At 32.1% G+C, this 144,179-nt stretch overlaps 9 protein-coding genes across 20 annotated transcripts; 6 read left to right on the forward strand and 3 right to left on the reverse strand.

The window, feature by feature from the left end:
- Positions 1–51,341: 51,341 nt before the first annotated feature.
- LOC107945096 (lysM domain-containing GPI-anchored protein 2) lies at positions 51,342–53,651 on the forward strand. Of its 2 annotated transcripts, none has more exons than XM_016878943.2 (4): positions 51,342–52,220; positions 52,827–52,947; positions 53,044–53,237; positions 53,357–53,651. In XM_016878943.2, the coding sequence occupies exons 1-4, from the start codon at positions 51,578–51,580 to the stop codon at positions 53,452–53,454; spliced, it is 1,056 nt and encodes a 351-aa protein (XP_016734432.1). In that variant the 5' UTR covers positions 51,342–51,577; the 3' UTR covers positions 53,455–53,651. The 2 variants fall into 2 exon arrangements, with proteins under 2 accessions (XP_016734432.1, XP_016734433.1); XM_016878944.2 differs by having other exon boundaries at positions 51,433–52,220; positions 53,363–53,651.
- A 2,259-nt stretch (positions 53,652–55,910) lies between these two features.
- LOC107945098 (protein LAZ1) lies at positions 55,911–60,722 on the forward strand. Of its 4 annotated transcripts, none has more exons than XM_041108299.1 (8): positions 55,911–56,347; positions 56,437–56,493; positions 57,190–57,298; positions 58,197–58,381; positions 58,471–58,559; positions 58,889–59,150; positions 59,338–59,589; positions 59,923–60,722. In XM_041108299.1, the coding sequence occupies exons 1-8, from the start codon at positions 56,210–56,212 to the stop codon at positions 60,271–60,273; spliced, it is 1,443 nt and encodes a 480-aa protein (XP_040964233.1). In that variant the 5' UTR covers positions 55,911–56,209; the 3' UTR covers positions 60,274–60,722. The 4 variants fall into 4 exon arrangements, with proteins under 4 accessions (XP_040964233.1, XP_040964235.1, XP_040964236.1 ...); XM_041108300.1 differs by having other exon boundaries at positions 55,944–56,347; positions 56,437–56,457; XM_041108301.1 differs by lacking the exon at positions 59,923–60,722 and having other exon boundaries at positions 55,936–56,347; positions 59,322–59,583.
- Positions 60,723–60,857: 135 nt separating this feature from the next.
- On the reverse strand, positions 60,858–63,656 carry LOC107945097 (metal-independent phosphoserine phosphatase). The gene is made up of 6 exons (XM_016878945.2): positions 63,457–63,656; positions 62,635–62,715; positions 62,257–62,385; positions 61,963–62,025; positions 61,644–61,768; positions 60,858–61,208 (listed from the first exon to the last, which is right to left on the reverse strand). The coding sequence occupies exons 1-6, from the start codon at positions 63,547–63,549 to the stop codon at positions 61,016–61,018; spliced, it is 684 nt and encodes a 227-aa protein (XP_016734434.2). The 5' UTR covers positions 63,550–63,656; the 3' UTR covers positions 60,858–61,015.
- Positions 63,657–87,573: 23,917 nt separating this feature from the next.
- LOC107945099 (SEC1 family transport protein SLY1) lies at positions 87,574–90,457 on the forward strand. The gene is made up of 2 exons (XM_016878949.2): positions 87,574–87,890; positions 88,193–90,457. Exons 1-2 carry the CDS (start codon positions 87,860–87,862, stop codon positions 90,028–90,030), a joined length of 1,869 nt encoding a protein of 622 aa, XP_016734438.2. The 5' UTR covers positions 87,574–87,859; the 3' UTR covers positions 90,031–90,457.
- A 1,527-nt stretch (positions 90,458–91,984) lies between these two features.
- On the reverse strand, positions 91,985–94,093 carry LOC107945100 (uncharacterized). 3 transcript variants are annotated; one of them, XM_016878950.2, is made up of 5 exons: positions 93,753–94,072; positions 93,578–93,637; positions 92,865–93,323; positions 92,474–92,600; positions 91,985–92,358 (listed from the first exon to the last, which is right to left on the reverse strand). In XM_016878950.2, the coding sequence occupies exons 3-5, from the start codon at positions 93,272–93,274 to the stop codon at positions 92,245–92,247; spliced, it is 651 nt and encodes a 216-aa protein (XP_016734439.2). In that variant the 5' UTR covers positions 93,275–93,323; positions 93,578–93,637; positions 93,753–94,072; the 3' UTR covers positions 91,985–92,244. The 3 variants fall into 3 exon arrangements, with proteins under 3 accessions (XP_016734439.2, XP_016734441.1, XP_040964237.1); XM_016878952.2 differs by lacking the exon at positions 93,578–93,637 and having other exon boundaries at positions 93,711–94,093; XM_041108303.1 differs by lacking the exon at positions 93,578–93,637.
- Positions 94,094–94,245: 152 nt separating this feature from the next.
- Positions 94,246–96,324, forward strand: LOC107945101 (isocitrate dehydrogenase [NAD] regulatory subunit 1, mitochondrial). Of its 2 annotated transcripts, none has more exons than XM_016878954.2 (4): positions 94,246–94,795; positions 94,911–95,150; positions 95,686–95,764; positions 95,850–96,324. In XM_016878954.2, the coding sequence occupies exons 1-4, from the start codon at positions 94,322–94,324 to the stop codon at positions 96,122–96,124; spliced, it is 1,068 nt and encodes a 355-aa protein (XP_016734443.1). In that variant the 5' UTR covers positions 94,246–94,321; the 3' UTR covers positions 96,125–96,324. The 2 variants fall into 2 exon arrangements, with proteins under 2 accessions (XP_016734443.1, XP_016734442.1); XM_016878953.2 differs by having other exon boundaries at positions 94,249–94,825.
- Positions 96,325–105,371: 9,047 nt separating this feature from the next.
- On the forward strand, positions 105,372–111,346 carry LOC107945103 (ubiquitin domain-containing protein DSK2a). 2 transcript variants are annotated; one of them, XM_016878955.2, is made up of 8 exons: positions 105,372–105,952; positions 106,857–107,621; positions 108,418–108,629; positions 108,708–108,821; positions 109,056–109,114; positions 110,515–110,543; positions 110,727–110,816; positions 110,907–111,346. In XM_016878955.2, the coding sequence occupies exons 1-8, from the start codon at positions 105,709–105,711 to the stop codon at positions 111,053–111,055; spliced, it is 1,662 nt and encodes a 553-aa protein (XP_016734444.1). In that variant the 5' UTR covers positions 105,372–105,708; the 3' UTR covers positions 111,056–111,346. The 2 variants fall into 2 exon arrangements, 1 of the variants encoding a protein (XP_016734444.1); XR_005922267.1 differs by lacking the exon at positions 110,515–110,543 and having other exon boundaries at positions 110,907–111,060.
- Positions 111,347–129,293: 17,947 nt separating this feature from the next.
- Positions 129,294–134,089, forward strand: LOC107945104 (protein NLP2). 3 transcript variants are annotated; one of them, XM_016878957.2, is made up of 5 exons: positions 129,294–129,840; positions 130,173–131,207; positions 131,412–131,459; positions 131,541–132,561; positions 133,040–134,089. In XM_016878957.2, exons 2-5 carry the CDS (start codon positions 130,317–130,319, stop codon positions 133,927–133,929), a joined length of 2,850 nt encoding a protein of 949 aa, XP_016734446.1. In that variant the 5' UTR covers positions 129,294–129,840; positions 130,173–130,316; the 3' UTR covers positions 133,930–134,089. The 3 variants fall into 3 exon arrangements, with proteins under 3 accessions (XP_016734446.1, XP_016734445.1, XP_040964238.1); XM_016878956.2 differs by having other exon boundaries at positions 129,350–129,840; positions 130,123–131,207; XM_041108304.1 differs by having other exon boundaries at positions 129,350–131,207.
- Positions 134,090–134,746: 657 nt separating this feature from the next.
- On the reverse strand, positions 134,747–137,224 carry LOC107945105 (cytochrome b-c1 complex subunit 6-1, mitochondrial). 2 transcript variants are annotated; one of them, XM_016878958.2, is made up of 5 exons: positions 137,111–137,224; positions 136,761–136,807; positions 135,957–136,041; positions 135,063–135,152; positions 134,747–134,991 (listed from the first exon to the last, which is right to left on the reverse strand). In XM_016878958.2, coding segments are annotated over exons 2-5 (210 nt in total). In that variant the 5' UTR covers positions 136,763–136,807; positions 137,111–137,224; the 3' UTR covers positions 134,747–134,958. The 2 variants fall into 2 exon arrangements, with proteins under 2 accessions (XP_016734447.1, XP_040964239.1); XM_041108305.1 differs by lacking the exon at positions 137,111–137,224 and adding an exon at positions 136,926–137,098.
- Between the last annotated feature and the right edge of the window lie 6,955 nt (positions 137,225–144,179).

A 144,179-nucleotide genomic window follows, 5' to 3' on the forward strand; every position in this document is an offset into this window, starting at 1 on the left:
CTCATTGACCAAGAAACGAAAGGAAAAGGTGGTCAAGGAATGACTCGAGAGAAATTTCGGTTAGTATTACCATAATTTGAATGGAATTATTAATTGTTAAAATTTAAATTAATATACATGATAAGCAAATTGAGGTAAGTATCACGATTGAATTGAATGATAAATACGTATTGGTATTGAATTTATTAATAGCAATTGTTGAATTTTGAATAATATATTTAGTAAATAAAAATAAGGTGAATATCGATATTGAATTAAATGATATTAAATTGTATGTGAATTGAATGGAAATTACTAGTGATATGATTTGAATTAAAAGAATTAATGTGGTATTGAAATGCATATTGGATTAAAAAATTGATTTGAATTGTGAACATGAGAAATTGTGAATTAAATGAAATTTAAATGAAATATGAATATGTATGAGCATTTGGTATATTGATTGGAAAGAGGAAAATGTATTGAATTTAATTGTGATTAGATTGGAATGATTTGAATTGATAGTATGAGAAAGTGATGAATTGAAATGTGACTCGAAAACCCTATTAACTAGTTGGGCTAAGTCGGATATAGTTGGCATGCCATAGGATTTGGAAGAGTATGGGATTTATCGACTCTACCGATTAGGCACTTTATGTGTCGTGTATCAGGCACTTTATGTGTCGTATTTCAGGCACCTCGTGTGTCGTATCAGACACCTCGTGTGTCGTTTTATGCACTTATGTGTCGTATACTGATCAAGTACTATGTACCGTTTTAGGCACAATGTGCCGTATTGGTGTGTTTGGTTGGATCTATGTATCCGCCAAGGTCCGAGTCTTGTTAATAGGGGTAAATAATTGGAATGAAAAAATTTGAATAAGTGTGATTGATTGAGTTATGGAAAGAAATGAGAAAGTGAAATTGTGAATTGATATATGAAATGGAAATCGAGATATGAGATTTGAAGACATGAACCCAAAGTTCATAATTTAATTAAGAGTAAATTTTTGTTATATGATATTAATGAGTACAAATTGCAATAGAATTGATATTGAATATAGTGATAAATTGAATGAATTGTATATGAATTGAAATGAACTATTGGAATGAGATGTGGAAAATCTAATGAAATTGAGATAGTGAAATATTTCTTATTGATATTAATGATTAAGTTGATTTAAAATATGAAATAATTAATGAAGAATTGTAGGCATAAATTGAATGTATATAATTTATCGATTAATGTTATAAATTTGAATTATGGCAATACCACTGAGTATACCCATACTCAGCGTACGGTTGTTTCCGTGCGCAGGTTAGTAGAAAGCCAGTGTCCGGTCTAGCATCCAGAGCAATCTTGACCTCAGATAAATTTTAGTGATGTATCTTTGTTTTGATAATGTGGCATATACCTAGGTGATGTACAGGTTAAGTATATAAGTTTTGTGATTATGGTTGTAGAATGATGTTTAAATTGGTTATAATTTATCTGATATGCCCGGTAATGCTCTGTAACCCTGTTCTGGCGACGATTTAGGGTTAGGGGGTGTTACACCCAAGACTTCAAAAACATAAAAATTATAAGAAACGGATTTGAAATTGCTTAGAGGAATTAATACTAGAACGTCCAAACCCTAATTTTTTATTCTTAGGTTCGGTATGAAGAGGATGAACATGGAAAATTGATTTATCTTTCTTTTAAATGAATTTTTATACTTAGTTTAACATAAATAACTAATCATAATTAACTTAACTAAACCTTATTAACTTAATATAATGATGATTAACTAATTTGGTGGATGAAAGTTATCATCCACCACTGTTTAGTGGTTTAACAAAGGTTAAATTACTTAATTAGTCCTCCAAATTGTTAAAAATATATAGTAATAAACTTTTATCATTTTTACAATTTAATACTTATACCTTAATTAGTCAAAAATTCAAAAATTTTACTTATTCAAAATTCAGTTCACCTATATAAAAACTCAGTAAATATTTAATAAAAATATTTACGGGTTTGGTTAACGGAAATGAAGTCTCGATACTTCATTTTTTGAAACCACTGATTTTAGGGTCATTACACTTGTACCTTAGTTAACTATCCATTTAACAAAAGTAAAGGACCAAATTCTAATTAAATTTCATACGAACCTCGTAAATTTTAATATTTACGAACTCAATCATTACAAATGGAGTTTTGAAACTACCATTTCTGATGTCACTGAAAAACGAACTGTTATAGATATGATACATAACTATTCCTGTGCATTGTCTAATAAGAGACGATAAAGGCAAGCAAGAGGATTAGAGCAAACATAAAAGAAATCAGAAACATAAAGTTCATTTAGTGGAAAAGACAACTGAAGATTACCACCCAAATGAGCTAAAACATCTGCACACTTGTTCTCTTCCCAGAAGGCATGTCTCTAGTAACTAAACTTCATAAAAATAACTCACAAGCGTGAGTGATTACTCTTAGACATAGTCATCAATAGGCCAGACTTGGGAAAAGATAATGGCATTGTGACATAACCAGATTTCCCATAAAGAGAAACAAAACACAACGGGAGTTAAAGATTACGTACCCTCATCTTTACAGAGATATTCATATGCAGCCAATCTTCCCAATTATCATGTTTTTGAGGAGTATACTAAAAATGATTGAAGACGGAGGTCCATGGAGACAAAGACAAGGGGCAATCTTTTAATAGATGTTGGATTCTCTCTTGTTTTGAAGAACAGAAGGTGCATCGATCAGCAATGTCCCATCCTCGACAGGTTAATAATTGTTTCATAGTTCTGTAAAAAAAAGCTGTTTCATAGGAAGACTTGAAATATGTGACATATACTTGAATATCACATATGCAAATAAGGGCATCAATTATATTTTTATAATTTTATGATTCATTTCAATATCTTGCTTGTGTCACGGGCCAAAGTGCAAATCCTGTGACCATGGCACATGGTGCGCCTCATGGAGGTCTATCGGTTAGATGGGGAACATTTAGCTCACAAGAACTGGCTTGATTCAAAGAACTATTGGAGAAGCCTGTCAGATTGAAGCCTGGGTGGCCCGATATTGAAGATATGGCAACTTAGGTTATTTTTAGTAAGTAGGGGAATCATATCTTGTAGATATGATTTGATATGATGTAATCTTGTAAATCCCTAAAATTAAGGGATATGCTAATCTCGTCTGTCGATGTAATTTGATCTTGACCGTCGGTTTTGGGGGAGCTCAACTATAAATAGAGAGCCTCCCCCTCATTTGTATCTCATCCATTGTATGTGGAATTCTTAAGAGTAATAGAATTCTTTGAGCATTTACTCAAACACTTTGTGTGCATTCTTTCTTTGGCTTTCTATTGTTCATTTGTAGTTTCTTTTGGCACAACCGCTTCCGCTATACAAACTGGTGCCTTAGAGGAATTCTAAAGGAATCATCACTTTTGGGTGTAAAGGCTCACTTAGGCGAGTTTAGAGCGAATGGATCGCCTAAGGCCGCACGGATCACAAGATGAAAGATCTATCCCCGTGACACTTGCACGTATATGATAAAACTTAATGATTTTAAAAAAATCAAACAACACTTATTTTTTCATTAAAAAAGACGAGATAGTTCCAAAATTATTGGAGTGCGATCTCGTTGATTATTTTAATGCTTGAATGTCCTTCTCCCATCCGAGTAAAACGAATCATTTTGGATTTTCACAATAAAAAAATTAAATATTTTTTTGTTATAAAATAAAAAAATAAAAAATAAAGAATAAATTTAATAGGAGAGCAAAAGAGAGTGTATTTTACTGATCAATCGAAATAATATATAATACTTCTCCAAAGCCTATATTTATAGACATGAGAAGTACAAACGAAATAGAACTTTACTTTTAATAACTATTATAATTTAAAGTATATCAAAATTTATCTTGATCTTTATGGACATCCACTTAATAATAAAATATTCATAACACTCCCCTTTGGATGTCCATTGGTAGATAATGTGTCTCGTTAAAACCTTACTAAGATAAAAACCTTGCGGGAAAAAAAATCCTAGTGAAGGAAAAAGAGTACACATATCTATAATACACATAACATACTACCTCATTAAAAACCTTACCAGGAAAACCCAATGGGAGAAAACCTTGGTTAAGGAAAAAAGACTACAGCGCATATTTACTCCCCCTCATGAAAACATCACATAATATCTCATATTCTATGTATTTAATCTCGAATACTAACTTTTCAAATGACTATTTGAAAGTATTTGCTAAGCATTTATATCAATATTCTTTTTAAAAGTCACAAGTGAGAAAATTTTGGAGAAATATATTTTGATCCCTTCAGGAGTTTCAACAATATTCATAACAAACATTAATCATGATTCTTCTATAAAAATATAAATATGTATTTTGGATCATTTTATAATCCTCCTTCAACTACTATTCACTAAGTCAAATTTACCACATATGTTCAAATTATTTCAATTCATATAAATGAACAATTTCCCGAAAATTTCAATATGCTTCTAGCATTCTAAATCCTTCAAGGGATTTTGAGATAAAATTTACTATATATTGATTCATAAAAGGTTGTAACAATAACTATTAGACACAAGCTAAATCTTTTATAGACTGCCAGTTTAATAATATGTCTAAAGGTTATTGTATCCACCACAAAAGAATATTATATCTTTTCATAATCAATACCAGGACTTAGCAAAAACTTCATATTTTATTCCGTTTTTGCAAAACTACTTCATTTGTACCCTCACTGACTTTATACCTTTAGATATTTAGACTACTGGTCCAAAAACTCCACGAATTTAATTGTACTTGAGTTGTGTCTTTCTAATTTAACCAATTTATTTCATATATATATTTCTCAATATATTTATTCAAGATCCTCCTTTTATTTCATTATTTCAATAATATTATTGCATGCAAAACCATTGTCGACCACTTTTATTATCGGTTCCACATTTTTTCGAATTGACATAAAGTATCGAGATTTCTTTATTTTCACTATTTTAATCTTCAGTTCCAGGTACCTAAATCTCTTTTGGAGTTTTAGTTATGTCTTAGGTTTCTTCTAAAGTACCTACCTCCACTATATAACCATATAGAATAATTTTCATCTTTGGAACCGACCAATCTATCATTTATTATAACTGATTGTCCTACTTGGATTTTGATTCAAAATATTAGATGGTATATACCACTTTCTTATTCTCATTAAGTTTGTGAATACATCTGACAGTTAACTTGTAATAAAGTGAGTTATCCTTTTTGAACTTCTAGTTTAAATTACCCTCTATAAGGATCTAGATAATAATAAGTCATTACAAGCGGTGATTTCATTCAGCTATTATTTCTCCCCCTCTAATATCGGGAAAATTATCAAATCAAAAAAGTAATCAGAAATCATGTCATAATTGAATCTCCAATACATTCAAAACATCTAATAATACAAGGAGACTCATAATTAATAAATATTTCTAACTTTCTTTGAGGATTCACTCATCTTTGTGTGTTGTGATGGAGCAATTGGAACATATACGCACATACAAAAATTCAAATATGAGAAATATTTAACTCTTGACCAAAAGTCAATTGTAATGGGAGTATTTATAACTTATTGGCTTGATGTGTACAACACGTAAATCAACATAATATCATGTTGAAATAGGAAGTTTAGTTCTCATAAGTAATGATTTAGATATTAATCAGAGGCATTCAACTAAAAATTTCTCTAAAGCATTATGCGCATAAATAACAAGCTTTTACAAAATTTTTTCAAACTTAATCAATAAAAGACTGAGATATAAACTAATCAGCAAGATGAATTGTCTTAATTGCATAATCTGAAATTAATTATTTAAATAAGTAATCTTGCAAACGATAGGTTGCAAGTTGATAACACATATGTGATATTTTGTAGATGCATCTACCAAAATAATATAATATCAAAATCATCCACATGGTGGATGAATGAGCCCATATTTATTTAAGAAATATAAGACATTAAATCTCAACTTAAGTTTCTAATAATCAAATTTCATTAAGAACAAGTAACAAATGAGAATTCTTTAAATTAAAGAATCTTCTGGTTCTTTAATGAATGTCCATATGATCTTTAAATTAATTTTCGCATCATATATGAGCCAGGATGGTCTAACTAGTCACGCCAAGTAGTACATGCATTTATATTAGTAAACTTCTGATTTACTTTAGCATGCATTTAATTGTACTAATAATGTTAATATAAATTGTGACAAATTGATAATTTTACTAGCATTCCTTTTACTTTGTATCCACATATAAGTACTATTGTGACATTTACTACTGAAAATATCTAAATCAATGTGAAGTTTATAATGTCACTAAGTCAACAAAATAAATATAATTTCCAAAAAATTATATGCAATATTTGCTTCAGGGAATATGCCAAAATCTTCAAATATCCAAAAAATGATTATAAAATTTATTATATTTATTACAGACATTCACTTCAAGGAATGTGCAAAAAGTAATTCAGACAATAATGTAAGCGTATATCACATTTCTAACCAATAAGATTATATAGATATCGTCTGCTTCAAGGAATGATAAATTAATATAAATCATTAAACATTATGTACTAAGAATAATTATTTGACAACATTTTGTATCATCCATCTTCTTGTTATCTATTTATCAATAATGACAATAAGTTAAATTTTCATAATTGTAATGTATTGCTAAATTCACTTCAGGGAATGGAGCAGAACTGATGGAACGAATAACTCGTTATGTTGTTTAGCTATAATGAGATATGAGATCAATTCAAATACTTTTAAAGCCCTTTTAACAAGAGTTTTTCATAATCAATTAACTACCAAGAATAATTGGCTAGGTCATATATAGAAACAAGCCTAAATTACATATATCAATAAAAGTCACATCTCAAACATAAAAATACAACATAACGAAAAACTAACAAAATTTTCTTTCATAACCATCATCATAAACATGCATGAAATTTAATTCAAAATCCAACCATTCATGCTCATAGTACTTTTCATTTACAATTGCTCATGTCATTTCTCTAAATAATTAACACATGAAATAATATAAAACGTATGAACTCCTACGTTTAACAATTCTTTGAACTAAATCAAATCTGAATAACCATAAAATTCATTGGTTTATTAACACAAATTTGCATACTAGATATGTTTTAATCAAATATATTATTTATTTATATAACCTACTATAGCAACATAAATAAATCAGTTAATATTCATTTTCATGAACAAATGAGATGCTTAAAACGATATATAACTCATGTAATCAAAACTTAAAGAGAAGACAATCTCAAATATTTAAACCATATATCAAGTTGATTTAATATTTAAAGATGTACACTTTTTTTCTACGTTGAGTCTTGACGATTTTGTCAAGAAGTAAGCAAATTAAACTCTAGTAGTACACTTTGAATCCAACCAAAATCTATTAATAGCAAACTTTGAGAGTGGATCTTATTTTCCAAGTGTACAATAGGTACATAACCAATTACTTTTCATACATAAGTTTTCTCTCTTGCAAGTTCTCATCAGTAATATTTTTTCCATGTAATTTTAATTGAGAACTTATTCTGAATACCGTAGAGTTATACTAACAGTTTAAAAAAAACTTGCAACTTCAGGTGCATCCAATCATAACGACCTTTAGATAGAATTATCATATTCTATTGCTCATAAGTAGATGTTTCACAGTCAAATATTTTGCTTTTAATCCTTAATGGAGATTATGACAAAAGAATATCACAAAGACAGTCATAGTCAATTCAATTTAATACTAAAAGTAATCAATAACTCAATCCTCATTTTTTTTTCATCCTTTCAAAATAGATAGTTATAGCAATAGTGATTCATATGAAATATAACCTTTTCTTCATTCAAAATCTCAATATGATATCAATTATAATGAATATCTTTTAAAACTAATGTATATCACAAATTTTGGGTTTTTTTAGATATTGACATATTAGCTCTTTTGAAGCTTTCAACTAATTTTATACTATCAAATATTTGAATAATATTTGTTTGTTTCAGTAACAATAGGGGTGAGTATTTGATCGAGTTGGGTCGAATCGAGTCAAAAAAATTCGAGTTAGTCGAGTTGACGAATCCTATTTTAGCAACCGAACTCAATTTGATTTTTTTAATCGAATCGAATCGAGTCAAAACTTTTTGATTCAAGTTGAGTCGAGTTAACAATCTCATTATTTATACTCAATGTTGCCTTTACATGGACAGATTATTTAACTAGTAGACGAGGTATAAGATTTTTTAACGACATAAACTATAAAATGGTTATGCCTTTTAACTTAATGAGTAAACATTTATCAAAACGATGTTGTTTTACCTTTTAACTTAATGGTTTTGACTTTTAACATTAGAAAAGGTAAACATTTATCAAAACAACGTAGTTTTTCCTTTTCTTATTCGAATTTAAAGATAACTCAAATTGTGTAATTCATATTCGAGTTAAATCAAAAAACTTAATTTTTTTATTTGAGTTGATCTAAATAACTTGATTAACTCAAATAACTCAAACTATTTAATTCAATATTTGAATTTTTTATTGAATTTTTTGAATTGAATCGAATTTTGCTCACCCCTAAATACCAAATAGGATAAATATTTTCTACCTGTAATGATATAATTCATTACTACATTATCATATCCTTCCTCAAAGTATATTAACAGAAACAAAATATTTGGGCACACGCCACATATGTGGCCAATAATCTTTCATATCACATTGATAACATAAGTTATCTTTACCCTTTGAAGAGTTATCTTGAGAACTCTCATTGTTCTCTTATTTATTACTATATTCCCACTTTTAGTGGTTCACGATTATATATTTTATTTTCTTTATGTTTGCATTTACTTTAGGGAATCCAACAAATCTAGTAGAATAGACCTCTAAATGCCTCTATTGATTCTTTATTTCATTATCACCATCGCAAAAATACGTGGATTGCAAATCAAAATCTGTCTATTCATGTTGTCATGATTAGTAGCCAATTATAATAAACATGATATAATAAATAATCATAGAAAAATATACCTTAAGATCTTTAACGTCATCGTCATCACCGACGTAAGGATTATATAAATTTCTTTAGATAATGATTACCCATAGTGCGCAGGCCTCATGTAACAACCCGTTTTCTGTGAAATCAGAACAGTATTTTTGAGACCACAAATTCGAGTCAGAAAGAAAATTTATTTTAATATTATGATAGGAAATATGTATGAAAATTTTGATAAGAAAATTTTACCGATATCATGTTTAATTGTTAGTAAGGACCAAATTGCATAAAATGAAAAAGTTAAATTCTAGTAGCTAAAGGGATTAAATAGCTATAGAATTCATAATTTGATATCCTTATAAGATAAATAGGCCATTAAGAGAAGTTAGTAGGTATTTATGATGATTCATCCATGGAAATTTAAGAAAAGAAAATGACTAAATTGGAAAGGGAAAAAATAAAATATGATAATTAATTAAAAGATAAATATAACATCTTATTTCATCATCTTCCCCAAATTTTTCTATGGAAACCCTAGCTAAGAGAGAGAAATTCAAGCAAGCTTAATTGGGTAAGTTATCAAAGTATTAAAATTTTTCCATGGATGAGTATGCTAAAATTTTGAAATTTATTGTAGAAAATGAAAGGTTGTTGATAGATAAACAACTTTTTTTAAGGAAATTTTCATGAAATTGTGATTTAGGGACTAAATGAAAAGATGTAAAATTCATGGAAAATTTTTGATTTTTGTGAAATACATGGGCTGTTATTGTTATATGAAAAATTCGGCTAAGCTTGAAGTAATGATTAAATTGCATGAATTTCATTTTCCGAGCCTAGGGATGAAATTGGAATTAATTAAAAGTATAGGGACAAAATGCTACCTTTTTCCTAAAATGTGTATTTGATTGAATTGAGTATGAATTTCATTAAACTGAGTTAAATTTACTCGTATAGATTTGGATATACCTAGTACGGAATTGGATCGAGGAAAACAAAAAGTATTGAATTAGTAGATTCTTGTATACGAACAAGTGTCGAGGTAAGTTTGTGTAACTAAATTGTGTATATTTATGTGCTTGAATTGAATGTTTCATTTGTGAATTGTATAAATGCCTTATGTATGAAATTGATCACATGTTCGATTATGTCTGATAAATAATGAGTCCCGTTTGAATAAATGAAATTCGATGGATACAGGATTTCCCGTATTGGTTGTGGTCCTGCATATGTTGTGGACACACCATAGCTCGGAAGAGCATCCTGTTATAAGCCCTCTCGAGCTTCCTATTATATGGTTCCTGCGAGCATCCCTATTGGTATTGATCTTGCAGGTGTTGCGGATATACTACAGCTCTTTGTGAGCGTCCTGTTATATGATCAGCATTGATGCTGCATATATTGCGGACATACCACAGCTCTTTATGAGCGTCCCAATATAAGGCTCTTAATGAGCTTCCTAATATGGCTCACTTGAACTTCCTGATATATGGCTAACCGGAGCTTCCTGATAATAGCTCTTCGGAGTTACCTGTTAAGCTCACATGAGCTTTCTGTTTCAAACTCTTATGAGTTTTCCTGTTATAGCCCGGATAAACTTCCTGTTACATGGCTCGCATAAGCTTCCTATTATATGGCTTGAGAAAGTGCTTCTTGATTATGTATTCTAATGAGTACCCTTGAATATGAATTGACGGATTACAATTTTGTACACTTCGAGTGTATTACATGTGTATTCATTGGTATTTCAGAAAAATTCAACGGGCAAAATTATGACATGGTTAACTTGTATTAGAGATGATTGGTTGTGGAAATGCATATGTTATATGGAAATATGACATGGAAAGCATATGTATATGAAAGTTATTACATGATGAGCTCATTCATGTTCTTGGTATTTGTGTGAATTACTTAACTAACATGATTAGTGAAATTGTGTGTTTTAGGCTTGAAGCCAAATTATATGTTTATTTTAATGAAAGTAAACGGTAAGTTAATTCCAGTTATACAAACTTACTAAGCATTAAATGCTTACTTTGTTTTTATTTTTTTTGTTTTATAGTACTCGGAAGCTCGTGAAGGTTGAAACTTGGTTGGAGACACATCACACTATCCCTCGGACTTCTCGGTATATAAAGCAAGCTAACTTTTGGTATAATGCCATGTATAAGCTAAGTTAGGCATAATGATGAAATATTTTGATTGTAACTAGCCATTGGAATGGCTAGTGTAAGGCATATTTTGATGTAATTATATAAAGCCTTATCAAGTTTGATGTGTGATAAAATGGTGATATGATGGGAAGTATACAAACTTATTAATGGATGGTTTTGAATTAGCATAATTGATAAAGCATGCCTATGAGCATAAATGTGTCTTTGGTAAGTTTAAACAGTTGAATATATGAGATAACATGTCATGCATAAAACTTGGTATTGACATTGATTTGAAGGTCATGAATTGGCTTGTGAATGTGCTTGAATGATGTTGTAGGTGAAAGGCAAATTGGATGAGAAAAGTGGCCTGAAAATGGCCTATTTTTCATCCAAATGAGCTGAGACATGGACGTGTGTCTCAGCCGTGTGTGACACACGACCATGCGCACAGGTGTGTGGTTTGGCCGTGTGTCTTCTGCACCTAATTTTTGAAAATTAAATTGTTCACATGGCCTATCACATGGGCGTGTGGTTGGCCGTGCGACCGAAGTCAATGAGTTACACAGCCTAGGACACGGGCATGTCACACGGCCTGACCACACGAGCATGTGTCCCCTGCACCTAAGAAAAATTTTGAAATTTCGCGAAAAATTCTCTGAGTTCCTGATTTAGTCCCAACTTGTTTCTAATGCATAAATTGGGTCTCGATGGCCCATATAAGGGACATTATGATTAAATATGTTTGATTTCGGATATGAATAGTAAATGGTATGAAATAATTATAATTGATCTGTAAATTCCAGTAATGCTCCGCAACCCTAACGGATATGGGCTAGGGGTGTTACACCTCAATTGAAGAATGAAATTATAATAGCTCTAGAAGGAAATCGACAACAACTTGAGCATCAAATTTGGAGTGAACGTATTATAAAATAAAAGAGAATCGTGTTAATAATTTGGTATAAAATAAAAAACTGAATGTAAAGAACAAAGAAAATAGGAGAGCAAAAGAGAGCGTATTTTATTGATCAATCGAAATCATATAGAATACTTCTCCAAAGTCTATATTTATAGACATGATAAGTATAGATGAAATAAAACTTTACTTCTAATGGCTATTATAATTTATAGTATATCAAATATTATCTTGATCTTGATGGACATCCACTTAATAAGATATTTATAACATTTTTGAAAATTTAAAGTAAGTTCACTCAAATAATAAAATTAATGCATATCCTATTTTTGTAGGGAATCATATTTAAATACTAAATTTAAATTCATAATTGTCATAATTTAAAAACATGTAATTAGCAAAGGTATCGACTTTGGGCGTCACGAGGGTACTAAAATCTTCTTCATGTGTTACCAACTCTTGAGCCCATTGTTTTTTTTTTTGGATTTTAATGTAGACCAAAAATTATCTTTTTAAAAGGTCTGTTATAGGTGATTGATCACACCTAACATAAAAGATCGGTGGAGACTCCTTAGTTCTTAATTAAAAACCCAGTGTTTTAAAAATAAAAATATTTATTTTTCTTAAATATCGTCAAGCCAATAGTGTTAAAAAATAGTTTTAAAAAGTGTAATTAATTACACTTTTCATTCAATTACTTTGTGTTGTCCAAACATACCCTTAAAGAAGTGATTGTTCAAAGTTTGTTTTGACTTTATTCCATGCACATTCTCCCTTCATAATTATTTTATAATATGTAAAATTCCAATAGCCTAATTATTTTCTAAAACAATTATTTATCCAAACAAAACAATTACAATTGCCTGCATTTTAAAAGTCTAAAATTTTTAAAAAAATTATCCAATGAGAGCACATCAAAATCCTTAATTTGTTTAAAATAAAAAAAATATTAATAGCTAAGAGTAAATAGTAGAATAATTATTCTACACAGTATTTCACAAGCAAATTTAAGATATTATCATGTATCTATAAAAAAAAACACATAATATCATCCAAAACTTACTTTGGCTGCCTATATATATAACAATTGCACTAAATAGTATAGTAGGAAAGATTTGAAGGAATGATGATACTGATGAAAATGAATGGGATAGCAGCCTACCTTGAATAAATATTCCAAGGACAAATGTAACCGTAGGCCAAATAAATAAAAGTAGTATTAGCCCTCAAAACTTGTTGATCTTTATTCGGTATTGATTGTAGTCGTAAATTAATTATAAATTCAATAAAGGTAAGTGTACCTATAAATTAATAGTATAGTTACAGTGAGTAAATATATCGTTCCCACGAAGACTAAAAATACTAATTATTACCGTCTTTATATTATTTAACCGAAAAATTGGAGTGATTGATTAAAATTAAAATTAATTAAACTAATTAAGTAAAGAACACAATAAAGAACAAATTAGGAAAACAAACGACTAACAACCAAGAAGCGAGACAATATTCAGGAAAAAATCCACCTAGACTTCATTTGTCATTATCGATCTAAATTACATAATTTCTTCACTTAGAATCTTGATACGTAGAAATCCCTAAATTATGCTAATATCTCTCTTCAAGATTAAGAGCAACCAAATCTAGGTTGATTAATTGAAAATTCTTTCTAATTAAATCTCCATTAACTCGATCTATGGATCCCCTATTAGATTTGACTCTAATCCGGTAGATTTATGACGTCCTATTTCTAGGATTGCATGCAACTCCACTCAATTACGCTAGATCTACTCCTAAACAGGGTCTATTCCTCCTCTGATTTAAGCACATCAAACATGGATTAATAGCCTAGAAATATTAAACCAAGAATTAAGCACACATAATTGAGAACAAGATCCAAGTCTTTATTGCCTAAAATAAAAATCAAACGACAAAATTCATCATAGGGTTCATCTCCCTAGGTATTTGGAAAATTAGCTCATGATATCGAATAAAAACATCTCAAAGATATTATAACCACAGGAAACAAAGAAACTCATAATAAACTTTAAAGAAATCAAAAGGAGATCTTTAATCTTGACGAAAATCTATTTTAGAGTCGGCTTTAATGGTGTTTTTCGAGTTGTTTTCTTAAGTATTCTATGACTGTTCTCTCCCCTCTTCTTATCTTTGTCTTATAGAGGTCTTAAAATGCCCAAAAAAACCTAAAAAACGCATTTTTTCGCAAGTTTGGAGTGTGATTCACGATTTTTACACGGTCTGGCACAAAGCCGTGTATCCAGCCTGTGTGGAATGACCTAGCCTGTGTGGCTCCTAAAACTTTGATTTTTTTTATTTTCATTCGTTTTTCGCTCTTTTTTCTCCTAAATGCTCTCCTAAGTATAGAATAACTACCATGTAAACAATTCATCAAGCATCAATGAAACAACCATATAGCACAACCTTAACAGTTCCAACACTTGTGTCATAATATACCTGCTCATGCATTATTTTCTAGTTCTTTTACATGGTAAACATATTCACTTTTAAGAATATATCCTATTACACATATAATCACCTAACATTCAAGCATATATCACAATATATATTTAATCTCATAACATTTAAGCATATATCACAACCTTCATATAATCACATAATATTCAAGCATATATCACAATATACATATAATCTCATAAAATTTAAGCATATATCACAATATACATATAATCTTATAACATTTAAACATATATCACAATAATAAAAAACATCTTTATAGATAAATTGGAACTTGAGCTATATAACATAAAAGTGAGCTCTATCATCACTCATTACATTCATGGATCTCCAACACACCACATAGAGTCAAACATGTCCCAAAAGTGAAGCATAAAGCTAACACTATCAAACACATCAAACATGTCTCGTTGAATGGAGCTTAGCTCACATTCCCTTATCTCTCGAACATGTCCTAGGGCCTCAATGCCCAAATCACAAAACACATATAGGTGAGTACTTATAATCCTATGGCATGCCAACTACATCGAACAGTCTCAGAAGGTCACAAGGCCAAAATATCCACATTTACACAATTTTAATTACCGATTTAATGCAGACCATCTCTATTTATATTCATCAATTCACATCACAACTTGTGGACAATGCATGCTCATCGGATTCACATTTAATTGCACTTAAAGTGCCACAATAATGTTCATTGACCCATCACTTATCCAACCACATATGAGTGCATTAAAATCAATTTACCACGTATTTACCGGTTTTTCCACACTTTCACTGCATATTTATATTGCTAACACAACATCATCACTATTATTTGGGATATTTAACATGCTCACAACACAGTATAATTCACAATAGTCATCACACATGTCTCATATCACAATATTGCATCATAATAATCAATCCATAAATATTCTCATAATCACATAATTTACTGAAAATAAAACAAGCAAAATAGAAAGCTTACACTCAGAATTCAGAGTAGGGGTTTAGGCTACAACTAGATTCCCAAATAACGCATTGAATCATGTCCACAAGCAATTATTCCAAACACTCACCAATTTTGCTTTCGCAAAAAAGTCGAAAGCTCAAACTAGCTATTACTTGCCTTTATCGCTACTTGTAGAAGGTCCTACCAATTCCAATACTTCAACAAAGTAAATCACACAACAACACAATCAACATTCAATGAAACACTCACTTAAACCAACCAAAACGCAAGTCTAAGCTATATTCCTTATGAAACTAAAATTTTGACTAACAAACTTGAAACTCCAATATCTTCCTCTATACTTAATCTTTTCATCTAAAACTGATTTCGTTCATCTAATTATTCGCCTACGACTGATTTTCAAACTTTAAACTACAAAAAAGTACTCAATTTATAGTATTGACTTTTTTGACATGTTTTATGGCTATTTTCTGAAAATTTATTAAAACTTAAGAATTCTTTAACAAAACGTCAAAGTAAGTTTAGAAACATCTTAATCATGTCAAAACTAATTGAAAAACACTTTGAAACTACATTTTTACTCAAAATCCCGAAATCCACCATTAACGACCCAATTTTTGGCTTGTATTTAAAACATGCGATTTACTGGCTAAAAACTTAGTTTTAAAGACTAAATAACATATAAAACTATTTAGGAGTTGAACAGTTACCTTAGATGAAGAAAAACTGAGCGTTTGATCAAAAACCTAAAAAACTCACAAACCTGACAAGGGAAAAATCAATGTAGATTTTGGGTGTTTTTCTCGATATTTTATGGAGGTTTATGGCTTTAAAAGATGATAGAAATCGAAGTAATAGAGTTTAGGAATCAAAATAGATTGGGAGAGGCTTCTTCGAAAAAGGGATGACAACACACAATATTGGGGAAGAGACTAACGTGAAATTTATAGGTGGGGGGATGATTTTAGATTGATTTTTAAAATTTGGCTTAATTGCGTGTTAAAAACTCATAATTTTGGTTCGTTTAGAAGTTAGTCCTTTTTTCTAAAATTAAAGATTTCTAAAACACTTTTTCAAAAATTAATTTGACATTTTAAAAAAAACCATAAAAAATTACTAATATAACATGTCGCAAAATTTCGAACGCACTAAGGCTAAAATTCTTAAAATACCCTAAAATTCCTAGGCCTTATTTTAGGGTGTTACATACACATTCAAGATTGTCTCTTATTAAATATTTTCCCAAGAAACACTCTAAGGTTAAAATTCATAAAATATCCCTAAAACCATAAAAAACCATAAATATTTTCCCTAAAACAATCTAAGGCTTAAATTCCTAAAAAGCATAAAAAACATTATCGATATATCATATCGCAAAATTCTGAACACTCTAAGGCTAAAATTCCTAAAATACCTTTAAAACTCCTAGGCCCTATTTTGGGGTCTTACATACACATTCAAGATTGTCTCTTATTAATATTTTCCCAAGAAACAATCTAAGGCTAAAATTCCTAAAGTACCCCTAAAACCATGAAAAAACCATAAATATTTTCCCTAAAACACTCGAAGGCTAAAATTTCTAAAAACCATAAAAAAACATTACCAATATACCATGTCACAAAATTCCTAATACTCTAAGGCTAAAATTCCTAAAATACCCCTAAAACTCTTAGGCCCTATTTTGGGGTGTTACATACACATTCAAAATTGTCTCTTATTAAATATTTTTCCAAGAAATGATATTTAAGCTAAAGATGATGGCCAAATGATAAACGGTCATTGGTTCGTGTGGAGTCTTGAGAATAAAGATTTACGAACTGATTGGATGTGATCCATGTTCTTGCTAGTTAATCATGGTACCCTAAGGCAACATGATTGATGGGTCTGAGAATGATTGTAGCAATGGAAAAATATTTTTAAGGTTTTAATACAAGATACATGCATCATTCTGGATTCTTGATATGTTGCTGAAATAAAAATATTTGTTTAATACAAATATAGTAATTAGTGAATCTTTATTGTTTTTAGTTCAAATATGTCTCCTACTCCTCTTATTAGCATTCTTACTAAAAATAAATTAAATAGGGATAACTATCGAGAATGAAAACGAAACTTGCTGATAGTTCTCAGCTATGAGAAACACAAATCCGTCCTTGACGAATCTTGCCTGCCTGAAACTTTGCCTAAAGTGAGATATCGCTGGATAAATTCTAACTCGATTGCTCAATGTTATATGTTAGCGAGAATAAGTAGTATGCTGCAAAAGCAACACGAGAATTTATGTACTACTAAAGAGATCATGATTTGGAGGATTTTCTTGGAGTTCAAGTCACATTGGCTTGACAATTCGCTATTATAAATTTACTCCCAACAGAAACCTAGCACTCTGGTAAAAAAACATAAGCTTAATTTTATATAACCTTGGGTATGATCCTTGAAATACTTACCAGTGTTTCGTTGTAACATTAATCTATATTACAATTTGACTTGTATACTTGGGGACATCATTGCTTAATTTTATATATTTTTGTTGCAATATTTCTAGTCCAGATGTTCGCATATCTGGTGGCGGCCAATTCCATGTTAGCAAAGTTAACTTTCCCATCCATTTTAGGGTTATTTGACAAAAAAAAGCCATTTCAATGGCTAAAAGACGCATAATATGACATGTTTATGCCATAATTTGACTTGTTTATTTGTTGTTCCTTTGCACATATTTCAGCATGTTTTAAGTACAATCGAGTCATTTTAGTGTTAATTTGTGTTTTTAGGTGTTTAAATAATAAGTGGGATTTTCAGCAATTTGTATGTTATTTTATGTTTTTAATATCTAAAAAAGATAAAGCTACAATCGAGGTCGTGACCATAAGTCAAGGGAGTTGCGACATTAAAGACAAACTCAAGGAGGGACCAAAACAGACACCACGTGGTGACGTAGAGACGTAGAGACCTTTGACATCACTATGTTGTACCCTCACATCGTGACGAGGAGCAACCAACGTCACGATGATTCCAGTGGGCACTGACTTGCACTTTAAGGGCATTTCGTGGTCATTTTTCAATTTTAAGCCTAAAGTATTGTAATAGCATGAAGGTCACTTTATTCTTTTAATTATTTCCTATATAAAAAAATTTATTTCTCATTAGAGGATGGATAGTTAATAGATAATTAGATTAGAGTTTTTCTCTTAGAAAATTTTCTTAGTAGATGAGGTTTTATTTTTATGTTTTATTTTTATTTCGTGTGTGGAATTCCTATTTCGATGATTAAACTCTACGATTGGAGAATTCTCAAGAACTTTGCAATCATCCAGATTTATCAATGAGCATTTCTCCACTAATTATTTGTCTATATTCTGTTCATTAAATGTTTGATAGAATGTTTGTATGACAATAGGAATGAATTATGTGCTTTTATGATAATCTTGTACGGATTAATTGATTAATTGAAAATTTGATTGAGTGTTAATTTCTATTCAATTGAGTATTTTATTTAATTTTGTCAATCTATTTAAAATACTAGAATTGAAGCTTCTAGTAAAATATTTAAACCAAGGAGACCGATAGAAGAACTTTTTGTGTAATGATTTGGTAAATGTATACCTAAGTGAGACCGAAAGGATAGCTTAGGTGGCGATTCTTAAGTAGGAAGAGACCGAGAGGGTATTCCTAAGTAAGGGTAGTGCATAACTCGATCGTGATAGGGTATTAGTTTAACCAATAGTTGATGAATTGATTGATCTTAGGTTAATTAGTTGCATTGTTTAAATAAGAAATAGGAAATTCCTTGTAGTAGATGTTAAATTTAGGATTAGTTTTCTCTGAATTCTATTTCTGGTTGCACTAGTAATCTGTGACTCAATTAGATTAATACTTGCTTTGAGCTAATTTATTTAATAACAACATTTACCATTTTTTGGCAATCCCTTAGGTTTGATCCTTAAATTACTTCCATATTTCAGTGTAAACTTCTATATTACAATTTGACATTGTACGTGTAACACCCCTTGCCTAATCCAATTGTCGGCTCCGAGCTACGAAATGCTATAGTCGTTGCTGGAGTAACTACAAACAATTAACATTCACATTAAAATAAATCATGCAAACACAACTATTACAAATCATAAATTCCTTGTACAATCTTTCCCGGGTCTTATACGAGCCTACGAACGCTCTAAAGTTAACTCAGAATAGAATTAGGACCAAATTGCAACATTTTCAAAATTTTAAAATGACATCGCAACATGAGGAGTTCCCTGTCGCAATGTGGCCGTTTATTTTGCCTCGTTGTGATGGGGATTTCTCATCACTCCATGGCACAAAACCCATATCTCGTCGCGACAACCATCGCCTGACGTCGTGACGTGAACACTATTTTTGGCACAAAATAGGTCTTTTGGCACCTAACCCAAGCCAACGATACCATTAATTCATTTCATGCATAATTGCACCTTTTTTTCCTGCATAAAATCAACCAAATTGCGTACCATATCATCATTTATTCTTTACCAATTTCAATCCATTCAAAATGTCTTAATTTGACACCAAAATACAGCAAGCAACCTATTAAAACCCAAACTAATATTCCATGTTTTCAAGCCATTCAAAACAACATTTAACCATGCCATTTTCATGTTCAAAAACATTCCTTTGCACATTCAAATGATTCATTTAAACACTATCCATATGGTCTCAAAACATGACAAAATCATACCCTAGTACATGTATAGGCATTAACATCTCATAATTCATATACTAGCCAAATTCAAACCAAGCTAATAATTCAAAGTTAACACACTTATAATACCTATGTAAATGCCACAACACCGTAATTTTAAAATGTTTAAAAGACTATCGAATCAACGACGGGATAGTGTGAGCTTCTCGTAGATCCAATCAACACATTCCGCAAGATGGCAATCTAAGAAGGAAAGGAAAAACAACGGGATAAGCATGACAAATGCTTAGTAAGTAAATATATATTTAAATGATAAACGTACCTTGATTTACAATTTAACAACTCAAACTAAATAACCTAGTAAAGATTTCCTAACATAACAGATCACAACAACAGCAACGTGAGTGTTAATACAAAATCAAGCATGTAATATACCAAATTTATAATAGATCAATGCATATCATTTGAGTGCTCATAATGTATACCAAAGCTTTACATTCAACTCATTCTTTAATATCACATTTGATCATCAATAGATTTTGGATCGCTTCGATTTCTCATTTCATACTATTTGTGTTACTTGATGAAACTCAGTAAATGAACTCGAATGCACTAGTACTATCATATTTGTTGCTTGTCTGAGCTGAACATGTAATAGTGTCAGGTTAAAAGTCTGGGCTAAACCTTTATGTCGGACATCAAATTGGTTGGTCGGAGCTATACATATACATTTTAGGTTATCTATCTGAAATAAACTTTTAAAACGACATCAGATTACTCATCCAAGCTAAACCTGTGACACATGTATCTTCGAGTCCACAACAAATGTTAGAGCTCAGTAATTATCAGTAATTAATTTGTATATGTATCCCTGTGTACGATACATTTATGAAGTTTCATCAAGGTAATTTCAACATTTAAGTTCATACTTACTTCTTTATAATATAGTCCAATTCTCACCTTTTGTACTAAATCGTAAACAATTTAAAGTTCAATAAATCATACATATATTCAAACTATTAAATACATAAAGTTTCAAACACAATTAGACCATATGAACTTATATGACAAACCAGCAAACAAGTTGAATTGCAAGGATTATTCGGTAATTTTGTCTTTCCCCCAATTATCCTCAATTTGATTCAATCTTGATCTATATAACAATTCAATTCAATTTATCAATTTCAAACAGTTCATAACAGTCTACTAAATGTATGAATCAGACTAATTTTCATTTTTTGAAGGTCCCTAAAGTTTTGTATTTTACTCAATTTAGTCCATAAAACTGGAATTGCCATAATTTTAAAATTTGAGCTTCAATTTTGAAATCGATCTCAATTTCATCCTTCTACAACCCTCTACTATCCATAATTACAAAAATTTAACATCAATTTCAAAATTTATGCACATTAGTCCCTATGTTCAAAAACTAGCAATTAAACTTACAAACTAGTCTCTCTTTTTTCTTTTCTAAGCTTAAAATCTAATAAATTTACATGAAACAGATTTAAAATTGCTTACCAATTGAAGGACCAAAGATTGAAAGCTTGAAACCCTATTATTTTTCTATAGCTTTGGTGAAGAGACGAGAAGAAGGAAGAAAATATGGTTTTCTTTTATTTTTAATTTCCTTTTATACTTAGATTAAATTAATAAATCTTAATTAATTAAATTAAATTTTAATTAACTTAGCTTATGATTAAAAAATTTTGATGGGTGAAAGTTGTCATCCACCACCTTTTGGTGGTTCAAGAAAGGTTCAATTATTCTATTGGTCCTTTGGTTAATTAAAAATTTTATAACGATTAATTTTTACCACTTTTATAATTTAGTATTTGTGCCTTAATTAACTATCCAATTGACAAAATTAAAGGACCAATTTTAATTAAATTTTATACTAACCTCGTAAATATTAAATAGGTTTGATCATGAGAAATGAGGTTACGAAACCACTAACTTTCTAGTCGTTATAGTATGGTTATAGTTAAAAACCTCTTTTAAATTGTTTTATAAAATTGTTTGTTTTATCCGCACGCGCGAATATGGTTAGTTAGAGAGCAAAAGGTCATTATATCTTTGTTTTACTGAGCTAGAGAGTAGATTCAAGCCCAACAAAGCATAAATTTCTCATAAATTTATCTTCTTTTCACTTTTATGAGTTGAAGATTTATTACATCAAAACAAATCCAGTTCCATGTTTAAACTTCATGCTGTCAAAAATTTTATTTTTATATAATAATTTATTAAATATATAAATATTATTATAAATATAACTTTCATTATTATTTAATATAAAAGGACTTTAAAATATTTATTTTTAATATATATGATTTTTCTATTTCTAAATTATTATTTAACAAAAAATATAATTTAATTTGTAATAAAAATTGTTTCAAATAGTATATTATAAACTAGTTTTAAATTAATATCCTTAATAGTCATCTTTCATTCTTATCTCACCATTATAAGTGCGATTGAATCCAATCACATTCCACCATTGCTTTTAATCTCACTACTACCATTGTTTTTAGGGTGGGTTTGGATGGGCGATGTGTTTACCTGCGGTTAGTGTAAAAACAACAATGGCGGTGAGATTAGATACTGTAGTGATACTGTAGCGTGAGACAAAAAGAAAATTAAACGCACTGCACCGTAACCCACCGCCCATCCAAACCCACCCTTAATCTTATTAGAGCTAATTGCACCACCCACCGGTGAGTAACTTCAATGAGATTAAAAACAGCGATTGTGGTAAAATTAGTTAATATAGCAATGAGATAGAGTACTATTGCAGTAAGATTAAAAACAATGATAAGATATGTGTTTTGACTCAATCGCAGTGGTGATTGTGAAATGAAAATAGAGAATGACCACAAAGGACACTAAATAAAAATAACTTTATATATAATAAAAAAATTAAAACTATATGTTTATTAAATAATAAATATAAATTAAATTTATATTAATGTTAAATGATAGTTAAAAATATTAATTGCTTAAAATATCAAAGACACGTTAGTTTAAAATGTCGTACGGGTACCATGTAGGAATTTTAATCACTGCTCCAATTATATCTTTGTAAAATTAAAAGTTATAAATAATTGAAGTTATAAATTATTTGAACATTTAATTCATAATTAAATATTATATTGTAAAATTATTTAATATGTTTATTTAAATATTTTAATCAATATATAATCATATTAAAATAATAAATCAAAATTGAAAAACCTCTAAATCAAATTAAGTAAAAAGTAAATAATTTACAATGGGAAACAGAGATATAAAAAATGCATTGGGGACCATATGCATTAATTTTTAAAATTAAATTAATAAATTATTTTAAAATTTTAAATTCAAAAAAGTAAAAAAACAAAAAGAAAAAGAATGAGGATTATACAAATAAAAAGTACGGTACAGTGCATTTAGCTTACTTTTTGTCTTACGTTACAATATCGCTATAGTATCTAATCTTACCATCACTGTTGTTTTTTCACTAGCCACAGGTAAATGCACGGCTCATCCAAACTTATCTTAAATGTCTAACGTAACCCTGTACTTTGCTTTCGTCTTCCAATATGGTAACTAAGTCTAATGGCATTAATGTCTGACATGTTAGAAAACGTGGACCATTCTTATCATGCCATGTGTCACATTTCTGCAGGAAAAAATTGACAAGTCAATTCAAGGGGCTTGAAACAATTTTATCATTTTTTTTCCTTTTCATAAATTCAAGGATTTTTTAAACAATTTTGCTATTTTTTCTTTTCCAAGGAAAATAATAACTTTATTAAAATCAATCTCTAACGTGGATCTCTTCTCAATATTCAATTTTTTTTCTCTTTCATATATCATATATTTATCCTATATTTTCTTTCTCTATTATCTAATCATCTTTAAAAACCTAAATCTTTTCTCAAAAAACCCATCTTGTAAAAAATGATGTTTCAGCTTCTAACATTCCTCTTTAACTGAGTGTCTCTTTCCCTTGTTTTGTCTTAGCCATTTATAACTATAGCAACTCATCTCCTCTCACTCTTACTCAGTACAATAACCTCAACTGTTGCCTCCTATTACTTCTCCTCTTCCTCCATATCACCGCCTCAATCCTCCCTTATCAAGGCTAGTACAACATAACTATAGTGGGTTTAAGCAAGAGTCTTTTTCAAAGCAACAACCCCACAAAAAGTAGTCCATGCATCAAAAATAAATCCCAAGGAACCTCAAATTTCAAGGCAAAAATATATTTTTGAAAAACCTAGAGATGGTTTTCACACATATACACCAAAAATATTAAATCTTTGAGAGATTTTAGAAAAAAAATTTACCCAAATGGACAAATTTTCACCTCAAAGTATAAATGGAAAATGAAAAAAAATCCAACCACAAATGGAAAATTAAAAAGGAAGAAAAAAAGAAAAAGACAATTGTAACACCTCTCACCCAACCTAATCGTCGGGTTTGAGTTGTAGAATGCTACATTCGTTGTCGAAGTAATTTCAGAAAAATGTTCAACATTTAACCAATCACATATGCAAACAAGTATCATTCACATACTATATATGCAACACAATCATTTTCAGGTCCCGCATGAGCTTACGAAAGCTCTTTTGTTAACTCAAGCATGAACTAAGACCAAATTGTAAAATTTTGAAATTCTCAGAATGACATTGCAACTTCATCATCTCTACATCATGACGTCACTAAATCAATAAGTCATGTCACGACGTCATGCACCTCGACATCGCAACAACACTCTCTGTCGAATCACGTTGGGAGTTGGTAGTCATGATGAGGCCCTGTTTTTTGCTTAAGTCTCATTTGGTACCTAATTCAACTAGTTGCAAATCAACTTAAATGTTGCAAACATCTTTTAACAACTAAAAACATCCTCATTCCATACCATCCCTTGCTAGTACAATCACCTAAACATGTCATTCAAACATGTCAAATACATCATGGTCATCATCTAAGTTCAAATGTATCTTTACTTATACTATATGAAAAATCAAGGACTTATATAGTTTCATTTAGATAAAATAGAAATATAAGTGAACCACATTTCATGCTTTGCATCTAAACATGTCAATTCTTATTTACTCATCAACTCATTATACCTAAACAATCTCACCTTTCAATCCTTAACATAACAATTCACACAAATGCATGATCACTATCTTTAGTGATATCAAACATAACTAAACATGCACCATATAAGTCATTCATCAATTTAGCATCCAAAATTAAGCAATAACTTGTTCAAATGATAAGCTAGCATGTGCAACACAAACATTACCAAAACTACCTCATTGGTATACTAATTATGTTCACAATTCAAGTAACTTATTGATCCTATATGCATGTCACAACACTTTAACCAAAATAAGCATAACTCTACTGATTTGATGATAGTGTGAGCTTCACTTTGATCTGACTCGGGAGTTCCGCAAGGTTACGATCTACAAGGGAAGGAAAACAACTAAAGTAAACGTATATAATGTTTAATAAGTTCATTTGAAAGATATTATACTTACCTTATTATTATGCAAGTATAAATGAAACCTTAGTTTGGCATATTGTTGTCTAGGACCTGACAATCAAACATCAACAAGGTGAGCTTAAACAATGTACAAGATCATCAAATGCTACATGTTACTTAGGCATACCATTTTATGTCACTTTCTTCTACTTATCATAATTGTGTATTCAATTAACAAATCATAAATCTATATCAATCACACATGAACCAAAACAATCACATTTCTCCACCATCAATTTCATCAATACATCAATTACAATAAATTTCATTTAATAACAATTCAATTTGGTTACCAACAATCCATTTCACTCTCTTTACAAGTTTACAAGTTCATTTATATCAATTCGCTCAATAATCCCTAGTAAAATGGACTCGGATACATGGGTAAACTACACCACACCAAGTTGCTCGTCCGAGTTGAATATATATATCAGGGTACCCATTCGGGCTAAACCGATATCACAACACATCAGGTTACTCGTCCGAGATAAACCTGTGTCACATAACAAAAATCCACAATGAATGTTGGATCTCGATAAAACCTATGATAATCCCCATACAAGCTCACACAAGACTCCATTAGCATGCCAAACATATCCTAACATTTTACTAAGTTCACACAGGCCTTAATTTTTCATATTATAATATCATCCTTGTAATTATTCATATATTCATATTATACGCTGTGTATGATTGCATGCCTTAATTACATGCCCTGTACACATTCAGTCATTCACATATGAACCTTGTACTATTTCATTATAACCAAATATCACATAACATCTCAATTGAATGCATACTAGTCGTACATGCCAAATTCACAATTGTTCTAATTTTTTGCACTAACATGTATAATTGAAACCAAATACAAGACAACATATAACATAAAATAAAATAGTAAGTTTCATATGAACTTACTATTCAAAATGTGAAAAGAGTGGATTACTTTAGGGACTAATCCACAATTTTAGCTTTTCTTCTATTAGCTCCACTTTGATCTAATTCTTGATCTATACAATTATTTTATATAACCAATCAATACCAAACATTTTCATATTATGCCATGATATGAGTGAACCTATATGAACTCAATTTTTATATATCCCTAAAATTTTATATTTTATTCAATTTAGTCTCTGAACTCGGGATAGTCATAATTTTAATTCCTAGATTCAAATTAAAATACGATTTCATATAGTCTCATCAAGGACCTTATACTTTCTATTTCTAACATAATTCATGGCAAGTTTCACATTTATTCCCTAATGTAACAAAGTTAATAAACAAGTTCAATTAACTTTACAATATAGTCCTTTTCATAAACTAAGCTTAAAATTTATCAATTTCAAGCCTAATTCTTAAATAAATCAACAATGGAAACTTTCTAAAACTTTAACAGTTTTACAAATTGGTATATAGACTAGCTAAATCAAGCTCCCATGACCTCAAATCTATAAAACTTACAAGAAAAAGACTTAAATTTCATACCTAAATATTGGCTGAATGTCAAGCCTGTTTCTCTAGGTTTTTCACACCTCAATGGACGACAAAGAGATGAAATGGTAGAAGAAGATGACTTTTCAGCCACTAATTTAACTTATATGGTTTAATTAATGTTTAATTAACATAAACATGGTTGAATTAATTTAATCTAACTTTAATCATTCTCACTGCATTTTGACATCACCGTCCACTAAATTCAACTTTAAAATGGTTTAATTACCATGTTAGACCTTTTGCTAATTACAATTTAAGTCCTCAAGCCTTTTGTTAATTAGAAATCTATAACGGTTAGACTTTTACAATTTAGTTTTTAGGCCTTAATTAACTATTAATTTGATAAAATTGTTGGATCAATCTTTAATATTTACAGATTTAATTTACGAAAATAGGATTTCAAAACCGTATTTTTTAGTACTACTGAAAATCGGGTCGTTACAAAAATGTTCATCCAGAGCCATCTCCTCATTGATCTTGGGTTTTTTTTTTCTTGAACTTAAACTCGGATTTGGATTTTTTTTTTCGGTTCATCTTACAAATGGAACGGTAGCAGTAGCTTCTTCTCATCAATCCATCTTTCATCGATCAGATTTTTAAAATGATCTCTCTAACCCCACAGCCATGAAACCCTAAGTTTCTTTCTTTTCTTTTCCTTTTTTGTTATTAAATCGTGGGATGGTTTTCTGTTCAAGATATCTAATGGGTTTTTTAATTTAAAAACGTTTTTCTTTTATTGTTTGCCTTAGAAAAGAAAAAAATGGTAAAACTGTTTCAAAGTCCCTTGAGTTGACTTGTCATTTTTTCTACATAAATTCAGCATGTGGCGTGAAAAGAGTGGTCCACGTGCCCTAACATGTCAGACATAATACCGTTGAAATCAGGTACCAGATAAAAAGAAGGGAGAAAAGTACAGGGAGCACATTGAACATTTGAAAACTATTAGTACCACATTGAAAATTATGGTAAAGTACAGGGGGCAAATATGGAATTATCCCATAACAAAATCTGTGATACGCCAATACAGAGTAAATTTAAATGTTCCGATGTTATGGACTTATAGATCATGTTCGAAGACACCGATTGGAATTAGTTAATTACGGAAAAGATTTTGAATTAATTCGATAAAAATCAGTTTTAAAATGTTACTTTTATTAAAAAAATATAAAATTTAAATTCAATATTATTATTTAAATATTTGATTAAATTAATCGTGATTCATCAATTAAATTTCAACTAAGTTGTGAAATAATTAAAATTTTATTTTTAGAAAATAAAGTGTTTATGTTTTTTATATTGCTATATAAATCTAGAAAAATATACATATGATAGAGAACCTACATTATTTTTTAGATTCTTTTTATCTAAATTGTGAGTATAACATAATCTAATATGTTTTTTAATTTGGTTGGTTTGAAATCCGATCGGATTTTTTTATTATTCGATTCAAACAAGTGAATCCATTTGAGAAAAGAAAAGGGAAAACCTTTGAATTTGGTACATTTTTTAGCCTGCCATAAAAGGATTGCAAGGTTTGAATATACAGTCATAGGAAATTGAACGTGTAATTGATTTAAGATGGCAAAAGCAGCAGCAGAAAAAATGCATTTAAATGGTGATTCACGAGATCAAACCAATAAGGTGAGTCCCCTTAATTTGACAATCTTATAAAAGATTACAAACTTTCCTTTTTGGTTTTATTTCACTATGATTTCAAAATATAACTCAGATTTTAATTCTAAAAAATAAAACTTGTATTTTCAATTAATTTTTAGTTTTTTTTTTAAATTGAGTTTAAAAGTATTAGGGTAAACTATATAAATGGTCACCGAACTATATTCGCATTCCTATTTTGGTTACTCAACTTTAAAATTTTTCGATTTAGGCACTAATGTTTGAATTCATTCCTATTTTGGTCACCACCGTTGAATTGATAATAGAAAGTCTTTTTCTACCTAGTATAATAACAATTTAATCCTTAATACTTATATATTCTATCAATTTTATCCTAATTTTAAATAATTCAATAAATTTAACCATTCACATTTACAAATTCAATCAATTTGATTCTCAAACTTCCTAACTAGATCTTTCAACTTTTAAAACAAAGGCATTCCGCATCTATAAATTTGTAAAACCCAAAAAGAAAAAAAAACACTTCTCCAATAAAACGAATGGTAAGAGACTCTATACTGGTATCAAAGTAACCCAATAAAACTTTTTTTTTCCTAATTTACAATACTCAAAACTTAAATTTTTATTGGGTTACTTTGATATTTAAACTTTGGCATGTACATAAAGACTAGTTTGGATATTGTATTTGCAAATTTTGAAATGTAATTCAAGTGATTTTTGATGTTTTAATCAAGTTTTACCCCATTGCTTGATTTGAACGTATTTATGTCTTGTATTTGAGTTTACATGAGTTTAGAAATTGATCTGTAATGCTTTGAAATCTATTGACATGTTTTGGTAGTGTTTGGGGATATTTTTGGAGTATTTTTGGAATTTACAAAAGGTGATGACGTGACCTCAGCTTTGCAACGTCGTAACATTTGTCCGTGACGTTGGGACCTTGCCTTTACAACATTGTCAAATTACCCAACCAAAAAGTGATGTCACGACGTCACTTGATCCACGTCACGCCCTTGAGCACTATTCCAACATTTTTTTCACCACTTCGTTTGTATTACACTATTTTGTCTATTTTGAATCCTAAACACTTCTAATCTTTCTTGAATCATTCCTAAACGATTTTAAATTGTTTCTAAAGCATTTAAATTATTTTTTATGATTTTATAAAAAAAACGTTTAAAACTCATAATTTTAAGCAACCCAAGTTTTTGGTTCTATATATGCTCTGATAGTATCTCCCATTCATACCATATGTCGAGACGGGTGAAGGGTGTTACATATGTAACATTTTCAGTATTTATTCAAATGAAAAAAAAATCCTATCAATCTTGAGTAATATATCATTTTGTTTCCAAAATTTAAATTTTAGCAAAAAAAAATTAAAATTTAAGTAAAATAAGGAAACTCTGGCAAAAAAAAAAAAGAAAAGTAAAAAATAAAAAAGCTAAGGGACAGCACAAAAGAAAAAAAGCTTATTTTTATCAATATAATTAGAAAATGTTTTCATCCTTAAAAAAAGTATACTTATACCTATGGTAATTGACACTTCTAAAAAAATTACTTCTATTAATTTTTTATCTACTGTAATTAAGATTGAATTGTATCTTAGATGACATAGAAAGTCAGAACATAATAAAATAAATATTTATTATTTATATATATGACAATTGTATATTAGGAATTACCAAATCTGTCTCCACTTGTGATTGTTCACTGTTCTCAACCTTGGATTCTCTCCATCTGCAATTTTCAGCTTCCATATTTTTACTATTTTAACTTGTCTATAAATTCAACTCAAAAATCCAAAAGCAAGGTTAAGCAGATTCTCAGTGAAATCATCAATTTGCATGTAATTAAATTAGCAACTACATGTTGGATGCAAAATATAATCAAAAATTTTCGAACCAAATGCATAGGATCATTCAGTTTACATCCAAATTTTGCTTGACAATAGGTAGCTTCACTGCCACCTTGCTCGACATGATTCACCTGACATCTAGTGAAATTTTAAGTAGTCCTCTTCCCTCATCTATCACTGGTCCATCAAATGATAAATCGTTGGTATTTCCCCTAGCTTTTTCAGGATTAAATACCCACAAAATAATTATTTGACACCCATCTAATTAATGGTTTCCAGTGCTTTCGTTGCAGCCAAAGCTTTAGCTAGACATGGACCGCTGCATTGTGTCAATGACATGGTACCTTCTCCTAACACATAACCCTCAAAGTCTCAGGTGATCACACTAACTCCCTCCCTCCTTCAATTGATTATCTATGGCTCTATAAAATTTAACCTTCAACCAAGATTGTTGTTGTGTTGTCCATTTAAACGTATTGATCGCTATGACCAACCTCCTTAGTCTTAAGTTAGCCATGTTGTACTCTAGTTGTCTTAGGTAATAGCGTTGCTTATTTTAATTTTCTCAATAATTCTGTAATTAGTTAGATGGTTACTCAGTCAGCTTATTCTCCTTTTTTCTAGGCTTGATATACTACTCTGCAACAGATTTTCAGCAGCTTACACGGGCTGCAACACTTGTATAAATTGTAACCTTTTCACAGCAATACGATCAATCAAGAATTTCACAAATAATTCATTTCTCTACATGGTATAATATGTTTTTTGTTTTTGTTTTTTTTCTTTTTCTTCTTCTTCCTCTTCCTCTTTGAAGCTATGAGTCTCGACGATCCGGCTGACATTTCCAGCCCATATTTTCTTCATCCCAATGAGAATTCTGCCCTCGTTCTTGTTTCTCCCATGCTCACGAGTCTCAACTATCACTCTTGGGCTCGTGCCATGCGTATGGCGCTTCTTTCCAAGAACAAGCTTAAATTCGTTGATGGTACGATTCAAGCTCCTGCTGCTACTGACCCCCTTTTTCCTGCTTGGGAACGTTGCAATACCATGGTTATTTCTTGGCTGCATCATTCCATTTCCCCTGCCATTGTTACGAGCATCTTGTGGATTGATTTCGCTTATGAGATTTGGCGAGATCTTCATGAAAGATTCTCTCAAGGCGATGTGTTTTGCATTCCAGATTTGCAGGAAGAAATATTCGCTTTAAAACAGGGTGATCGTACTGTCACCGATTACTTCACTGATTTAAAGATTCTTTGGGATGAATTGCTTCAATTCTGGCCTGTTCCTTCCTGTTCTTGCCATCATCCTTGTTCTTGCGGGGCTCTCACTATCCTTCGCCGTTATCACGAAAATGACTGTGTGATTTGGTTCTTGAAGGGTCTTAATGATTGTTTTGCTGGCGTGCGCTCTGAAATTATGCTGATCGATCCCTTGCCTTCTTTGAATAAGGCTTTCTCTATGGTGATGCAACAAGAGAGGCAGCTAACGTCAGTTTCTTCTCAGGTTTTAACCAGCAACATTGTTCGCCACCCCTTCTCCGCCCGCAAGCCGCAAAATAAATCCTCTGTTGATAGCCACCGGTGCACTTATTGTGGTGGCTCTCGCCACACGATTGACACCTGTTACAAGAAGCACGGTTATCCTCCCGGCTACAAGAGCAAGCGGCCAACCTCACGTGTTAACCTTGCAGTTGATGAGAAGGTTACACCGGCTTCTGAATCTTCCTCGAGCGTTTCCACCGACTCCAATGTTGCTTTGACTTCTATGCAAATTCAGCAGCTTCTGGCTTTGCTCCCCTCTTCGTCCCAGTCTTCCCATATTACCAGTCAGGTCCTCGTTGAAACTCCTGAATCGACTGAAGGTATTTCTTCCCTTTTTTCTTCTTCCTGGATTGTCGATACTGGAGCCACAGACCACATTTGTCATAACTTGTCTCTCTTTGCCTCTTATACCAAAATTAAACCGATCTCTATTACTTTACCGAATGGTACACATGTTGTTGCTAATTTCTCTGGCACTGTTATATTTTCAACTGATTTTCATCTCACACATGTTTTATATGTGCCACAATTTTCTTTTAATCTCTTGTCCGTTACCCAAGCTACCTCCCGGTTGCCATGTTCTTTTCGCTTTTCTAATCATTCATGTTGTATACAAGCCCTTCCCTCTATGAAGATGATGGGTACAGCTAAGGTGTTCAATGGCCTCTATGTCCTTGAGTTGTCTGTCCTTCCCACTCCATCTCCTTCCACCAAGGTGTTTGCAGTCACGTCTGTCTCTCCTGCGTCCCTCTGGCATCATCGCCTTGGGCATTTGTCCGACTCCAGATTAAAATCGTTATATTCGAATATTTCCTCTTCTCCCTTTGTTGCTAATTTGCCTTGTAAGACTTGTCACTTAGCTAAACAAAATAAGCTTGTTTTTCCTCTTAGTCAATCTGTTTATAAAGCTCTTTTTGATTTGATTCATGTTGATATTTGGGGACCGAATGGCATTATTTCAATTATCGGCCATCGTTATTTCTTGACTATTGTCGATGATTTTAGCCGTTTTACATGGATCGTTCTTTTGAAATCGAAATCCGAAGCACGCTTTCACCTGCTATCTTTTCGTTCTCTTGTTGAAACCCAATTTTCCCTCAAAATTAAGGTCATTCGCACCGATAATGGTCCTGAATTTACAATTCCTTCGTTCTATGCTTCCAATAGAATTCTGCATCAGATTTTTTGTGTCAAAACCCCTCAAGAAAATGGTCTCGTCAAACGTAAACACCAGCATATTCTTAATGTTTCTCGTGCTTTGTTATTTCATGCTCATTTGCCGAAAATTTTTTGGAGCTTCGCTGTTTTAAACTCGGTCTTCCTTATCAATCGTACTCCAACACCACTTCTATCCAATTCCACTCCTTTTGAATAATTACATAACACAAAACCAGAGTATGATTCGTTAAAGGTCTTTGGTTACCTTTCTTTTGCTTCGACCTTACAAGCTCATCGTACAAAGTTTGCTCCCCGTGCTCGTGAATGTTTTTTTCTTGGTTTCAAACCTAACGTCAAAGGGTATGTCTTGTTTGATCTTCACACTCATGCCATTTTTGTATCTCGACATGTTGTTTTTCATGAGCATTCTTTTCCTTATTCTCATATTTCTTCTTCTACACATGACTCCTCTCCTGTCATGATTCGTAAAAACCCCATTCAATATGATGCTTCCGCTTTAGGTACTACACCTCCTCTTCCTCCTCCGCCCGATCCTCCTCTTGCTCGACCTCCAAGAGTTAGGAAACCTCCTTTGCGTCTTGGTGACTATCACTATTTCTGCACCAAAGCTGCTACCAATCATTTTGCGCCTCCACATCCAAGTAAATACATGCTTCCTTTGTCAAATTTATCATCATCTCATTCACATTTTACTTTATCTCTTCTCACTTCTCAAGAGCCTAAGACTTTTCACCAAGCCAATAAACACCTTCACTGGAGAGAAGCCATGCAAGTTGAGATTTCTGCACTCAGGCAAAACAGCACTTGGACTCTTGTGGATTTGCCTCTTGGGAAGCCTGTCGTTGGTTGCAAATGGGTGTATCAGATTAAATATAAAGCCGATGGCACGGTTGAACGTTACAAGGCATGCTTAGTTTCCAAAGGATACACTCAAACTAAAGGCGTGGATTATTTTGATACCTTCTCGCCTGTTGCTAAAATGACTACGGTACGTTTATTGATTGCCTTGGCTTCTTCTCGCAAATGGCATTTTACATCAGTTGGATGTTAATAATGCGTTTTTACATGGTGACTTGCATGAAGAAGTTTATATGCGTGTGCCTCCGGGATTTGAAGACCGTTTGCAAGTTGCTCAAATCTATCTATAGCTTGAAACAAGCAAGTCGGCAATGGTTTCCAAAGCTCACTTCTGCACTTCTATCGCTTGGTTATATGCAATCTTCATGTGATTTTTCCTTGTTTGTGCGTGCTTCTACTGGTTCTTTTACAGCGTTACTTGTCTATGTTGACGATATTATCCTTGCCGGCAATGATCTATTTGAATTTGCTCGTGTCAAGCAGTTTTTGGATCATGCTTTTTGAATCAAGGATCTCAGTGTTTTGAGATATTTTTTAGGGTTGGAGGTTGCGCAAAATTCTACTGGTATCCACCTTTGTCAATTGAAGTATGTTTTGGATATTCTTTCCGGTGCTGGTTTTTCCGATTACAAACCTGTCCAAACGCCACTGGTTACCAAAGTTTCTCGTGATGCTTCTCCTACTTTCTTATTAGGTGGTTCTAGCTATCGTCAACTTGTTGGTCATCTTCTCTATTTGACATCAACTTGGCTAGACATTTCTTTTGCTGTACAGCAACTCAGTCAATTTCTTGCCTATCCGACAATTTTGCATTTGCAGGCTGCTCATCACGTGCTTCGCTATATAAAGGGCACTCCCGACCTTGGTTTTTCTTGCCTTCTGCTACTACTCCTGTGTTAAAAGCTTTCAGTGATTCTGACTGGGCTGGTTGTCCAGATACTCGGCGATCCGTTACAGGGTTTTGTGTCTTTCTTGGTGATTCCCTTATCAGTTGGAAAGCCAAAAAGCAATGCACGGTCTCACTTTCTTCTTCTAAAGCTGAATATCGTGCACTTTTCTCAACTTCTTGGGAGATTCAATGGCTCCATTTTCTACTGCGCGACTTGCATGTACCATCCTCGGGTCCAACTGCTCTATTCTGTGACAATAAATCTGCTCTTCAGATTGCAGCCAATCAGATTTTTCATAAACGCACCAAGCACATTGAAAGTGATTGCCATCTTGTTCGTGAAAAGGTCAAATTAGGTGTTGTCAAGCTTCTCCCTTGCACCTCCAAAGATCAGTTGGCTGATATTTTTACCAAGGCCTTAGCTGCTGTCCCATTTCAGCTTAATCGTCCCAAGCTTGGAATGGCTTCGCTACATTCTCCAGCTTGAGGGGGGCTAATAGCGTTGCTTATTTTAATTTTGTCAATAATTCTGTAATTAGTTAGATGGTTACTCAGTCAGCTTATTCTCCTTTTTTCTAGGCTTGATATACTGCTCTGCAACAGATTTTCAGCAGCTTACATGGGCTGCAACACTTGTATAAATTATAACCTTTTCACAGCAATACGATCAATCAAGAATTTCACAAATAATTCATTTCTCTACTTTAGGTTGCAACTTTTTGCCAAGTGCCTTACACCTTCTTGTTGTTATCGATGCACCTAGGAATTCATTGCATTAATCCACAAAACCTACAATATCAATAGGGATTTATCAAAGTGAGTGTTTGACAAAGACTTACTCATTGGTTCTATCTAACCAAAAATATTTCTCCCATCGAAGGGATTCCTACCACAACTAGTTTCAAGCTCTCTTCAATACCATACAAACTTTAAAAGCATGAATCCTTTCCATTGCCACATCCCGAGCAAGTTTGGCATTTTTCTGTATGCATCTAACCCAATTTGCTTTAGTAAGTAATGTTGGAAATTAAGATATTTCAAAAGAACCAACTCCCATATGTCCTTAAAAAAGCTTTGAGATTTTTGTTTATAAACCATTCTGTTTCATGAAATTAACAACAACTAGGTTGAGAGGATGGAAATGCGTATTGTGCCTAAAAAACTAGTGTAATGTAGTTTCGAGTTTTTTTTGTTTTTGGACTTCTTTTTTAGTGTAATTTTTTAGAGTCGAAGCAAAATAAATTACTTAACTAGAAATACTTATATTTATTAAAGCTAAAAATAGCTTAGCCAATTGAATTTATATCTAGTCAAGTGCAAATTCGTTGAATCATTTTCAAACTATTTTTAGCTAAGTCAATCTATTCATTCACCATTGTTACTTTTAGCCAAAAATTGTCATATAAATATCATGGCTCACTTTCACTCTGAACACACCTCAAGAATGCTATTCTTCGTCACTCACTCATCCTCTCCATCCTTTCGAGTTTGCTGAGTATTTTCTGTTGAGATCTATTATGGATTCATGATCTTGTTTTATAATGGAAGAGCTTGTTGAATCCTAGGTGATACACTATACAATGAAATATCCTTAAGGACGGTGTCCAACCCCCCTCAAGCTATTCATCCCATTCCCAATTAGTCAACTTGGTGTAATATTTGCTAAAAATCTTAGGGATATTTTAGTACTTTGATGTTGTATGCATTGTTGATGCCCATGTTTGTTGTTGCCATTATTATCCTAATGTTGGTTATGTCATGTTTCCATAAACATACCATGTGTTTGCTTTTATTGTCATCTTACTGCATGTATCCCAATGATATCAGTATTCTTAGCATTCGAGATTTCCATGCATCAATAATAGGAATAAAAAAGGGGTGAGATCTAAATATTTCCAAAATGTTAAAATTGATTTAATTTTTAAAAGAATAAAATATTGATCGCATGTATATGTTATTTTTATGATTAATTGTTTGAATGAAGCATGAATCCATAATTTTATGTTGCATGAGTTCATTTATTATCATTGAAAACTTAGTGGGTCTTAAATTGGAGTTTAATAAAGTGAAATTCTTAATGTAATAATAATGTGAATTTACTTGGAACTTGGTTAATGTTAATTTTACCTTTAATATAGGTTGGACTAAAACTTGAGTTTAAAAAAACTTAAGGATTTAATGATAAGATATTAAATTGTAACTATGATGAGAAATTTATTTTTTACCATATTATGGATTTGTTTAATTATGTAAGTTTAATTTATTTCCTTTGAATTGCATGTTTATATATATGTATATATATGACTTGAATTTATTTTAAACATGATTTATGATGAATTTATATATTTTTTGGATTGGTTACAAGCTTTAAAAAATTGAGAAAATAAGGAAAAAAATTATTGTGTTGTAAATCCATAGTTGGTTGCTAGAAATAAGTCTGATCATGCGAAAGTGCATGTCTAGGAATGGTTCTGGTTAGGAAAGACTTGGTACTTAAGAGTGTCATGTACAACACCTCTCTTTCTTGGGAATCTACTTGCTGCTTATTCAATTGTGATGACAAATTGGAAATCAAGAATAGAGAAATGAAATCCTATTAAACCAAATGTTAATTTGGTTGAAGTAGATGATATAATTTTTGTGGTTTTTTCTCAAGTCAATATTGTGACTAATATGAAAGAGTAGGTGATAGACAGTGGTGTCACTAAGCACATTTGTGGTAATTAAAATACCTTTGTGTCATACTCCCAAGTGGAAGAAGCAGAAAAGGTTATTTGTCTTAGAGATTCTTAAAACTCCACGTGTTCAGAAAAGACAATGTTCTGTTCAAACTTACATCTAGGAAGACCTAGCCTAAATGAGGTGCTTCATAATCCTAATGCTTGAACCAATTTGGTCTCCACTGGATTATTAAGAAAAGTTGAAGTGAAAGTTTCGTTCGAATGTGACAAGGTCATAATGACTGAAAACATACTTTTGTGAGAAAGGACTTTTGTAACCATATATTATTTGTTTTTTATTTAAAAATTATTAATAACAATGCCTAGTCTATCATTTATTCGAATTTGACATGTTAATAATAGAATTTGTGAATATATGTCATCGTATAAGTAAAACAAAATTATGGTTTAAATATACTTGAAAAATATTTTCATATCATTTATGTGTGTTAGATTCCTTATATTAAAATGATAAGACACCTTATGTTTTGAAGATTATTATTTCTAACTTAAATTTATGAAAATGTGAGGGTTTCTAAAAATTATGTCCTTTGATTTTAAGAAAAAGAATATGATTTATGCTTGCATGTTCATTGATTACACGGAACATAGTGTTGCCTTTATAATTTACTGTGAATAGTGATGCACTTGATCATAATATTATACTTGAGATAAAAATGATGAATTTTTTTTAGTATATTTTTCCTTTAAAAATCGATAATATTTATCATACACTTGTTATACAAAATGGCTATGGATATGAGGATTTGGGAAGGTCTAAAAGACCTAGAACTAAAAAGTTTATTGGACATGATTTTTATAATTATTTGGTGGAAAAAGATATATTAACTTATTCTAAAACAATTTCTTCTTTTGATGCTTCATTTTGGAAAGAAGCTATTAAAGTATAGCTTAATTCTATTTTACTAAACAAAACTCAAAAGTTAGTTGATTTACTTAATAGGATAAAACCTATTTATTACAAATGGATTTTTAAAAAAAAGCTTAAACTTGAAGGTTCTATTGAAAAAAAAAATACAAAACTAGACTAGTTGCACAATATTTTACACAAAAACAAAAGCATAGTCTATTTTGAGACCTTTGCTCCAATAACAAAATTTTCTTCAATCCAGATTTTAGTGACTTTAGCCTCTATACAAAAACTTTTTATACACCAAATGGATGATAAAAAGTTTTTTTTAATGAAGATATAGAAGAAGAAATTTATATGAAACAACCCAAAAGTTGTGTCATTTCAAGTCAAGAATATAATTTATGTAAACTTCTCAAATAGTTATATGGCTTGAAACAAATACCTAAATAGTGGCATGAAATTTGTTATCAAATACTAATAAATTATGGTTTTGGTGAAAATGTAGGGACAAATCCTATTACAATGCGTTTTGGTGGGATTCAAAATCACTAAGGGTTGGTATTAGATTTCAGATAAATAACAAATTGTAACCCTTGAATGACGCCAAGTCAGATTTTTTCAGAAATGTGGAGTACTTGATCATGGATCAAGCCATTCGCACAGGAGCAAAGGCTCGTTCGAAAAGTAAAAAGATTTTGATAAAATTATAAACTCAAAAAATGGACTTTGACAAAAAATAATGCTCATTTTTTAAATGGATTGGGCCTCGGGTAGGATTTTTTTGTTCAGGTTTGTCCCAACCCGAATCAGCCAATACTTTCTTTTCTGGTTATAGAGTCATTTAGTTCCAAAATGGTTTTATATATAATTTGATATTTGAGTTTGACACTTTTTTTAATGTGGTATCTGTGTTATTTTTTGGCCAATCTAACACATGTATTTTACATAAGTTATATATTTTGGTACTCAAAAATAACAATGTTAACTTTCTAGTGTTTAATTCAAGTTTTATGGTTGATTTGATGAAACATAATTGCTAATATTATTAAGCTTGAATATTTTTCATGATTTTGTTAATACAATAATATTTGTTTTAATTGTGAATTTGTTTAATTTTGCACTTAATTTGTCAAATACAATCAGGTGAACATGATTTTATTCAGGTTTTAGAGTTAATTTGATAAAAGTTAATTGTTAATATTATTAGCTAATTATGAATATTCATCAAATTAACTTTAAAACTCGAATTAAGTGCTACAAAGTTAACATCATTACCTTTTAGGTACCAAAATATATAACTTTTGTCAAATACAGATACAAAATTAAATAATAAAAAACACAAATACCACATAAAAAAAATGTCAAACTCATATACTAAATTATGTATTAAACCTTATAAAATTTAAACAAGGGAGATGCAATGGTGTCATCCCCAAGAAAAAAATTCTCCCACCTATTTGCAAAAAGAAAAAAAAGTTGTCTAGCCATGTTAAGTTATAAACATTATTTTTAATTTATTATCCCTTCCAAAAAAATTTTGTTCCACCAAATTAAATTATAAACATTATTTTAATTTATTACCCTTTCCAATAACTATTTATATAAGACAATTTCAATTCGAATTTGAAAATTTAATTTAACTTAATTTTATTATGATAAGTCAACAATTTAAATCCGACCAACCTAAGTTCGAAATAACCAAAATAAATAACTCGAACTTAAATTAAAAATAGTTTAAAAAATTAATAAAAGTAATACTTGTAAACTAAATTATTATTTTGTTTTGATGTGTATATTGGAAATGTAATTATCATTGTCAAATTCTTAAGAAGTGACTTTCTTACCAATACTATAATTTTAACTTATATGTTAATGAAAAATATAACAACTATTTAAAAAATAGCATTACAACTATCACTGATGCTAATTAAACTTAATTAAATGTATTAAACATATTAAAGTAAATTTGAATTAAAATATAAATAATTTATAGATTTTTTTAAAATGAACTTATGCAACTAACCAAATTATTCATAGCGCTTAAATAACACTCACTTTTATAATACTTTCGTAAATATAAATGAAATCAACAATTAAGGATCATAATATAAATACATAAATAGAGAAAGACTTCATCATAAACTTTTAAAATTAAAAAAAAATTAAAAAGAATTATTCTAAAATGGAAATCATTTAAGCATTTCACATTAAACGTTTCAATTTTATTTGTTTATTATATTTTTGTACTTAATCTATACTATTAAAATTAATTGAGTTGGTGTCACGAGTCAACCAGGCACAACTCGGTTAAAAAATTACGGAAATATTCTTCCATAATTAAAATAAGTTATATTACTCGATGGTACTTTAACTTTTTTATGTAACAAATCAATAAAAATATGAATATAATGTGATTTAAACCAAAGCCAATTATTACATTAGTAAAACCTTGAATACTCAACCAAAACTACAATCGCTCTCTATAGTTAGAGTAAGAAGCAATATTAGAAGTTATGATTCAGGTTTTCACCTTCCAACTTCAAAGAACACAATCCCTCATGCTCTCCATTTTTTCTTTTATTTCACACTACATTTTCACCACACATGTAACACCCCAAAAATTTAAGTGTTGCTTGTTAAATTCTAACATAATTAAGTCTTTGTATTTGTGGCTAAGTGTTTTGTTTGTATGTTAGAGGTTAGAGGTTTAAACCTTGCTTTTGAAAATTTTGTTATTTTGTTTAACTTGACCCTTAGCATTGAACGTTTGACTTAAGTTTATTTCAGCGTTAATTTGTGTCAAGAATGAGCCTGTTGGTTCAATGGTTAAGCTTTTATATACTTTTTGATTCTATGTTTGAGTCTCTCTGCATGTGTTAAGGAAATATTTTTATGCCACTTAGTAAAAGCTAGTTAATTTTTGTTGTTTAAAAGTCATGTTCTTTAACATTTTTTCTTTTATCTTCTTTTGTTCTTCTTTTTCTTTTCTTCTTTCTTTCGTCTTTCACCTTTCTTTTCTTTTTCTTTTTCTTTTTCTTTTTGCTTGCTTCCATAAATTGATTTCGGGTTTAATTGGGAATTTTGTGTTGTTCGTTGCTTCATTTGAAAGATTGTTGCGTAATGTCTATCGCTATTCTCTTTTGTTTTCACGAAATTTCATTGTTGTTCTTCGAAGTTAGAAATTACTATTGTTTGTTTGAATTTCCATTAATTGTGCGATTGAGGTTTTGTTAGGCAAAGGTCTTGCGGGAAATGTTCCTCTAGCGGTCTAAGTTCAAGTAATTGTTGTTGATTTGTCGATAAGCGTTAGTTTGCTATAGGGGTTTGGATCGAAGTTTTTGACATCTTGATTTGATTGTTGTTCTTGTGCGAATTGCTTTGTTTAAGTCATTTTTTGAACCTTTGGTTGTTGTTTCTAGGCTTTGTAATCACTCTTGTTACTTTCGCGTTGAATCTGTATCAGGTGTGTAACGAAAACCCGAATTTTTGCGATTTGCGAATGTAACACCCCTAACCTGAATCCATCGCCGGAACAGGGTTACAAAGCATTACTAAAATTTACAGATCAAATAACAGACATTTCATATCATCTAGCATTCATATCATAACTTAATCCAAATTCATCATATTGTCCCTTATGTGAGCCCTCGAAGCTCAAAATACATGTTAGAAATAAGTCGGGACTAAACCGGGTACTCAAAAATTTTTTCAGAAAATATTAAAATTTTTCAAAGGTGTAGGGGTCACAAGACCAAGCCACACGCCCGAATGCTAGGCCTTGTGAACAATTTGAGTATTATGTTTTGCAATTTGAAATATGCAAGGGACACACGGCCAAATCACACGCCCGTGTACTAGGCCGTGTGAACAATTTTGATTATACTGACTTGTGCAAAATTTTAAAATACAAGGGACACACGACCGTGTTACCTGGCCGTGTGTCACACACGATTAAGACACACACCCGTTTCTCTACCCGTGTGGATGAAATAGACCATTTTTCTAGCCACATTTCTCACGCAATTTGTCTTCCACCTACATTAACACTTTAACACATCAACAAGCCACAACAAAGCAATCAAAACAAGCCATAATCGTGTCCTAAACATAACATATCATCACATGCCTATAATTTTACCATCATTTAACCTTATCAACACATATCAACCATAACAAAGCCATATATATATACATATCATATAAAAGCCAAACAAATGGCTAATCTTAACAAAATATTTATATGCCAACACTGGCCAATTTATCCTATACATGCCATTATAATCAAAATAATTTACTATATATACCGAAATGGGACGATGGATAGTGTGATGTGGCTCCGACCAGCTTCCAACCTTAATGAGCTTCCGAGTTCCTAAAAAAAATAATAAAACAGAGTAAGCATTTAATGCTTAGTAAGTTCGTATAACATGGAATTTAACTTACCATTTAATCACATTAAAGGTAAGCATTCTAAGCATATTCAAATCAAATTGGCCAAATGCCCTAACACATATCCTCATAAACCATGTTGTCATGTATTTCATATGAATATCAAGAAACATGTATGAGCTCAACAATAATCAAATTTCCATATACATATACTTTCCACATCATGTGCCCATATAACATTTACAAATTATAACCATGTATTTCAAATATATTTCCATAATAATTCGTCTCGAATTTAGATTGTCTCATATCAAAACTTTAAATTATAATATATTTCCACATCATATGCCCATTGAACCATTTAAATATCGTTGGATACATGGGTAGTACACATGAAGTGTACAAATCTGTAATCCGTCAATTCATATACATGTATGCCCCATACGAGCATATAATCGAAAAGCTCTTTGAGGCCATGAAATGGGAAGCTCATGTAAGTCATGTAACGGGAAGCTCATAAGAGTCGTATTCAAGAAGCTCATGCGAGCCAATATCGAGAAGTTTTGGAAAGCCATTAATCGGGAAGCTCATGAGAGCAAATTATCGGGAAGCTCGTGAGAGCTAAATAACGGGAAGCTCAAGAGAGCCATATATGCTCATAAGAGCTAAATAACGGGATGCTCTTGCAAGCTGCGGTGTGTCCGCAACACATGTAGGACCACAACCAATTCGAGAACCCTTAATGATAATGTCATTTGTATCCATCGAATTTCTTAGGTTGAAACGGGACTTAATACTTGTTAGACATCTTCGGATATGTGATCAATATTTATACATGGCAATTATACATTCCACAAAAATAATATTCAATTTAAACATATAAACATACAATTTAGTTACACAAACTTACCTCAATAAGTGTTCTTAAACACAAAAGCTACTAATCTGATACTTTCTCTTTTCCTCAATCTAACTCCGTATTGTGTCTATCTGGATCTAAACAAATTAATTTGACTCAATTTAATACAATTCATACTCAATTTAGTCCAATACACATCTTTAGAAAAATTACTATTTTGCCCTATACTTTTAATTAATTACAATTTTGTCTCTAGGCTCGGAAAATAAAATTCATACAATTTAATCCTTATTCCAAGCCTAGCCGATTTTCATGTATCATAATAGCAGCCCATGTATTTCATAAAATTTAGAATTTTCCATGAATTTTCCATCTTTTCAATTTAGTCCCTAAATCATAATTTCATTAAAATTCTCTTTACAAAAGTTGTTTATATATCAACAAACTTTCATTTTCTACCATAAAACTTCATAATTCAACCATATTCATCCTTGAAAAAACCTTAATACTTTAATAGTTTTACAAATTAATCCCCGAGATAGCTAGATTAAGCTATTACGATCTCGAAAACATAAAAATTATTAAAAATGGGACCAAAATACTTACCTAATTAAGAAAAATAAGCTTGCTTAAGCTCAAATATCATGGCTAGGGTTTCCATGTCTTATTTTAGGAAAGATGATGAAAATGGTGATATTTTTATTATTTAATTCATTCATCATCTTTTATTTAATAATCTTTCCAAAATTAACCTTAATAATTTACTAATTTTCAATGATGAATAATCATTCTTATCTACTAACTCTACTAAATGGCCTATTTATCATATAAGGACCTCAAATTTTGAATTCCATAGTTATTTAATACCTTTAGCTACTATAATTCATCTTTTGTATTTTATGCAATTTGGTCCTTTTTATCGAATTAAACATGTAATCGGTAAAATTTCTTAACAAAATTTTTATATGATATTTCTATCATACTATAGACCATAAAATAATATTAAAATAAAATTTCTTTTAGCCTCGAATTTGTGGTCTCAAAACTACTATTCCAATTTCACTGAAATCAAGCTATTACAGCAAACGTCAAAAAACATGGTTGTTGACGCCACGCGACCGTGTGTCAGGCTATGTGGTAGGCCGTGTGAGCCACACGTCTGTATTTCAAACCATGTGGCAGGCCATGTAACTCATTGTTTTCGAATTGGTGGCACACGAACTAGGGACACGGGCGTGTGTCTAGACCGTGTAACTCACTATTTTGAATTTAGGGCATGTGTCTAGGCTGTGTGAGGGAAATTTTAGGTTGTGAGTCACACAGGCGTGTGCTTGGCCGTGTGGACCACACGGGCTAGCCACCCAAGCCGTTTGAATCCACACGAGCGTATAGGCCAAAAATTAAGATTTTTCCCTAGGTCGTAATCATCGTTCGAATCAAACATAAGCCTATCGTAAGGTTCGTATTACATGAATTAGACATTGAAACTATTATCTAAAAATCTGTTATTTTGGTATATATATTTGTTATAAGATCTTATAAATAAGTGTGATAGCATTACATGAGCATGATCTGAAATTGTATTATTGTATACTTATGTCTGATATCTGTTAAATCTGCATCTGCATCGGTATTGGGACTGTATAAAGAAGGAAGTGTGGGCAGTTTAATAATCTGATGAATCCGGTAGCGAAGCCCCACACACTCCAAATTCTGGCGATCTTTCACATTCTAATCTGGCAGCTATGCTGTAATTATTCTGAAACATGACATATAGTCACTACGCGGTGTGTAGGGATGGAAAGGTACTTGATGCCTTATTTGGTGTGTTGAGATGGACGGAGATGATGTGTAGTGGATAGGGGTAGGAATCTGCATATGAATCTTATATGTTCTGCATCTACATCTGAGATACTCTGTGTCTATTTCTATATTCGATTCTGAGAATTTGACTGATTAAAGACGAACTGAAATCAAATATGTTATATTACTGTTTAATTGAGAATATAAGTTACACACTGAGTGTAAACTCATTTAGCCTATTTGTTGGGTTACAAGTAACTCACAAACTTAGGCGGGTTGGCGTGGAAAGAGCTCGGTCAATTCTCTATAGTTATTTTACCGTTTTTTTAAACTTATGCTATTGCGTGTTATTTTGGATTGTGCCTTGGAGGTTTGAATTTCTATGTTTGATTTAACTAATTACTTGATTTTCAACTGTTGAATTTCAAGTAGTAAAAGGTTGTTTTATTCTGATATGGATTGATGTAGCCTCCAGACTTTGTCTTAACTTCTAGGTCGAGTATAGGGTGTTACAACACTTCAGCTTGGTCTTAATAATGTCAAAAATATATTATGATAATGGTAGAAATATGCGAAAACATCGACTAAATTACAAGTTTGATCGCATTATTGTTTTTTTGTTTGATCACCTAATTACAAAATTTCCAATTTTATTATGAGCTTTATTCACATCAATTTCTTTTGTCACTCTTCCATTAAATTACTAAAGTAAAAGTGATGCAATTTTTTTTAAATTGATATAATGGTAATTTAAGCTCTCAATATTTACATATTTTATCAATTTGGTCCTTATTTTAAAAAAAATAGCTTTCAAAGTTTACATATTTTATCAATTTAATCTTAATTCTAAAAATTTATTTAAAAAATATATTTACATTATTGAAAGGATTTTACCTAAATACTACCCCAATTCAAGTAGAATTAAAGCTTAGACAATAAACTAAATCACCCAAGGTTATACCAAAAATATTCAAAAAAAAATCAAAAACAAAATAAAAGTTCAAAAAGAATACATAAAAAGTTATAAAATTTTAAGACATAAAAATTTGGGTAAATTACTTTTAACTTCTTTTTTTTATATATTTTACATTCTCTTCTGTTTCTCTCTCTGTTCTCCTACCTTCTCCATTTCTTTTAAATGCATCAGGAAGTTGAATTGGAAGTCGAAAGTCATCATTGTCTATAACCAAAACTCATAAACTCATACCATTGCTAACTATCAAAACCCTCCACTACCATCTATCATCTTCATTTTATCCACTAACACCTTCACCACTGCCATGACCTCCTTTCGAAAACATCTCAAAAAATCCCCAACTTTTGAACTACCCAAGACCGAATCTCCATCATCAGCCATTAGATTGGCTCGATTTTTTTTTATATGTGCTCCTCCTCACCAATACCTCATTCCTAACTGTTAGGATCAACAAAATGTTGTTGGAGTACCTCAAACCCCCGACTTGAATCTAACCCCTCTCTTTTTCTCTATTTCTCTCTCTTTTTTTACACTATTTTTCTTTGTTGCAAGTCTAACCTTTGGCTCTCTATGATTTTTTGGGGCTTATTAATTGTTGTTTACTGGATTCTTGATTGATTTGAGCATAGGTTTATTTGGTGAGGGGATGTTTTGTTGGGTTTGTCATGAATGAGGCCATGGTAGTGGTGAAGGTGTTAGTGGGTGAAATGAAGATGATAGGTGGTGGTAGAGGGTTTTGATAATTAGCAGATGGTGCGGGTTTATGGGTTTTGGTTATAGGTAACGATGGCTTTCGACTTTCTGCTTCTTTCTTCATTACTAATTTGACTTCCTGATGCATTAAAAGAAATGGAGAATGTAAGAAAACAGAAGGAGAAGCAGAAAAGAATGAAAAAAAAGAGAGTTAAAAGATCGTAAATTAATCACCCGTAATAATAAAAATAAATTCAAAAACAAAATAAAAGTTAAAACAGAATACATAAAAAAATTATAAAATTTTAAAACATATGAAAATTTCTAAAATTATAAATAAATAAATAAGGGCCACGAAAGAAAAACAGGGTTAAAATTTAAGAAAAGCTACTATTTTATACACCAAGATGGCAGCCATTAATCCCATTGATGAAGGAATATCAATAAATAAGAAAAGTAGAGCAGAGATTGAGATCGTAGACCTCGTAATGGCTGTGGGGAATTTCAAAGGTTTCATACAGATGATATTATGTTGAAGAAGCTTGTGGGTTTGGTGCCCTAACTGTGCCAGAGCTTTCTTTTTCAGTTTTGAACTTTTTAGGCATATAATTCTGGGTTTGATTGCAAGTGCTTGAATAGGGAATTCTAATGGCATATATACATGTTTATGTTTGAGTTCCATACCAACTTTTTGAATTTTGATACAGATCTGGCTGCAAACAACTTATAACTAATCCTAGAATGAATGCTTGTACAGCATTATTCATTCTCTAAAATCACACATATGAGGCCCAATACATGAGAATTAATTTGCTATACTAATAAATATTACTTTTTCCTTAAAAGCAATGTTGTAGGAAACCGGATTCGACAGGCTGATTAGTATATTAGTTCCGATAAAGGATTTCAACTTACTCGAAATCGATGAAACCCATTTTACAAAGTTTTAAATATACTTTTATATTCTTATGATGTTTATTTATTATTGGACTACATGAGTGAACTGGTTGAACCAAAAATCGGTTGTTTCACCAATTCAACTATCTATCTAGTTTTTAAAACATTAGTTATAAACTAAATAGAAAGATCAATTCGTTTATAAAAATTTGCACTAAAATATGTTACTCGCAATGAATAAGATTGTATAAAGTACCTATTAGATAAACATATTTTAACTTGATAAATCTTCAATTCACGTAAACTTTAAATTCCTTAAAAATAATTCGAGCATGTCTTTAATAAGAAAATAAATATCAAACGAAACTAGATATTTTTAATTAAGAAAACTCAATTGCAATAATAGTTTTCAATCACTTAAATTCAACATGGTCCAATATAATAAAATACTGCTAAAAATTCTGAAAAATATGTACAAGAAATATTTTGATAAAAAGAGATGCTGTACAATAACTTAGTTGCAAAACGAGTTATGTTGTGAAGTGTTTTCTGCTACTACCGTGGATCAACCAAGTGGATCATAGTCAACATTTTTGCTACTTCTGTAAATATTAACATGAAGATCTAAGATAAAAAAAAGTTGATATGAATAAACTTATTCTAGTGACACATGGACAGTTTATCTTTATGCCACTTAGACAATTTTATATTTCTCCTAATTTTTTTAACAATTTAAATATGATAAAATTAAAATATACAAAATAAGTATTCAAAATTAATAAATATACATGAAATAATATAATTTAAAATTGAAATTAAAAAAAATCAAAAATTTGATATAATTTCACAAATTCAAAATTAATAAATTCAAAATTTATCTAAATTTCTAATTTTACATATTTAAATTCTAATCACATTTATAATTCAAGTATAAAAATTTTCATTGATTCCATTTCAATTATAAAAATATCTACTATTTTCTCTTCTTTTCCCTCCCTTCATAACCGTAGTTGCCCCCACAAGTCACCATCATCCACGGCTTTCTTCGATTGATCCTGCATTGGATTGAAGCCCCTTTTACAGCCTACGGCTTGGATCTCTATGAAACGATGTGGAAAGTATGAATCATTAAATAAAAACTCAAATCAGACAACTCCAATCTACCTTTTTCGGTCGTTAGATTGAGCTATGATTCCGATATGTTCATCTGCTCATTGATAGTTACATTCACATTACTATTTTACAACTCAATAGATCGAAAAATGTGAGTACTTCAAAAATTACTTTGACTAAAATAGGAGTTTAGAAGGTCAAAGAATGCAATAAAAAAAATAGTTAGAAAGTTAGAACTCGCCCAAAAGCCTTAACTTCCTCTGAAAATATAGTATTTATATTGTTTGGCTAACCTAAATTAGGGCATAGAAACTTGTTTGAAGTCATAAATCTCTCAAAAGACCAAAATGCCTTTATAGCTCGGCCAAAACGCGAAGCTTTGTGTTGGAATAACAAAAACGCCGCAAGGGAACATGAAGGGTGGCGTTGGGGCACAGTGGCGAGGCTGGGGCACTGTTGTTTGCACACTAGGGTGCCAGGTTACTGCGTCGGGGCTTCAAGCTTCTTAGTTTCTTATTTAAACTCCAAAATGGACTTCAAGCCTAAACCTCAAGCTTCTGTAAACCTATTTCAACTTTGAAAACACTCGATTAAAATTCAATTATTTAAAAACGCATAAAAATAAAATAAAATCATTAAAAAGATAAATAAATGCAAATGTGACAAAAAAAAAACATGTATCAAGAACTAATATACAACATTTTATTTAAGGATCAAACAAAATACTAAAAATAAGGATATAAAGTATGGTAGTTGATAACATTCCGCTACCACCCGTACCAAGCGAAACACTCCTTACCGGGTGTCAGTGCGTACCAGTTGATTTCTCCCGTATCGACTGGAATATGGTGTATCGGTCGATACCAATAAATTTATTTTAAAATGTATTTTAAATTTATATTTAAAAATTTTATTTGTACAAAAAAAATTAAAATATAATTTAAACTTAAATTTAAAATTTTTTGTTATTTATTTGTACCAAAAAAATAATTTTAATTTTGAATTTAAAATTTTTTATTATTTATTTTGAATTATTAAATGTTACACGCGGAAATCTTATTGTTTAATTTATAAAATATTTTTTTTGCTTATTTACTGATAGATTGCATTTGTGAAGGTTATTAAAGAATAATTTAAATAATTGATGGGTATTTTTTATATATATTAAAATTTACATATGGTGAGATTCGAACATATGCCACCAACATTTTTAAAATTATTTTTTTACCACTCTAATCAAAGTTTTATTTTATTTTTATGAATATTTCATATTTAAGATTTATTTAATCTCAATATTTGACATTAACAAATACTTTATATATATCAAATGCTTTTTTTAAATAGCGATAAATCTAAAACGATACATCGGGACAGACTAGTACTGGTACATACTAGTATCAGTAGAAAAACGGTAATCCTCTGATACAGTATTGACTATCTTGATATAAAATATACGGAATATCGTATTGTACAAATTATTAGAATTTTAGCATTATTTTTGTTTTTAAATTTAGAATTATTTTATGTAGCACTAATCATATAATTATTATATAATTATTAATGCCCGTGGAATACGTATATAAAATTATTAATCAAAATGACCAGTTACATATTTTTCCGCTATACGACCAAAAGTAAGAAAAGTGTTTGGCGTGTTTGTTCATTTAAAATATGCAACTACCGAAAGTCGCAAGTCAATTGGAAAATTTCCTTGGAGCATTGATATATGGTTGGATTATTAATGAGAAATTCCTGGTCATTAGTGCTTCAAATAATCAAAATGAACAAAGAAAATGGTGGGATTGGAACCATGACTTTTCAAAATTGAAAACACTGTTGTAGAAGTGTAGAACAAGGCTCCGTGTGCAGGAAAAACTCAGATTTAGAAGTCTCGGATGAAAAGTAACCCTGCCTAACTGACCCCACTGCACTATTTCTCATTTAAAAACCCACCCACTGTCAAAGGATATCTCTTGCCAAGACCAGAAACATGGGTTTTGCTCTCCTTCCAGTTTTGGTCTCAGTTCTCACCATTCAGTACTCTGCAGCTCAAAGCTTCAAATGTAGCTCGAGCGACCCGAGTACATGTCATGCATTGGTCGGCTACATCACTGTTAACAACACCAACCTCGGCGCCATTCAATCCCTTTTTAGCGTCAAAAACCTCAGGAGTCTCCTTGGATCCAACAACTTACCTCTCAACACCAAGCGCAGCTATGCCATACCCGCACAACAGGTCATCAAAGTCCCCATCAATTGTTTGTGCAACAACAACACTGGAACTTCCAGCGGTGCTCCTATCTACACCGTTCAACCAGGTGACGGGCTCTACCACATTGCAGCTGAGGTGTTCTCGCGGTTACTGCTTTACCAGCAAATTGCAGCAGCCAATAATATTAGGGATGCCAATTTGATAACGATTGGGGACAAGCTCAAAATCCCCTTGCCCTGTAGCTGCGATGAAGTGGACGGCCAGAAAGTGGTGCATTACGCACATATGGTGAAGTCAGGGAGTTCTTTGGGGGAGATCGCTCAAGAGTTTGGAACTAATGAGGAGACTTTGGCTAGGATTAATGGGATCAAAGCCGACAGTGACTTAAAAGCTGACCAACCAATTGATGTTCCTCTCAAAGGTATAGTAACTTTTGTTTATCCCTCCGCTCTACAAGCTGTCGTTAAACTAGGCAAGTTACTGTATTTTGGGTCTTGAATCTCTTGATATATGTAGATGGACTTGTTACTTCCATTTTTTTCCTGCAAGTTCTGGTCAATCTTTTTCATTAAATTCATTAAAGATAACAATTATACTTGGTTAAGACTGATTCGATAGTGTGAACAGTCCGTTCTTTTCAAATGTTACTATGATATGGCCTACCACTTGAATTATTTTTCCTTCCCACTTCTGATTTCCACTAGCAAATGTTTAATTCCGTGGTATGGCTGTGTCAAGCAATAACTTTGACTATGATGATTTTTTTGGAATGGGAATAATAAAAATACAATTTTAGTTGTTGGGTAGCTGTTATTTGTCATACATAAGAATGATTCCTTTCCTCTGTTTTGTTCCACCAAAATAATCCTATGATTTGGGTTTTATTATGTATTATTTTCCATTCCATCCTGTGCAGGGTGTTTGGGCTTTATCATTAGGTCTAGGTGGTGAAAAATTACTGATATTTCATTTATAACCTTGTGTCATGGTCGTTGTAATCTTTGATGTTGTCCATCCTTCTCAACAGCCTGCAACTCATCCGTAAGCAGTGACTCCTTCGACTTCCCTTTACTTGCTGCTAATGGCACATACCTTTTCACTGCAAATGGTTGTGTGAAATGCATGTGTGATGCTGCTAACAACTGGACGTAAGTTTATATCTTCAAGCCCCTTACTATTTCAGGAATTTTGGCCCTTCAATCTGTTAATTTTCTCATTATATATAACTATGCTGTCTTGGTCAGATTACATTGTGAACCATCCCAGAATAAACCATCCAAGTGGGATACATGCCCATCCATGAAATGCCAAGGTGCCGAAGGTTTGTCTATTGGAAATAGCACCGCTGCAGGTTGCAATCGATCAACATGTTCCTACGCCGGCTTTAACAACTCAACCATCATGACAACCCTTGTTCAAGACTCCTCATCTTGTTCAAGTAAGTAAAATATAAGTCTCTAAGCCTGTGTCTTAAATTGCAGACAGTGCCCCATTATATTCTCAAGTGTTGCCTAATCTCCTCGAACCTAGAACTCACAATGTTTCTCTGTTTTGAAGGAACAGTATCCCCTCCAAGCAATGATGTCTCAAGAATCAATTCGAGTTGGGACTGTCTTTTCATCTTGGTCTTGCTTGGTTTCCATCTATTCCAGTGAAATGTTAGTGCTGCCATTGAAGTCCTATGTTGATCAACATCATGATTAGACTATTGCAATGTAAAGGAAATTTATTTTTGATGATATACGGATATCAGAAATTGTTGAATTGAGTGAATAAACTCATTCACAAGCTCACTGGAAATGTCATCTCCAGCGCTTCAAAACTATTTCAAATAAAAAAAGTTCATTCTAAAGGTTTTTAGTTGATAAATATGGCTGAAACATTTTATATCTCTGGCTACTTTCTCTTATGGTCCATACTCGGAAGCTTTATTTTAATTTTGATGCATTTGTTGTTCTCAACCTTCCCCTTGCTAGTGCTTTTCACTACTTAGGTGTAGTGGTGATCATGGGCTAGGCTAAATCGGTTCATACTGACTATGCAAGATATCCAAATCAATTTTTTAATTCTAGGCTCGGCTCGAAACATGAGTTTATTTTCTGTATAATCCCGATCTAATTTAAGAAAAGTAAATTCAAGTCTGACTCAATTTACCTATATTTGATTTTTTTAATTAATTTTTATTTAAAAAATTTTAAAAAAATATAATACACTAAATGCATTAAAAAAGACTAAAATGAATTTTTCTAACACATTAAAAAGTATTTATATTAAAAAAAACTACCATAAATATAATAAATGTTTTATTGTATTGAAATATAATTTTTATATTTTAGGTTGGGTTATTTAGTTGGGTAAACTTTTTTTTAGGTTTTGGGTAATTGGTTTAATTATTATTGAGTTAGTAATTTAATATAATTATTTTTTATAACAATATATATTTGGGTTGGGCCAAAAATTTTTACCTAAATCTTGACACGTATAGAAAATGAGCCTTCAATTTTACCCAAGTCTATTTTTCGGGCCTCATATTTTTGTCCAAACTTTCTATTTTTCAAGTAGGTCTTCGGGACTAGGCAAGTGTCAGTGTTAGTAGAGTTTTTAAATGTCAAAAATAGGATTACGAGTTGACAAGTGTGCTATAAAGATATAGTAAAATATTTAAAAAGAAAGGCACGTGTTAATTTTTTAAGACTACTTGTAGAATAAGAGAAAAGTACAGATAAGTATATCAAATCTCGCCCACTAATTAATGAGTTGTTTTCTATTTACTAGTTATTTTTAAATTGAAAATACTAAAAAAATATGGATAATATTTTAATTATTCATATTAAAATTAAAACATTGAAATGTGCCGGTTTTATAATTTATTTTCTTTTACGAAATTTTATGATTGAATTATATTTTTTAACTTCTACATCAATTTGAATCACATACACTTGATAATAATAGGGTTTTTTAAAAAGAATTATTAAGGTATTATTTGATAGATTGTTAAAAATTTCAGAAAATTATTGAAAAAATTAAGTTATGAAATATATTTGATATCTTACTTAAAATTAAGTATAGAATATAATTAGACGGTTTAATAAATATAAATTTTAAATTATGAAAATTTTATTTTATAATGTTATCCTTATTTAAAAAAAAACATTTCACCTTATCTATAATTCATAATTAATATATATATATATATAAAAGCACGCGTTTAGAAAAACTTTTGAATTGAGGATAATATTTTTTATTTTTCATTATATTACTAAATAATTATAATATTTAACTTAGAATTATTAATTAAAAATTGAAATAAAATAAAAGTTATAATAATTAAATTTTTATTAATTTATAATTAAGAATAGAACAATGACTAAAATAAATATAATTATTTTTAGTTAAAGTTTACTTAATAAATAAATAAATAAATGTGATTTTATCAAGATAAGTAATTGTTGAAGTCCAAAATTTTCATTTATTTCATTGCTTGTTTGTTTCTTACCGCATTTCATGTCATACATTTTCACTTAATTTTCCCGCCCATAATTTTAGATTTTTCTTTGAATTATAAAATTTTTATTTACTCTAAATGATAAGTTAACTCCTTCAATCCTTTTCTCATTCACTATTTGTTGAATACATTAAACAAATCTATTTCATAAGCAAAATTGAATAGATATCCTTAAAACACACACGTAAAGGTGTTTATGAGTAGAGTCCAGTTTAAGCATGATATTAACATATTTTAATATTTCTTAAGCTCAACTCAACCGGAGAAGATGAGTTTAAAATTTTGTTCAAGTCCGTTTATATTTGCAAAAGATTGACCTAAGTTTATTTTAGGCTCACCTATATTATTTTTTAAAAATATTTATATTATCTTAATTTAATAATTAATAATTTTAAATATTTTCTATTTATTAATTTTTTTTATATTTACCTTAACATTATTTAAATATTTTCATTAGAGATGTATTATATATTTAGTATAGATTTATTTTTTTATGTATTATAAATAATATAATATAAAATAAAATATTATAAACTTAAAAACGGGTCAAACTAATCAAGCCTAACTTATATTTTAAATACAACTATTTTTTAACTGCGTAATATTATTGCCAAAAATCTCTTTCAAATTTTGAGCCAACCAAGTAACCCAACATCAACCCTCTAAAGATATGCCACAAGAAGAACCAGATTGAAGTCAGATGCCCTGCAATAGGGGATAAAGCAGATACACGTGCAGCGTCCGTGCCGGCTTCCCCCCTCACCTATCGATCAAAGTCAAAGCTTTTTCTAGGGTTTGAAAATTTTCAACCCTTTGATTTTTTAACTACTTTTTCTTCTTGGCTTTTGTAAATGGAAAATAAGTTACGCTGATTGCCATCAAGGTAAAAGAAAGTTTAATAGCTGATGAAGATTACAGATTATCTATTGGGTTATTCGCCTCCTATTTGGGCGACTTTGATAGCTGGAGTGTTTTTAGTCATAGCACTTACGCTTTCAGTGTATCTTATCTTCCAGCACCTCTCTTCATACAAGCATCCTGAGGCAAGCTTTTGTTTTCTTAGTCGTTTTAGTTTTTGGCTTATTTTATATTGCTTTTGTTGATTTTTCCTTGGGTGATCTTGGACTAGCAGGAGCAGAAGTTCTTGATCGGGGTAATTCTTATGGTTCCTTGCTATTCTGTAGAATCAGTGAGTTTCTTTTCATTGGGTTTTCACTTATTTTCTTAGTTTAGTGGGATCTTTTGAAGCTAGAGCTAGATGTTTTATTTAGTTCATCTTAGGGTTTTGCATTAATGTTTAATAATGTAATATTAAAATCATCAGCATGTATCTTGAGTTTTGATGAATTACAAAATGCTCGTAATTTGTTGTCCTTTGTTCCTAATTCAATTTTGGATCGTTTGGGGGAAGTTGGTATTTTGGTGATTATGGAATGTACTTGGTAAAACCACTAGCTAAATGTTTATGATCAACTCTGGAAATGTCATGCTACTTGCAGTGGGAAATTTCTGTATCATGCTCGATTATTTTCAAATTTTGAAGTAAATTTTCGAGATTGCTGAATATACATCTTATATATTTGTAAAATTCATTGATCTGGATATGTACATTAAGACATTTAAGTAAAATTCATTGGCATGATCTTCACCAGTGCTGAATTGCTAACATACTTGATTTAAAGTTGTGGTTGGTTGAATTTACTTAATTTTGTGTTTGGATGAAATTTGATCCGTATTAAGCTTAGGTTACTATTTTAAGTTTCTTGTGCCTTTTAGTCTTAGGTATGGTTTTGGCAAGGTGCTTTAAACATGCTTTTCTTTGCACCATGCATCCAGTGCAATAATATGCTATATTTTGTCTTGCTAACATGGATTATGTTAACAGTTTGTATCATTGGTGGATCCATCGATTAGTGTCTATTGTTCGATTCTACGTGATTGCTATGAATCATTTGCCATGTATTGCTTTGGAAGATACCTTGTTGCTTGCTTGGGTATGTCCATTTCTAGAGCCTTGAAGTTCTAATAAAGATTTATTTCTTATTTCTGTATCAGCTTTGCCTGTTATTTCATTGAGATTACAGTTTCTGTGGTGGCATTATCTTGTTATTTCCTTTTAATATAACCTTGAATCTGAACTTTGGGCACCCTGATATTGTTTTCCATGTCTTTGAACAGAATTTCAACGCTTTTCTTCTTCATTTCTCACTGTTTAACAATGTATGTATTCTTCTGATGTCTAACAAACCATGCTGACTCATAATGCCCCCAAGTCACTCTAGTTAAATTCTAAAAGAAAATGTGCTCTACTTTGTTTGTTTTACTTAAGCAAGGTCTAGGTCGTGATTATTTGCAGCCCTCACCTTTAGCAATGATGACTTGCTCTGAAGGCTCAACAGTAAACATTTTACATGGTGGCTCTAGGCTTTTTTTCCCAGTTACTAGCCAATAACTGGTATTAATTTGAAGTTGTTTGTTCTAAGAATCTCATGCATTGAGCTATCGATGACACATGAAATAAAATGAAAAGCTTACTGTAAATATTTCATTAAAGAAAGAGGTACAAAAGAAGATTGGAATTGGACTGTTCAATACTTCTGTCTACCTGATATACAGGCTAGTTTTTTCTTGTATTTCATACTATGGGTCTAAAATTCTAACAATAATTACTATCAAAATATTCAGAAATTGAAGCTTGTGATAGACATGCATTTGTGGAGTTTCCAAAGGTCCATCATAGAGGCTATTTGTTAAATATTTCATTTTACTTTTTTCTTCTCCCTTTAATTTTATGATAGTCTTCATTTTTCAGAGTTGAACAACTTTTACATTTGTGGCTCATGTTGAGAAAATCATTTTATTGGAATATTTCTTTCAATTTCTGCTTTTAAGGTGGGGAAGAGCGGACTATTGAATTCATGGAGAGACTAGGATATGCAAGTTCTAAAACTCCACTATTGGGACTCGATTGTGAAAAGGGAACTGTTAAGCACCCCTTTCCTATGAATTATATCCTAAGACCATGGAAACTTGGCCAATGGTTTTACCAAGTTGTCAAGTTTGGCATTGTCCAATATGTAAGGGCTTTTAGCTGGAAGAAATAAAATATTATTTTTGTTTCTTTCATTGTTTCCTTTTTTAATGTAGTTGTATTTTCTGTCTGCAGATGATAATCAAGTTATTGACTGCTCTTTTATCACTAATTCTTGAAGCTTTTGGTGTATATTGTGAAGGAGAATTCAAATGGGGATGTGGGTAAGATGATATTAATGTAGAATGCTGCTGGTGATAATGTGGATTTTGTATGAATTGTCTGTAGGCAAACCTTTTCTGGGTAGAACAATGTAATTTTGAATGATTGTGAATTGTATTGATGCCTGTTTTAGTTCTTCACCTACTAAGCAATAAGCCACCTTAAACCTGAATTTATGATGTTGTTTCACTTGTGAGCAGAGCAAAAGTGTTTGTTTGAAACATTCTGGTACCCTGTTGTTTAGTAAAGTGATGAATAATCATTAGTGAAAAGTGAATTGGCTCTCTTAATAAATTTCTCATTGTCTTATCAAATTTTCCTCTTTTTTCAGGTATCCTTATATGGCAGTGGTTCTCAATTTCAGTCAATCATGGGCTTTATACTGTCTAGTTCAATTTTATACTGTCACAAATGATGAACTGGCACACATAAAACCATTGGCCAAGTTTTTGACTTTTAAATCAATTGTGTTTTTGACTTGGTGGCAAGGTGTAGCTATTGCCCTTTTTTTTTCTCTTGGTCTGTTCAGAAGCAAAATTGCTGAAGGCTTGGAGTTGAAGTCAAGTGTGCAAGACTTCATCATTTGTATAGAGGTAGATGTCTTCAACACTCTTATTTAATATTGGTTTGCAGTTATGTAATAAGGATGTAAAAATTAACCTGTGTATGTAAACTGGAACATTATGCTTGTCAGTTAATCTAAATTAAAAAAGCTTGTAAATTCTACTAGTCTTTTTCTCGTATGAAAGTTTGACATGTCATAGTATTCCTCCAGCACAGATGGGCATTGCTTCTGTAGTTCACCTATATGTTTTCCCTTCCAAACCTTATGAGCTTATGGGAGATCGCATACCTGGAAGTGTATCAGTCCTTGGAGACTATGCATCTGTTGATTGCCCTCTTGATCCTGATGAGGTTAGGGACAGCGAGCGACCCATAAAGCTACGCCTACCTCAGCCAGACATAGAGGCTCGAAGTGGAATGACCATCAAAGAAAGTGTGAAGGATGTATTTATTGGTGGCGGTGGATATGTAAGTCTTAAGTTTATACTAATAGTGCAATTTTAGATTACATACTGTACATAGAGATTAGTGGTTAACAATTAGCGACAAAATAATAACAGTATACTGTAAATACCTCAAGGGTGAACCTTTATTGTTGGTTCTCCATAATAGCATCTTTTCAGGAGGCTGAAAGTATGGTACGCATTCTCCCACTATATTTGTTGGGGGCTTTCTAGACCATAAAACCTTTTATTTTTTGCTTTGTTTACATTTACGTGCCTATAATGTCAAATATTTCAGAGACCAAATTGTTTTTCTATAGCATTACTACTGCTGAATCTTGCTCTTTTCCCTGTGCAGATTGTTAATGATGTAAAATTTACAGTAAACCAAGCAGTTGAGCCTGTTGAGAAGGGGCTTACTAAGTTCAATGAGAAACTGCATAAGATCTCACAAAACATCAAGAGGCATGATAAAGACAGGAGAAAGACAAAGGATGATAGTTGCATTACAACAACAGCTAGAAGGGTAATTCGCGGCATAGATGATCCCCTCTTACTTGGGAGCATTAGTGATAGTGGTATTGGAAGGGGAAGGAAACATCGTAGAAGATCGGGATATACTAGTGCGGAAAGCGGAGGAGAAAGCAGCAGTGATCAGAGCTATGGTGGATATCAGATCAGGGGTAGTAGATGGGTTACAAAGGACTAAACCTTAAATGAAAAATTGTGGTTACATGAACACAAGACAATGCTGGCTGGTGTGATTGCTTTGGCAGATATGCTGCTGAACATTATCTCTGCATGAGGCGGCTGAAGATTTGTTTCAAGTTTCTTGCTGTCAATATTCTCATCAATGGGGTAGTTGTTTATTCAGGGCATGGCCATTGCATAAAATGAATCAAGTATTGCTTTTTTTGTTTGGGAGAGATGTCCACGTGGCAAGTTTTTTTCCGGCCTAAGGTATTCCGGCGGAATCAAAGCTTGACTAATGTCTATAAATAGCATTTTGTATCCTTGCTGTGAAATGCACGACATTTGAAAGCATTTTTGCTTTATCTTTAATGTAATTTGGAACATATATGTGGCTTTGTGCTATGAAATGACGTAATGTTTATTCATATGTTGATGACGTAATAAATAAGGCATGGTGCGTTTTCATTTCATGGTTCTCAATGTTTTATAAATACAGGAATGCTGAAAATGTTGAATTCCCATATCAAGGTAATTAGCGATTCATGAAACATCCTGAATAGCTTACAAGTTAGTCTTTACCATTTGTGACCAAGCAATCTCTCTGACTCACTTCAAAATTATTCTTTAAAGTTAACGTCAACAATACATGAAAATTTGATCAAAGGAATGTCAAGTACATCATTCAGTCATGAAAGACAGGGCTAATTTTTTCCACATTATTACTTCACACGAGAAATAATATTATGGGAAACAGCTCATTATCGAACAGCTCTGATTTCTCCTGTAAGCAATGCGAACTTTCGATGCTGTGAAAGAATAGATGGGATTCTAACTGCTTGAATTCTCGATGCTAGGTCATTGCAGCTTGGTTCCATCTGTTTTGAAGCTGCATTGAGTATGGTTTGCAAGATTTGCAAGGGATCGCCATGGCTGACAACCAAGATCGTACATCTGCTTCAGAAATTAAAGAGTATATTAACTTGAACTAATCTTGCAATCTGAGATCAGATCAATATCAGCATGTTATCATGATGTCGCATACCATGTTATTGATATAGCATGTTTGGAAGAACCAATTTGGTAAGCAATTCTACTTTTGATGCCATAAAACTTGAGCAAATTTCTACTCTTGGAGGAGTTTTAGGATTTCAGTCAAAAATGCTCCATGCCTATTGTCATATGGCTCTGCTCACAATGACTAATTCAACAGTCACCAGTGTCCAGAGCTATTCATGTTATAAATATATTTCCTGGAATTTGACATTCTAACAATTTGAGATGTTTGCTAAACATTTTGTGTGGTAAAACGGAAATTACCATTGATATGGAACTTTTTACTGGTAGTGTTTGCTCCAAAGTCACAAAAAGAAAAGGCAGAAAATTTACCCTTGGTATTCTGATTCCATGGTAGCCATAGCACTTGCAAGTCTAGAAGCCACATCATCGACACTTTCTCCACCTTCTGGCCTTGTGAATGGATCTTTTTCATCCATTGCCCATATTTCTGTATACTGTTTAGGATGTAGAACAAAAGTTAGGAAAGACAAAAGGCCCAATAGCACTAAACTCTCTGGCTGTTGCTTAAACAGCCGCAAATATCTTCAAAACCCAATAATTCATTTCTTAAATGGTAGACCTCATAATCCTTCAGCTGTAACATTTGCTTGGCAAAATGTAAATCGAGTCCTGCTTATATTTTACTTACTTTGTCATGAGACAGAAGTTCAAACGAAGGACCAAAGTAACGTTCTCGAAGATCTTCCATGACCTGTCCAACCAGTCAATAGTTTTTATTTAATTCCAATGAGTAGGAAAGTAGAAACAGAAATCTTCATCTAACATGTAAATATGTTTTAATCTTGCCAAGAAAAGATCTGAATCAAAAGCAGAGACATGATTAGCATCTCAATGATGAGCTTTCTTTTGATCCCCTCAGTGCCTCTCTTCTCCAATGGAATATTGTGATTTGTGAGTATTTAGAGATGATAAAATAGCTCACCTTGCATTGAGGGCCCTCAAATGGAAGATTCAAAGTGGATGCAACAACCTCTGCCGTATGTCTTGTCCTTGCAAATGGTGAGTAACACATGCGCACATTTTCAAGTGGTACGTCATTTTCCTTCAGTTCCTGCACTTGGAATGCAATCCATCTGTAAATAAAGCAGCTTTTCTTTTTTCCTTCCTATTAAAGGGGAAAGGAATGACTGTATGCATACGGCATGGCTAGGTGAAGAAAAGAGGAACAAAAGAAAGCCCTGAAGCAACTTGTTTAGTTCCATTAGAACTAGATACAAGGAACTTGTTTAGTTTCATTACTCAGTGTTGATATCTCAGAAAAACTTCAGCAACTACCGGTTTAAAGTAAGAAAGCAGATACCTTAAGGAATAATTTTCCAGCCAACTCAGCCTGCTCAACACCTTCAGATGCTAATTGGTATTCAAGGCGAATGCCATTTTCCTGGTGATTTCTAACCAATGGTTAATAACCGGCACCAAGTAGCAAAATCGGAAACTAACAAATGCAGAAGGATACAAATTACAGTCTAGAGTGACAAATTTTATGGTTTCTTTTGCAAAGGGAAGGGTTGTTGCATTCTGTTGTACATCTCCACCATGCTTGGAAGACCTTGTCAGGTCAACCATCACGCATGGAGACTTTGCTCGGTCAATCTCAGAGATGACCTCGTCAAAACATTACATAACTACAGACAGTGGACTATAAGCTATTTATACGCAGCCTTATGCACCCCACACTAATCCCATGTAACTTGAGGACTATATAAGCCAGCCTTTATGACTTAGAAGACGAGCTGTGGCTCTCGGCCTTTGGGTGAATCGCCATCAACTGCCAAACCCGTATTTTCCCATCAACAGATTTAAATCTAAACCTATTGTATGTCACTTCATGAAAATAGCTGTACGAATCAGCTAAGATAAAACCGGGTTCGAATTTTATGGTTCGGCAAACTCCATGAAAAAGAAATTATAGCTAAAATGGAGCATAGCATCACTTGCCATCTCAAAAACATAAATCCTGAACTTGGTAGAAACATAGATAAATTTCACTTTGGGTAGACTCAGAAAAGATGGATGAACCATTGTTTAACAAAACAAGAAACCAGACAGGCAAGGCAATAAAGAAGTGTAAAATGAACCATAATCAAAAGACAGAACGTTAGAGGTGAAGGGATTGACTAACCAATGAAGAAACAATAAGACCTTTCTCGTTTGGGATGCTTTTGCCATGCCTCAGGACCCAGTATCTGTTACGCAGAAACGATGATGTTGCCATCTCTCTTGCTGTTTCTTCTTCTTCTTGTTCTCCCCTTATAAAGCCAACCTGCGGCCAATATTATCTTTTTTAAGGCCGCGTTTGGATAGAGAGGAGTTTTGGTTTCACTTTATATGTTACAAATTGTTGTTTATTTTATGAAATTTACCAAACATGCCTAATCTTTATTTTAAAAATATGTTTTGGTCATCCAACTTTTAAATCTTACAAAATTATCACTTACATTATTAAGGTGTTACAAAATAATCACTTAATTTTAAGTGTTGTTTATAGTGTAAAGTTTATTTGATATACCACATTAAATATATCACGTATTTAAGAAACATTATTGCTTTTTCTTAAATGACCATGCAAGTTTTTTTTTCTTTTTATATTTTTGTTCCCCATTCTTTTTCTCTTTTGTCTTTCTTTTCTTTTCTTTTTTTCCTCCTCTTTCCTCCCAAATGAAATCCTAATTGTCGTTGCTTATCATTGATTATCTCTCCAGCAACTCAAACTGTCAAAAGCCTCATATTTTCCTCATCTTCTTCCTCTCTGATCTTGTAACTCTATCGTCGAATCGTTACTAGTTTGTGATATGTTCTTTTCTCTAGATGTTTCCAAGTTTGTGGTTTGCCAATGGTAAATTCCTTTTATTGTTGTTTTAGTTGTAATCTTGTTTGGTTCAAGTTAGGTAGGTTTTGGGTTTGTGGGTGGTGGTTTCATTAGGTACTGGTGATGGTGGTTCCTATGGTGGAGGGGAAGCTAAGTGGCCTTGCATGAGTTTGAATGTGTGGGGGCGAGTGGGTTAAGTTGATATGTAAGAAGATGGAACTCGAGACATGAGTTGCGTGATACAATGATGGTGGTTGTAACGACTCGTTTTTTAGTGGTGTTAGAAATTACGATTTTGGAACCCTGTTTTTGTAAACTAAGTTCATAAATATTAAAGTGGGATATTTATGAAGGTATTATAAAAATATATTGAAATTCGGTTAAGTAATTTAGTCGAAAAAATAGTTAATTAAGCCTAGAGACTAAATCGTAAAAATTTAATTGCTATAGAGTTTTAATTAAGAAAAAAATTTGAAGACCTAAATAGTAATTATCCAAGGGACTAAAATGGTTAATAAACTAATTTACAAGAATGGTTAGTGGATTTTGATGATGATATCCATTAAAGATTAAACTATTATTAAGGTTAATTAAATGTAGAAACAAGTTTAATTAAATTAATTAAGGTTAATTAGTAATTAATTCAACTATATAAGTTAAAGGTTAGTGGAAAAACATCATATTTATTATTCGTTGCCTTCCTCCATATATGAAAGAAAGAAAAGCTTCAAAGCCCTGAACATTTGACCAATTTAACAATTAAAGATGACGTTGAGCCGTTGAGAGGGAAGGAGAAGCGAGAGTCGTCAACAAGTTATGCGAGACCCTGATTTGTACTTTTATGATTCAAGATTGATTTAATTGTTTGCATATACATGTTAATTGCATGATTAAATGTCGAAGTGAGTATGTAACGATCGTATGAGTTGACCTGTTGCGATTGATATTGAATATTGAAATAATGGATTGAATTGAATTGTGTGACAATATGGAATGCCGAAACAGAGAATTGGTTTGAGTATAGTAAAAATGAGTACAATATTATTTGCTAAATTATATATAAGGTATGGAATGATTTGATGATGAGATTGGAATGTTATATGTGGTTATAATGTATATTGATCCAGTATTACCCTATTAATGGTCTTGAGTATCGTCGAATTAGTTGGCATGCCTTAAGTTGCAAACTATTGTTGCCAGGTTATCTGAGATGGTCGGATGTATATATGGCAGAAACCATCGTTTTTGAGCCACCCGGGATGGTAAAATATAAAAATAGTGAAAATCATCATTGTCAGGCCATTCAGGATGGTAGAATATTGTAATAGTGCAGATCATCATAGTCGAGCCACTCGAGATGGTGAATTATGTATATTGTAAATGTCATCGTTGCTGGGAAACCCCGGATGATGAAAATGGAATAAAAGGTTATAGGATGTTGATGAAATTAGTATATTATGTATATATATGTAGTTTATGATAGAAAAGGCATGTAAACTACAATGTGAACTAATTGAAAACGAGCCCTAAGGACCAAAACGAATACGAATGAGTCAGTGGACTCCGGAAAGAGATTTGGTTGATAAGTTAAATGATTCGTTGATGTTGATTGAATATGATATTTGGATAGTTTGACGTTAAAAGTATATTGTTGATTCTTGAATGGTATTGAATGTACAATTGGCATAAAGATTGACACTTGACAAATTAGTATGAATTAGTCAATCCTATTACAATGTTGAATGGATTGTTTTACAATTTGTTATATGTACACTCGTATACACATATGATGGTAGAATTGCTTGGTATGATAATATAACAGCCCGTTTTTCAGTGGTTTCGGGGCCACCAAATTTGACAAGTAAGTTTGTAAATATTATATTTAATATTTACGAGTTAATTTTGATTTTAAAAAGGTTTTTGATATTGTGATTTTTGTTGTATAAATGATTTATTAAGTTCAAGTGGTTTTAGAAAATGAGGTATCGGGACCTCGTTTCTATAAATCGAGTCGTAAATATTTTTATAAATATTTACGAAGTGTAATTAAGGTGGTATTAAAGTTTTATTGGAAAATTTTATTGTTTCGATAGTTAAATAAGCAAAAAGAACTAAATCGCATAAAGTGCAAAAGTTGTGTTCTATAAGCTAAAGGTATTAAATAGCTATAGAAATTTGATGTGGAAGTTCTTATATGGTAAATAGACCATTAAAAGTGTTAGTGGATGTGCATGGCTTGGCAATTGAGTAATTTTTAAAGTTAGGTAAGGGTAATTTTGTAAATAGGTAAAAAGGTGATAAAATAAACAAAAATTAAATGACTTCATCTTTATTGTTTCTTCACCAACCGAAAATGCAAAGAAAAGAAGCCATGGATGCTGGAAAATTTCACCTAGTCAAATTCCTTGCATGTAAGCCCCTAAACTATTAGTTTCTTGTAATTTTTATGTTTTTGAGATCGTTGCAACTAGTTCCAGTTAGTCTGTACCTTCGATTTTGAAACTGTTAAAGATTTTAAATGTTTTCATTGATGAATATTGTGATTTTTTATGTTAGATGATGAATTTGGAAGGTTGATTTATATTTAAAAGTATTTTGTTAAGTGATTTTGATGAATTTTTTGATTAAGGACTAATTTGTTAAATTAATAAAAGTATAAGGATTTAATGTGAAATTGTTGCATAAATGGGATTTTTTGGATACCATGAACATTCAAATAAGCTCAATTCTAGGTAAAAATGGTTAATTTGCATGTTTTGGGCTCGCGGACTAAATTGAATAAAAGTAAAACTTTAGGGAAATTTTTGTAAAAATTTAAAAAATGACCAAATTGTATGAAATGAATTTTTTATTTTCTAAATTAATATATTGAATAAAATTATTAATTTAGATCAAGATCGGGTGGGAAATCGAGAAAAATAAAAAATACCAAAATGCCCCTAAACTTTGGTATTTCTATAATTTAGCCAGGTAAGTTCGTATGAACTATACTATGTATATTGTTGATTAAATTGAATATTATTATATGAATTTTATTGAAAACGAAACGATATATATATGTTACTATACCATTTAGATTATAATGAAACGAGGAAAATTCAACGACGCACGAAGAATACCGAGCCCCATTTGAACCTTAGGAATTCGTAGGATACAAATGACATGTCGTTAAGGTTACCGATTCCAGCTCTTATGAGCTTACCGATACTCAGCTCGTATGAGCTTATCGTTATTCAGCTCAGAAGAGCTTACTGTTTATAGCTCATATGAGCATACATGTACAAGAACTGACAGATTACAGTTCAGTATACCTCGTGTGTACTACCCGCATATCTAACAACATTTTAAGTAGTTCAACAGGCACAATTCTGTTACGAGATGATATGAGTTCGATACGAACTAATACAGGTATATACATAAAATACATGAAAATGATGGTACATGATATATTGATATATTGTAATTGATGATATATGTATATAATGAAACGGTAAGATAATGATATGTATCATGACATGTACATATATGAATATCTTTGATATATTGATACATGGTAATTATGTAAGTTGAGATGAGTAATGAACTTAAGTGTGACATGTTGATAAAATAAGGTTATCAATATTGAATTTATATGAAATATGTTCAAGTATGCTAACATGTGTTGTTGTTTGAAGCTTAGGCAAGTGCCAAGCTATTGGTTGAATGGTATTATGTTTACTTATAAGTCGTATTGAAATGGTAAGTGCTCAAATAAAAATATACTTGTACTCCTGAATAAGTGGTAAGGTTTAAATAATGCAAATTCTTATGAAATGGTTTATCATGTGATTAAGGCTCTGTTTGGTAACTTGTAAAAGCTTTTCCGTTAAAGCTTTTCAGGCCTTTCTGATGTTTGGTTGGCTGAAAATGATTTTCTATGGTAAAATATTTTACTAAACACGGGAAAATGAGGTCTTTTTTAGGAAAATGTCTTACCCTTTTGAATTCGGTAAGATAATTTCCGAAAAATGACGCCTTCTTCTCCCATTTTCCCTTCCCTTTCCCCTTGGGTTGCAAATCAGTTTGGTCAAGGACCTTTTCCGGTTCCTCCTTCATCCAGGTAAGGCTCCTTCTCCTTCTTCCATTATTCATTCCTTTTCCTTCTTCCGTTCTTCATCTTCTCTTCGAGGTAAAAGTCTGTCACATATCTTCTCTTCTCAGCATATTCTGTTTTGTTTCCTCTCTTTCTCTCTTTCTCAGGAAAATGTACCATGAATACTTAACTGGCTCTTGGCTTAAGGCGATGATCGTTCTTTGATTTCTAACATTTTTATTTTAATGAATTATGCTGATTGTCATCAAATTGAGAGAAAGTGTAGTAGCCGATGAAGATTACATATTATCTATTGGGCTATTCGCCTCCTATTTGGGCGACTTTTGTTGCTGGAGTTTTTTCAGTCATAACAATTTCCCTTTCATTGTTTCTTATTTTCGAGCACCTTTCTTCATACAAGAATCCTAAGGTAAGTTTTTGTTTTTTTTCTTTTTTTTTTTCTAATTGAAATTTTCATTTTTTTCCTTATTTGGTTTTGCATTTTTTTAAAAAAAATTGTGTTCTTGGATTGACAGGAGCAAAAGTTCTTGATCAGAGTTGTTCTTATGGTTTATTGTTATTCTGTAGAATCGGTGAGTTTATTTGTATTAGTTGAACGGAAGCATTTGAATCTTATAGATACATATTTTATGTAATTCAGATCGTGACACTCCTAGTGTTTTGCTTTAATATCTTCTATATTGTTTGATTAAAATAAGAGTCTTTAATAATGTAAGGCTAAAATCATTATAACTTAAATTTTTTTATAATGCTTGAAATTGTTGTTTATTGTTGCTCCATTTTATGGATCGTTAGGTGATAGTTGGTCCTTTGGCGATATAATAAAATGCACGTCTGAGTGAATTCACTAGCTAAATGTTTTATGATCAATGCTGCAAACTTTTGCTTCTAAATATACTTACAGTGGGAATTTTTGTTGTTAGACTCCTGTGACTTCTTTTATGACTCTTCAACAATCTGATCTGATATTGCTAACATGTTTATTTGAAGCTATGAAGTTAACCTACAATGAAAGGTGAGGTTGTTAGTTGGATACGTTTGTTCATAAAAAAGTTGACTTATATTCAACTTAAGTTACTATTTAAGTTTTGAGTATAGTTTTGGCACAGTATGCAACATGTTAATTTTGCACCATGCATCTAGTGTAATTATATGTTATTTTTAGTCTTACTAACCTGGATTATTTTAACAGTTTGTATCATTGGTGCATCCATCAGTTAGTGTTGATTGTTCGATACTACATGATTGCTATAAATCATTTGCAATGTATTGCTTTGGAAGATACCTTGTTGCTTGCTTGGGTATGTTCATTTCAAAGACCTTGAACTTCAAATAAAGATTTTATTTCTTATCTCTGGATCAACCTTACACGATATTTCATTTAGTTTACTGTAACAGTCTGATTTCGACTCTAATTGGACATAGTGGTTTCGAGACCACAAGTCCAAGTAAAAAAAATATTTTAATATTATTTTGTGTGTTTATTTTGTGTGCATTTGATTGCGTGAAATTTTCGTGTTTTAATTTCGTCGTTTAAGCGTCCGATTTAATAAAAGGGCTTAATCGCGTAAAATAAAAATTTAGGGGTTAAATATAAAAGCACCTAATTGTTGTTGTCTTTTTAAATGGGAGGATTTATGATGCAATAAGACCATAAAGTAGATAGTGGGTGGCATATGACATAATTGACCTTAATATATATGTTATATATATTTATTATAATAAGGTTAATTTAGTCAATTGTTAAATTAAACATTATAATTAAAAATAAATGATGAAAAGATGAATGTTTTCATCTTTCCTTAGCCGAATGTTAAGCATGAAGAACCCAACTATGGTTTCTTAAGTTTCGGCACTTTCATAGCAAAATTAAGGTATGCTTTGGTTTCGGTTTTTGATAATTTTTACATTTTTGAGATCGTTGCTTTGAATACTTCAAAACCCATGTCTTAATTTTGTGAATTGTTGATGATTTTGAAATGTGCCATTGATGAATGCTTGAACATTGTGATAGTTGATGATGAAAAATGAAAGAAATGTGATAGATTAACATGTTTTGTTTTTGAATTTTTAGTGAATTTGAGAAATTAGAGCTAAATTGTGAAAATGAATTTTTTTGGGATTAAATTGTGAAATAAATGAAATGTGTGGATTTGTATGAAGATAAGGAATATTTGGCCCTAGCTTAGTGTGGGCAAATTTTGTGTATTTTGTGTTTTGTGCAAAAAGGACTAAATTGCAAAAAATACAAAATGTTAGGGGTAAAATGGTAATTTTCCCATTTATGTACTTTTGGACTTAATTGAATGTTTTGATGAATAAAAAGGTTAAATTTGATTATGTTTAGATCAAGAAACGAAGAAAAAGGATTTGGATCGGGGGAAAACGAAAGTAATTGAATAGTCGATCGTGTCCGCTAATATCCGAGGTAAGTTAACTAGCTATTTAATGTTAATAATTCAATATAAATATATATTTGTGTGTATGAATATCTACTGTATTTTTATGTTAAGGTATAAAAAATAATATACTTTGATTAATTAAGTTGATATATGGATGGCTTATATGTGTACACTTATATTCGGCTCTATGAATATAAGTCTAATTAAGCTTTGGGGATTAAATGTAGTTAAGAATGGTGCATAGATGGATATAATTATATATAGTATAGCTATATGTTTGAAACTTCATTTGGAAATATTTGATGATATGAGGGTTATAATTGCAAGAATAATTTTCGAATATGTATATGTATAATTAAGTATAATCTTTGAATTTGATTAAGGGTATATATTGTACATACTTTAATAATTTTGAATGAATGTCTCTGTGTGAATTGAAGAATGTACATGTATATTTTTGAATAAGTTCTGAACATATTTCAAGGTTTAAATGTTAAGTATATTTATATATATGGAAATATCGAATAGGTAATAATATACATATATAGTTATTTCGTATAAGAGTAAGTATATGAGTTAAAATATAATGTATGAATTGCATATATATATGTGTGTTAGTTAATGTATATTTGAGTTTTATAAGTTAAAACAAATTGCATAGATTCTATATATATATTTAGCCGAATATATATATGCTGAATTTTGTAAGTTGGATGAAATTTAATGGATTACATATATGTTAGCCGAATGTATGTATTGAATTCGATAAGTTGAAATTAAGCACATGAATTATATGTATGTTAGTTAATGTTTGCTTTGAGTTTTATAAGTTGAAGCTTATAATATAAAAGAAAATATATAAAATATTCGAATGCAGGTATTGAGTTCTATGAGCTGAATTTAATGATATGAACTATAGAGATGTTATTCAAATGTATGTTTGCTACGAATATTGGAATAATAATTCCATTCTTGCTGAGATACGATTATTGAAATGATTTATATGAGATATAAAGAATATCTAGATTTTCTTATAAAGAATTTTGTGAAAGACCAATTTCATATCCGTGGTATTCAGGCTCGATGCCTAGCAGATGTAGTGCCGGTGAATTAATTCAGACTTTAAGTCTAGCAGGCTAAGTGCCGGTGATCTGAACCAGGTTATGAACCTAGCAGGCTAAGTGCCGGTGATCTGAATCAGGTTATAAACCTAGCAGGCTACGTGCCGGTGATCTGAATTAGGCTATAAGCCTAGCAGGCTAAGTGCCGGTGAATATGTTAAATTAAGTGATTATATGCATGTGATGTATATAAATATATAAATGATTTTGGGTTATATATAATGAATAAGTATATGAATATTTGTTTATATGTATTCGATGAGCTTATAAATGTTTGGATCTATGTGTTTAGTGAATAGGCACATATATTGGTTGATATGAAAATTGTTGAATATACATGTATGCAATCGGCACATGTGGATTAGAAGTATAAATGTGCATTTGATTCATGTAGTTGATAAGTAAAAATATAAGCTTTTGACATATGTATTTGAAAGATCATAGATATGCATTCATGAAATTCAAATGATAAGTATATTTGGAATTTGTATATGCAATTAATGATTATGTATGTAACTTGATTATAAGCATATAATGATTATACATATGTTCGTTTATATGTATTTTAGATATGCTATAAACTTACTAAGCTATAAAAGCTTACTTTGATTGTTTTTGTCCATTTGTTTTATAGATTTTGGAGACGCGTTACGAGCTCGGGGATCATCAGCATAGCCTATCACACTATTGACTTCTTTTGGTATTTTGTTAAAAATTTGAACTCGATCTTTTGGCATGTATAGGTTTGAGTATGTTTTTGGTTAGTTTTGGAACGTAAAATATAAATAGCCATGCGAAAATAATTTAAATTCCATGTTTGTGATCAGTTTGGTTTTTTTTTTAAATGGTTGTGTTTGTTTGGTAATACCTCGTAACCCTAATTCGGCGACGGATACGGGTTAGGGGTGCTACATTTGATTGGTATCAGAGCTACGGTTTAGTCGATTCTAGGACTAACGTAGCGTGTATGAGTCTAGCTATACATGCCATATTTTATACTGAGATAGTATGATGACTTCTAATATCTAAAAATGTGTTTTCGTACAGTAATGGATCCCGATCGAGCCATAGCTGATGATGTTGAGAGTATAGCGCCTGCTCCCGCACAAGGGACAGAGCCGGTAGATTCTCGACCGACCTCGAGTAACCAGGAGGGAGAGGCTAAACAAGCCTTCTACCAAATGATGAATGACTGGTTTACTCAATATGTCCGAACTAATCCGGTTGCACAACAACCTCCACCCCCGACTAATCCATCTTCGGTTCCTGTTATACCTCAAGTAAGTGATCCGATGAGATTACTTAAGCCTCTTGTTGATAAAATTCGAAAACACGGGGCCGAAGAGTTCAGAGCCACTGATGATGATGATGTTGAGCGAGCTGAATTCTGGCTCGATAATACTATTCGGGTGTTTGATGAGTTATCGTGCACCCCTGATGAGTGCTTGAAATGTGCCATATCTTTGCTACGGGACACTTCATATCACTGGTGGAATACACTAGTATCGGTGGTTCCGAAAGAGCGAGTGACCTGGGAATTCTTTCAGACTGAGTTCCGTAAGAAATACATCATCCAGAGATTCATTGATCAGAAACGCAAGGAATTTCTTAAATTGAAACAGGGTCGTATAACAGTGACAAAATATGAGCGGAAATTTGTGAGACTCAGTAGATATGCTCGAGAGTGTGTTTCGACTGAACCTATTATGTGTAAAAGATTTGAAGATGGGCTGAATGAAGATATTAAACTGTTAGTTGGCATACTTGAGATAAAAGAGTTCGTAGTACTTGTTGAACGAGCTTGTAAAGCCGAAGGAGCTCGGGAAAGAGAAGAGAAAAGCTGACTATGAAGCTCGAGATTCTCGTAAACGATCATTTAGTAGATCGTTCCAGTCGGCCTCAAAGAAATCCAGAGAAGATCATAGCCGATCTAAAGCTACTGCAGGATTTCTTAAGCATGATCGAGATCGACCCCCAGTGAGTTCACGAGCTACTTCAGTTGCTAGCGTTGGTAGTGTTCGACAAAATAGATCAGAGTGCAAGCATTGTGGGAAATGGCATCCTGGAGATTGCAGATTACATGATCGGTCTTGCTTTAAGTGTGGTTCAAAGGATCATTTCATTCGAGATTGTCCGATGGTAGCTGAGCAAAACACTGTGCAGAATACCAGATCGAGTAATGTGTCAGTACGAGGTAGACCGCCAAGACATTTGGGTAATGTAAGTGGTAGTCAGAGAGGGACAAAGGACACAACAGTTCGATCTGAGGCTCGTGCACCTGCCAGAGCATATGCCATCCGTGCTCGAGAGGAGGCTTCTTCTCCAGATGTTATTACTGGTACTTTCACTTTTTATGATACTAATGTTATTGCGTTGATTGATCCTGGTTCGACTCATTCTTATGTGTGTGAAACCTTAGTATTCAGTAAGACTCTACCTGTTGAGTCTACTGAGTTTGTAATTAAAGTATCAAACCCCCTGGATCGGTGTGTTTTGGTCGACAAAGTGTGTAAGAATTGTCCCTTGATGATTCGAGATTTGTGCTTCCCAACTGATTTGATGTTGTTACCATTTGACGAGTTCAATATAATTCTGGGTATGGACTGGTTGACTTTACACGATGCTGTGGTTAACTGTAAAAGAAAGACTATCGATTTAAGGTGTCTGAATGATGATATTATTCGGATTGAATCTAATGATCTGAATGGTTTACCAGCAATAATATACTCGATGTCGGCTCAAAAGTATGTGAGAAAAGGTTGTGAAGCTTATCTTGCATTTGTTCTTGATAATAAAGTGACCGAAAAGAAGATTGAAACCGTGCCAGTAGTGTGTGAGTATTCAGACGTGTTTCCCGAAGAATTGCCGGGTTTGCCACCTATCCGAGAGATAGAATTTGGAATTGAGCTAGTACCGGGGACGACTCTAATTTCAATAGCTCCGTACCGTATGGCACCGACTGAATTAAAAGAGTTGAAGACACAGTTGCAAGAATTGACAGATAGAGGTTTCGCACGACCGAGTTTTTCTCCCTGGGGTGCACCAATTCTATTTGTGAAAAAGAAAGACGGAACGATGAGAATGTGTATTGATTACCGGTAGCTCAATAAGGTGACTATAAAGAATAAATATCCGTTGCCACGTATTGATGATTTGTTTGATCAACTAAAAGGGGCTTCAGTGTTTTCGAAGATAGATTTGAGATCGGGTTACTATCAGTTGCGAGTTGAAAACTCTGATGTGCCAAAAACAGCTTTCCGAACGAGATATAGACATTACGAGTTTCTGGTTATGCCTTTCGGACTTACTAATGCACCTGCTGTTTTCATGGATTTGATGAATCGGATCTTTAGACAGTATTTGGATCGGTTTGTGGTAGTATTTATAGATGACATTTTGATCTACTCTCGTGACGAAAATGAGCATGCCGAACATCTGAGACTTGTGTTACAAACTTTGCGAGATAAACAGTTGTATGCAAAGTTTTGTAAATGTGAGTTCTAGTTACGTGAAGTTAGTTTTCTGGGCCATGTTGTATCAGCGTCGGGTATTCGGGTTGATCCGAGCAAAATTTCAGCTATACTTGATTGGAAACCTCCGAAAAATGTCTTAAAAGTTCGAAGCTTTCTGGGGCTCGCTGGTTATTATAGACGGTTTTTGAAAGGGTTCTCTATGATTGCGACCCCGATGACAAAGTTACTACAAAAAGACGTTAAGTTTGAGTGGTCAGAAAAGTGTCAGAAAAGTTTTGATCAGTTGAAAGTTCTTTTGACCGAAGCTCCAGTCTTAGTTCAGCCAAAATCGGGTAAAGAGTTTGTTATTTATAGTGATGCATCCTTAAATGGTTTGGGCTGTGTTTTGATGCAGGAAGGCAAAGTTATAGCCTATGCCTCGAGACAGTTAAAGCCGCATGAGAAAAATTATCCGACTCACGATCTGGAGTTGGCCGCTATTGTATTTGCGTTGAAAATATGGCGCCACTATCTGTTTGGCGAAAAATGTCATGTTTATTCAGATCACAAAAGCCTGAAGTATTTGATGACTCAAAAAGATTTGATTTGAGATAGCGCCGATGGTTAGAATTGCTAAAAGATTACGAGCTTGTGATTGACTATCATCCGGGAAAGGCTAATGTTGTTGCTGATGCCCTAAGTCGAAAATCATTGTTTGCTTTGCGTGCAATGAACGCGCATATGCCTATGTCTAATGATGGAGCAATAGTAGCTGAGTTGAAAGCAAAACCGTTATTTGTTCAACAGATTTGTGAAGCTCAGAAAGTCGATAATGATTTAATTGCAAAACGAGCTCAGTGTGACTTAAATGTTGATTCGGAGTTTTTAGTTGATGCTGAGGATTGTTTGAGATTCAGAAATCGATTATGTGTTCCGAAAAATTCAGAGTTAATTCAGATGATTTTGAATGAAGCTCATAATAGTCGATTTTCTGTTCATCCGGGTAGCACGAAAATGTATAACGATCTGAAACAGCACTATTGGTGGCATGGTATGAGACGAGACATTTCTGACTTTGTTTCGAAATGTTTAATATGTCAGCAAGTAAAAGCCGAGCATCAGGTACCATTTAGGTTGCTTCAGCCGATCATGATACCTGAATAGAAATAGGACAGAGTTACGATGGATTTTGTATCCGGTTTACCGTTGACACCAAGCAAGAAAGATGCAATTTGGGTTGTTGATAGATTGACAAAATCGGCTCACTTTGTTCCGGTTCATATTGATTATTCACTTGATAAACTTGTTGAATTGTACATTTCTCAGATTGTGAGATTGCACGGAGTACCTATTTCTATTATTCGGACAGAGACCTGAGATTTACATCGCGGTTTTGGAAGAAATTACAAGATGCTTTAGGTAAAAAACTACATTTTAGCACAGCTTTTCATCCACAAACAGATGGTCAATCCGAGCGAATCATTCAGATACTTGAGGATATGTTGAGATGTTGTATTCTCGAGTTTGAAGGTACATGGGAACGATACTTACCTTTGATTGAATTTGCATATAATAATAACTTTCAATCTAGTATTAAAATGGCACCTTACGAGGCTTTGTACGGTCGTAAATGTCATACACCATTGTATTGGACTGAGCTTAGTGAAAATAAGATACACGGGGTTGATTTGATTAAAGAAACTGAGCAGAAAGTGAAAGTGATTTGGGATAGTCTAAAAATAGCATCGGATCGTCAGAAATCGTATGCGGACTTGAATAGAAAAGATATAGAGTTTCAGATTGGAGATAAAGTTTTTTTGAAAGTATCACCGTGGAAGAAAATACTCAGATTCGGTCGTAAAGGCAAATTGAGTCCAAGATTCATTGGACCGTATGAGATTATAGAGCGTGTTGACCGGTTGCTTATAGATTGATGTTACCGCCTGAGTTAGAAAAGATTCATAATGTATTCCATGTTTTGATGCTCCGTAGATACCGATCTGATCCTTCACATGTGATTAGTCCGACAGAGATTGAAATTAACTCTGATATGACATATGAAGAAGAACCGATTAGCATTCTGGCTCGTGAGATCAAAGAATTACAAAATAAGAAAATTTCATTAGTTAAAGTATTATGGCATAAACACGGAGTTGAAGAAGCAACTTGGGAGTCAGAAGATATGATGAAAGAGCGTTATCCAAACCTATACACCGGTAAGATTTTCGGGGACGAAAATCTCTAAAAGGGGGAGAGTTGTAACAGTTCGATTTCGACTCTAATTGGACATAGTGGTTTCGGGACCACAAGTCCGTGTAAAAAAATATATATTAATATTATTTTGTGTTTATTTTGTGTACATTTGATTGTGTGAAATTTTCGTGTTTTAATTTCGTCGTTTAAGCTTCCGATTTAATAAAACGGCTTAATCGCGTAAAATAAAAATTTAGGGGTTAAATATAAAAGCACCTAATTGTTGTTGTCTTTTTAAATGGGAGGATTTATCATGCAATAAGACCATAAAGTAGATAGTGGGTGGCATATGACATAATTGACCTTAATATATATGTTATATATATTTATTATAATAAGGTTAATTTAGTCAATTGTTAAATTAAACATTATAATTAAAAATAAATGATGAAAATATGAATGTTTTCATCTTTTCTTAGCCGAATGTTAAGCATGAAGAACCCAACTATGGTTTCTTAAGTTTCAGCACTTTCATAGCAAAATTAAGGTATGCTTTGGTTTCGGTTTTTGATAATTTTTACATTTTTGAGATCGTTGCTTTGAATACTTCAAAACCCATGTCTTAATCTTGTGAGTTGTTGATGATTTTGAAATGTGCCATTGATGAATGCTTGAAAATTGTGATAGTTGATGATGAAAAATGAAAGAAATGTGATAGATTAACATGTTTTGTTTTTGAATTTTTAGTGAATTTGAGCAATTAGAGCTAAATTGTGAAAATGAATTTTTTTTGGGATTAAAATGTGAAATAAATGAAATGTGTGGATTTTTATGAAGATAAGGAATATTCGGCCCTAGCTTAGTGTGGGCAAATTTTGTGTATTTTGTGTTTTGTGCAAAAAGGACTAAATTGCAAAAAGTGCAAAATGTTAGGGGCAAAATGGTAATTTTTCCCATTTATGTACTTTTGGACTTAATTGAATGTTTTGATGAATAAAAAGGTTAAATTTGATTATGTTTAGATCAAGAAACGAAGAAAAAGGATTTGGATCGGGGGAAAACGAAAGTAATTGAATAGTCGATCGTGTCCGCTAATATCCGAGGTAAGTTGACTAGCTATTTAATGTTAATAATTCAATATAAATATATATTTGTGTGTATGAATATCTACTGTATTTTATGTTAAGGTATAAAAAAATAATATACTTTGATTAATTAAGTTGATATATGGATGGCTTATATGTGTACACTTATATTCGGCTATATGAATATAAGTCTAATTAAGCTTTGGGGATTAAATGTAGTTAAGAATGGTGCATAGATGGATATAATTATATATAGTATAGCTATATGTTTGAAACTTCATTTGGAAATATTTGATGATATGAGGGTTATAATTGCAAGAACAATTTTCGAATATGTATATGTATAATTAAGTATAATCTTTGAATTTGATTAAGGGTATATATTGTATATACTTTAATAATTTTGAATGAATGCCTCTGTGTGAATTGAAGAATGTACATGTATATTTTTGAATAAGTTCTGAACATATTTCAAGGTTTAAATGTTAAGTATATTTATATATATGGAAATATCGAATAGGTAATAATATACATATATAGTTATTTCGTATAAGTGTAAGTATATGAGTATAAATATAATGTATGAATTGCATATATATATGTGTTAGTTAATGTATATTTGAGTTTTATAAGTTAAAACAAATTGCATAGATTCTATATATATATATTTAGCCGAATATATATGCTGAATTTTGTAAGTTGGATGAAATTTAATGGATTACATATATGTTAGCCGAATGTATGTATTGAATTCGATAAGTTGAAATTAAGCACATGAATTATATGTATGTTAGTTAATGTTTGCTTTGAGTTTTATAAGTTGAAGCTTATAATATAAAAGAAAATATATATAATATTCGAATGCAGGTATTGAGTTCTATGAGCTGAATTTAATGATATGAACTATAGAGATGTTATTCAAATGTATGTTTTCTACGAAGATTGGAATAATAATTCCATTCTTGCTGAGATACGATTATTGAAATGATTTATATGAGATATAAAGAATATCTAGATTTTCTTATAAAGAATTTTGTGAAAGACCAATTTCATATCCGTGGTATTCAGGCTCGATGCCTAGCAGATGTAGTGCCGGTGAATTAATTCAGACTTTAAGTCTAGCAGGCTAAGTACCGGTGATCTGAACCAGGTTATGAACCTAGCAGGCTAAGTGCCGGTGATCTGAATCAGGTTATAAACCTAGCAAGCTACGTGCCGGTGATCTGAATCAGGCTATAAGCCTAGCAGGCTAAGTGCCGGTGAATATGTTAAATTAAGTGATTATATGCATGTGATGTATATAAATATATAAATGATTTTGGGTTATATATAATGAATAAGTATATGAATATTTGTTTATATGTATTCGATGAGCTTATAAATGTTTGGATCTATGTGTTTAGTGAATAGGCACATATATTGGTTGATATGAAAATTGTTGAATATACATGTATGCAATCGGCACATGTGGATTAGAAGTATAAATGTGCATTTGATTCATGTAGTTGATAAGTAAAAATATAAGCTTTTGACATATGTATTTGAAAGATCATAGATATGCATTCATGAAATGCAAATGATAAGTATATTTGGAATTTGTATATGCAATTAATGATTATGTATGTAACTTGATTATAAGCATATAATGATTATACATATGTTCGTTTATATGTATTTTAGATATGCTATAAACTTACTAAGCTATAAAAGCTTACTTTGATTGTTTTTGTCCATTTGTTTTATAGATTTTGGAGACGCGTTACGAGCTCGGGGATCATCAGCATAGTCTATCACACTATCGACTTCTTTTGGTATTTTGTTAAAAATTTGAACTCGATCTTTTGACATGTATAGGTTTGAGTATGTTTTTGGTTAGTTTTGGATCGTAAAATATAAATAGCCATGCGAAAATGATTTAAATTCCATGTTTGTGATCAGTTTGGTTTTAAAAAAAATGGTTGTGTTTGTTTGGTAATGCCTCGTAACCCTAATTCGGCGACGGATACGGGTTAGGGGTGCTACATTTACAGTTTCTGTGGTGACGTTGTCTTTGTTATTTGCTTTTCTTATGCCCTTGAATTTGAATTTTGGACACCCATGTATTATTTTCAATGTCATTGAATAGTCATTTCAACACTTTGCTTTTTCATATCTTTACTTTTTAAGAATATATAGGTTCTTTGATGTCTAACATACCTTAATCATAATTCCCCTTAATGCACTAAAAGGAATATGCACTACTTTGTTAGTAAGCAAGGTACAAGATGTTGTTGAACTTTGGCCTACAATGCAACACGAAACTAACAGCAAACCAGTATGCAAACCAGCATCCAAGCTGAACCAGAGAAGCAACAGCATTTTTTTTTTGTTCATTTGTAACTTGATTTAGTTCCAATGTAATTTATACTCAAAGTTAGTAGGAGTAGTTGTTGATTTATGTTTGATGTTATAGCTGGTATGTCAGCTACATTTTGTATGTAATTCTAGCTAGGCTTTAGTCATGTATTAGTGGGAGCAGTTATACATTAGGTAACTACCATATTTCATTGTAACATAAATGCTTCTCAAGTCAATGAAAAAGATCTGATTTTTGGAGATCAAATTCAGTTTTCTTCTTGTTCAAACTTCTTTGCATTCGTTTTTCTTTTTCTCCTTAGTTTTCTGCTAAAAAACCCAACACATGTAATCCGAACTACTTATGTATATGGCATATTGCTTATTCAAGTAATGAAGTTAAACTTTACATCATCCGGGTTACTTGCGTCTGTTTTCTTCCTCTGCTGTCAAAACCCCAAAAGATATGATTTGCACCTCTTCCCTTTAGCATTGATGACCAGCTCAAGGCTCGACATTGCACGTTTTACATGGTGGCCATAGGCTGTTTTAGTTGCTAGCCAACGGTTGGTTTTATTTTTAAAGTTATTTGGTGCTAGCAATGTCTTGCATTGAGTTACTGATGACAAGCATTTGAAATAACATGCATTAAGACGCACAGACATTGAGAAAAAGGGTATTGTAAATTTTCATCAAAGAGATTTGAAAGAAGAATGAATAGTTCTGTACTTATGTCAAACTTATTTATACATGCTTTTTTTCTCTTCATGTATTTTCCATTATGGATCTATTTGTCAGAATTCATAAATTGGTTAATGGAATTTTCAAAGCTCTGTTTTACAGGACACTCGTCGAAATGCAGTAATAGTTTTTTTGTGCTTTGACAGCACAGGTTAATTTTAAATATTTCACATTTTGAATTGTTTTTCTCCTTTTTATTTTCTAATGTATATTCTAGCTTAATAATTGAGTATTATTATATATTTAATTTGATTTATTTATAAATAAATAAATCATTGCAATATATATTAAAATAGCTTTTCCGGAAAATATTTTCAGAAAATCTGCCAAAGAACAGAAAATATTTTACACAGATTCATCCAAACACCAGAAAAGTAAATCATTTTCCATAAATTATTTTTCGGAAAATATTTTACTGGCAAACAAACGGAGCCTAACTTTAAAAGAGCTATGTTTAAATGCACTAACTTGTGGCTATGGTTGATGATAGGCTTGTGTCTTATGTATTATGCATATGAAATGAAACGATGAGTTAAATTGATGATGTTATTTAAGCTAAAGAAAGTAAATGTAATGGAAAATAATGACATGCAAACGAAAAGAAGAAAACTGAAAGAGATTTAAAGTTTTTTATAAAATCCTACTTTTGTTAAGGATGATAGGTATAAATGATGCTATGGAATTATTCAAATTGTGAGTTGTTGAATATGGTTTCATGAATCGTGTGGTATCGATAAATGATTATTCTTAATATGTATAAATTTCATATTTGAAATGGATAGTTATGATTAAAGTTTATATGATCTTACTAAGCATTCATTGTTTACGTAGTTATTTTTCTTTACTTTTCAGACTATCGAAAGCTTGATTGGGTTGGAAGCTCATTGGAGATTTATCACACTATTCAACGATTATATCGGTAAATTTTGATATCTTGGTTAAGGTTATAATGACATGTATAGGTATTTTGGCTAGTGTTAGCCTATGTGTTTTGGTTGTGGAAATAATCATTTGGTTAGTTTGCATTTTGGCCTTGTGTTAGTAAAATGATATATATTATAAGGTGTATATAAGTAGCCTTGTAATGTTTGATATATGCCTTGTTATGGTTGAATGATGGTAGATAGAAAAGTAGATGAATGTGCATATTAGATATGGCATTTAACTTGTTGTGAATTGGTGTTTTTCCATAATAAACATATATGTATTTTGATGCTAATAATTATGTGGTACAGTTGGTACCAAATGGTATGTTTTGGTAAGTGATTTACATGTTGTGTAATGATGCAAACTTAGTTAGAAGTTAATCAATTATTTTGGCCAAATTGAATACATGGTTATACATGTTTTAATGTTGTCATTTGAGGTGCCTTTGGGCATATTGGTTGGATATTATTGTACCATATGTGTTTGGCTTGATTATGCATGATTTCGGTGCCTTTTGAGAGCTTAGGTATATGTGCAAAAGGGATTATAGGTACATGTTGAAAAAGGTGAGAAAAATGGCTTGTAAAATAGCCTATTTTCGTCCACACGAGCAGAGACACAGGCGTGTGTCTCAGCCATGTGTGACACACGGCCAGGTAACACGACTGTGTGTCCCCTATAGTTTTCAAAGGGTTGCAAGTCAGGTTTTACTCAGCCTAGCACACGGCCTGACACACGGGCGTGTGAGGTTATTTCGAAGGGTACACGGGCGTGTGGTTTGGCCGTGTGACCCAAGTCAGTGAGTTACACGAGTAGGACACAAGCTAGGACACGGTCGTGTGTCCCTATTTTGAATGCCTACATGACCTAAGATACGAGTGTGTCTCTTGGCCATGTGACCCCTGCAGTTTGTAAATTTTCATCTTTTTTCCTGAAATTTCTATATGTTTCTGATTTAGTCCCAATTTGTTTCTAATGTGTTTTTTGGGCCTCGAGTGCTCGTATAAGGGACAATATGTATGCTATTGATTGGTTTTGCTGTGATTGATGATATGAATTAAATGTTTTAAAATTTTTGATAGATCTGAAATTTAAACTCCGGTAATGCTCTGTAACACTATTTTGACGACGGATATGGGTTAGGGGTGTCACAGATAAGATATAAATGGATAGGCATTTTGCTTGTGCTCATTTTGATTAATTGCTATGGTTAATGTATTATTGTCTTGAATCATGAAAATACCATTGAGTGTTGTCACTCAACATACGGTTTGTTTATTTTATGCACATGTATAGGTAATTCTCGAAGCCTTAAGAGGTGAGTTCAGCATCTGGACTGCAACCTTCAACTCCATTAAGTTTGTATAGCTCCTTTTATTTTGTCAAATGGCATGCACCTGAGATTACCCGGTTTCAAGTTGTATATGGTCCTTTTTGAGTAATAATGTAATGAATAAATGAAAGTGATAAAGGTTCATATATGGAAATGGTGTTGATGGTTTGGAAATTGTATATTGATCATGTTTTAATTATGATGGATGTTCAATTAGGGCCTTAAAGCTAGTTATAGTTGTCATATGCTAGTTGGAAATGGATGAACATTGAAAACATAGTGGTTCGTCAAGAAAGTCGCAACGCTACCCCTTGGATGTTGTGACACCAGCCTTCCTCGTCGCAACGTCGACTTTATAATGTTTTAAAAACTTTACAATTTGGTCCTTAGGTTGGGAAGCTTGCTCACTATCTTCAAGGTCACGAAATCGATCTATGGAAACCGCAACACCCATTTGAGATGTTTTGGAAACTTTGCAGTTTAGTCCTTGTTCGACCCTGGGATAGTATTGAGCTTTCGTAAGCTTGTATATGACTAAAAAAATGATTATATAACGCATTCAACACGTGTAATTATAAAATTATAAAGATCAAACTTGTGTATAATTAATCGTAGTTACTCCGAAAATGGATGTAACATCTTGTAGCTCGGACCTAGTGACCAGGTTAAGTATGATGTGTTACAGTTGTGGTTCCAAGTACTAGAATGTTTTAATTGTTTAAAATCTTTTCATGAAAGTAAAAAGAAAAATTAACTTGATTTGTGTATTATAATAATTTTATTTATAATTTATTCATATTGGTATTGTAGGGGTGGATGCTGGATATCCAAATATATTAGGATTTTTAGCTCTTTTTTGTGGGGAAATGTATCACACATGTGATTTCATAAGTAGGCATCAACCAAGAGGGAAAAGAATTATTTAATGAGGCATTCTTCTTTTGGAAATATGATTGAACGAAATATTGGAGTTTTAAAAGTATATTTTCTATATTAAGAGATATGTCTAATTATCCTTTTAGAAAATAACTTTATATATAAAAAAATATGTTGTATTGTGCATAATGTCATTAGGTTAGAAGCCGAAAAGGATGAATTGTTTGAAGTGAGTGAAAGAGGAAATGTGTAGGAATTTGATGACACAAAAGTAACTTTTTCTAATTCAGACAATGAGTATATTACATTTGATATGTCATGAATAACTTATATGACTTAGATTAGAGAAGAGATTACCATGTCATTATGGATTAATTTTTGACATAATTGAGAACTCAATAATTATATTACTTAGAAAATGATTATAGTTGTTTCTAGTTAATAGGAGAGGAGCTGGAAAAATTATTTGTAGGGTAGAATTAAATTGCAGCTAAAATGTAATTTTATCATTTTAATAATTTATATTTTTTAATTTTTAAATGATTAAATCGAAATTTTATTATTTCAAGGAGGTCAAAGTATAATTTTACCATGTACTAACTTAAAAATTCATAAACCCAAATTGTGGCCTTTTGACCAGGTGTTGATTTACCTTAAGAATAATATGAGTTCAAATTATCATTGTACGAGAAAAAAAAACCTTCAAAGGAAATATGATTTCCCATTTTCAGAGGGTTGAGCCGTTACCAACTCCCTTAACCCTGTTATTCATTGTGTTTGGGAGTTAAAAGTACTTTTTTTATTGCAGAAGCAATGGAAAATACCTAGCTTATGGGGTCAAAATTGTAGTGGACAAATGCTTTTTCACCCAAAGGCAAAAATTGAGATTTAGATGTTTTTAACTTTTGCGTTTGAAAGCGAAAATTATCAAAATATTCTTATTTATATTAACTATTTAAAAGTATATAAAAATTAGTTAATTTATATTTTATGTATCATTATATTAAATTATTTAAACATTTTATGTATCATTAATTTTACAAATAATTTATATTAATTACTTGAAAAATATTTAAAATTTATATTTTATATATCATTATATTAAATTATTTAAATATCGTATAATTTAACTAATTTTTAACTTTCCACTATTGTCACGGGCCACAGTTCAAAGCCCGTGACCATCGCACCAAATGCATCCAATGGAGGTCTATTGCTTAGATGGGGATCATTTGGCCCACGAGAACTGGCCCGATTCAAAGAGCTATTAGAGAAGCTTGTCAGATTGAAGCTTGGTTGGCCCGATAATGAAGAGATGGCAACTTAGGCTGATATGGTAACTAATCTTAGAAGATAAAGGGAATCATATCTTGTAAAGATTAGATTAGATTTGATATGGCATATCTTGTAAATCCCTAAAATAAAGGGATATGGTTAATCTCGTCCGTCGATGTAAATGTATCTTGATCGTCGGTTTTGAGGGAGCTCAACTATAAATAGAGAGCCTCCCCCTCAGTTGTACTCACTCCATTCATTATTTCATTATTCTTTGTGAATAAGAGAATAGAGAGCATTTACTCAAATACTTTGCGAGTGTTCTTTCTGTTGTTCTTTGTTGTCCTTCTTTTGGTATAAATCGCTTTCGCTCTTCAATTTGGTGCCTTGGAGGAGTTCTTAAGGAATCCTCACTTGAGTTAAGGCTGACTTAGGCGAGTTTGGACGAACGGATCGCCTAAGGTCGCACGGATTGCAAGAGAAAACTCTAGTCCCGTGACACTATCATGTCCAAAAAGAACATTTGAACCTTTAACCACAATTTTTGGTAGCAAAAGAGAACATTAAAAATGAACAAACCACCTTTTTCACAATACTTTTCTACCATATTTTTCAAAAACAATTTTTCTAAAAAGTAATTCTAGAAAGCACTTTTGAACTGCAAACAACAATGGAAAACTAGCCCTTAGCGTGACCTTTGCCAATTAAACATGTTTAGTTTTTATTACTAGTTTTTAAAGTACCTTTGCCAATGGAAAACTGCATGTGGTTTCAATTATAGTAATAATGATGGTTAATTTTTTTTAAAAAAAATTTTGACTCTATTTTCAAAACAAAGCTACAAAGTGCTTTCCACACATACAAAACAAATAACATATAAATACAAAAAATAATGATTTGAAGAGTGTTTGTTTCACATAGTATAAACAACATACAATGTAACTATAAAAAAAAATCATCATATTAGATTACCTTGCCATTAATTAAAATAATCTTCAATTTTTCTTCAGTGACATTGTAGTTTGAATCTGATTTAATATTGTCTTTTCTATTTATATATATATATATAATTCTAATTTATTAATGCTAATCATCTCTAACTTTTTTATTGATAATTTTTCTTAGATGCTACTTAATGAAATATAATTATGGGATGATATTTATAATGGTAAACATAAATTTTAATTGGTATATAACTTTAATATCAATTAAATAATAATTAAGATATTTAAAATTTTAATTGGTGTATAACTACATGCTACTTGAAGTTCAACGCTCTCTTTAATCAAGAGAGAGAGAAAAACATCCATTTCATTTGGATTCTCAGACCTTACAACCACTTTTATTTTACTTCAACTTTTTTAACTAAAAATTCTAACTTATAATTATTTTTATATGTGAATTTATTAATATGATTCTTGTTATTTCAAAAATTTTTTTAAAGTCATGATTCGATACATATTATTATATTATAGATTAATAATTTTTTTATTGGATCAGTTTCATCAATTTAATTGCATTTTATTATTACTAGGAAAATAAATAAAAATTTGTACAAGTTATACTTTATTTAATATTATTTCTTCAAAATAGATAGCAATGCCAAATCCCTTTTAACATTGAAATACCATTTAACATGTTTATAAATTAGATTGAATCGCTTGAATGACGTGGCGAGATATCAATGACCAAGTGTAGAATAGTACAATAAGCTCACCGCAGAGGAACCTACTATTGAAGTTTTAATGGTGGATTTCATTTAACACCCTCGAGATTTCAACAAAGAGACAGAGAGAAGAGAGCTTTTTCAATTCCGGAAGCTTTTTGTTATCACCACTAAATCAACGATACAAAGAGCTCAGCTTTCAGCTTTCCTACTCTCCTATGGCTCTCAATCTTCGCCAGAAACAAACAGGTAATTTCTCTCTTTAGATCTCTCCCTTTCCCCTCCAATTACCATTTAATTTCCCTTTGTAGATTTTGATATCGATGCAATTGGAACAAACTCCCTTTTCTAGTTTTGACCCTTTTAAGATTATGTTAAATTTGATCTATTATTCTTTGAAACGAAATCCTTAAAATCTAGATCAGACCCACCATTGTTTCGTTAAAGTTTATAACTTTGGATCTAGTTTTGCTTTACGGGGTTGTTGAATTTGATCTGTCATTTTCGAGCCTTGATCTTATTGGGTGTTTTCCCTCTGTTTATTTTTTCAGAATGTATAATTCGAATGTTTAATCTGAACCAGCCTGTGAATCCCTCTGGAACTGCTAATGAAGAGGTTTACAAGATCTTGATTTATGACAAATTTTGTCAAAATATACTGTCCCCCTTGATCCATGTTAAGGATCTACGAAAACATGGTGTTACCCTGTACTTTCTTATTGACAAGGATCGAAAGCCTGTTCACGATGTGCCTGCTGTGTATTTTGTTCAGCCTAATAATCCCAATATCCAAAGAATAGTAGCTGATGCATCCCGTTCTCTATACGATAGTTTCCATCTGAATTTTTCTTCGTCTATACCAAGGCCGCTTTTGGAGGATCTTGCTTCCGGGACTTTGAATTCGGATTCAATCCATAGGATCTCAAAGGTTCATGATCAGTATTTGGAGTTTGTGACATTGGAGGATAATTTGTTCTCTTTATCCCAGAAGTCTACTTATGTGCAATTGAATGATCCATCCGCTGGGGACAAAGAGATCGAGGATATTATAGAGAGGGTTGTTAATGGATTATTTTGTGTTTTAGCTACACTTGCAGCCGTGCCCATAATAAGATGCCCGCGTGGTGGACCAGCTGAGATGGTTGCTTCAGCATTGGATCAGAAGTTGAGGGATCATTTATTGTCAAAGAACAATTTGTTTTCTGAAGGCGGGGGTTTTGTAAGCTCATTTCAGCGTCCAATTTTGTGCATCTTTGATAGGAATTTCGAGTTATCAGCCGGGATACAACATGATTTTAGGTACCGTCCGCTAGTACATGATATTCTTGGATTGAAGCTTAATAGGTTGAGTGTGCCAGGGGAGAAAGGTGGAATGAAATCGTTTGAATTGGATAGCTCCGACCCGTTTTGGATGGCAAATGGATCGTTGGAATTCCCTGAAGTTGCTGTTGAGATTGAGACCCAGTTGAACAAATATAAGAAGGATGTTGATGAGGTGAATAAAAGGACTGGTGGTACTGCAGGAGCTGAGTTTGATGGGACAGACTTGATTGGGAACACAAAGCACTTAATGAATGCAGTGAACTCCCTGCCTGAGCTGACAGAGCGGAAGCAGGTCATTGATAAACACACAAACATTGCAACAGTGCTTTTGGGTGAAATAAAGGAGAGGTCTCTTGACGCCTACGTAAAGAAGGAGAATGACATGATGGTGAGGGGTGGGATTGATCGAAATGAGTTGATGAGTGTACTTAAGGGAAAAGGTACCAAGATTGATAAGCTGCGTTTTGCCATAATGTATATTATCTCTTCAGAAACCATTAATCCGTCAGAAGCAGAAGCAGTCGAAGCAGCACTGAGAGAATCTGAGGTTGATACAAGTGCATTTCAGTATGTGAAGAAGATCAAGTCATTGAATGTTTCACTGGCATCAGCAAATTCCGCTAGTAGAAGTAACATTGTTGATTGGGCTGAGAAGCTCTATGGTCAGTCAATCAGTGCTGTCACTGCAGGTATGAAGAACCTATTGTCTGGTGATAGGCAGCTAGCATTGACAAGGACTGTGGAAGCTTTGATGGAGGGGAAGCCAAACCCTGAAATCGATTCTTACCTTGTGTTTGATCCTCGTGCCCCAAAGTCGAGCCCTGGCACAAGTAGCAGTCATCTGAAAGGACCCTTTAAAGAAGCTATTGTCTTCATGATCGGAGGTGGAAATTACGTTGAGTACGGGAGCTTGCAAGACCTTGCCCAACATCAGCAGCCAGCCAAACAAGTCATATATGGAACAACAGAAATTTTAACTGGAATGGAATTTGTTGAGCAACTCTCACTGTTGGGGCAGAAGATGGGATTGGGCAGTTCTTCTGCTGCTGCTTCAGCAACCCATTAAACTGCTTTTCGAATACTTTGCAGAGCCTGCTATTCGCCAGTCAAGTGCATGGAGTCATCATGATCCGAATGGGAGATACCATATATATGACCAAGTAAAAATACAGATGTGAGCTGGTTACATGAGCCCGTAAGCACTTAGTTGGGCCTTGCAGTCTTTTCTCTTGATATTAAATCCCCATGCTGGTTTTAATCGAGACTCGAAACCTTTGACTATTTAGTACGGTGTCCAAAAATTTTGACAATGGATAGGAAGCATTTCTATTTCCTAATAGGTTTCTGCAGTTGGGGTTGTCATCAATGTCAAGACCCTCTTCTCTCTTTTTTTTCTTCCTCCTCTTTCCCCTTCTTAGTTGTACTAAAAAGTTTGACATGGATTTCATTCTACTCCTTAATTTCATCTGATATATGAATGCTATTCAGATTCATTTGTGGTTTGTTGGAAAATTGTCAGAAATGACTTGTCCTTGTGCCTATATATGCCTTTGCTGTTTGTTGGTGTATATAAACATGCTACTAACCGGAGATGATAAAAACAACTAGAAAACACTTCATGTATTAGCCGGAAAGACGATGCCCTGAGTTTTAAGAGGAACTTTTTTTTGTTGTTGTATTTTTTGTATTAGTTTATTTGTGATTGTTTTTTCCAACATTCAAAGATTGAAACCTGCATTTGTTCTTTCCGACAATCAAAGGTTCAAACATGCATTTTTTTTGTTGAGGTTCGTAATTATTTCTTTCAATAATATTTGGAGTTTGTGACCATTATCAATAATGTTATTTTCAAAATTTATATTTATATGTTTCCTTTGAGAATACAATATGCTTTATTATAAATAGGTTAGGTTTGTGTTTGAGAGTAAAATATATTTTACCGTAAAACACTTTGGTAGATCAGAGTTGAACTAACATTGGAATCTGAATCTCCTAATATTTACTTTAATTTGCTAAGTTTGACAAATTAACAGCACTTTTGGTTCGCTGTATTGGAATAGAGGCGTAATGGAATAGAGGTATAATAACAAATCAATTGTTTGGTTGAATGTAATGGAATAGAGGCGTAATAGTATTCTTGTGTTTGGTTGAATGGAATAAAGGTGTAATAGCATAATGGAAAAAACTAAAATGACTAGAATACCCTTAACATAAATTTGTTTGGGTAAATGATTATTGTTACTGTTATTTAAATTTTAATAAGATTATTAATATCAATAATAAATAATTTAATCATATTTAAACATAATTTTTATTAAATATATTATAATTAAAATATATAATTTAATAAAATTCTTAATAATCAATATTCTTATATAAATTTACTCAAATCATAATATACGATACTATAAAATATAATTTAACATAATTATTATTAAATATATTATAATTAAAATATATAATTTAATAAAATTCTTAATAATCAATATTCTTATATGAATTTACTCAAATCATAATATAGGATACTATAAAATATAATTTAACATAATTATTATTAAATATATTATAATTAAAATATATAATTTAATAAATTCTTAATAATTAATATTCTTATATGAATTTACTCAAATCATAATATATGATACTATAAAAGATAATTTAACATAATTATTATTAAATATATTATAATTAAAATATATAATTTAATAAAATTATTAATAATTAATATTCTTATATGAATTTACTCAAATCATAATATATGATACTATAAAAGATAATTTAACATAATTATTATTAAATATATTATAATTAAAATATATGATTTAATAAAATTCTTAATAATTAATATTCTTATATGAATTTACTCAAAAATTGTTAGCACCTGCGGGATAAGAAAAATCAATTCAGTGAAACTCTCAACAGTCCATACAAGACCAAGCAAGTCAATTCACATACACAAACACAAAAACGAGATATATGGTATTTGGTAATAAAAAAAAAACAAGGCTTAAAACATCAGGTCAAGTCTAACAAATGTTACGATTAAAATCATGGTTGCACTTCAAGAGAAACAATTTTAGATATATCAATACAGTGCCACCATTTCACCACTGGATATAGACCCACTCGAGAAAGTGTAAAAGAAAATTATGTTATGTTGTTAAAATTTCACAACACTAAAGTCCATGATTTACATGACATCAAAATCAACTAGGAGGAAAACCTAAAACTGCAAGATCTCAAATCAATGGTTGAGCCAGCAATATGCAAAACTTTTTCATCAGGCCTCTGATATTCCAGTGGATGAAGGATGAAACCTAAGTTTTGAACCCCTTTCTGGACAAGGTAACCGATAGTATTCACATAGTATCTGCAATGATCCATGATTGTTTGCCTGGAAATTGGAGGGAACCACAATTTCTAAGATATCAGGGGGCAAAACAAAGTGTGGCATACCATAAGGGTAAGGTTAAAAGCTTAAATTAACTTGAAGCGTTGCCCGTTCAAACCTTAGCCCATTCAAGTATATCAAGGTGATCACTGGAATCTTCCTGGCCAGAAATAGAAGCCTCTTCTGTTTCTGTATCATCAACATCACTCCTCAAATTCCTGTCGTCACAAGGGGAACCTTGAAAACTGAAGACACATAAATACCATAATAAATCAGATAATGAGGACCAAGTCACCTAACTCATTTGCAAAGTTGCAGATGTAGAAAACAACAGATAGCATGAATGTGTTACTTTCCGAACTATTAAAAGAATAGCCAAAAGATAAGACTCCTAAATGTAAACGACCCAAAGCATACTTCAGCAAAAACAATATAAAACTTATTCACATATAAACATTCATAGAAATGAACAACCAGTTAAACAAATAGGAGCACTGCAAAAGTTATACCTGCAGGAAGATTCAGAACTTTCATACTGATAATAGCGTAGAAATGGCAAAACAGCATTTGGCAAATGTCTTTCTGCTGCTTGCTTATTTGTTGTGAAATCATCAACATCAGTATCACAATCTTCAGGATTCGCACCACTGGATTCTTTTCCTCTTTTAAACGACTCAGTTTCCAGGTCAACTGGAACAACAGTATCATGATTAACAGCTTTGTTTGAGTCAAAGTCACTCTCAAGCATTTGATGCTCCAAGCCATTCCCATCATCATTACCTCCAAGTTTAGAATCTCCTGAACTTATCTCAGAGGGTTCGGTCATTGTGTTCCGCATGTCCTCCAGAGCTACTTGATCTGTTAACACATCATCTATAGTTGCTTCATTGCTGTAACTCTCCGATAATTCCAAATCCATATCACCAATACTTTTTGTTAACAGTTCCAACCTTTCTTCATCAAAGATGCTGCATGAAAATTTTAAGATGAAAAAGAAGTCATGAAACCAGTGGAACGAACTAAAACCATGTTGCTAGCATCAAACCCTCGAGATTTCATCCAAAAACCTTATCAAGAGAGACTATCTCCATCAAAGCATGAATTTAAAACAATTTTTCGTGTGTTAAAGCAAATAATAAGTTAACAACAACAATAATAAGTTAACAGGTCTGTAAGTGACCCTCTTTATCATTTGTTGTATCTGATGTGTAATAAAACACACCTATTCAGAACACCAAAGTGCAATTCAAAGAATGGAAGCCTCGAAAGGATGCAATAACATCTGCGAGTGGTCATCACATAATGACATTTCAATCGGACATGTAATACAAACAAAATAACTATGTAAAACTAACCTGTAAATGAGCAAATCGAGGCACAGTACGATGAAAAAGAACCTGTAATCAGAAAAGGGGAAACAGAGGGAGCAAATCGGCAGAAAAGAAAATAAACAGAGAGAACAAATCGGCAGAAAAGAAAAGATAAGAAACAGAGGGAGAAAATCGGCAGAGGCTAGAAGGAACAGAAGAGAAACAAAGGGGAAGCCTATGGGAGGGTAAAACAGGGATGCTAAACTGAAGCGGCGCCTAATCTGGGCAAAAGAGACGGATTACAAATCGGTGAATTTCACCGATTAGGTCAGTAATGTATTACAATGGTATTAGCAATACCATGAACCAAACATAGGAATGAGGGGATTAGGTGGGGCCACCGATTGCCAATACACCCAACCAAACATAGTGTAAGATTGCATGAGATGTCAATATTTACTTTAATTTGCTAAGTTTGATAAATTAAGATTACATGAGATGGAGGCCCAATGGTGGGCCAAAACTACACAGCCCAAACTTAATAATAAAACTTGTAAGTTGTAACAGACTGCCTACACTATCTCTCCAACCTTGAAAACGATCGCCAATAACTTACAAATATTATTATCATTCATACACCTTCGAATCATTCCAGAATGTCCGCCTCACGTACATCCCTCTCTCTTCTGAGAACCCTTGTTCCCTACAAAACCCAAACTCGAGCCGTCACCTATATGCCTCGTCCCGGAGACGGATCCCCGAGACCCGTAACCCTAATCCCAGGGGACGGAATCGGTCCATTGGTGACCAACGCGGTGGAACAAGTGATGGAAGCAATGCACGCACCGGTTTACTTCGAGAAGTACCAAGTTCACGGCGACATGAAGCAGATACCGCAGGAAGTCATAGATTCCATAAGGAAGAACAAAGTTTGCCTTAAAGGAGGGTTGAGAACACCCAAGGGGGGTGGAGTTAGCTCGCTGAACCTTCATTTAAGAAGAGAATTGGATTTGTACGCTTCATTGGTGGATTGTTGTAATTTACCAGGATTGCCAACCAGACATGAAAACGTGGATATCGTAGTAATCAGGGAGAACACCGAAGGGGAATACTCGGGTCTCGAACACGAGGTGGTGCCTGGCGTGGTTGAGAGCCTTAAGGTCAATTTAAGTTGTGTTCTTTTATTAAAAAAATCTAAACATTTTCTTAATTGGGTAATTTGTTTTATCTGTTTTTGTGGATCAGGTGATAACCAAGTTTTGTTCAGAGCGGATTGCAAAATATGCATTTGAATATGCTTATTTAAACAATCGAAAAAAGGTTACCGCTGTTCATAAGGCCAACATCATGAAACTGGCTGATGGCCTGTTTTTAGAGTCTTGCCGGGAAGTTGCAGCTAGATATCCAACTATCAAGTATGACGAAATCATCGTTGACAACTGTTGCATGCAACTTGTTTCAAAACCAGAACAATTTGATGTGATGGTATGTGAGTTCTTTAATTTTGATTCTTGTCATAGTCCATCTTGGTAAGTAATGATGTTTATGCATTGTATGCTACTGTATATGTAATTACCCGTTGCTGTATTGAACTTTCTCCTGCAGTATCCATTGAGGGACTCATTGTTTTGTTTTAAGTACCAATATCCAAAATATATGTCTAACACATTATTCTAGAATTATTGAAACACTTAGAATTTGAGTACACCTGTAGTAGTAGTAGTCGTATGGGTAACGTGGTATATATGACACTTGGAAAATCTTTTAAGATATTTAGAGGAAAATGATCCTTTGAAAGGTCTTTCCGAGTGCGAGATTACCTAGCATCATGATGTTTTACCTACATTCTTGTGATATACCCAAGGACTCTTAAAACTAGTTCAACGTAAAAATAATGATAAATTCCAAAATTTCTTGACATGGGATAGTAACATAGGCTTTTTCAGCCACTTTTGCAACTTAGGTGCTTTAACCTTCTGACAAATTTTCACTTTCTGAATTTCTTTTGTGTCATTATTAGATTACTCCTAATCTTTATGGAAATTTAGTGGCAAATACAGCCGCCGGCATTGCTGGAGGTACTGGTGTCATGCCTGGAGGTATCAATAACTTAATATTGTGATCTGGATTCATATTAATATTGTTTACTTAAATTGATATAAGTTATCCTGTGGGAATTTATAGGCAATGTAGGAGCTGAACATGCTGTATTTGAGCAAGGTGCTTCAGCAGGGAATGTGGGAAAAAAAAAGATGGTGGAGCAAAAAACGGCAAATCCATTGGCTTTGCTTCTGTCTTCTGCCATGATGTTGAGGCATCTCCAGTTTCCAGCATTTGCTAATCGACTTGAGGAAGCGGTGAAAAATGTAATCTTAGAGGGAAAGTACAGGACTAAAGACCTTGGTGGAGATAGCACCACACAACAAGTTGTTGATGCTGTCATTGCTAAGATTGAGTGATTACTTGGGGAAGGTAAGGTTGGGTTCTCCCTCAAGTCTTAAATTTTGTTGCTTTTCTCATTTTCTATTTGCTATTCTTAGATTTCCAGCATTATATTCTTTTTTATCCAAAAATCAATTTGTAATGAAAATTGAGTGTTGAATAAGTTTCTTCGATTGTAAAACTTTGGCATTAGGTGAAATAAGAATCTGGTTTTCTACTTGTACACTTGTTTTTTTCATTTCTATTTATATGAAGCCATTTTGAGGGCCTCTTCTAGGGGTGAGGTTTTAGCACATGTATTTTTATAAAAATATATATATAGACAAAATAATATTTTTTATTTATAAAAATAATGAATTTTTAGTACTTTTCACGAGACATCAACTCAATAAAATACTTAAATATTGTAAAGATTTTAAAAAATGTAATATTTTTTGTACTAGTTTAGTGCTTGCATAAAAAATTTTATTTATTTAAATTTGTAGAGAATCATAAGATAATTAATTTGTGATTTGATAAACTAAAAAAATTAAGTGTTAAAAATTTATGTATAAAAATTCCAGTATAAAATTTTATAAATGTTGGATTTTTTTTGTTATGTTAGTAAAAATTATTTATTTATATTTATGTTGTTTAATAATAAAATATCTTCAACTTTAAAAATTGATTAATTCATAATTCTAATTTTATTAACATAATGTTTTATATTATTTGAATAATTTTAATATTAAATATACCAATTTGAATATTTCATTTATTTTAAAAATTAAAAAGTAACTTATTTTAAATGTAGTTTTTTTCCTAAAAACAAAATCAACTTAAATTTCAACATTAAGTTAAAAATAGCTAGTTACCTACTAATTCTATTCAACTTTTTTTTTTATTGAAAATTTAAAATAAGTGAAAATTTATTAGGATTATAAAACATATTTAAAGCATTAAATTTGAAATTTTATTTTCCAATGAAATGAAAATTTTCAATGGTTTGTCTAACTTAATATATTAAAATCCATATCACCATAAAAAAACCCTACATATAAAAAATAAAAATTTCATTAATTACATGTTTATAACAATTAATAAAAAGTTTATTTATTAACAAAATATTATATATATATATACACATTATCAAAAAAAACTATTCTATGTGGCATAGCTTATTATTTGGCATATGTCACAATAATAATCTGTAATGTGTAACTGTTGAATATATTTTAAAAAATAATTTAAGATAAATTCCTTATAAGAATGTATAGCAACAAATTTGGAAAAAGAAAAATTCCATATTTTGCTAATATATCCAACACCCTCATTATATAATAAAAATATTAGACTATATTTGGTAGGAATAAAAAATTTCCTAATTACAATTTGGCTATAAAACTAATGCGGCGCTGAAACAAATTTACTTTCGTAGGGATATAGTTATGCATATAACGCCAACATTTAATCTTTCATTTTTTCCGGCACATTAGCCGCCCACGGTTGTCTGTAACATCTCCTAATATCTTGCCCTACATTATTGTATCTGTCGTCATCCGAGTTGGGGAATCCTAGGAGCAGAAGTCGATAACCACGCCGAATTGTGTACTCTCCGCCCTCCTCAGGGAACCACCAACGATCCTCCAATGCGCGAGAGGCCAAAGGAATAGTCATAATTTTCCGCACTTCCTGGTCAGAAAATAACCCCCGTAATAGCTCCACATTCCATTCACCACTATTAGCACCAATTAGATCAACAACTTTCTCAAACCCACTAAACCGCTCAGACTGAATTTTGCAGGGTATCTCACCCGGGAGCCATGCATCGTCCCAAATAGAGATTGAGGATCCATTTCCCATTTGCCATCCACAACCCATTCGCAACAAACCCTTATCAGCCCAAATGCTACGCCACAGAAAAGAAGGTTGATTTCCTAATCCTGACTCTATAAAATCAGTAGTCGAATAGAATTTTTCCTTGAGTACTCGAGCAACTAACAAATTCGGACAATTCATCAAGCGCCACCTTTGTTTGGCAAGCAATGCAATGTTAAGCTTCGACAGTCACCTAAAGCCCAAACCGCCAACTTCCTTTAAGTCACACAATCCCTCCCAGGAGCACCAATGAATCCCCTTCCTAAAATTAGCCTTACCCCACCAATAACGACGTAACAAGGCCTCCAACTCTTTACAAAAAGAACTCCGAAAAAAAGAAGAAGACATAGGGTAAATGGGAATAGCTTACCTTACCACCTGCAACAGACATCTGTTAAGCCAGCTTCCAATACGCTCCAAAAATCGGTCTTCACGAGATCTGAGGTACTACGCACCCCGAAAATACCTTCCATGGCAGCTCGCATCTCATGGCTTACGTTAGCACTAAAATAGATCAGGGACTTCGCAAAATTAATTTGTTCCATTAAGATGTTAACAACATGACCCGGCCCATCAATCGATGCTTCCCCAAAAATATAAGCTAATTATAAGTTAAATGAATTATAGTAAATACAAACTATAAAATAAATTGACACAAATATAAAAGTATATTTTTAAAAATTAACTTTTAATGTCGAAAATATTAAAATTGTTAAAATATATTTTTAAGTAAAGACACATTTAATAACTTTGATTAAAGTAAATTTATATATTTTTTCAAATATCATTATTTTTTTCAAATCTTTAATTAATTTAAACAAAAACTAAAACTATAAAAATTTTATAATCTTAATACAAAAAATCAACCTTACATAGTAGGAGATCCAAATTAATTGTAAACTAAAACTCTAACTTGTTGATAACACTCTAGAATAACGTATTTTTATGTATTAATTATGTATTTATTCTGAGTATGATCCTGTTAATTTGAGCTATTTATGATCTTTTATCTCATAGGGACTAAATTTGAGGCAAAAGCAAAATTAAGAGCCAAAAACGTGAATTTAGAGATAAAATGAGCTAATGTGCGGCACAAGGAAAAGTTGGTGCCAAAAGTGCAAGATGGAGGACACAAGGGTTGAAATGCAAAAAGAAGATATTTTATTCTATTAAACTCTATTTTAATTATATTAAGGTAATTAATATTGAGATAATTATTAAGGATTATTTTTAAGATTTTATTTTATCTTTATTTATCTTCAATTAAATGTATTTATCTTTTAGGAATTTAAGTAGGATTAGACTATCTCCCCTAGCACTTGTATTTATAATTTTAAAAAATTTAATATAACCATTTGATAGTAATTAAAATTTTAAAATTAATTAAATGGGTATTTCAAAAAAATCTATAAATACTAAAATTTTAAATAAATAAAAGGTTTATTTATTGTAAAATATAAACAAAATTAACATGTTTCTTGAAAAAAAACTAATAAATAAACTGTGTAAAAGTAAATTAAGATGTATTATCATAATAATTTTTAAATAAAAAATAAATTAAGATTTACTTGTTAGATAATCTAAACCTTACATACACATAAGAACAATTACAAGATATTATTTAGAATAAACTATACTAGTATTTAGAGGTGCTCATGGGCCGGGCCGGGCCCATAAAAAATTTTGGCCCAGGTCCTAGGCCCGGGCCCGGCCCAGCCTGAAATACGAGCCTAAGATTTTGCTCAAACCCGGCCCGAGAAAAAATTATAAGCCCGGGCCCGGCCCGGCCCGGCCCATTTTTATTTTAAAAATTTAAAAAAATAAAAAAAGTATTTTAAAAATATTTTAAAATTAAAAAAATTAAAAAAAGTATTTTAAAATTAAAAAAAATTAAAAAGTATGTAAAAAATATTTTAAAATTAAAAAAATAAATATATTTATTATATTGGGCAGGGTCGGGCCTGGGCCAAAAAAGTGGTGCTCGAGGCCTGGCCCGTTTTCTAAACGGGCCTCATTTTTTTATCCAAACTCATATTTCGAGCCTATATTTTTACCCAAACCATCCCATATTTTGGGCCGGGCCGGCCCGCCCGGCCCATGAGCACCTCTACTAGTATTCACCCAACTATTAGCGTATTTCTATTTTGGTAATCTAAATTTTTTTTAAAAAAATCTATTTTAGTTACTAACATTGTCATCATTTCATATTTTGGTTATCCCTCCATTAAAATATTAATAGAATGCATAAGTCTCTTTTTTGTTGACATAATAATAAATTTAGATCAAATATTTACAAATTCTATCAATTTGGTCTAAATTTTGAAAAATTCAATAAATTTTGTCTTGATTCTTAAAATTCACTAATAACAATGTGAAATTTAAAAATAAAAATATTTAAAAATTCATTTTTCTATAAAAATATATAATATTTTTAAAAAATACATACAAAATTAGAAAAATATTTATAAATAAATGAATACTCGTTTTTCACTTTTTCTGATATGAACTTTATTTATTAAAATAATAATTTATAAATAAAATAATTTAAGGGAAAACCATGAATAAGACTTAAACTAGTTTTAGTGTAATACCCCAAACCTAAGTCGACAATGACTTTGGTGTTAGTATACTTGGGCTCAGATCCTAAGATCCTAAATACACGTCATAATTTGGTTGTATAATAACACCAAAGTAAAACTATTCCATGGTTCCTTGGCTTACAAGAAACACATACTTGTAATTTGTTCCAAACAATTAAGGTAACACTTCAATGTTTTACATGTTAAAAGGATCGTGAATAAAATTTGATTTGATTCCAAAAAATTGAAAAGAAATTTAAATTTTAAGTTAATCGAATCGAGTTATTTGAGTTTTCAAATTATTCGAGTCAACTTGAATAAATAATTTGAGTTCGAATCGAATTGAATTTTGCAATTCAAATAACTCGAATAATTCGAATAACAGATTGGTATAAATACCTTTTTGGTCCCTATTAAGTTTGAAAATGAGTAAATTGGTCTCTCTCAACAAAAAATATAAAATAATTCCAAATAATTTTTAAAATTCAAAATATTTATAAAAATTCTAAAATTTATATTTTTTAAAAAATTATATAAATTTAAAAAAATATCTAAAAAATATATAAAAAGAAAGTTAAAAAATTAAAAATTTTCTACAATTATAAGTTTGGACCTAAATAAGTTAATTAATGATTCAAGTTTATCATATACTAAAGTATTTTTTAATTATTTTGCTTTGAAAAAGTTTTCAAATACATATGATTTCAAATTTATGTGCTCTAACATAGAATTAGTTCTAGTGTAACAAGATTTTAATTTGACATGTTTAATTTTTTACTTGAACTCGAATAATTTCGCTCGATTCTATTTGATTCGACTCGATTTGAAAAATTTTTAAATCGAGTTAGGATGATAAAATAGGACTTGTCAGCTTGATTAACTCGAAAATTTTTCACTTGATTCGACTCAATTCAATCGAATGCTCACCCCTTAAAGAATGAAACTTGCCTTGTTTGTTAGGCATTAATATACCCATATACCATTTCCTTTTTAAAGAACATTCAAGGGTAGGTTAATTGCCTTCAACCAACAAAGAACTCTACATGTAATCATAGCATACGACACACCAAATTTACAAGTTAGACGTTAGGATACAAACATAACCATAATGGCCTTTATGGCCTTCTTTACAACTCAAAACATGTACTAAGAGTATCACTACCATATCAATGTATACATTCAAAAGGTAGGATTTTCTTTTTCGTTCTAATGCAACTCATTGTTTAGCTCCTCCACCTTGGTGAAGTCAACTTCCTACATACAGAAACACAAATTCCACACACTAAGCTTTCCTTAAAACTTAGGAGTGCTCACACAAGCTCTAACATAACAGGTAATATGCTTTAAAACTATTAAAGGCAATTTAAACACATTTCATATGTTTAAGTTATGAGTCATCTTTCAAACATTTTTTTTTAAATGGCTATTCTTTGAACTCTTTTAGCTTCTTTATTATAGTTCTATCAACATTGTTTTAGGACATAACTACTCGTTTTCAAGTAGCATCTAAGATCTTCTTTGCTATCTTTTAGCATTATTTATTGAGGAAGCTATGCTTTAATCTATTAAACTATCTATGCATACTCTAAAGCCAAGATCATATTTCTTTCCATTTATTTAAGTCTTTATACTAAGTTCTATTTGATATATCTTTCAAAACTCTAAATGACATTTAATAATATTTTCTCTCTTTGTATTCTAAGTGAGTCTTGGAATGTTTTAACTATGCTATTTGCTACTATTGCTATCTATTTACTCTTTGTTTAGCTTTAAAGACTTTGTAAACTTCTTTTGTACACAAAGTTCATCTTTTAAACATTAAGACTCTTATGTACACTATGAAACTTTAGTGAAATTGCTTTAGTTTTAATTATTGCACAATTTATGTGATGAGTTTTAACTTTAGCTTTTATGTTTCCTTACCATTCACATGGTAAGCTTTGAATACAGTTTAACTATGTAGTGCTTGTTTTTGAATCGTAAAATTTTTATACAAAACTCAATAAATCAGGATTTGTCATGGAAAATCATTAAGAACAAAATTAAATGTGGAAGCATGCATGAATCCATTGATTTCTTGGAATCTTCAATCTTATGGTTTTGATCTTCTAAATTAGCACACAAGTAATTCAAAGAAAGTGACTTTCTCTTTTCTAAAGATGGGATATTAGAAAAGTTATGTATGTGTAATTTGGGGACCATAACCCTAATATATAACTTTTGCACATTAACCTTAATTTCTAATCAACCCATCATTAATTAGAAATTAGTTCCTAGAGTATCTACGCATATTTGGCCCATACTTCATTTAGTAACTAAAATGAGCTAATTTTTTATGATAGTAAATAATATTTAATTACTATTATTATATATGTGATGTTCATATTTTCAAACAATCTCCTACTTGGACCACATATATATTAATTACTCTATAATTACATGTCATTATATAATCTTATGAGCTCAAAACTTTATTATCATATCCAAAAGGTATTTCGAACAATCTCGTTCATTCATCATGTTAACATAGAACCAAGACGACTTTCGTTACATATATCATAATTAAATCTAACCCTGATCACGTATATTAACATAATCAAATGACATAGATCAAGTATGTATGTGTAGCATGGAAATTAAATGCAATGTGAACCAAACCTGCCTATTTCCAATTGGTCCTCATTAAACTTAAGTGAGGTCAGTATCAAACAGAGTGAATAAACTGAATACTTCATTTCTGATCAGAAAATAACCAAATACATAAATGTTTGAAAAAAAACATAAAGCAAATAAAATATAAACTCCCGCTAAACCATGATGTCCTCAAATAATATAACACCCATATGAGCAGTGTGTTCATGAAAGACCTTGGGTGGTAAACCTTTTGTGAGCCAATCCACTATCATGGAGTTTGTCCTAATGTGCTTTTTGTCCAATGTGCTATGTGGATATTTCTCCATTTTGCATTGTCTTTCATAACTAGGAAATTTATGTCAACATGCTTTGACTTAAATGAGCTCCTGTTGTTGTTGGAATACAACACCGCTGATTTATTATCACAAAATAATTTGAGTGGTCTTTCTACATTCTCCAAAATGTGCAGCCCAGTAACAAAGTTTTGCAACCATATTCCATGGTTTGATGCCTCATAGCATGCTACAAACTTTGTTGCTATAGTGGAAGAAGCTACAAGTGTCTGTTTGACAGTTTTCTAGGATATAGCTCATTTAGCTAACAGGTAAATATAGCATGATGTAGATTTCCTACTATCTTGGCACCCAAAGAAATCAGAATCTGAATACCCTACGACTTCCAAATGATATAATCTCTTATAAGTGAGCATGTAATTTTTTGTTCTTTAAAGATACCTCATAACTCTCTTAGTTGATATCCAAATGTCCATACTAGGGTTACTTAAATATATGCCTAACATCCTAACAATGTACGTAATATTTAGACATGTACATACTTGAGCATACATTTGACTCCCAACAGCTGATGCATACGGAATCTTTTGCATTTCAAGGTTATTTTTTAAGGCATTGAGTAAGACTAAATTTGTCCTTTTTAGCAACTGGGGTGTCACCTGATCTACAACCTTGCATGCCAAACCTTTTGAATACTTTATCGATATAACTCTTTGTGATAATCCAAGAATATCTCGAGATTGGTCTCGATGTATCTGAATTCCTAAAACAAAAGAGGCGTCCCCGAGACCTTTCATTTGAAAATGCTTAGATAAAAACCTCTTGATTTCGTTAATAAAAAAAGAAAAGAAAAAGAAAAGAAGAAGGCTTAATTATATTTTAGTTTATGAAGTATATCACTTTCCCACTTTGGTCTTTAAAGTTTTTTTTTGGTCTAGTTTAGCCCCTAATGTTATCAGACATTTTCGGTTTAGACCTTTGGACGTTAAAATAAAGCCATTGGGATATCGAGCCAATAATATGTTTCCATGTGTCATGCAATGACATCATTACGATGCCATCATTTGAAAAAGAACTTTAGAAGTGAAAAAAAATATTTTTAAAAAATTACTAAAATTATTATAAACAAAAAATTATTAAAATTTACTATTTTTTTAAAAATTAGAAAATTTAATATTTTAAAAAATTTATAAATCACATGTACTAAAGTTTAAACATGAAATCATTGTCTCTTGAAAGGATACCGCCAACAATAAATATTTTATAATTCAATCCATCGGAATTGATCATTGGTAGATTTTTTAGGTGATAAATTTGGATAATTTTTTAAAATTATTTAAATAATTAAAAATAATTTTATTTCTATCGATTATCAATTCCGATGGATTGAATTATAAAACAATTAATGTAGGTAATATCCTTCCAAGAGGCAATGATCTCATGTTCAAGTTTTAGGTAGATGTGATTAATAAAATTTAAAAAAAAATTAAAATTTCTAATATTTTTCTAAATTTTAGATTTTTTATATATTTTTTTGTAATTTTATAAATTTTTTCTATTTTAAAATAAATTTAGTATATATATTTTTAGTTTTTGAAACATTTTTTGGATTTTTTTATTATTAGATTTTTGTGTAATTTTAAAAATAATTTTTAAAAATTTTCGAATAACAATATTAGAATAACATCGTCGACTAACACGTGGTAGCCTACGATTGACTAGATATAAGTGGGCAATAAATATATAGGGCTGGACAAAATGCATGCCAACCCTGAGCCCATTTTCAAGACCAAAATAAAAGCCCTTCCATTTTCTGGCTATACACATGGCATAGCCCTATTGGTTGATATGCCAAATCCTTTGTTTTTAAATAAAAAGGAAAAAGGAAAGAAATCCGGATTTTATTTTCCACTCCTTTCTCTCTCCCCTTTGTTTGTTTCACAAAGGCAAGGCTTTGTTCTGTTAGAATTTAGAAAATCCCCATTTTTCTCCAAAACAACAAAAAGAAATCCTTTTCTCTTCTCTTCTCTTTTTCACGATTTTTTATTATTATAATTTCATCCAATTCTTTTATTTTTCAGAATTTTTTTTAAAGAAAATACTTTCACTCCCTAAATAAAATAAAAAGGAAAAGGAAATACAAACTTATCATACCAAAGGCAAGGGAAAGGAAATTGTTTTTCGTATTTGTCTAATTTCTGGGGGTTAGGGTTTTGATCGATCTGAGAGAGTCAGATTATGGGTGGGGATGGCGATTCGAGTGAGTCAAGACTCGGTGACAATGGAGGAGGAGAAGAAGAGGGAGTGATGGTTAATATCCGATGCTCTAATGGTTCAAAATTTACGGTTAGGACCAAACTCGAATCAACCATAGGATCTTTCAAAGTTGTTTTAGCTCAGAGTTGCGATATCCCAGCTGATCAGCAACGATTGATTTATAAAGGCCGAATCTTAAAAGACGACCAAACCCTTCAAAGTTACGGTAAGTTTTAATTGCCATTGGAATATTTAAAAAAAAAGAGAGTCGTTTTCAATTTTTGGTGTTTCCCATTTGACGAAAACACGGAAAAGTAATTGGAAACGGTTCAATTTCTGTAAAAACAGGTTACTGAATTATATAAGTTTCGATAGTATTAAGCAAGTTCAGGAAAATAGGTTAATATTGATTTTGTTGAGCTGTTTTTAATGATATTGAGCTCGTTTAGATGGCCGTGTATTTGATTGTCTAAATAGGATTCACTGAGGATTGTTTCATGATCTCAAATCTTTTTGTTGGTTAGCTATATCCATGTATTTAGAAGAAAATAAATTGGGAGGCATCACTACTACCTCTAATTGGGAGTCATTTGGGGACTGATGATATAGTTTTATATGGTTAATGAGTTATGGAGAAAATGCTTCATTTTTGATGAAGCTTGGAAAGCTATTAATAATTTGACATGAGGAACTCTTTGATGGCTGATGAAGATTGTGCCATACATGTGCTTTGCTAAACCTTTGCTTCTTTTAGCCAAGCAATTTATCTCACATGTATGTAGCACTTACTGCCCAACTCTTTCTGTTCATCCACCATTGTCTTAATGATTGACTAATGGTTGTTCAGTACATGCATACAACACAGACATTATGAGTGCCAATCTGAACACCTTGATCAGTTTAAACAACTTTGAAAACTTGATGATGCAATGTAATATGTTTCAGTAGCTCAGTAATCAATATTATGATACCTTAAGGCTTACAGTTATATATGTTGTGCATGTAATGCTTACTTTTGAAGATAAATCTACTTCAGGGGAGGGTTAAAGTATCTTTGTAATACGTGCTTAATTTATGCACTAGTACTTAATGATCACTTGATCATTTTACTTTCTTCACATTTATTGAAGGTTTGCAAGCTGATCATACTATTCATATGGTCCGTAGTTTTGCCCCATCTTCATCGGCCCCTCCTCCTGTTGCTACTACAAATGTTGGAACTCCAAATGCTACACCAGGGGTCACACGTGGTGTTGGTTCTAATGAGGGTGCTGGTCTGGGAGCATCAATTTTCCCTGGACTTAATCCGCTTGGTGGTAATGGAGGTAGTTTTGGTTTGTTTGGATCAGGACTTCCTGAATTTGAACAAGAACAGCAACAACTAACTCAAAATCCCAACATGATGAGGGAAATAATGAATACACCTGCTATTCAAAGTTTGGTGAATAACCCAGAGTTAATGCGCACTTTGATTATGAGCAATCCCCAAATGCGTGAGATTATTGACCGGAATCCAGAGCTTGGGCATATACTTAATGATCCTAGCATTCTGCGACAGACTTTGGAAGCTGCTAGGAATCCTGAACTCATGCGTGAAATGATGCGAAACACTGACAGGGCTATGAGTAATATTGAATCCTCTCCTGAGGGATTTAACATGCTTAGGCGTATGTATGAAAATGTTCAGGAGCCATTTTTGAATGCTACAACTATGGCTGGAAATAATGGAAATTCTCCAGGTTCAAACCCATTCGCAGCTCTTTTGGGCAATCAAGGCGGTTCTCAAGCTAGGGATTCACCTAGTAACATTTCTGTAACTGGTTCTGAAAGCATTCAAGGACAAACTTCCCCAAACACAAATCCTCTTCCTAACCCTTGGAACAACACTGTTAGAGGTGGGAACTTCATTAATACATTTTTTTCTGTCTAGCCATACTCTTTGGTAAAACATGCATATTTTTTTAATTGTGTGCATGCTAGTCCTATTGCAGATAAGAAAGGTAGGCTCCTTGAATCCAGAATGTTCCTGATTAATAAGAACACAATTGTGTTTGCTGGAAAAAAGAATGATGCTGAAAGCTGATGGTCTAAGTAATTTTGTTATATCTACTTGATCAATGGACAAATAAACCTTTAAATTAAGTTCATATTATTGTGGGTTGAATGATTTGATTTAGATTCTCCAAGTATATATTGTTGCAATGTTTAATTTTTCATGATTATGAATTATATAACCTTTTCTTTTGACAGTTTGCAATATGAGTGGGGTTCTTTCACACATAGAAAAGTTTGCACAGTAAGCTAAAGTGATGTGACCTAGAATATTTTACTACAGTTGCTCCGTGAAACTAGAATATCTTAAATGTTCAAAATGGAATGTTATACTAGGTTTGTGCACTTGTCGGATGAATGATTGTTTGAGACTCACCTAATCGTAGCTTGTTGTCCATGTTTACTGTTGCATGATTATGAATTTATTATATCTTATGTTTTGGTGTTTTCCAACATATGGGATTCATTTATATTTAGCAAAAGAAAAAATAATGTCTTACCACAGTTGTGGCATGAAAACTAATAGAGTGAACTAGAATATCTAAATCTTTTGTTTTCTTTAAATGCAATTTACTACTGTTGTGTATTTGTTTTAAATCCAGATTTCCTGATGAAATGCTGCATGCTGCAAATTGTCAGGTGTAACCCAGACCAATACTACTGCGAGGTCAAATCCTGCTGGGGATGCTAGGACACCAGGTATTGGTGGTCTGGGAGGCCTCGGGCTTCCAGATATGCCACCCATGTTGAATGGAATGCCAGATGCTTCTCAGATGACTCAATTGTTGCAAAATCCAGCTATATCACAGATGATGCAGAGCATAATGTCTAATCCCCAATATATGAATCAGGTAATTGAAGAATCACTTCTGTCAAGGAATTTTTATTTGCTGATTTCCATATGTTAATAATCCGTTTCTACTTTTTAGATTATGAACCTCAACCCCCAACTTCGTGAAATGTTTGATTTGAATCCTCAATTGAGAGAAATGATGCAAAACCCAGAAGTACTTCGTCAGATGTTTTCCCCTGATACAATGCAGGTATATTCTTCTCCATATATATACATCTCTGAGTTCTCTTAAAATGCTTATGTGACTTTATGGTTTTGTATCTTTCTTTCGTTTATATGGGATCCTAGCTGATATGGTCTTATTGGGAAGTTAATGCTATCCCACTGGGTAATATCAGATTATTTGATATTTTTTAAGGAATGTTTTGACAAAAAAGTCACCTATGTTCTACTTTACCTAGTTTTCTTCTTTTATTTCTTGCAGCAAATGCTATCTTTACAGCAGTCTCTTATGTCTCAGCTCAATCGACAGCAAACATCCCAGTAAGTGATAGTACCTCACTGGTGACTAAAATCTCAATTGCCTTTTTCTCTTCATGCTTTTAAGGTTGTCCAAGTGCGCATGCTTCTGTCACAAATATCAGAATAATTTTCTGGAGGTAATTAATGTCTGATTTCTTGATCAAACATCAGGGTTTCAAATAGTGATGGCATCACAGTGTTGCAGCCACTATTTTGTGGTTGCAGCACCATCTGCCACCGATAAAACCTTAAATAGTGTTGTGAAATAATTTCACGCCAGTAACATGCAATTAGTTGCCCATGAAAAGCAGTCTAATGGCAAATAGTGGCTGTAACCTGTTATTCCCACAATCCCGTTACTTTTTGAAAGAATTCATTGGTTAAACAAAGAGAGTGAGATGAGACAGGGAGAGACGGGAGGTATGGACTAGAGATCATATGTGAGAAAGGAAAGGAAAAAGTAAAACAGTAAAAGGACAAGGAATTAAACAAACAAGAGAAAGGAAACAAACCTCTGGTTGTTGTTCTCTCTCTACACTTCCATCTTCTCTCTTTTGTTTAACAATAAGAGTCTTTGATTGTCCTGGCTTGAACATGTCTCATTTAGGTTCTATCAAGTCACTTTACTTTTTCTTTCATGACACTTTCGACTGTTCAGACTGGGTTAGGGTGTTTTTACTTTGGATGATTTTGAAGAAGAGAGAATGGCATGGCGGGGTCAATGAAATTGTAACTTATGGGTGGGTGAGTGAGATTTGTTTGGGAGGTGGGTTTTCATTTGAGTGATGGCCAGGTCATTCGAATGGACCAGACCCAAGTATTCTTTTACACAAATTCTTAGAAGAAATTTTTGGGAAATTTTATAGATACTTCTGTATAAAACTTTATTAAGGATAAACTAAATAAGTTACAGATGAAATTTGTATAATTCAAAGAAAATATTTAAAGTTTTGCAGTTAAAAATGTGATCTATTATATAATAATTAAAAGGAATTTGTGATAAAGATATTAATCAATTATAAAATAAAACTTACAAAATTTAATGTAGATTTGATTTTTAATGATGAAAGATTGTGAATATGTATTTTCCATAAAAATACAATATTGTAGGATGTTATAAACACTTTAAAAATCATTAAAAATAAAATTTATTCTCAAAACATTTATTATTTCCTGTAAGAGATTCTGCAAATTTGGGGAAAAAACATTCATGACTGCAACTGCAACTGAAAATGCGACCATGATAAAATTTAGATCTGTCAAACATAGATCTTTTTGTGCCTATGTACAACTGTATTATATAATTATTTGTAACTAGATTTGATTAGTCTTGACATTTTTCTAAATATATTCATGGATATTAAACGGGCCTTTATGATTCATTGCTTATTTTTTAAAACCATAATTGACTTTTCTTGCAGGGATTCAACACAGACAAGTGGTACTGCAGGTACGGAATAAAAACCAGTCCAAACTATAGTTATGAATATTCTCTAGGAGCCCCATCAAAAGTACTTGGAACTGTCAAGGGCGCTAACATTGAACTCTAAATTGCTTTTCCACCTCCCTTTAGCAGCTCTTCTTTCATCATCTTTATATTTTGCACTTACATTTTGTTTAATTGCGGTTTCAGGAGCACCCCCTACTGCTAGTCTGGATTTGTTGATGAATATGTTTGGTGGTCTAGGTGCTGGCGGCCTCAGTGTTCCCAACCAACCTGATGGTTAGCATTCTTTAATCTTTCCACATCTATTATACGAAGACTTTGCTTTCTTGTGGTTCACTACTAATTTCATGTTGATTGTTTTCCCAGTTCCCCCAGAAGAACTGTATGCCACGCAATTATCACAACTCCAAGAAATGGGCTTCTATGATACACAAGAGAATATCAGAGCACTTCGTGCTACTGCAGGAAACGTCCATGCTGCAGTTGAGAGACTCCTGGGAAATTCTGGGCAGTAATTCATCACAACTTGATGCTTTTTAAACTTTTAGCAAAGAGCTCTCATGTAAGACATGTAAGATGAGTGGCCTGGTGCCTTAGCAAAACCACAGATTATGGGGTATACATGCTGATTCCTTTTTTGGGCGTGTTTAATAAGTTAGTAAACACGATGATATACCCGAGACCGTGTTGATATAGGCTTATGCAATACTTGGATCATCCCATATTTCACCCACGCACTTGCTTATGTACATACACTTTGGATTATTGCTTTCCAATTTTAAACTTAAAAAGGATGCTCATGGCAATGTGACTTGTTTCCTTGGTTGTTTTTCAATTTTATGGAAATTTTACGAATACATGATTTAAGTAGGAATTTGGCTATTCAACTGTGTCCATGCATTGCAGGTTACATTCAATGAAAGCGTCGTAAGCGTGATGGGTAAGGCCAAGATAACCACCATCAAACGAGCTGCCCAATGCAAATCATCCACCATTTTTTACGCTTACCCCTCCACTTAACTCATCACTAATGTTTTGTTTTCTGAGAAGGAATGACAACATTGATTATGATCCGACAATAAACCGAATTATTAGCAATGTGGTGAAGTCACATGTGCGCGAGGGCAATTCGAGGGCTTCCATGATTAGAATATGTGGGAAGATGGTCCCCTCTTCTTTTTGGTGGCAGCAGAGCATGAATATATGCGGCAAATCGACTTTTAAGGCAAAGTGACATTGGCTAATCTGTTTGCAAAACTCTATTTAATTGACTTAGGATCTAGAAGATAGAGATTAACCCCTCCTAACCTAAACATCCTCTCTAAAACAGTTTAATATGGGAGGACCACATTAATTTGTAGCTTTTATAGCAAATTAAAATAATCAACTCACAATCTTCTTATTGATTCAGAGAGAAATTTGATGGATTATGAAAACCTTTAGGTTTTTTGGAGTAGATATTGATTTGAATAAGGGTGAATGGATGTTTTTAGGTGAAAGAATATTAAATGTCCACCATTAATTATATAAATAACCCATATTGAATTCTCAATTTCTTTTTTATATTCTTATGGGCGGTTGGTGTTTACTTTAAACAAATGCTTTGCACTTTTTCTGTATAATATATTTTATACGTACACTTGCCTTGGAAAATTTTCATTCTCTTATTTTATAGCTGCATGCTGATGATGCCAGCATCCACCACACCATCCTGCAAAAACATATCAATTAAAAAGGACAGAAAGGTTAGGAGGATTTTAATTCAGTGAAATAGTAATTGGATACTTGTGGGTTGCATCTTACTTAGCTAAGCTCACTCTGACATCATTCGCCGTTCTTTTGTTTATTAAGAGACATGTCGTCACTCATCCACCACCTGTCCATCTACAATCTGCTTTTAAATAAATAACAAAGTGCAAAGCTCATCATCTAATCCTTTGGAATTCTTGCAGTTTTGCTTAAGTTGAAGTCAATGATTCTTGTTTGATTCCCCACTCCTTCCTCGATCCAATCAGTATTCCATGTGATTCTAGGTATCCACTACCATCTGCCCTTTATTTCAGTCCAATAGCCACTACATCTAAACTTGTTTCTCATTTTAGTCTTTCAGACTTCAAGACCTCAATATGTTTCCATAACTTTGACGTGGAATGTTTTAAAAGGGAAGAATTCAAACTAATCAGCTGCCTCCATCTAACCCCAACAACTGCTGCCTATGGTCTAAAAAAAACAAAAAACATTTGTGATGGGGAATCTTCATCTGCAACTCAAACCCATTTCACATCATCTCTCTCTCCACCTTTTCATCACCATCAACAGTTCAACACATTAAACAAATAAAGAGTAGTAATTAAATTAAACACAAGAATCTCCAATTCAAGTAATAAAATAAGGGGTGAGGATATCCACCATGAATCCTCTTTCAGTATCTGCTTTGATTCTATTCGCCCCTCCATTCCACTTGCCTACCTATATTTCAAATAATTGAGCTGACTTACGAATCCCCATTCCCATTACCTCACGCAATTACTCACTCTTAATCCTATTCCAATTTCTTCTTTCTCAATCAAACCCAAAAATACATCTCAAATCCCATAAAAAAATTATAATTTAACTCGAGAATAAAAGTTAATCGGGACTTAGCTCAGTTAGCACTGTTTATTTTTTTTCCGAGTCAAAGATTAAATAAGGCGAGAAAATTAACAAGTGGGGGATGAGTTCAGCCTCAACAGATCCATAATTAAAACATAGACTAATACATTTATAAAAAGAAAAAAAGAAAAAAGAGTGGAAAGCACGTAAGAAAACCCTTAAAAATAGCAGTACTCGTCAAATATACTAATCGCCATTTTGATTGACTGATTAATAAATTAATTAGAATTGTGAAAGGTTTACACCACATCAACGTGACATAAAATTATGGGTGAAAGCAACCCAAAAGCAAAATACTATAGTGACTGGAATCAGCAATTATACTTTTAGATGCAGTCATAGGTTGGATATTTGATTATCATTTTATTTCACTTTCGATGACTAATCAAAGTCATTAAAATATATTAAACACCGTTTTCATGTTGCATAACCAGCTTAAATTTCACATTAATATATTTAACAAATAAATAAATAAATTATCATTTCTTCAATTCACCATCACAGTTTTCTTGATTCGAATCCTCCCACACCGATAAATCATAGACGTCTCATGGATGCATTCTGCAAATCCGCTCATCCATCATAATATAACCTTGCACCATCTTTTGATATAATTGTTCATATATGCATAATAATAATCTATCAACAATAATCATAAAACACTAATTAATTACTTTTAACTCAGTTATTAAGCTATAACATTCATATATACAACCATATTTTTCATATATAATTGTTGTATTATCTAAATATTTGGGTATTACTTATCACCCTTGATGTTGATTCGTAAATGAGCAACATATATTATATAATATATATTTATATAACCGGCATATCATGAAAATCTATGATGTTAAGGAGTGCTAGGCATGGATCGAACTCATGACATTTAAGATAGGGATTTATTCACTTGTAGCGTTCATAGTGTGGCATACCTAAATCTCGAATGGATGGTGGGCTATGTATGCGTGAGTTATACACTTTGATATAAGTAAAAGCCTAAGTTCAAATAGATAAGGAATAAAAAGCTGGTGTATTGTGTACAACTTCTGTAGTATGTAGAATCATTCACAATAGTGGAATTCATAGCCCAAAACATGAGTAAATGATATCCTCTCATTGTCATTACATGGTTGATGAAAAGTAAATGTGGCCATGGGTTGTTCGTCTTTGTAATGAAAGACTTGATCATTAATTGATAGTGATTGACTTTTCATAAAGGAAGATGTAATGGTTACCATGAGATAAAATAGGATCATATTGGGAGAACGAATATTATTCCAAAAAGGTCAAGGATATCCTATGAGAATAACACACTAATGGCAAGGTTATTGGATGAGCACTGAGTAGTTGCTTTCGTAATGGTATGTCGTTAGGAGAGCTCAGTCACGATACTATAGTGGAATGACTTCATGACTAAATGAGTTTATAATTAATAGGCGAAAAGTCGAAGCTTAATTATAAATCATTTGAGGCTCAACTTCATATGTCCAATCTGTCCCTCCGAATCTCGTTTAAACCAAAAATGAATTGCGTGTTTGAATAAAAATGAACATAATGAATAGAAAAAGAGAAATGGAAAACATTCAGGAATGATTATCGTTTTCTCCGAAATAGAGAAATCAAATCATTTGGAAATGAATGTAGGTTTCCAAAAATGGAAATGGAAATAGAAATGAAAATTTGCAATCCTATATATGATTACTTAAAAAGTGATGGAATAATGAATTTATATTTTTAAACTATTTTGAAGCCCGAAAATGAAAATAAATCATTCGGTCATAGTGAACAAGTTGAGTTGTGACACATTGAACGAACTTTCTCAAAATTTTACCGGGGGTAAAATCGTCAAATTTTATTGGAGTAAAATTGAGATTAGAAAATTATTTAATATGTAAATATTAAAGTTTATTTTGAGAAATAGAAAATTTGAATCGAGTTGGATCACATTATAGAGTATTGGGTCAAAAAGACCTAAGAAGTACTCGTAATTGGACACGATGTTAGAGAGACCCAAAACCCCTCACAAAACATGAATGCGGCGGAAACCCTAGTAGTAATACAAGAGTGAGCCTTTCACCCCTCTGCTACTCTAAGTGGGATGTTGTTTTTCTATTTAAAATAAACATCTACAAATTTGCAAGGGTTCTATCTTCTCTTCCAATAAATAGATGGCACTGATAAAGCTATTAACACAACTTTTGAGAGATTGTTATTCCGTCGAAAAATAGAGAGAATTTATTTTCAACTTTTAAATACATTTTTCCAGAATAACAATTTTATCGGTTTCTTTGAAAGAAGAGAGAATTTTCGTTTTCACCCCAAAAAGAAAACTTTTTTTAGTTCTATGTTTTGATTCAATTGGTTCAAACTCACACTCGAAATAGATAGTGGTACAAGAATAACATAGAAGATCGTTTGATTGAAAGCTGAAAAACAATAAGGATCCACTTATCCAAAAACACATATACGAATTTGGTTAAGGTTTATTGCTATAAATATCACAAACTTGGTCAATTTTCAAAATTTTAATTTTCCGCTGTGCAAGAAAACAATTTTCAAACCGATTTTTTTCAACAAGTTGTGTTTATATACAATGTCTTGATGATGATTCTTTTATATATTTGTTTCTTTATATTCATGATATGTTGATTGCGACTAAGAATTCATCTGAAATTAATCATATTAAAACCATGCTTAACTCTAAGTTTGAGATAAAGGATTTAGGTACAACAAAGAAAATTTTAGGGATGAAAATTTCGAGAGATAGATATTTTGGAAAATTATTTTTATTGCAACAAAAGTACATCAAGAAGATCCTTGAGTGGTTTGAGATGCAAGAGGCAAAATCGGTAAGTAATCATTTAACTGCACATTTTAAACTCTCAATTTTAGATTCCTCATAGAATGAAGAAGATGAAAGGTACATGTCAAAAATATCTTATTCAAGCACAGTTGTAAGTTTGATATATGTAATGGTATGCACTCGTCTCGGTATTTCACATGTTTTTAGTGTTGTTAGTCAATACATGGTCAATCCTAGTAAGTTACACTAACATGCAGTTAAGTAGATTTTCAGATATTGGCAGGGTACTTTTAACATGTGCATAGAGTTCAGAAGAACTCAAAAGGGTTTAGTCAAATATGTTGATTCTGATTATGCAAGAGACTTAGATCAAAGAAGGTCTCTCACAGGTTACCTATTTACTTTTGGGAATTGTACCATTAGTTGGAAAGCAACACTTCAAGCTACAGTAGCTTTGTCGACTATTGAAGCGGAATACATGGTAATTACTCAAGTAGTAAAAGAAGCAATTTGGTTAAAAGACATGTTTAGTGAACTGGTAAGTGAAGAAGGGGCAATTGTCGTATATTGTGATAGTCAAAGTATTATACATCTCACCAACGATCAAATGCATTACGAGAGAATGAAGTACATAGACATTCGTTACCACTTTGTTCGAAAGGTGATCATTCAAGGGGATGTTCAGATTCTTAAAATTGGCACAAAACGCAATCTGATCAACATGTTGACGAAGAGTCTTCCAATTTCAAAGTTCGAGCATTGCTTGGACTTGATGAGTATCCGACGAAAATCAAATTAGGCCCATAATAGGGTTTTGGCAAGGGAGTTAAGTCAAATGCGAGTCAAGATAGATATTTATGGAGTTATGCCTCGCATTTTGGATAAACAGTGTGTGATGTCACAATGAGGAAGTGTTCTTTGTTATGACGAGCAACATATGTCACAATGAAAAGAAAGCATTCATCCCGACGACGCGATCCTCCTTCGTCCCGACGACACGATGCCATTTCACGACGTACACTTCAAGTTTTTCGGCTTTCTTCTCCTAGTTAAACTTTGTTTCTAGTTTCCCACTTAAACTCTAATTAACATAGAGTTGTTGTAGTCATATATGCTATGAATTTTAACCTATAAATAGGCCTTAGTTACTCTAGGTTTTACACAATAGAAATATTTAGATTGAGAGAATTATGTTTTTTGTTTCGAAGGGTTTTTCTTGTGGGGTTTCTAGGTTTTCTTTAATTCTCTCCATCTTTTGTACTCTCCTTTATTATAGTGAAATCTCCTTTTGTCTGTGGTTTTTTATCCTCTTTTGAGGAGTTTTTTTTGTAAAATTTTCGTGTTCGATCCTTTCAGTTTTATTATATTTACTTGTTCATTGCATACACGTGTTTATTTCCTACAATTTAGCCCTTAACGTTTACTCGTTTTGTCATTTTGGCCCTTATTATTTTCTTTGCGTCATTTTTGCCTTCAACCTTTAAATTTTAGTCTAATTGCTTTTTTTACAGAAAAACTAACTGAACTGTTATAATTTTAATGGAACGACATGGCAGCTCACGTGACATTTTACGTATACTTCTTTGATAACATGGATGCATTTTCTAAAAGTTTTTATACACTTTTTAAAATTTATTAATTTTTAAAATATTTTTATTAATTTGTTTGAAATTTTATGAATTATACATGGATTGCCATGCTAGTGGCCACATCAATGCCATTAAAATTTTAACAGTTTAATCAATTTTTCCGTAAAAAATATGCAATTTGACTAAAATTTAAAGGTTGAGGGCCAAAATGACAAAATGAGAAAAAGTTAAAGGCCAAGTTTATCATTATGCCTAAAATCTTTATAATGTGTTAATTCTTCAATAGTACCCAAAGGGGGGCATGCGTTAACTATTTACAACTAAGGCACCATGCACTCTTACCATTCAGTAGCCATGGTTTCTGCTCTTCATCGATTTTAAAAGGCGCCCTTAGACTCTTTTTAGAATTGAGAGACAAAACTTTGAGGGTGTGTTGGTTCTTCAACGACACCCCAAAAAAACAATATCTTTGCGTTATCAACAATTGTCCTATTTAGGAGTTATTGAAGAACCAACTAATCCTCAAGGTTTTCTCCCCTAGCTCTAAAGAGAGTTTAAGGGCGCATCTCAAAGAAGGTAAAGAGAGAAACCCTTGTCATGAAAACTAATTCTTTTAAGATTAGTGGATGCCTTTCACAATAATGCCATCTCTAAGATTTGAACTTGGGATCTATCCTTAGGAGTGTAGTACGCCTTATTATTGCATCCAACACTAATCATTTTCAGTATACAAATATGATTAAACATTATGCTATATTTTGTAGCAGTATTATTTTTTACACATGTTTTAGTATATGAGTTAGTAATAAACTAATTCAATTGGTAATATTTTGTCACTCCCATGACTTATTTTTAGTAAAGAGAAATCAATTTTTTTCCTATTTTGAAGAAGTCTTATTTTCTACAAGAGTTATTGCTCATATTTCTAATTTTAAGCTAAAATTTATACTAGCTACTCTTTATTATATGTTTAACTATCGTAATACATACATAATAAATAAGTTTTTTTTCTCATATTATTAAACTAGTAACCAAACAACACATTAAGTTTTAAATTATGATAAGTGAGTAAAATAATTTACAATAAATCTACTTTATTTATTATCATATTCAAAATAAAATTATATTTATTTAATTAAAATTTTGGATTTTTATTATTTTTAATTTATCCAATTTTATAGATTTATAATTTTATTAATTAATAATATATTATGCTATTTTTTAAGTGAAACTCTTAAAAGATATGACCAAATTAATTAATTTCACATTAATATATTATCATATTAATTAATATTATTTTTATTATTATCACATAATAATACTCATATATATTATTATAATGTCAATTTAGCAATATAATTAATAATAAAAGATATTTTTGTAAACTCGTGTTTTTAAATATATATATTATAGATTTTAAAATTAAATTTTAATGTAATTATATTTTTGTAGAAGATATTAAATTAAATTATCATAATGTGATATATAGCATGTGTCTATATATGATGAGATGGATGTTTGTAATATTTAATTATCGTAATTTAAAAAAACGAAGTGGGGAGAGGCAACTAAGTTGGAAAATGGAAGAAAAAATAATATAAATCGAAGCTGAAGTCATCAATGGAGCCTGCCAATTTTGATTATTTAAGGTTGCAGCTGAAGTGTGGGTAGAATAAAAATGTGATTGTTTCCTGAAAAGCAACAAGGGTAGGGCCTACTTCTTTCGCTAAAGCAATGAGATTTAAGGGATATGGAATCACCAGTTCATGGCCCAGGACAGGAGGATTTCACCCAACTCAATCATATCACTTTAATTAACTCATACTTAATATTAAATCTTTGGCTAATACATTGCTTGGATGCGGCTACTCGAATAAAACATGACATGAGAGAGGAGAGGCCGTTCAACAATTCATGGCCTCCCGGATTTTTGAGAGCCACTTGCTTTTCCTTTTTCTGCATAAAACCAACTGACCCTTCGCAATTCTATTATCTTTTAACTTCCTAAATATTATATGTCTCAGAAATCGAGCTTGCTCTAACTAATATCTACAAGGCCAACGCACCAACATCGGTGCAATCTTTCGAGCAGTCCAAATACCCAAGTATGATTATTTCTACCACCTTAAACTACTTTGGGTTCCTATCTCAACTTCACCTCTTATTAACTTAAATGTTGAAGTGCACCTTAGACTACAAGCTCCACTGCCTCCAAATCTCACGTTCATCTTGTAGGAATATCCAACTTCCTAACCTAATAAAGAGAACTTTCTCGAGCTCAGTTTACCACCAAAGAGACATCAACAACAATTGGTGTCATCTATGAGAACTAAACTAAAAGATATCTAAGCTACTCCCATAACATCATCTTCTATGGATGCTTCCCAAGCTTCTACCTTAAGATACTTCTAATATCTTCAAACCCTAGTATTAGTCACGGGCTGGATATCAAAACCACATTTTGATTATTACTGAACTCTTCGAAGTATGAGTTCATTATCAAAACTTATTGTCCCATCATTAACTGTCCCATCTATTTTTGGCCTTGTCAATATCATTAAGACTTTTGTGTCACAAGCGTCCACTCTATTAAAAGTATCAACAACCCTATTCCTTAATCATTAATGCAAAACTGTTGCGAGATGACTGTTCATGCAACATGCGAAGTTGGCGTGCCCTTCAAGTTTGACGAACTCTCTATGATTGGCGAACTCACCAATATTGGCGAACTTCCCCAGAATGATGAACACACAATATTGGCGAATCCTCTTGGTGAGCTACCACAAAGTGGCGAGCTCCTTACTTTGGCAAACTAGGGTCATAGGACAAATGCAAACTAGGGTCGCGAGAAAGATGCGAATTGTGGTCGCGAGAAAAGATGTGAGCTATTTGAAGAAGAACCATGTAGCTGCGAAGCAACTGGATTTGAAGAGCTTGCGTGCGAATTAAGTTTACATATTATGTTTTCCGTTTTAGAAGATTTAAAAATTATTAGTATAATATATTTGTTATTTATTAGCATAAAATCTCTATTATTTCCTTCTATAGTTAGGATCTTTTTTGTTATAAATACCCTTGTTCTTCATTGCTCAAAATAGAGTAGAAATATATAAAACTTTGCAGTCAATTTTGTTGCAAAATCTCTATTTCTTCTCTGCAATTCTCTTTCTTATCATTGTAATTCCAACAAAAACCCAACTCCCAGAGAACCCGCATTCATTAACTTCACTCTCCTAAACATATCCATCACCTTTCATGTTTCATTTTGAAAGAACATTGTCGATAGTTGCAAGAATAAAGAGCAGTTACAATTGCGAGTAGAATTGCAAAAGAACAACATTGGACATAATGCAATTATTACACAGTTTGATTTTCCTACGTCTGCAACACCTTCCCCAAAGAGATAATATACTATCTTCAGCCACATACAAGATGCAAGTACTATCACACATTGGTTTAGCAACTTTACTTTTGCACCTAAGATTTAGATCTCCCTCTACTAAATTTTCCTTTACTAAGTTTTCCCTTTGAAAACTTAGTTTGTAAACTAAGTGATTCACTTGTTTAATTACAAAATGCATTGACAATAATGAGTTCCTAATGAACAAACTAAGTACCAAACTCTCTATACAAAGCCTATACAAGTATTATGAATATATGTTATTTTTACTTGTTAACATACTAGATCAATTACAATCTCAATCTCATCAAAATAGTAATAAAATCAACATTGAGAATATTCTAATAAATCTTAACATAAGTCATGCACTTCTAATATAAGATTTTCAAAACATCTGTTCCAATCTCTTTAAAATAGATGATCCAATTGATTGATTTAATCCAATATGCAATGACTTACTGCTCTAAGTGATCGATCTTCAAAGATTGGCCAACAATTGTCCAAAGTAACAATTGTTGGTGTGTGGGGATAAAAGTAAACTTATGAGAAATTAACGAAGGCTTCAAGGCGCATATCAATGTCACTTTATTTAAGGTTCTATTTGTCCCTACTTACATTATGGTGTGCAAAAGAGTTACTGGAAAATGAAACTCGAGGATACAATGAAGCCCAATGACTGTCTACGTTTTGCATTGACGAAAACAATCCATTGAGCATTGAGCGGAGCATAGCATCAATTTCTATAAAAAAATTTATAGTAATTCTTTATAAAACAAATTAGGAATATAAAAGATGGTGGGAGAAATAGAAAGAAACTTTGTTTCTATGTTTTTAGGTATGTCCTACAAATGAAAGTTCACTCCTATTAATAGGAAATCCCATGTCTTTTCATAGGGACATAACTACCCAAATGGATCTCTAGCAATTTTCAAAAGTCTTGTTCAAAAGCATCTATATCACCCCTTCTTTTTGTTTAAAAGTCTTGTCAAAAGACTATTGATTCTTCTTGGAAAAATAATCAAGCTTAAGGTTTCCAACACGATTATTCAACAACTGAATAGTCTTCATTTGAACCTTTAGTTAGGTGAGTGCTTTTCCATGCCCAACTATCTCAACCTCAAGTGTTCAAGCAATCTTTGATCAAAGGCTAAGTTTGAACTACTAATGTAAGCTACAATTCCAACTGTATCTATGTCATCCCTTTTGGGGTTTGTAGATTAGTTGAAGCATGTTTTCCTTCATGCCGCTTGAGTAAGTATGTTAACTCTTGAGATAAATTTTCATATATTTTAGTAGCATTAAAAATTCTATAATTTTGGTTAAACAAAATCTAAAATATTAATAAAGGAAAAGGTAAACATAGTCTAATATGTACAAACTCTATATGTTTGATGATCTCCTCAAATATGGTCTCCCTAAGGTTGAATTAAATAAAGGAAACAATCTTCCTAAGCAATACAACCAACTTCTTCTTCACTGTATTCCTTTAATCGTTACGAATCCAGTTCCGTGTAGCAATATCGAACAAGGCTGCATAAGTCAGTTCCTTGAACTTAACACCTTGTGGCTAAGTTGGTCATACTTCGTAGTGATGGTATTGGCAATTTCATCAAAAGATACTATTAACTATGCATAATCCATACGATAATGATTCATTACGGCACTAATTCTTGTAGGATTGAAATCATATTATCTCTCTCGTACAAAAGATTTTTGAAAGTACTTGCTTTTGTGATCACCAATAGACTTTAGAAGATTGGTGCAAAACTCCTAAACCACATATCTGACATATGGCTTTATAATCTAGTTGATCCCAACAAATCACTTATTTTAAAGGAAAACATCTATGCCATGGCCATAAAAGCCCTTTTTTTCTAAATATTCTTCTCCTTAATAAAAGCTTTCTTGGCAAAATCCTTGTATCTATTGGCACAAGAAGATGTGAGGAATGTTTGATTCTGTAACTTGGAAAGCTCCTCCCTATTTTCTCTAGCCTTCTTAGCAGCATCTTATAACATGGAAAGAACTCCAAATTCCTTCTCTTTCTTTCTCTTTACTTCACAGACAATAGAACATTTGGTCATTTTGTTCTCGACTTTCTCTTAATAACTAGTTCCCTTAGTGGAATATTCTCTTCTATGCTTTCATCTACCTCAGTGGCAAATGAATCAATTCCTCATCCATTACGCTTACTTTTTGGTTTTGATGGGATCAAAGGAGATTTTTATTATCTTCCTCATCATTTTGTTCTTGTTCTTTATTTTCCCTTTATTGAGGAATAAACCTCTTATATTTCTTTAGCAGAGTAAGAGTGAACATTTCTCTTCTCAACTAGAGTAGTGGTGGTCGTAGTGACAACTCCAGCAATGACAAGTTCATATTCATCTCCTTGAAAAACCTCAATAGGGATATTAGTTCTCTCAATTATAGTAATAAAAATACAAACATTAACATCATGTTAAAAAATATTAGTTATAAAATCATTGAAAGGATTTGATGGACTATCACATCAATAGTAGCATCAATAATATATTCATGACTAGTGGTATAAGTGATATTACCTTATTAGATTATTGTATCAATTAGGGTCTCCAATCAATCTACAGGCATGGTGTGTGTGTGCTCTTGAAAGGTTGTATTGTCAAGTATATCGTTAATTTATGCCACAGCCCTTGTAACATCTTCAAATGGTTGAACATTTGAAACAAGGTTGGCAAGAAGTCAATAATTTTCAACAGCGTCTACGAATACAATTTTTCCTTTTTCCTTATCTTCTTGGATAAGATCCTCTATTTTCTTAGTATTGTCAAAGGTTTCATAAGGGACAAGACCTTCATCAACTTGAGTAACTCATTCAAAGGTAGTGCCAATTATTCTTGTATATGCGTATGAAACAATGGGCATAAGAGACTCCATTTGTTAAGCTCCTTTAGAAGAAACTCCTTAATTTGGTTGAACCTTTTTAGTAGGTTGAGAAACTTCACAAGCTAGTCCATTGAATTATTCTTGGGAAGTGACTTTTACATGAGCCACTGTAGAAAAGAAAAGAAAAGAAAAGAAGAAGAGTTTTCTTGAAAAAGAATACAAGAATTGGAATCAAAGCCAAAGATCTCAATAAGCTTATTAAGGAACTAGGTTTTAGAAAACTTGGAGAAAAGTGATAGACACATATTAAAACTCCACAAGGGTATTTAATACCCAAATCCCAAAATATATAGTTATTAATTACTTTCCCTCCAAAAATTTGAAAGTAAAAATACAAAATATTACCCTACCAAAAATAAAATATTTTATGTCAAAAGTAACCAAAAATAACCACATGGTAAAACATATCAAGAATTAACATTTGGATGCTTTCACAAAATCACCAGGACTTATGCTTTTCACACACGCTTCAAACTTAGTTGAATTAAGAACTTTAGTAAAAAGATCAATCAATATTGATTTTCAGGAGGCATATGCCTTAATTTAATAGTGCCTATTCTCTACCAATTCACAAATAAAATGATGAAAAATATCTATGTGCATTGTCTTTAAGTGCATCACTGGTTTTCTTCGATATGTTGATAGCACTAGAGTTGCCACAGTAAGTAGTTACCACGCATAGTGCCACTCAAAAATCTTTCATAATCTTTTTCGTCCAAATAAGTTAAGCACAATAACTTCTAGCAGTGGTGAACTCTGCTTCAAATATTGATAAGATATTGAAGCTTGTTTCTTGCTGTACCATGAAACAAGATTCGACCCCAAGTAGAAACAACCTTTAGAAGTGCTCTTTCTATCAACCACATTGCTAACCCAATCAACATCACTATAACCAAAGACGCTCATTAAATTGTCTTTTGGAAGTCAAATCCCTAAATCTAATGTTTCATTTACATATATGATAATACGTTTGGCTAATTTGAGATAAGAGTCTTTCGGATTTGATTGATATCTAGCACATATTCCAACATTGAAGAAAAAATTTGGTCTACTTGTTAAATATAGTAGGCTATCTATCATGCTCCTATAAGTGGTGGGAGCAATTGGCACTCCTCTTGTATCTGTGCTAATCTTTTCACTTGGAGACATTGGTTTTCTTTTGTCTTTGCATTTTCTGGGCCAAATTTCTTTACAAGGTCCTTAGCATACATTTTCTTGTGAAAGAAAAATACCATTATCTTATTAGTTCACTTAAAAACCAAGAAAGTATGAAAGTTCCTCTACTATGCTATCTCAAATTCATTCTTGCATCATCTTCATGAAGTTATCTTTGGTGTGGACAAAGGTTGATCCAAATATAATATCACCTACATTGATTTGAGGAATAGTGGTGATACCACTGTCTCCTTATGAAAAAAATCTTGTCTACATAACCCCTTTTGATAATCTTGATAAAGAAGGAACTAAGATAGTTTTTTATACCAAGCACAAGGGGTTTCCTTCAGCCCAAAAAAAGCCTTACTAAGTTTTAACATGTGATTAGGATACTTAGGATATTTAAATCCATTTAGTTGAGCCAATACACGTATTTCTTCAAGAACCCATTTCGAAAGGCGCTATTAACATCTATCTAAAATAGCTTGATGTTGAGATGAGTGGCAATTGCTAGTAACAACTAGATTGCTTCTAGTCTCGTAAAAAGGGAAAATATCTCATAAAATATGATCCCTTCCACTTGTGTATATCCTAGAACTAATAGCCTTGATTTGTTGCAAGTGATATGACCATTTTCATTGGTCTTGTTTTTTAATATCCACTTTGTTCAAATGATATTGCAGTATGATTATCTAGGCACAAGCTTCCATACTTCATTCCATTCAAATAGGTTTAGTTCCTCTTTTATAGTCTTCATATTTCAATGCCTCGTCTACTTTCTTTGGTTCAATATGATAAGTGTAACATGCTAGTCTCATCATGTCTCTATAATTAGCTCTTAGTTTTCCTTTAGTTCTTACAATATCATTAGGATTTCTAATAACAACATCAACTAAGTGGTTCTTTCTTACTCTTTAAGAGACTTGAGGTTGTTCAACATTATTAATTTGATCAAATTCTTTGTTGGTAACATCAACTTCATGAAATTCTACAACAAAGATACATAAAAGATTACTCATTTATATCTTGAGTAATCAAGAAGTATGATGTATACGGTTGATTACTCAAGATATAAATGAGAACCAACAAACATTTTGATCCTTCATTCTCCATACAATATTTTACTTCTGTCTCCGAGCAATGCCATTAGTAGTTGGAGTAGCAACTATATTTGCATGTTTCATTGTCAGGTCTCTAAATATCTTGGCATATCTTGGCTTAATGTGTCCAAACACTCTATAGTAGTGGCACACAATATTGTGATGTTGACTTACTTTTTTCTCGGTATGAATCAACACTTGATTTTTAGAACATTCACGATGGTCAACATTATTAGTGGCTTTGACAAAAAAAAACTATGAAAGTCTATAAAAAACCCTTTACTTTCTTCTCAAAGTACCCAAGGCTATCTTTTCTTGGACTCCTCCTTCTAACAACAAGTATTTCATCAAGTTTCTCACTACTTGCATTAAATTTTTCTAGTATAGACTTAGTTGTTGTAAGATCCTTTTGTGTGGCCTCCAATTGAGCAGTTCTATCATCAAGAAGAGAATCCTTTACTATGATATGCTTGATCAACTTATGATTTCCTCCTTCAGACATGTATTCTCATAAATAATATGACATTAACCTCACATACTTGCTCCTATTTCTTTAACATCATCTTGTATGTTTGCGAGATTTTTTGCATTAGAATCACTATTAGTGTCAAATTTAGTAGCATTAGGAATACTAACTTTAGTAGTAAACTTCACATAATTGCTCACATGCTCCATGTCAATATTTAATTGCAAAACTACATGGCACCCATTACTAATCACTATTCACACATATTAAATAATTTTCTTTTTCAAGCCTCTCACTTTGTATACAACAAAGTGACTAAGTAGGCCTTAAAAAACTCACTAGAACACAGCTTTCAACAAACAATTTCATCTTTTGGGAAAAATAAAATCACTTTTGCACAACGTACTTCTTATCGAATCACTCTAACAACATTAAGGCTCTAAAGCAACCCGAAACTTACTTTGCACAACACATCAAGGCTCCAAAGCAACTCAAAATTTTCTCAAGGCACCGAAGCAACCTAAAACCTACTTGCATGCCAAGGCACCAAAGTATCCTAAAACCTACCTCGCACAAAATATTAAGGCCTAAAATAATCTATAAGGTTGCCTCATATAGCACAAAAAGGATTTAAAAAAAAACTTAAAACCTGCTCTATGCATCATACTAAGACTCCAAAACAACCTAAAACCTACTTTGTGCAACAGGCTAAGGTTTCAAAAAAACTCAAAATATGATTCATATAGAATGCTAAGGCTCTAAAGCAACTTAAAAAACTACTATGCATAACACATCAAAACTCCAAAGTAGCCTCAAACTTGCTCCGTACAACACCGTATGTCTCCAACGCAATCTGCAACCAAAATTGCATAGAACACCTGCCACTACACGCAACTCCAAACAAAAAACCTAATCGAGCTTCTATCCTTTGGGGAATGCAACTAATCAATCTAAAATTAACTCTACAAATATTTAGTGCCCAACATAAACCTTGGTCGAGAAGATGTCATTTCAGAAGGAACAAATAAGTTAATCAACACATTAATTCCTAGATTATTAAATTTCCAATGAGTTCCCACTTTTAGGTTTAGGTCCTCGCCTGACCACTTTATAACTAGCCTCCCACTTAAGGGGAGCAATTGTTGTATCAACCTATAATGTAAGTTGTAGCTTAATACTGATAGGCCAAAGCCCAAGAAAAATCTAAGCACATAAGGCCTTTAACATACAACATTTCAAACTATCAAATAGGAAACAAAGTCATCTAGCATAGCAAATAGCTACCAAAACTTGGCAACCTTGTAATGAAGCCAAGGTTGTACGGCTAACAAACTTACCACTAAGAAAAATCAAGCAAGCCAATGCACCAATATGATCAAGTAGATAATTAATGGCAATTCACTAAGCAACCATGCAAGCAACATAAGCACAAAGTATAATTACACAAGTACAACTAAAAGCTACTTTGCCTTAGGGTATTATTATTTTTGTTTGATTGATCCTATTTTCTCTATTGCCTAGTCGTTTTGGTTGGTTGGTTGGTGTTTGATGTGCATTTTGGTGGGATTTAGTGAGTCTGCAATTTTTGATAGGTTTCTAATGTAATGCAAGACTTGATTATTTTCTTGAATGAAATTATTTTCTTTATGGCAATTACATTTATTTTTAAAAAAAGCTACTTTGTGATAGTATCTCGATTTCACTTTTTGTTAACTTAAATATCAAAATGCCTTTTGAAACACAAATTTCAACACACTCAAAACTCACATTCATCTGGCAAGAATATCTAGTCTCCTAGTCCTGTCGACCTCCATAGAATTATGCATCTTCGGTGGTGAGCTGAGCTTAAAATTCACATTCATCTTGCAAGAATATCTCGACCTCTATACAAAAACCTTTTTTAAGCTCAGGCTATCACTGAAAATACATGAATAAACATGTTCATCTAATGGCATAATTTACTAAAGGTTTTCTACCCTCTAAATTAAATCATTTCCTAAATTTGTACTTGAATTCTCTTACTAAAAATGCAAGACATCTTATCACTATATGAGGTAAAAGTTTTTCCAATTGTAGGCGAAAATGTGTGGAAACTGCATGCTAAGAGGAAAAGGTTACTATTATTCTATTATTATCACAACTTTACTCATTTGGTAAATGGTTGACATAATCAATATATGTATGTATTTGTCATGGTAAATCGGTAATTACCATTCAATCCAAATTCATTCGTGCAAGACAAGTAATTTCCATGAATGGTCAAGCCATTTTTTTCAATGGTGAAAGACAAGATATTATTGTAACAATTTTTGGCAATAGTAATTTCCTTTTAAATTGAAAGTTGAACCTTTGAAAACAAAAATGGAATCTTGTGAATGAGATGACAAAGCTGGTTTGATTTTTTTTTATTAAATTGCAATAATTGCACTTGAAATATATTTAAATAATTTCCATTTTTAATAAATTTATTTAGTCTAATATTCAATTTTGGCCTCATACATTTACATGTAATATAGTCATTAAAAGTTATTAACTATTCTATTTAATATAATAATATAGTAAATGACGTAAATAAATATGATGGACAAAAAAAACATAAGTACAAAATATGTTAGTTAAACAAGGTTTAAATTAAAAGCAAATTGTCCAAACTAGAAAGCAATATTAAATATAAATAAAATGCAGGGAATCCGAAGGCTGAACATGCAAGGCAAGTAGGCAACCAACATTCAAACCTTTGGTTTCATCAAACTCAAGTCTGAAGAAGCTCTAGAGAGAGATTTTATTTTATTTTCACCCTTTATTTGAAGGGGTTGCAGTAGAAAGGAGAGAGAAATGAGAAAATTGGTATTGGCTGCTAAAGTGGGGTCCTAAGGTTTTCCATAGATTAGAGAGAAGATTCTTCGGTGTTCACGCGCGTAGCTTTGGGAGTTTTTAGTTTATATAATATCATCGCCAAAGACAGCAACAGAAACTAGTGATGATGATAAAAATAACAGAAATGCAAGTTGGTTTTTTGTAATATATTTTCTGCTTGTGTGGTTGGGGTCTTGTGAGAAAGTAAAACAAAAGGGTACATTCATCCAAGAACAGCCACCACATCTTTTGTTAGATTAGATTGTTTCACTCAAAAGCCTATACTAAATACTACACAGTCACAGAAACCTAAACTACCAAACTGGGATTTCCTCATAGATTCTTTGTAAAGTGAGTCGCTTTCTTTTCTTTCTATGTTTATTTCTTCTTTGTATTTGTTTCTTTTAGCTTTACATTTAAACACTAAAATGATGTTGCTTGTGTGATTATTGTATTGTGGAAAGCTGATGTTGGGAGTTGTGGGATCGAGTCATCTAAAATTTGAGTTGGTTTAAAAGTAGAAATGAAGATATAGTTTTCATAGTGGCATGCTTTGCTTTGCTTTTCTTAGTATTTAACTATGAATGAAAAATATGGTAGGTTTCTTCCTCTGAAATGCATTTCTGATTGCAGTTCAATCAAAACAAATTTTTGTTGATACGATGTTTCTGCGCCTCCGACAGATTGGGTTTTTGGATACTGGCAAAAGGAAACTTTCCTGGAAGTTCCTCTTTTTGTTTTTCATCTTTACTGTGGTCTTGATACTGCTTGCAATTCGAATGTAATAATAAGGGCTCTGCTTGAAGCAAATTTGAAGCCTTTTCAACATGGAAGGTGGTGGTGGTGGATTTTCACCTAATTCTACTACCTTCGGGAACTTGTCTGATGCTGCTATGGACTTGGATTTTATGGATCAACTCTTGGTTGAAGGATGCTGGTTAGAGACTAGCGATGGCTTCAACTTTATGCAACCTGCTCCTTCAACATCTACCCCTTCTCCTCACTGCTTCCCTGTATCCGGCTCTAATACTTTTCCTTTTACCATAAACCCTCATCAAATGCATCAAGGAGAGACAGATATGCAATTTGCTCCCTCTCAAACTGACAACCTTTCTAAAACTCAGTCAAAAAACTGGGGTGGTGTTGAAAATGCTTCATCTTTATCCCAAACTGGAAGTTTTATAGTTGAAGGCACTGAGATGGGCAGTAGATGGTGGATAGGGCCTAAAGCGGAATCCGGTTCTTCTTTATCTGTGAAAGAGAGACTAATGCAGGCTATAGGATATTTGAAGGAATCTACTAAAGATAGGGATGTTCTTATCCAAATCTGGGTGCCTGTTACAAGAGAAGGTAAGCATGTTCTTACTACTGAAGGCCAGCCTTATTCTGTTAACACAAATAGCAAGTCCCTCAAAATCTTTAGAGATGTCTCCAAGTCCTATAACTTCCCTGCTGAGGAGGATTCAAATAAATCGGTTGGGTTGCCTGGCCGTGTCTTTTTGGGGAAGTTGCCTGAGTGGACACCTGATGTTCGTTTCTTCAGAAGCGAAGAATATCCGCGTGTTAGTTTTGCACTAAAGTACAATGTTGGTGGATCTCTAGCTCTTCCTGTTTTTGAACGAGCCAGTGGAACTTGCTTGGGTGTTGTTGAGGTTGTCACAACTGCTCAAAAGATCAATTATCACCCAGAACTGGAATACGTCTGCAAAGCTCTCGAGGTCTCTATTTTTCTCTTCTTCTACTTGTTCTTCTTTGTTTATCATCTGAAGGAACCTTACGAATTCATTTGAACATTGTAATAACTAGCTACAATGCTTGCAGTGTATATATTGAATCTTAGGACTTGTTTTTATCGATAATAGTTGTCTTTGTACTCATATTGCATCCGAATATACATTTAAAAAAAGCATATCTGTTTGCAGGCTGTTGATCTAAGGACCTCACATAACTTCAGTCCTCCTAATGTTGAGGTAAAAGAACGGTATCTTAAAACTATAGTTTCAATGGTTCAAAATTTTATCACTCATTTCTGAGACCCTCTATATCCACAGGCTTGCAATGAGTTGTATCAAGCTGCATTGCCTGAGATAGCTGAGGTTCTGAGATCTGTCTGCAAGACATATAAGCTGCCTTTGGCTCTAACATGGGCCCCATGCCTCAGTCAAGGTAAAGGTGGATGCCGACATTCAGACGAGAACTATTATAATTGTGTTTCCACCGTGGATGCTGCTTGCTTCGTGGCTGATGACAAATTTTTGGGCTTCCTTGAGGCATGCTCTGAGCACCACCTGTTCAGAGGCCAAGGAATAGTTGGTAGAGCATTCACAACAGACAAAAAATGGTTTGCAACTGATATAACTGCCTTCAGTAAGACAAATTATCCTCTCTCTCACCATGCTAGGATGTTCAAACTGCGTGGCGCATTAGCTATTCCACTACAAAGCATTTTTACTGGATTGGTTGAATTCGTTTTGGAGTTATTCTTCCCAAAAGATTGCCATGAAAGCGAAGCACAGCAGCAGATGCTGAACTCATTGTCCAGTTTTATGCAACAGGCATGCCAGAGCTTGCATGTTGTTATGGACAAGGAGCTTGAAGAAGAAGTGATACTGCCCGTTAAGGAAGCGGTAGTTGCTTCTGATGGGATATCAGACAAAGAAGAAACTAAATTTAAGATTTCTTCTCCAAACGAGAACTCCCCAGAGGAGTCATCATGGATTGCCCACATGATGGAGGCCCAACAGAAGGGGAAAGGTGTTTATGTCTCCTGGGAATATCAAAAAGAAGAACCAAAAGAAGAGTTCAAGATGACAACCAGTTGGGAAGAAACTCGGCAAGAGTTATATAATAAGCAGGTACTTTCAGATTTTGGGCTGCTTCATCAAAATGCCGGAAGCATAGCTAGTCTTGAGGGAGGAGGTGGTGACTCCTCCTCATCTTGCGGACGTCACATTTTAGCACGTAAAAAAGCAGGTGAGAAGAGACGAACCAAGATGGAGAAGACAATCAGCTTGCAGGTTCTTAGGCAGTACTTTGCAGGGAGTCTTAAAGATGCTGCTAAAAGTATTGGTGGTAGGAAAATATTCCATTTATACTTAGAAGCCTCACATTCTTTTTTCACTTTATGTTCAACTAAACATTACTTAGTATATCGAAGTAACTACCATTAGTTATTCAAATAATCATACAGCTCGTGAAATTTTACTACATATAAATATCACAGTTTAAGCTTAAACGGTCGATCTTTCTCATGTCCTACCTCTTCTGCGCAATCTATTGCTGGTGAACCAGCTGCGACAGTGCTTCTCTTTTTGAAGCTAGAGATCGATTTAGCCTAGTGTATGCATCAATATATAAGGTGTCATATAAGTTCATACCGATATACTGAAAGGTTAATTTTAATGTGATATATCTGTGTCATACCTCATTTTGGAGTGATAGTATAATCGCCCTTGACCTCCATGCATTAGCATTTCGATCTATTTCTCTTTATAATGTGTAAAAGGACCCAGCTCACTTGGAGTCGCTTACCGAGTTTACTGTATTGCAGTGTGCCCCACTACTCTGAAAAGGATATGCAGGCAACACGGGATCACTCGATGGCCTTCTCGAAAAATTAAGAAGGTAGGCCACTCTTTAAGAAAACTTCAACTTGTGATTGACTCGGTCCAAGGTGCTGAGGGTGCCATTCAAATTGGATCCTTCTACTCAAGCTTCCCCGAACTGAGCTCACCAAAATTTTCTGGCAAGGGTCCTTCATCATCCAAGATAAGTAACCAGTCAAAGCCATCAGAACCTCAAATTCAGAGCGGCGTGCTCAGCCAAGGAGCTGCTGCTGCTGCTCCAAAGTCTCCATCTTCTTCATGTAGCCAGAGTTCTGGTTCAAGTACCTGTTGTTCCACTGGAGCAAAACAGCGTAGTACCAGTATAAGCGCATTGTGTAGTACAGACGGGTTGACAGTGGAGAACCCCGAAGGAGCACTAAAGAGAGCTCTCAGTGATGCTGATTTGCAAGCCTTGAATCAAGAGGAGCCAAAGCTTCTTGCAAGATCCCAAAGCCATAAAACATTTGGTGAGCTACCTAGTTTTGAGACTAAACCTCCCTTGCCAAAAAGTGGTGGCCACAAATTACGAACTGCGGGTGCCATAAAAGTAAAAGTTATGTATAGAGAAGATAAGGTACGGTTGAGTTTGCAACCAAGCTGGGGTTTCAAAGACCTGCAACAAGAGATTGGTAGGCGTTTCAACATCGAAGATGTCAGCAGAATTGATCTCAAATACTTGGACGATGACGAGGAGTGGGTTCTTTTGACATGTGATGCTGACCTTGAGGAATGCGTTGATATATATAAATCATCCCAAAGCAAAACAATTAAAATCTCCCTTGAACAAGCTTCTCATCCGAATCTAGGAACTTCATTTGGTAGCAGTGCCCCATAATAACGCCGCGGGATGGATAGTATAACTTGATGGTTGTAGCAGTTTTTTAGGAACATATGATTTATTTCCCACATAATAGTGTAACCAACATTTACGTAATCTAATTAGTCAATACTGGGAATTATAGACTCTGCAATAACAAGTTTAGACGTTCACTTGATGATCTGCTGTATTTCCTTGTAATATTGATTCATTGCATTCAAGGGCAATTTGCAAAACCTGCGACGTATATTTACTACTACATATGCATGGATTTATATATTGCGCCACATGCATGACTTTACGTATCCATGACCGGATGAAGAGTACGTTTTAAAAAGGTAAAAATATATCAAATTAATCTCATCACTTTCTCGATATAATATTTATTGTTTTAAAAAATTATTTTTTTCATTTATAGTTCCGTATTTAATACATTAAAAACCTTGCAAAATATAACTATTAAATAATAAATATTAACTCCATTAAAATAGGACTCCCAGATACCTCCATCGTTTTTTTCTTTAAAAGAAAAGAATGAAGAGTAGGGGTGAATCTAGGCAAGATGATTCTAGCTTGAAGCATTACAAAGGCCGAGGGTTGCAATAGAAATTTCCCCGGGTAGCTAATCTGTGAATGCAACATTTTATCCAGTTAAAGGGTAATATTTAACAATAATTTTTAACGATTTTAATGGCGAAGCATCTGAAGAAACTTCTAAAAATTACACAACCAACTTAAGCACTAGTGGCCCATTGCATCATCAAAAGTCTATTCCAAATGAAGAGTGGGAAATGTAAGCAAAGATCGTTCCAACTCTGTCGCCCACGGGAATGTCTACTAGGAACCAAATTTATTGACAATGAGTAAACGTTTCCACAATAACAATAACAATAACAAAAATGTTTACCAGTGCTCAGATTAGCCACGCAGCAGGCACCATCTCATGTCTAAGGTACAAGGATACCAATAGTTTATGAAACAATTAACTCGCTTTTCAACTCAAAACAGCTCCACATGATGCTATTGTTACACAACATTGGCCCTCAATTATTTCAATTTCGAGAATAGAGTCTGTGCAACCTGCATTCCACCAACCCGGTATTAGGACAGTACACAATATCACCTAAATGAAACTAAGGTAAGCTACTTACACATTTATCAATGCAAGCCCAATAATCAAAATATTGACCAGTGCAATGCTTGTGGCCACTTTCGTCACCTTCAATTCTCTTAACACATGCCTGCAGGAAGCAAGTAACTTGTGTAAGTTGATGTGTAGTTCAGAATGTAGCAGAAGATTGTTCTAAAAAAGAACCAAGTATTTAGGACAAGAAACATAATATTAATAGGAGGTGAATGTCAGTGTCTGGGTGTGAAGCCTATTATTTTCAGATATTGCCTTAAATCTGTTTTTTGTGAAATATCAAGTTGGGTCTGGCTCAATAGAAGAAAACAACTTGCATTTTCCTATGGTTTCACATATATACATATATATACAGACATATCCCAATAACTAGTTCTGGCTGCAAGCTTTTCTTGTGGTTAAAATGGGGTTTCAAAGAAGACAGAATGAAACCAACTCCTTAAAGAACCAACTCTTTCTTTTCCCCTTTTTCGGGTGTTCGGCCAAAGAATCACCGACTGTTGAGAAGGTAGACTCTTCTTCCTTCAATTTTCCTCCAACAAAGAATTTCTCAGTATCGCCACAAAACTTCAAGAAAATCATATGAAAATATAGGGAGGCAGATTAAAAAACAAGAAATAAAGGAGTAAATATGCCGGTTTTATAGGATTTCCCAAACTGATGCATTATATACAAACAGCATAGCATTTCTGCAGAAATGAAGCTCTGGGTTGAAGTAGGAAATGGGATGAATTTGATGAAAAGTTTGCTAGCATTATGAAATTCCAATATTTAAAGAATAAAACAACACGCATGAATTAATACTTGTAACAGCAATTATCAAACTCATATATTTGAAAGAATGGTGAAAAAGATTCAAAAAACCTAGCTCAGTTTGCAAAACAAATCATTTATAACAAACCTCGTAAGCACGAAGTTGTTTCACACATTTAGGCTTGCAACCCTCTTCAAGATACTTCTTTTGATCAACAGGTTCCTCATCCGCCCTAACATTTTTAAACCATAATAGCTTAGATATTGACACAGTATTGAAAGGCATTCATAACTTTGAGGAAAAATAACATCACTGTTTCTTAAAGATAAAAATGTAATCAGGAAGCAACTATGGACCATAACCAAAGTTAGACCATAAAAATAACAATAAGGAACTAAATATTTCGGAATATACTTAATTTACGTTAACATCTACTGATATTAGATGATAAAAAAAAACTTAATTTTGATATTTTAAGCTTTGATCATTGTTAATTATTTCTTTTCCTGTGGTTTTCAGGAGAACAGCCTATCCTATGCGTTCCCACTACCTATCCAATTGATTGAATTAGAGGAAAAAAAATGCTAATTTAATTCCAATTTGAGATCATACGAGATCATTTCATCTGAATATCCAAAAATACGATGATTGTTCAATCTGTTGCAGTGTCCATGTTGCCCCTTACAGACAACCCCCACAACCCAACAACATACTTTAATCACAAACTTATATAACAGATGCACCACACAGGCTTTATTCACAGTAGTATGATTATTTCCTATACCCAAGAATGATTACAGATCAAGAAACAAATAGAAAAACTATTTAACAACAGAATGCAAAACAAACTAAATTAATTGAGATAAAATATATCATCAAACTCACTCCACTTGCAAGCATATTATGAAACAGATAGAAACATATGTATAAGGAAAAAAAATAGAAGCTTACATTGCAAATGAAATGAAAACGCAACAGTCAAGAGCTTTGGAGGTCACCTGGTAAATGAATTACAAAGTCAACAAAATAAAGCAGAGCGAGCAATCAAGTAATTTTGCAAAACCCTAAATGGATAATGAAATATTAAAATTAAAACACACAGAGACAAATACACACCAGATATGAGATTTCTCATTAGAGAACCCAACAATAAATCTATTAAACCCAAACCCTAGATTTACAGATCAAGAAAAATTCCTGATCGCCTATAAAAATATTTTAAAAAAAACCCATCCGTAAGAGATCAATTAAGATAAAAGTCTAACACGAGTCGACGGAAAAGAAAATGTGGGAGTGAATACCTCAGGGATAGGAGCAGAAAATACTAAGCTACGGCTACCCTCTTTCCCTGCGGAAACTGCGAGTATAAAACAAACGTGACCTTAATTCAGACTTTAAAGTGCTCCCGTAATACGCACCGTCTGCATTTGTTCAGTTTGGGCCTTTTCAAGCACATTGGGTCCTGAATTTAGTCTGAGTATTATTGGGCTCAATTTTTTAACAATGGGAGAGGTAGGAGGATTTCAACCAATTGGAGATAGGCTAAGCCACCGGAGGAAGTGCTTCAGTTTCTACACGATGATTAAGTTGAAGATTCGCCTTGTTTATTTTATTTTATTTTTGTTTTATTACTTCTTTTGTACCAAAAAAAAAAGCTAACTAACTAGTTAGTTCGTCCCGATTAAATTACAATACGTTTAATTCACTAGAATGAAATAAGACTGTAATTGAATAATCATTCTGTATAAATAAAATAAGACTGTAATGGAATTGAATAGGTATAACAATAGTTTGGTTGGATGGAATGGGATGAGTATTGTATTAGTATTCATGCATTTGGTTGAGAGGAATATAAATGTAAGGGTAAACTATACCCATAGTGATTTTTATTTATCTCAGGTTACATTTTAGTCACTTATGTTTGAAATGTTAAGTTTTAGTCAATTATGTTATCGTGTTGTAACATTTTAGTCATTTAAGTAGTTGATTGTCGTTAACGGTGTAACTGTAAACTGATGTGACATGTTAAATCATAATTTCAAACAAAAATTTGAGGTTATAATCGGTGTCTATATTTTTCATTTTAAGTAATTTACTTTTTTATTTTATGTTCTTTAAACTTTTCTCTTTTTTTTCTTCTTTTTTTTTCTATTCTCTTCTGTTTCTCCATCTATTTTTCTACCTTCTCCATTTCTTTTAACATATCATGAAGTCGAATTGACAGTGAAAAAAGAAGCAAGAAGTCGAAAGTCATCGTTGCCTATAACCAATACCCATAAACCCATACCATGCTTCTTTATAATAGTTTATTATTATTAAATATAAGTTATATTTCAAAATATACCTTCCAAAAATTTAGAGAATTTGTTTATTATTAGATGGATTGATTTATAATTTAATTGAAGTTTGTTGAGATTGTGCTTAAAAAGGTGACCGCGACTCCGGAGACAGCAACATGAGGTTTTGTAATGTTTGTTGGATAGGGTTGAAAGTTGTTGCTGACAGCTCAAGAGTGATGTGTCCTGGTTAAGAAATCTTATTCATGTCGTATCGATAGTTGAGTTTAGTTAAAATGAGTAGCATAATAATTATGTTTCATTTATGAATTAAATCTTTGAAAAATGGAATCGCAGTATGAATTAATTTGTAATGCGATGGAAATGATTAATCGAGGGAGCACTAAAATTGAAATTTTCCTAAGGACTTTGTGGCGATTGATCCATGATTAGATTATGTTAGTGATGAGAATGTATAATGGCCATGGATTTCGTCCAAATTATGCCAGCACTAGGATGCTCCAATTTTTACTAATAAATCTATAATATATATATAACTGAAATAATTATAGTATTTAATTAGACTTTATAGTTAGAAAAGTTTAAATAAAATAGAAGTTGCGGTAATAACACATTTAAAAATAATTTTAACTTAATAGAAATTGTGATAATTACACATTTAAAAATAATTACAATTACAACTACAACTATTAGTTAAAAAATTGTACTAATTTTGTCACGTCCTAAAAATCGAGTAAGTGGACCGGATACCGAAATTAGATTCGTATTAATAATTAGGTAAAAATATTAAAATAATAAACAAGATTAAAATTCAGGTAGAGAAATTAAAATTAAGCGTTTGCTTGTTAATTAATTTAAAACAGATTTTAAATATGAAGCTGGTTTTGAAAAATAATTAATGAAATGAGTTTTTAATTACATTTAGACTGGTTTGGAAAAGGGTGGAAATCCAAAGTGGTTAAAAGGGTAATTGCTCAATTTTTAAAAAATGGTTGGCTAGTTAAACACCCCACCGTCACTTTCCCTCCATCTCTTCCATTTGAAAACTCTCTAAAAATCTCAATCTAAGTTTTCCTCTCAAATTAACAACTCAGACTCTCTAATCTCCCAAACACCAAAATAACCTCCAATTTCAAAGAAAAAATTGTGCTTTCTCCATCAATTTCGTCATTGTTCTTCTCACGTTCATCCTCAAATTAGATCCATAGTTCGTCATTTTTAACAAATTGAGGTAACATTATGACTTTTTATGATCAAACAAAACATGTTAATTCAATTCGAGTGTGTAGTGTACTTATTATGTATGCAAAGTGTCAGATTAATCAGGAGCTTCTAGAGCAAGGCAAAAGGCAAAGAGAAGCTTACCTAGCCTTTGACGTTCGATCAAAAGCAATCCGGTGAGCGATCGAAATTGCTGCTTCTAGGCACAATTTAATGTGTTATTAGGGAGCTTAGGTTAGCCTAAACACCTATCCTAAATTCCGAGAGTAACTATCATGAAATTGATATGCTATGTTAATTATCATGAAATGTCAATGAAAATGTATGTGATTATAATGGAATATGATATGAGCTTGTTGATATTTACGCACACGATATGTGACCAATGTGATATGGCTCTTTGATCATTATGTGAGCACTTAAAAGTGCCTTATATGAGATTTGATTAAGTGATATAGATATGTGTTATACGATATGTGCATAAAATAGTAAGTACATGTGTGTTTAAATAGATATGTTGGCATTGTGATCTTTTAAAACTATTGGGTATCGTTGGCATGTCATAAGATTGTGAGTACTCGCCATTATTTGCTTATGAATGTGGGCATTGAGTGTTGAAAAATCGGGCTTGAAAAACACAACGGAAAATAAGTTTAAAGGAAAAACCAAAGTTTTAAATTTTTTTTTCAAAATAAGAACTTGGTTGTGATATCTAAAGTAATAAACACTTAATCAAAATTATATATTTTCGATTCATCTAGGATGAACACTTCGACCGAGTAGTCATCTTCGCTATCCTCAAGCTCATGTCTACCGAGTGTCGGCTCGTTTCAAATCAGAAAATTTTTCACAAAATTACTAATGGGGGAATTTCATAATTTCTCTAAAATTTGAGGTCAAGTTAAATTCAAGTGTACGAAAAATAATGGCTCATAACTCTCTTTATATAAGGAGAGTTTATAGAGTTCAATTTTGATTAAACTTAATCACTTTAATATTTAATTAATATAATACTTATCAAGATAAATTATTAGATTAAATTTAGTATTAAATTTATTTAAGTAATAGATAATTTACCTATAAGATAAATATTAAATTTAATTTAATATTAAGATAATTATTTTAATATTAAATTAATAAAATACTATCAATATAAGTATTAAATTAAATTTATTAAAACAATATTATTTTTGAAATAGTTAATTTGAAATCAAATTATCCGGTAGAGCCCTAGTAAAAGTGTAATTCCTTTACTACTCAACCATTGAAGGACCACCCACTGACCATCAGAATGCCACTATTGCCACCGTCAACACTGTTGTGTCCAGTGGTGCCATCGTAGGTGCGACACCCTTACAGCACCCTGAGCAGGTTCAGTCCGAGCCTAGTGACGGCCCGGCCTGTCATATCCAACAATTGGTTGGATTATCGACCCAATTACACATACCAGGCCCGGTTTGACCAGTTTTTTGATCTTGCTCTCGATCTCGATTTTGGGTTTCGGGCCTAATTTTAAATTTTAGATCCAATTTTCAAGTTCAATGGCCCATTGAGCCAATTATTTGACTTGAAAATTTATTTTCAAAAATATCATATTTATTTTAATTAATTTGATTAATTTAATTTAATTTAATTTAATTTAATTTAATTTAATTTCAAATTACTTTAATCAAATTCTCTAGTTAAATAATTCTCATGACCTCCTAATTTAATTCCACATCGAATAAATTGACTCAATTAAATTATTTCCAAAGTCATAGAGTTTTATTCTGATTCAAATGTTGAGCTAGTAAGGGATCAATTGGACATATACAATTAGGATCTAGTAATTGCAATTATGTCCAGAAGCATTGCTCTGATAATTCGCAATTACTTAATCATGGAGTTAGTCCACAAGAAGTACAATGATTGAAAATTCTTTATTGTATACTCTTTACGAAGCAATTCATCCAATTGCTTTGTCCAATGACCTTGTCATATGTGTGTTACCCTCATATGATATCGTTAATTCCTTTGAGTTAAATCCGTTCACTCAATACAATCATATTTTATCTAATTGTGACCATTGTGGCTTCTTCATGATTAATATGATCACTGTCAACAAATGACTGTGATAAATTGCTTATTCGAGAATAAGTAACCCGTGACCACGTTTCATATCGATCAATCCACAAAATGCCAATGAGAAGATATTGTTAACTCTTTAATTGAGCTATAAATTCTATTATTGCAAGTAAATTCATGCCATACACAAGTCATGTACCCAACATATCGGCTATGAGCTTGATCATCTTTAAAGCATAAGCCTCCATTTATATCAAAGCACATGAGTTATATACGCATGATCAGTGACTAACTCAATATTTAGGTAAATCACACAATGAACGTCACAAGTAGGGGTGAGCAAAATTCGATTCGACTCGAAAAAATCGAAAAAAATTCAAATTTCGAGTTAAACGAATCGAGTTATTCGAGTTAATCGAGTTATTCAAATCAACTCGATTTTTTTTTTCAAATTTCGAGTTCGAATCGAGTTGAGTTTTCGAATTCGAATAACTCGAATAATTCGAATAATTCGAATATCAAACTATAATATTTTATATTTTTACCCCAAACTCCCAAATCTTTTTACTTTTCCCTCAAAACTTTTACTTCTTCCCACTTTCCCCCCAAAACTTTTACTCTCCTCCCCTCCCAACCCCCCAATCTACCCAAAATTCATTTTCCACCAAAATTTTACTCTCCCATTTACTTTTTCTCAAAATTTTACTCCCAAAAACTCTCAAAACCTTTTATTATTCCTCAAAATTTTTACTCCCTCCCACTTTTTCCCTAAAACTTTTATTCTCTTTCCATCCCACCTCTCATCTATCCCAAACCCTCCCCCTCCATTTTTTTTAATATTTTCCCTCCAAAATTTTACTCCCTCTATTTGCTTTCCCTCAAACTTTTAATCCCCAAAACTTTTTATTTTCCCCCTAAACTTTTACTTCTCACCCTTTACTCTCAAATAAAAAATCAAAATTATCCAAAAAAAAATCACTAAACATAAATAGTAATAATTTTATTTATATCTACTATTTATATTATTAAATTAAATTTCACATTTTATGTTATTTATATTATTGAATTGTTTAGTCATATTGAATATTTATATTAAAATTGAATTATTAATTATGCCATAAAATATTCGTGTTAAAATTTTATATTGGTATCAATTTCACATTTTATTTTAAAATAAATTTTATTAAAAAAATCATATTTTTACATTTAATATATTTTTTAATTCCAAAATACATAGTGACAAGAATTTGAAGATAATTGAAACAACTAAGCAAGCAAAGAAGCCAACCAGTATATAAAAAATTAATAAATAAATTATGAGGTGATGAAAGTTAATAAAAAATTTGGTTAAGGTGGGCAAATTTTATTACGATAGGTGACAGTGGTTATAAGGACCCAAAATTATTTTTTAAAATTTAACTCGAACAAATATATTCGATTCGATTCGATTCGATTCGAATTCCATCTCACTCGACTCGATTCGAGAAAACTTCAAATAAAGTTAGGATGATAAAATGAGATTTGAAAACTCGATTAACTCGAAAATTTTCGATTCGATTCGATTCGATTCGATTCGATTCAATCGAATGCTCACCCCTAGTCACAAGTGAATTAATTCTATAATAGCCCGATTTTTAGTAGTGTCAGAAATAGTGGTTTGAGACCACCAAATCCGGCGAATAAGCTCATAAATTTTATTATTTAATATTTAAGAGTCAAATATGGTTTTAAAAAGATTTTTGAATTAATAATTTATGTCTTATAATGAATAATTAGATTTGAGTGATAAAATCCTAGTTCAAGTGGTTTTGAAAATTAAGGTATCGGGACCTCATTTCTATAAACCGAGCCATAAATATTTTTATAAATATTTACGGAGTGTTATTAAGGTGGTATTAAAGTTTTGTTAAAAAAATTTAACGTTTTGATAATGAATTAAGAGTAATTAGGTATAAGGACTAAATTGCATAAAGGGTGAAAGTTGAGTTATAGATTAAATAAAAATTAAAGGGACTAAAGAATAAATTATGTCATTGTTTCTTTATGAGGCGACATAAGGTAGTTTTTTTTGTGAATTTATTATATATATTATAAAATAAATCTTAAGTGTTAAGTATATATATTATATTATATAATAATATATTAATTTATAATAAAAAATAATAAAATAAAATAATTAAAAAGAAACAAAGCAAAAACGAAAAAGAAGGAAAAAGAAAGAAAGAAAGAAAAAGAAAATGGAGAAAGAAGGAGACGAAGGCCTTAGGGGTTTCAACGTTCCAAGTTCAATTGATCAAGATTGGGTGAAAAATCGAGGAAAATAGAAAATTTCTAAAATGCCCCTGAACTTTGGTATTTCTACAATTTAGCCAGGTTAGTTCGTGTAAGTAAATTGTCTATATTTATATGTTTGAATTGAATGTTATATATGTGAATTGTGTAATTTCTATTTATATGAAATTAATTACATATCCGACAAGCCTGATAAATGTCAAGTTCCATTTGAAAAAATGAAATTCGATGGATACAAGATTTTTCGTATTGGTTGTGGTCCTGGATATGTTGTGGACACACCACAGCTCAAAAGAGTGTCCCGTTGTTAGCCCTCTCGAGCTTCCCGTTATGTGGTTCTTGCGAGCTTCCTGTTAATAGCTCTTCGGAGCATCCCGATTGGTTGTGATCCTGCATTTGTTGTGGACACACCGCAACTCTTATGAGCATCCTAATATATGGCTCTTCGGAGCTTCTCGATTAAAGGCTTTTTCACGAGCTTCCTGAAATATGGCTC

The sequence above is a fragment of the Gossypium hirsutum genome, chromosome D12 (genome assembly GCF_007990345.1).
Source record: "Gossypium hirsutum isolate 1008001.06 chromosome D12, Gossypium_hirsutum_v2.1, whole genome shotgun sequence".
Classification (NCBI taxonomy): domain Eukaryota; kingdom Viridiplantae; phylum Streptophyta; class Magnoliopsida; order Malvales; family Malvaceae; genus Gossypium; species Gossypium hirsutum.

Excerpts from the sequence above, each read along its gene's own strand:
- LOC107945096 (XM_016878943.2), top strand. The coding sequence starts at position 51,578 with ATGGGTTTTGCTCTCCTTCCAGTTTTGGTCTCAGTTCTCACCATTCAG. Across the intron at positions 52,221-52,826 it reads AATTGATGTTCCTCTCAAAG|CCTGCAACTCATCCGTAAGC; the intron begins GTATAGTAACTT and ends CCTTCTCAACAG. Across the intron at positions 52,948-53,043 it reads GATGCTGCTAACAACTGGAC|ATTACATTGTGAACCATCCC; the intron begins GTAAGTTTATAT and ends TGTCTTGGTCAG.
- LOC107945098 (XM_041108299.1), top strand. The coding sequence starts at position 56,210 with ATGAAGATTACAGATTATCTATTGGGTTATTCGCCTCCTATTTGGGCG. Across the intron at positions 56,494-57,189 it reads CTTGCTATTCTGTAGAATCA|TTTGTATCATTGGTGGATCC; the intron begins GTGAGTTTCTTT and ends TTATGTTAACAG. Across the intron at positions 58,560-58,888 it reads GAATTCAAATGGGGATGTGG|GTATCCTTATATGGCAGTGG; the intron begins GTAAGATGATAT and ends CTCTTTTTTCAG.
- LOC107945097 (XM_016878945.2), bottom strand. The coding sequence starts at position 63,549 with ATGGCAACATCATCGTTTCTGCGTAACAGATACTGGGTCCTGAGGCAT. Across the intron at positions 62,716-63,456 it reads GTCTTATTGTTTCTTCATTG|GAAAATGGCATTCGCCTTGA; the intron begins GTTAGTCAATCC and ends AGAAATCACCAG. Across the intron at positions 62,026-62,256 it reads TTGAGGGCCCTCAATGCAAG|GTCATGGAAGATCTTCGAGA; the intron begins GTGAGCTATTTT and ends CTGGTTGGACAG.
- LOC107945099 (XM_016878949.2), top strand. The coding sequence starts at position 87,860 with ATGGCTCTCAATCTTCGCCAGAAACAAACAG. Across the intron at positions 87,891-88,192 it reads TCTTCGCCAGAAACAAACAG|AATGTATAATTCGAATGTTT; the intron begins GTAATTTCTCTC and ends TTATTTTTTCAG.
- LOC107945100 (XM_016878952.2), bottom strand. The coding sequence starts at position 93,274 with ATGGATTTGGAATTATCGGAGAGTTACAGCAATGAAGCAACTATAGAT. Across the intron at positions 92,601-92,864 it reads AGTTCTGAATCTTCCTGCAG|TTTTCAAGGTTCCCCTTGTG; the intron begins GTATAACTTTTG and ends ATGTGTCTTCAG. Across the intron at positions 92,359-92,473 it reads ATATACTTGAATGGGCTAAG|GCAAACAATCATGGATCATT; the intron begins GTTTGAACGGGC and ends TCCAATTTCCAG.
- LOC107945101 (XM_016878953.2), top strand. The coding sequence starts at position 94,322 with ATGTCCGCCTCACGTACATCCCTCTCTCTTCTGAGAACCCTTGTTCCC. Across the intron at positions 94,826-94,910 it reads GCGTGGTTGAGAGCCTTAAG|GTGATAACCAAGTTTTGTTC; the intron begins GTCAATTTAAGT and ends TTTGTGGATCAG. Across the intron at positions 95,765-95,849 it reads TACTGGTGTCATGCCTGGAG|GCAATGTAGGAGCTGAACAT; the intron begins GTATCAATAACT and ends GGGAATTTATAG.
- LOC107945103 (XM_016878955.2), top strand. The coding sequence starts at position 105,709 with ATGGGTGGGGATGGCGATTCGAGTGAGTCAAGACTCGGTGACAATGGA. Across the intron at positions 105,953-106,856 it reads CCAAACCCTTCAAAGTTACG|GTTTGCAAGCTGATCATACT; the intron begins GTAAGTTTTAAT and ends CATTTATTGAAG. Across the intron at positions 110,817-110,906 it reads TGTTCCCAACCAACCTGATG|TTCCCCCAGAAGAACTGTAT; the intron begins GTTAGCATTCTT and ends TTGTTTTCCCAG.
- LOC107945104 (XM_016878957.2), top strand. The coding sequence starts at position 130,317 with ATGGAAGGTGGTGGTGGTGGATTTTCACCTAATTCTACTACCTTCGGG. Across the intron at positions 131,460-131,540 it reads TCAGTCCTCCTAATGTTGAG|GCTTGCAATGAGTTGTATCA; the intron begins GTAAAAGAACGG and ends CTATATCCACAG. Across the intron at positions 132,562-133,039 it reads TGCTGCTAAAAGTATTGGTG|TGTGCCCCACTACTCTGAAA; the intron begins GTAGGAAAATAT and ends ACTGTATTGCAG.
- LOC107945105 (XM_016878958.2), bottom strand. Across the intron at positions 135,153-135,956 it reads AACAACTTCGTGCTTACGAG|GCATGTGTTAAGAGAATTGA; the intron begins GTTTGTTATAAA and ends TGCTTCCTGCAG. Across the intron at positions 134,992-135,062 it reads GGGCTTGCATTGATAAATGT|GTTGCACAGACTCTATTCTC; the intron begins GTAAGTAGCTTA and ends GGTGGAATGCAG.